At 40.9% G+C, this 119,812-nt stretch overlaps 8 protein-coding genes across 16 annotated transcripts; 4 read left to right on the forward strand and 4 right to left on the reverse strand.

Moving 5' to 3' along the window:
* The first annotated feature begins 1,924 nt into the window (after window positions 1-1,924).
* Window positions 1,925-26,793, forward strand: wdr90 (WD repeat domain 90). Of its 2 annotated transcripts, none has more exons than XM_028568355.1 (43): window positions 1,925-2,276; window positions 2,419-2,510; window positions 2,918-3,094; window positions 3,897-4,035; window positions 5,484-5,654; window positions 6,086-6,212; window positions 6,792-6,859; window positions 7,125-7,237; window positions 7,383-7,619; window positions 7,820-7,882; window positions 7,993-8,061; window positions 8,153-8,263; window positions 8,459-8,604; window positions 8,768-8,825; window positions 9,131-9,249; window positions 9,758-9,919; window positions 10,054-10,184; window positions 10,272-10,388; window positions 11,001-11,236; window positions 11,793-11,929; window positions 12,895-13,025; window positions 13,265-13,395; window positions 13,660-13,821; window positions 14,049-14,177; window positions 14,855-14,988; window positions 15,097-15,137; window positions 15,237-15,365; window positions 16,324-16,488; window positions 16,606-16,688; window positions 16,778-16,880; window positions 17,372-17,493; window positions 19,164-19,320; window positions 19,486-19,676; window positions 19,758-19,926; window positions 20,193-20,316; window positions 20,984-21,155; window positions 21,633-21,755; window positions 22,007-22,175; window positions 22,602-22,732; window positions 23,275-23,418; window positions 25,948-26,064; window positions 26,210-26,294; window positions 26,426-26,793. In XM_028568355.1, the coding sequence occupies exons 1-43, from the start codon at window positions 2,264-2,266 to the stop codon at window positions 26,608-26,610; spliced, it is 5,583 nt and encodes a 1,860-aa protein (XP_028424156.1). In that variant the 5' UTR covers window positions 1,925-2,263; the 3' UTR covers window positions 26,611-26,793. The 2 variants fall into 2 exon arrangements, with proteins under 2 accessions (XP_028424156.1, XP_028424157.1); XM_028568356.1 differs by having other exon boundaries at window positions 15,240-15,365.
* A 1,084-nt stretch (window positions 26,794-27,877) lies between these two features.
* Window positions 27,878-40,356, forward strand: rhot2 (ras homolog family member T2). 3 transcript variants are annotated; one of them, XM_028568052.1, is made up of 19 exons: window positions 27,878-28,112; window positions 29,058-29,116; window positions 29,813-29,894; window positions 30,026-30,069; window positions 30,513-30,566; window positions 30,689-30,741; window positions 31,095-31,203; window positions 31,371-31,472; window positions 31,592-31,690; window positions 31,794-31,902; window positions 32,000-32,120; window positions 32,385-32,469; window positions 32,715-32,860; window positions 32,989-33,089; window positions 35,594-35,724; window positions 35,856-35,936; window positions 36,028-36,150; window positions 38,044-38,246; window positions 38,474-40,356. In XM_028568052.1, exons 1-19 carry the CDS (start codon window positions 28,076-28,078, stop codon window positions 38,589-38,591), a joined length of 1,857 nt encoding a protein of 618 aa, XP_028423853.1. In that variant the 5' UTR covers window positions 27,878-28,075; the 3' UTR covers window positions 38,592-40,356. The 3 variants fall into 3 exon arrangements, with proteins under 3 accessions (XP_028423853.1, XP_028423852.1, XP_028423854.1); XM_028568051.1 differs by lacking the exon at window positions 27,878-28,112 and adding an exon at window positions 28,445-28,769; XM_028568053.1 differs by lacking the exon at window positions 27,878-28,112 and adding an exon at window positions 28,811-28,962.
* Window positions 40,357-41,231: 875 nt separating this feature from the next.
* On the reverse strand, window positions 41,232-42,571 carry h1-0 (H1.0 linker histone). Its single transcript, XM_028567849.1, has one exon. The coding sequence runs from the start codon at window positions 42,322-42,324 to the stop codon at window positions 41,740-41,742; it is 585 nt and encodes a 194-aa protein (XP_028423650.1). The 5' UTR covers window positions 42,325-42,571; the 3' UTR covers window positions 41,232-41,739.
* Window positions 42,572-53,714: 11,143 nt separating this feature from the next.
* rhbdl1 (rhomboid, veinlet-like 1 (Drosophila)) lies at window positions 53,715-91,228 on the forward strand. Of its 4 annotated transcripts, XM_028568448.1 has the most exons (9): window positions 53,715-53,753; window positions 55,240-55,242; window positions 61,809-61,967; window positions 69,430-69,654; window positions 70,448-70,596; window positions 70,757-70,869; window positions 87,425-87,525; window positions 89,433-89,493; window positions 90,935-91,228. In XM_028568448.1, exons 1-9 carry the CDS (start codon window positions 53,715-53,717, stop codon window positions 91,204-91,206), a joined length of 1,122 nt encoding a protein of 373 aa, XP_028424249.1. In that variant the 3' UTR covers window positions 91,207-91,228. The 4 variants fall into 4 exon arrangements, with proteins under 4 accessions (XP_028424249.1, XP_028424250.1, XP_028424251.1 ...); XM_028568449.1 differs by lacking the exon at window positions 69,430-69,654; XM_028568450.1 differs by lacking the exons at window positions 53,715-53,753; window positions 55,240-55,242 and adding an exon at window positions 64,708-64,727 and having other exon boundaries at window positions 61,887-61,971.
* Window positions 91,229-96,365: 5,137 nt separating this feature from the next.
* LOC114548462 (uncharacterized) lies at window positions 96,366-99,580 on the reverse strand. Its single transcript, XM_028568435.1, has 6 exons — window positions 99,283-99,580; window positions 98,998-99,147; window positions 98,256-98,349; window positions 97,727-97,886; window positions 97,323-97,475; window positions 96,366-96,615 (listed from the first exon to the last, which is right to left on the reverse strand). The coding sequence occupies exons 2-6, from the start codon at window positions 99,120-99,122 to the stop codon at window positions 96,434-96,436; spliced, it is 714 nt and encodes a 237-aa protein (XP_028424236.1). The 5' UTR covers window positions 99,123-99,147; window positions 99,283-99,580; the 3' UTR covers window positions 96,366-96,433.
* wdr24 (WD repeat domain 24) lies at window positions 99,116-106,994 on the forward strand. 3 transcript variants are annotated; one of them, XM_028568432.1, is made up of 11 exons: window positions 99,116-99,437; window positions 100,454-100,532; window positions 100,799-101,283; window positions 101,567-101,744; window positions 101,860-102,532; window positions 103,664-103,776; window positions 103,867-103,994; window positions 104,091-104,195; window positions 104,321-104,658; window positions 105,591-105,775; window positions 106,285-106,994. In XM_028568432.1, the coding sequence occupies exons 3-11, from the start codon at window positions 100,803-100,805 to the stop codon at window positions 106,451-106,453; spliced, it is 2,370 nt and encodes a 789-aa protein (XP_028424233.1). In that variant the 5' UTR covers window positions 99,116-99,437; window positions 100,454-100,532; window positions 100,799-100,802; the 3' UTR covers window positions 106,454-106,994. The 3 variants fall into 3 exon arrangements, with proteins under 3 accessions (XP_028424233.1, XP_028424235.1, XP_028424234.1); XM_028568434.1 differs by lacking the exon at window positions 99,116-99,437 and adding an exon at window positions 99,445-99,489; XM_028568433.1 differs by lacking the exon at window positions 99,116-99,437 and adding an exon at window positions 99,516-99,720.
* A 2,549-nt stretch (window positions 106,995-109,543) lies between these two features.
* anks3 (ankyrin repeat and sterile alpha motif domain containing 3) lies at window positions 109,544-116,165 on the reverse strand. The gene is made up of 16 exons (XM_028568684.1): window positions 116,067-116,165; window positions 115,276-115,473; window positions 114,994-115,192; window positions 114,362-114,483; window positions 114,207-114,288; window positions 113,970-114,087; window positions 113,698-113,847; window positions 113,014-113,118; window positions 112,724-112,839; window positions 112,466-112,630; window positions 112,258-112,382; window positions 112,033-112,174; window positions 111,287-111,560; window positions 111,128-111,199; window positions 110,949-111,040; window positions 109,544-110,865 (listed from the first exon to the last, which is right to left on the reverse strand). Exons 2-15 carry the CDS (start codon window positions 115,440-115,442, stop codon window positions 110,958-110,960), a joined length of 1,920 nt encoding a protein of 639 aa, XP_028424485.1. The 5' UTR covers window positions 115,443-115,473; window positions 116,067-116,165; the 3' UTR covers window positions 109,544-110,865; window positions 110,949-110,957.
* Window positions 116,166-116,626: 461 nt separating this feature from the next.
* Window positions 116,627-118,632, reverse strand: c21h8orf33 (chromosome 21 C8orf33 homolog). Its single transcript, XM_028568221.1, has 6 exons — window positions 118,591-118,632; window positions 118,385-118,453; window positions 117,563-118,035; window positions 117,393-117,483; window positions 117,106-117,252; window positions 116,627-116,988 (listed from the first exon to the last, which is right to left on the reverse strand). Exons 2-6 carry the CDS (start codon window positions 118,410-118,412, stop codon window positions 116,774-116,776), a joined length of 954 nt encoding a protein of 317 aa, XP_028424022.1. The 5' UTR covers window positions 118,413-118,453; window positions 118,591-118,632; the 3' UTR covers window positions 116,627-116,773.
* Between the last annotated feature and the right edge of the window lie 1,180 nt (window positions 118,633-119,812).

Raw genomic sequence — 119,812 nt, forward strand, 5'->3', positions numbered from 1 at the left:
AGCAATCAATCAAATCTGATCAGTATGCTATATGGGATGAGGGTGGTGATGGCGCAGTGGATATGACACATACCTCTGGGGTGGGAAATCTGGGTTTGATTCCCACTGTGATACATCAATCACTGTGTTTGTGAGCAAGTCACTTAACCCCTAGATGCTCCAGAGGCGTGCAACCTCTGACATATGTAGCAATTGTAAGTTGCTTTGGATAAAAGCGTCAGCTAAAATGACATGTAATGCTCTCTAATTTCTGCTGTCTTTTTGCTGTAGAGCTTGACATCCTTAAAACACTATGTATCCTCACACATCTTATCATTCAGCACACAGAACACCTGCCCGAGACAGTTTATAACAACAGACTTCTAATGCTCCTGATGATGATAATTACAGTTTCTTTGCTCCTGGTTTAATTGGCAGTTGAAGAGATTAGTCCTCATGCGGCTGAATGTCCGTTTACAGGAGCTTCTCCAGATACGATGTGGAATCCAAGTGCTGTATTTATAATCTGTAAAAGTTTTAGGGATTTGATCTGCCAAAATGTTCAGACTCTTGGGGCTTTATGCATGGCAGTGGATTTGATGCAGATTGGTGCAAAGGTCTTACCCTGTGTTACGTCCCCCCCTTTTCTGCCTGTTTCCTGCAGGAGCTGGAAGTTTGGGAGGGTTAATTGTCTGATGGGTTAACACCTGGGTAGGCCTCAATCAAAGCTACATGCCATGTTTCATTGTGTTTGTGTCTCTCTCTTCTAGATCTACATCTCCTGGGTTTGGGTTCATTTTGACACTTCAGTTGCAGTAACCATGTGTCCATAAATTCCTTACTCATCCATACACGCCACACACCACTGATACTATTTACTCACCACAAGTCATGTTTTTGTAATTAGTTATTATGTTTATTCAGGTTTGTGAAACCCTCAAAATACATAAATGCACACTGACACCCATATCGAGCAGTTTGTCAATGGGAACACTAATGCAGTACTTATCCAGGCCTTTTCTATACCCATCTTTATTTCAAGCTCTGTCAATGATCATGTTGACAATTGTAACTTTTTGATGGCATTGCACATGCATGGTTCCAAGTTTTGTGACAATGTTCAAAGGAGGTATTTAAAGGAAGTGTCAGAAACTTCCACTTCTGGCTCCATTTCTCAACTTTCAATGCCCGAGTGTTGTTTCAAGATATTTGCTTCTTTTACGCCCAGTATCGCAGCTCTGCCCCATTCACAGCAGCAGATAGCGTGTTTTTGTTTGCCACACTGTGCTAGTAAGAGAAGTGGTATCATGTGAAAAAGAGATGCCAATGCATGCCCTTTACAGCCCATGCAGACCACTCCATTAAGTCATGTCATCAATTGATTATTTGGGGGAATTTTTATACTTTTAGTTGATAGTCATTGTAGTGAAGATAATGGGTAGACGCTCAGTCTAGGTGCTAGTTTTGGGTATATCACCAGGTTCACTCAGGTGTGTCGGCCAGAACTCCACTTAAGGCCAAATATTCCAGAGTATAAAATGAAGAGACACCCTTAGCACTAATGGAGTATACAAATTAAATAGTTTACACCGACTTTTTAAATATGTGATGATGGAAGCGGTACATAAGTACTGCAGGATGGGTAATTCTGTCTAAGAAAAGTAGTGTATGGGGTAATCACTAGGCTATATCACTTTATATAATCGATGGGTAGAATGAACAGGCTAAACAAAAGCAGTATAGTCAATATAAATTCAAGTCCCGAAAAAGGTTGTAATTTTGAACTGTAAAGTTAATCTACACCAGAACTATATGCAGTGTCTTCTTTACATGATATATTGTTTGATTATTCATTGCCTTTTTGCTTTCATATTCCATTGCGCCAGTTTCTCTTTTGTGTTCCTTTTTGCTCTGTGAACTTCATTACCCAGAAGCGCCAGGGAAAGCAACGCAACCACGTCATGAGCGTCGTGCTGTCGTTGGCAACGGCGGAGGCTGGAGCGGGAAGGATATTTGCAACTGTAAAAAGCGCTTGTTGTCAAATCAACTTTTGTTGACTCGGTAACGTTACATGGCTGACCTGGAAAAGCCCTCGCATCTCATCATGATGTGAAACGGCATGTTATCGTTTTGGTCTGTGGGAAACGGAGAAGGAGCCGGGTCATTTAGCTGTCTGTTTGCTAGCTAACATCTCTAAATGTACACTAACATTATCTGCTCGAGTTTTAACAAGCAAGACTGAGATATCAACAGGTGGATTTCCCATTTGCGATATTCGCTAGAAATGGCCTCCAAAGGTAAAGTTTTTAATTAAAGTCTTTGGGTATAAATACATAAAATGACACAACAACAACAACAACAAAGACTGAGATAGAAGCCATATTTTGAAACGACAGTTAATGCTGTTCACAGTCACTGAACACTGTTTTGACTTTGCAGGTTGGCAGCATCCTTACGTCAACATATTCAAACACATCAGAGTTGAAGACTGGAAAAGGTCGGCAAAAGAGGGGGATGTGTCAACATACACGGTAACTTTGCTACACACTAACGTTATACTTGTGATTTTTACTTGACCCCCCCAACTATCTTTCGAATATCACAACAAGCTGTAGGCTTGAAAGGTGGTTTTGTTTCAGTTTGTAGGTTTGCTTGAATTCCATGTCAGCTAGTGACCACTCAGCAAAACGTCCATAAAAAACTTTTCAAAACAATCCTGCCACATAATCCTCTTATCTGCTATAACCTTAGTTATAGTATGGTTTAATCAACAGCTTTTGTCTTACACCTCGCCAAACCTTTCAAGCCTATCCAAGTGATTGATTTGATTATGTGTTTATTTTTTGATTATGTGTGTGATTATTCTTATCACTTTTAACAATAAGTATTTCCACCAAAGTTAGTTTACTTTATGTCCACTTTCCTTGAAATCCCCTAGGACAAGAGACTGAAATGTTCCGTGTTCAGGATCAGGGGTCCTGTTCCTGCCAACAGCTACATCCTGGTACCCAAAAACAGCAACCAGTCTCTGGGGCTGACAGGTCGCTACTTCTATCTTCTCTTCAGGCCCACCCCTGGCAAATACTTTGTAGTTCACCTGGATGTTTCTGTGGAGGTATCTGACCTGTTTTCGTTTAATGATCCGGTATGCGTGCAGTTTAGTGTCCCAAATTCCACTATGACCACGCCAAGACCTGCCCTACGAAGCAGCTCGATTGGTTGTGGTAAGGCATTTGACCTTGAGTGGTTAAGGTTAGGATAGGGATTGGTCAGGTGATAGGACCTTAATAAATGGGGTAATGTTACGGGGAATTTGGGACACTAAACTGCATGTATACCTAATGATCCTGACTAAGTATGTGTGATGAAATCAAGTGTATTGATATATCTATGCTATCGAAACGATCTATTATTTAACAAGTCATGGGACTGGAGTTTATTTTGAAATCCATATGAAAACTAATCCACAGCTGCCTTATTAACCTTCTTTGTAATCCTTTGACATTTCAAAGCATGCCTTTTTAATGCGTTGGCATTTCAATGTTATTAAAATTTTGAAGTGGGTACATGATCTCACGCTAAATACCATCCAATTATGTACTCTTTGCACTTTTTGGGGTTCTTTGTTCTAATTTATGTAGCTAAATCCAACTGGTTTAGCTCAGAATCAGGTACTTTAAAGCATGTCACACTCTGTATCGTGTGATCAGCTCAGACAGTGGAAGATATTATGTACTGTAGATGTAGGCATTATAGAACAACCAATTAAAAGAAAACTCCAGTAATTTACTTAGTTGTACATTATTCAAACCATATCTTCTATAAATGTTACTATGGTGTATGTCATTGATTGCAATTGCAACAAAAAAAAGGAAGACATTTTCTTTCCCCCTCTCTCTGTGTGCTGTAATGTGTAGGAGGGCCTGGTGGTCCGTATCTCTTTTTCCAACATGTTCAAAGAGTTCAAGTCCACAGCTACCTGGCTTCAGTTTCCTTTCCTGTGTGGCGCTGCAAAGGATTCAGTCTATGAAAGCACGGCCAAATCCGCAAGACATGGTAAATTACATGCACACACATGCAATCCTACTTATGTAGACTAGGGGGACTTGAAGATTTAATGAGATGTGTGCTGCTAGAAGTAGTCAGATAGTAAGCCAGAAGAAATTATCTGGAAGTGTAGAGAATGATGATAAGCTATACAAATATTTTTATTTCTATCCATCCATTTTCTTTTTGTCACATGAAATCATACATGGTACAATTTCAGTGAAATGTAATCCCATCAGCTTCTTTAAAATTGTGCGGGATTCATCATAAAGCAGAATGTGGCCGTCACAGGTAAGAGTCACCCGGTTGAATGGCAATCGAAGCAGGCATGGAGGCCAGCTCACTGCCCGATGCCTGCACAATGGATGCCTAGCAGAGAAGGGGCAGTCGGTGCCCCATGTGATGTAGAGATGGAGGCGGGCACAGAGATGGTCTTGCTTGTCCACATAGTGGGAATCGTAGCCATACATCATAGCTGATGGCCATTTTCACCTTTTCCTCTGTGTTTACTCTGATGTTAACATTAGAGAGAGAGAGAGATGGCGCGTTCATGCGTTCATGCCACCTCTGAATAACAGGGACCGCCCCCGTGATTATGTTGTTTTTCCGACTGCCAACGTTCACATAGTCGGGATGCGTCTTCTTCTTCTTCCGTTATATTGGCGTTTGGCATAACAACTTGTTGCATGACTGCCACCAATGGTTGGCCGTAGCCTAGAGCATCAGGTGTGTGAAAACATGGAGGCCACAATAAAAAAAGATTTGCTGCTGTTTTCTTATGCGAGTATAGAAACAGCACATGGACAGGTGTTTGTTTGTGTTATCTGCAGGACAACGAATAGGAAAGGACACGGATAAGGTGTTGTTGTTTTTATACATGGGCCTATTTATGAATAATTTGAAACATGTTATGTCTGTGTATGTTTCTTGGCAGAGGTATTTGTCCACAATAGCTAGTAGACTAGCTAGTAGTGCCTAGTTATTGTGCATGTGCGACTCCCAACAAAGATGGAACAGAAGTGTGATGCCTCACTCCGTAGCTAAAACAGAGAGCTCAACACAAAGGGTGGAAAGAGGAGCTGCAGCAATGTGCAGTACAACAAAAATTGTGTTTTTTGAAAATGAAACCACATAAACCTATTCTGGTACAACCTCTAAATACAATTATGAACCTGAAAATGAGCATAATAGGAGCACTTTAAAGTTAAAATTGAACATGTTGCATGTCCAAATTGGACCAAATTCGATACGGCACGTCCTTGGGTCCCCAGCAATACACTGCCCAGTATGAAGTAGGTCGGATGAACGGTTCTCAACATATGCAAGGACACACAAACGGACAAACCTTACCGCTCTTCAATTATAGTAGTAGGATAGTATATGAGCCATGGTTCGTATGCATTTGTTTTAAAAGTATTGTATCTATCTCTATAATCTTGCATGTCTATGTGGTCCAGGTTTGGTGGGTCCAGCTCCCACTTTGGTTCGTTGGACCTGTCTGATGCTGGATCTGCAGTACACACTCTCTGTCTACCTCCACCGCTGCTACAGTCAACTAAAGAGCATTAAGCTTTGTGCCAACATGGCGGTGAAAAACATGTTTACCAGCGACCTGCTGCTAGATCCAGGTGAGACTCAGAAGACATATTACTGTATATAGGCACGCTTCATCTCAATATGTGAATATCACTGGTGGTTTTCTACGAGTTTGGGTTAATGTCATGTGAATAGTAAGAGAAATGCCAATATAGTAATATAGAGAGGTTGTCAGCAGTGCTTTTCAGTTAAAACTATGGCTTCATTATTAAAGCATCAAAGAACCCTGTCAACCTTTAAACCACTCAATTCAAAACTTCCTTAGTCAAATACATTGAATACTGAGAATATTTTGAGAGCACTTCAAATCCTTTTTGGAGGAAAAATATTTTCTTCACATACCTATTATCCCGTATCACACTGCATTCTCAGATGTCTGAATAAACTACATAGTGTCCTCTTAGTATTTATTTATGACATCTTTACTTGTCTCATCTACTTGTGCAATTATCTCTTTCAACAGGAGTTTCCTTCAGTGAAGCCAAGCTGATGGGTCTGGCTTCTTCTCAGGGAACAGGTCCTATACCCAGAGACATGTCATATCCTGTGCCCAAGGGAGGCTCCTGGCATGATCTCTATGATTATATCAGGTACGGTAACCTCACCAGGGAACAAAATGTGCATCACTGAAATTGTGTAGCAAAATCTACCCTGAACTACTTTTTTTTTCATTTCTGGGGCCATATTGTTTGGAAGTGTTTTGTTGTTTTTATCCCCAGTCGGGTAACTAGTGAAACACTAACAGCATGATTAATGATTGTATCAGTTTTTTTTTTAGGCCTTTAGTTGTATAGGACAGTTTAGACTTGAAAGGGGAGGGGGGGGAAGACATGCAGCAAAGGGCCGCAGGTCAGAGTAGAACCCGCGGCCGCTGCATCAAGGAGTAAACCTCTATATATGGGCGCCTGCTCTACCAGGTGAGCTACCCAGGCTCCCGTATCAGTGCACCTTTAATAGAGATAATAATAATAATAATAATAATAATAATAATAATAATAATAATAATAATACAGAGACACTACAAGTAGTTGCGTATGACAGATTTATTTCCTCAAAACACCAGTTGTATAAAATAAGATCTACAGTCTATATTGTTATTAATTTAAGAAAACTACACTTTTGTCACAGTGTACTGCTATGTAGTCCCTCATCTTGTCCTACCCCAACAGGTTTCCCTCAGAGGGAACAAAGTTACCCTTTGACTCCATTCAAAAAGGCAATCCCAGGCCCGAGTCTAGTAAGTACAGTAATTATTTTTTATGTCCATGCCATACTCTTATTATGCCATACTCCAATTTTTACTTTGCTCTGCACCAAAACAAATTAACCATGTATAATTTCTTCCCTTCTGCTCTTACTTGTTAAAATAGTTTTCATTATTTGTTCATCCAAATCAATAAGAGCCATTGGAACTTTCAGAGAAATCACTATTACCAGACAAAATACGTGGGATCAGAGCTGGTATGTAGATGACTGACTTTCATATTCCTTTCTTTTCCCAGGTTGTGTCTCTAACCAAAGAAGCCCGATTAGACAGGAACCTCGCTGTGTCAACCTCAGCAAACCAGTTCAGGACCGTGTGTCCCTGATCCAGCAGATCACCACTCAAAAATCAGTAATACTGAAGTGCATTCAAATCGAGTCTCTTTGATTCCAAACTGTGTAAACATAGCAGATAGTTGAGCTTAAGCCTTTATATTGTACAGTTTTCTAGGAAGATTTTTCTTTTCTTATTCAGTTCTCTCCTTCTGTCTCCTCAGCTCCCAAGGAATCAAACCCCTGTGGTGACCAATATACCAGAGCTAGTTGTAGTTTCCACTTACCAGAATGATGACTGGCTTTGCCGTAATGATGACCATCATCAGCAGGAGTCAACATGCTCCAGCTCACAGCAGTTTACACCTAGGTCTCTCTGGGATGCCAGTGACGGGGGAGTACATGTGCACGTTCATCCTGAGGACGGCTTCAGCAAACACGGGGAGGAAAGTGAAGAAGAGGTGAAGCTCCATATTGACTAGATTGTACATTTAGCTAAACTTAAAAGCACAAGAAAACACATTATATACCACATACTGTACCTCTCTCTTTTTGTACATCATGTTCACTACAATGCATGTCCTTTTGACTCCATGATGCCTTTGTACAGTTTTGTGGCAGCATTGGAAACACTGTTGATCTTGTTATATTCCCACTCCAGTATATTTGCACTCCAGTTCCACATCCTTTCCATCTATCATCGTCCAAAGAAACCAGACAGCAGGTAAAAGATGAGGACAGTAAAGAGTGAAATGAAAGCAGCTGCGGTGACATCATTGGTTTGAGAGCTCATTACAAATCTTTGCCTTTTACTTTTTCTTCTCTCCTTGTTAGAAGCTGCTCCCAGACCCGATTCTCAGACTCAATCGAATCATCGGCTTTGGAGGAGCCACAACCAAATGTGTATGGTCATTGTGATTTTGAAGGTCACAAATATAATACATTAAATCAAAGACTGATGGAGGTTTAACAGCTGTACTTTGCTACACTGTAGGCCCTGTGGAGCAAATCGGGTGATGCAGTGGTGTATCCGTGTCACGCCATTATCGTCTCTATGAAGATATCGTCTAACCAGCAGAGATTCTTCATCGGCCACACTGATAAGGTAAATTAGCTAGAATTGTGGTAGTGGTAGAATGGCACAGCTGATTCTGGCAGCATCCTAAATAAGGTGCTTTGGTGATTCGCCTAAATCCTGGCCTTCTAATGCAGTTGGATTTTTTGAAGAGAGAGGATTTTCCAGTGTGTTCATTACAGAAATTGAATTTTTGTAACATCTGTCCATGTGTTTTCACTGTAGGTGTCTGCACTGGCTTTTAATGGCAACACAACACTGCTGGCCTCAGCACAAACTGGCAACCACAGTGTAGTTCGAGTGTGGAACTACCACAAAGGAAACTGTCTGGCCACGTTTAGGATTCATGCCCATTCATTATCATCTCTTAGGTAACCAACTGCTTATACACATGCACTCATGCACACACAGCTATTTTAAGATTAAAATAAACCTTTATATTATACATTAAACAATGAGGTCTAAGCTTATGTTGAACACTGCTCACTCACACTAATTTTGTCTTTTTTTATTCTCTCTTTTTTTTTTTCCAAGCTTCTCATACGGTGGAGGTATTCTCTGTGGAGTGGGTAAAGACAGCCACAGTAAAACAGTAAGTGTCACAAATGTTCCCACATAAAAAATCAAGGGCTTAGATTTATAATCTGTGTATAAAGTAGTGGTATGCGATGCTGTAAATTATTATTATTACAATTAGCTGCAATCAGAATCTGTAAAGAGAGCCATGGGTATCATTAGATCCAGATGAAAAAATGCTAAGCAACCCCTTGTGTCATTTCTTAGGCTGATACAGTTCAATACAACATGCTTTAAATTGCTCCCTTTATTTTACTTTATGACTCAGCAAAGCTGCGAGCTGACTGTCTGTGTTTGTCGTCCTAATTCAACCTTTCATAGATGGTGGTGGTGTGGAACACTATGAACGTTAGTAAAGCTGGAGAGGTGACCATCTTAGCCAAAGCACACACAGATGTGGACATCCACACCATGAAGGTTGCCTTCTTTGATGATACAAGGTACCCTACCATCTCTGTGTTTGTATTTTTGGTTGTGTTTTAGATTTATATTTTTTTATTTTTTAAGTCAACAGCGCATGTTTGCATATTTCGGAATTTTTTTTGCATATGTATGTCCATCCATCTGTTGACCTGAAAAGAGTAATTGTTGATGACTCTGGTGCATCTGCTCTGTTTTGTCTAATTATGTTGACAGCCAATGATCTACACCTCCATGTATACAGTATCATGTCTTGTTAGAGGTCTGCAACAAATATAGGATATTCATTATTATTATTTCCCCACACATTCCTTATGGAATGAGGAGTTCTGCAGAGTTCTGTTTATCCTGCAGATGTGTCATGACAGATTCCCATCCTCTCTCACACTTCCTGTGTCGGGTGCTCTTAGTGCAGGAAGGTGAAGAGGTTTTAGCTGCAGGAGCAGGAAAGAAATAGGCCTTGTGCTGACTTGTCTGTAAATTATAACTCTTGAGAGCATTGGTTAATCTGTGAGTGTGCTGGTTCAGGATGGTGTCATGTGGCCGCGACAATATTCGCCTGTGGCGAGTGAGGAATGGGACGCTGCGCTCCTGTCCAGTCAACCTGGAGGACTACCACTCACTGGACTTCACCGATGTGGCCTTTGAGGAGGGAAACTCTTCCAACCAGCATCTTGATGATCGAACACTGTGAGTAACCAAACCAGTCACTGAAACCATCCACGTTTACATAGCATTAGAAGAAGTATGAATTTAAACCAAATCCACTGAAAACATGAATATTAAAAGATTTCTATTTTCCCTCTCTGACTGTCTTTCCACAGATTTGCCAGCAGTCGGAGCGGCTTTATCTTTGAGATCGACTACAGCAGAGTTGTTATTAGAAATGTCAGGAGGCTGTTGCCTGCACAGCAGCAGCATGCAAATCACAGGGAGAAATGGACTTTTAACACAGGTGTGTTGTTTAGTAGTTGGGTAGAGGGGGGCTATATTAAAGAGCCTTGAGGACATAATTTTTTGTCTGTCTGTCTGTGTCTCCCAGGTCCAAGCATTGCCATCAACAGCATCAGTGTGTCCTCATCATTTTGTGCCACGGGCTCTGAAGATGGCTTCCTGCGGCTCTGGCCCCTTGATTTTTCTGCCGTCTTCCTGGAGGCTGGTAGGCACATAATATTGACCTGCAGCAAACTAACAGTTCACTCCCACTCCACAGAGAGTGATGTAATCTTTAGTTCATGTATGTCTAGATCGTCATTTTCTAGTATGCAGGGGGGAGGGTTATTCAGGTTGTTGATTGGCAGTGCCAATTAACTCAGTTTAAAAAACAGAAAACTGGAAGTTGGGAGTTTCACACCATGTTTAAATTTTCATCATGTATCACAATTAACAGAGTAAGCCCAGTTATATCACACATTGCTTGCCGGCATGCGATTATCACTGGTTGAGTGACTCACAGGAACAGCTGTAGCATGATCATTATCAACACATTAAAATCGTTCACCTCTGCAGAGGGCAGCAATATTATACATCTTGAAACATGAAAACTGTAAACACACTTTATGTTTAAACAATAACTTTTAATGTCTGTCTGAGAGTTACTGAAGTGGAACCACAGTATTGGATTCAGCAAATATGGATTATTTGCTTTTGGCCATCATCACATTTGCGTACTGACATTCATGTCAATGAATATGAGATGTGTATGTGCAGCCTCACACAGACCAAACAATCTATTTGGAGAATAACTCAGACACATGCCATTGTTTTCCAGAGCATGAGGGACCTGTGAGCCTGGTGTCAGTCTCATCAGACAGCCTTCAGGTCCTGGCAGCCACCTCTACCGGTAACCTGGGTTTCCTTGATGTGAGCAGCAGAGGTTACAACACACTGATGAGGTCACATACAGACACTGTGCTCGGCTTCAGTGTGGATGGCATCCGTCGCCATCTTACAACAGCCTCTTCAGATGGCTCAGTGCGCATTTGGAATATGGATTCCTTGCATCAGGTTAGTAAATACCACATTAATGTGTTTTCCAGATTTTTTTGTTTTGCCTCTTTATAGTAATCAGATCCTACTATTTGAATGCCTTTCAATTTGTTGAACCTGACAGGTTTATGGTATGTGTACACAATCTCACTTAAAAAAAAAAAAATTGACATTGGCATTCAATGTGGCTTTTTGTCAGTTGTTCTTTCTCTGTTGAAGCAAAGACATGCAAGGCTCTGCTTTTGTTCCCTGTTATACTGTTTTGTGCTTTAGAAAAAGGAAAATAGTTGTTAAGGTAATTTGCTTTGGCAAAACTATATATATAGTAGAAATACTATACACTCCCGAGTCCTGACTCCCAAGTGGCAAACTAAACCACAAAGCAAAATATTGGGAGTAACTTATTTAAATAACTTTGAGTAACAGAAAAGTTTTCTTTCTACAGATTTGAAGGCGCTCCACTAATGATATCTTTTTAAAGATAGATATAGAAATTGACACTGCCTTTGTTATCATTTGTTTACCATTGGCTTATTTACTGTTTAACTAAATGTTGGTTGTCTCCTGTGCTTAGTTGTATGATTTTGTGTCAGAGGACAGCCCCTGTTCAGTGGCCTTCCATCCCAGCGAGCAGGTCTTCTCTTGTGGCTTCAGCTCCGGCATCGTCAGAGTCTTTAACATCTCCAGTGCCAAGCTGCTGGCTGAACACAAGTACGTCTAAACTAACATGGAAGCTCCAGCGACTGCAGTTCTTTATTTTGGATACCAAAAGCTTGCATGATCCCAATTACTATATGCTATTGTATGATATGTCAAGGAGTATAAAATTACTGGGAAATACTGCTAGATACAATTCTTCCCAGCTCAGCAATGTCTCAGCTGCAGGCCAGCTGTTAGAGGCACAGTATACTGATTATGATGATGTGACATGTTGCTACACATACAGTATAGGCCAAAAGTTTGGACACACCTTCTCATTCAATGCGTTTCTTTATTTTCATGACTATTTACATTGTAGATTCTCACTGAAGGCATCAAAACTATGAATGAACACATATGGAATTATGTACTTAACAAAAAAGTGTGAAATAACTGAAAACATATCTTATATTTTAGATTCTTCAAAGTAGCCACCCTTTGCTTTTTTTGATAACTCTGCAAACCCTTGGTGTTCTCTCAATGAGCTTCATGAGGTAGTCACCTGAAATGGTTTTCACTTCACAGGTGTGCTTTGTTAGAGTTAATTAGTGGAATGTTTTCCCTTATTAATAAAAAAAACAAAGGGTGGCTACTTTGAAGAATCTAAAATATAAGACATGTTTTCAGTTATTTTACACTTTCTTGTTAAGTACATACTTCCATATGTGTTCATTCATAGTTTTGATGCCTTCAGTGAGAATCTACAATGTAATTAGTCATGAAAATAAAAAGGAAACACACTGAATGAGAAGGGGTGTCCAAACGTTTGGCCTGGTTTGTATACAAGGTTCAAAATACACTAGTCTGTAAAGTAACTGCCTGGAATAGTAAACCTACTTTAGCACTTATGGTAAAGTCACACATTTACAATTGAATAAAGATAACACATGCAGCTTTGACTGCACTTTCAAATGAAAAATATCTGCATGTTTGTTTGTATTAACATATACGTGTATATATATATATAAATATTATAGGCAGCACAGAGGTGAAGTGGTGGGTCTTGTCTTCTCTCCGGATGGGGAGTTCATGTACAGTGCTGACTCTCAGGGCTCTGTGGCACTTTACAACGCCTCTGAGGAAGACCACAATGTCATCAGAGTTGTGTGTATGTATACACACACACACTAGCCAATGCACAAACACAACTCAAGTTCATTCCAGTACACCGTATGTTAAATGCAGAAATGTGAACTTATAACAATAATAACACTATGAGATTATGCATACACTTTCTCATATGTTGGGTATTAGCCATTGATGTAGTGAATTACTCAGTAGCGAGCAATAGTGTATCAGGTAGCCACGTTCAACATTGTTTGATAATCTCTGTACCTGTTTGGCCAGGTAATGTGGTTGCCCGAGGCACTGAGCGCGCTCCCGACGCTCTCGCAGTGAGCAGTGACAGCCGCTGTCTGGCTTTTATCGGTCCATCTGAGTACATTGTCACCATCGCTGACTCACAGTCTCTGGATGAGGTAAATTGTACACTTACCTTTCAGCGCCATGCCAATTTTCGCATTGCTCATGTAAATTAAGATCAGATTTCATGTAACCTTTATGAAGGAGTAGTGAGGCATCATCACCCTTTCCCCAAAACTATATACCATACAGAAGATGTACCCAAGATAATATTCACATTTAATATATTAATCAAATCACCTGAGCTGTGGAGGTCATGTTGTTCTTATGTCTTACTCAATGTTCTTGTGTCCACATTGACTCGTTCCATCTCTGTCTAGTTGCTCCATGTAGATGTGAGTATTTTGGACGTGCAAAGCCCCCGTCTTGATTCTGCACTGAGGGTCTGCTTCTCTCCGGCCTCCACTGAACACCTGTTGGTCGCCACATCTGCTAACAAGATCCTCTGGGTTAGCACCAAGACAGGCCGTCTGCTCCGAGAGGTAACACTGAGTTTTAACACAGTAGTAGAACATGTTAGGTACTAAAAATCAATAAATGACTTGTTGAGAGGGTCCAAGATGGAGCATTTATTTAAGACGTAGAAAGAAATGTCATTTGGGAAAGATTATATATATATACTGTTTGTCTCTACGCAATCATTTTATACATTTCTTTCAACCATATGGTGGAGTGCTTGTGTCTGACCGGACCTTTGTCCCCGTGACAGGTGTCTAAGGTGCACAAACACCAGTGCTCGTCCCTGGCTGTGAGTGAGGACAGTCGATTCCTGCTGACAGCAGGACACAATGCTGTGAAAGTGTGGGACTATAACATGCAGCTCGATATTAACTCACAGGTAGTCAAAAATGAAATAATTAGTATCTTTTAAAAATGAGTACTCTTGACTGGAATATATACCACCGATTCCCTTCAGATTTATATTTGATAAAGATTTAGTTTTTAATGTGAGTGCAATACGAAGTGCTGTGACACAGATTTGAACCTGTCAGTTGAAGCATACACGTTATAAAACATGTTGTGAAACAAGCAATAACAATATGAAGGCAACTAACAAACATTTTTATTAATGATTAATCTGCAGATTATTTTCTTGATTAATTTATTAATCGTTTGATCTACTCGCTATGTAAGAGATAAGAAAGATATATAAGAAAATAGTGAAAAATGGCCATCACAATTTCCCAAATTTGAAGTTGACACATACAAAATATGTAAATATAGTTTGCCATACAAACCGAACCAAACCACTATTCAGATACTCGGTTAACTATCATAGAAGTACACTTGGAGTATTAGTAGTTTATGTTGTGTCAGATGTTTATGTTGTGTCTAGTTCTGAAATGTTGCCTGCAAATAAACGTTGTATGTGTATGTATTTTTTGCAAGTTAGACAGTGTGCAGGTTTTCTTTTCTTTTTTTCAGCTTTTGACCTGTTTGTCTCCTTCTGGCCCACCTGTCTTACGTTACGTTACATGTGCAGTAGTACCTGAAACATGTGTTTCTCTGTACCAGATGTTCATAGGCCACAGTCAGCCTATCCGCCAGGTGAGCTTCACCCCGGACCAACTGGGCGTAGTCTCAGTGGGAGACGCCATATTCCTTTGGGACTTCCTGGCACATCCTGTTGACTCTTTGACTGATAGCCGGTAAAAATCCCTGTTGCATCTTTGAATCTCTATTATCTTGCCATGTGTGCGTTACACTTTGTAAGTTTTATTGTTAAAATGTCCGATACACTCTGTCCTCACTCACAGTTCACCTCTGAGAGTAAGCTACATCTCAGGCCCTAAATCAGGTAACTTCACTTAGAGTTGGCTACAATAATATAAGATGAACCTGACACAAATGTTCTTACTGATTACAAATACATTTTTGGACTTGTGTTTTCACGTAGCAGTTCAACCAGACGCTGAAGTGAGTGGAGTTCAGCTCTCCAGTGGGATGCCTCGACAGACAGCGCCCCTCCCCTCCTCACCGCCGCCACCTCTGGACATCAGCAGCCTTGACCAAGTCGACCAAGAGGGTGAGTTCTCTTCTAAATTTTAAAATGACCCACCGGCACATCCTATCTATTGTAAACCTTATAATTAGCTTTAAAAAACACACTAATGTCTTGCTCAATTCTGACCTCTCACTCTGTAAGTTGCACAGAATCAGGAAGATGTATTAAGACAAATCTGCCTTGGGGTTCATAACTTAACAATGACTTGATGAGTTCACATAGTTTCAGTAGCTAAAGAGTAGATTTTCACCTATTTAAAAAAAACTCCAAAACTTGAAATGTCATCAACAGATCTTTCTTTGTTTGCTTGTGTGCTTCTTAAATGTAATTTAGTTTATTTACATGCCAATGTAAATTGGCATGTGCATTGGCACCCCAGGGTTGTTATTGATTTTTTTCAAGATTGTTCAGGTGTTGCATCTCTTGCTCAAATGAAATGCCTCCAAATTATTTACATTGCCTTGTTGATTTCATTTGCACATATAAGGAGAATGCCTTGTGTATGGATTTACAACAGAAAACTCAGAATAAAATATGTGCGTAGCATTTGTATGCGTGAATATTAAAAAAGAAAAATGACCGGCTGTCAAATTGAAGTTGAAGATTGATTTTTGTCAGCTGTTACTGGCCAAGAGGCTCAATGAACATCAACATGCTGGAGTTAACTTAGTCAGACCAGGAGAAAATAAATGGACTAGTTGGGACTTGTTAATGACCAGGAGCCTTTATTTAAAACGGAGAGACACAATGATATTTAACACTTATTGAAATCACTGGTTTAATGACAAATATCTCAGCTCTCAGCCAAAAATGCCGATCTCCAAACTGTTTTTCAGTAGTTGCTTAGCAACACCAGGATTTATGCACAATGCATGTATCAAGAAAGAAAGAATTGGTTGCTAACGACCATAACAGAGGTGTTCAATGAATGTGTAGACTTGATAATCAGATTTATTGTCACCCATTTTCTTTCCTACAGTTTTGGGTTCCTTGTCGATTTGTGATGAGACCCTGACCATCCCAGCCACTACAATCCCAGCCACTGGTTCATGTCCTTCCTCTGACCCCAGACCAGCTGTCTCCTTCCTCAAAGTCACAGAGCTGGTCAATACATCTCCCCTGAATACAAGCCACATGAACACTGGTAGGTGCCCCACTGCATAGTTCTACATTAACAGTGAACACTGACTTTCTCTTGTTTTATTTCTTCATAATGGCAGAATTGAGCCTTCTCTATTTTTTATTCTATTTTGTCATTTAGTTGATTTGAAAGGAAAGACTCCAGTGCGTCCTGATTGTTACAGGCACTTTATCCCACGTTTCAAGACTTCCACTCTTGATCAGGTGAAAAGCATTTCATAGATTATAATGGTAGACTTTAGTCACTGGGTGTATTAGTTTGTTTGCTATCCTGTCTGTTCTCTCTGATCCAGGCCGCTGTGGCTCCCCAACCAGGAGAAGAGGGCATAAAGCTGAAAGCAGTGATTGGCTACAATGGCAATGGGCGTGGCAACATGGTGTGGAGCCCTGACCAAGGTGATTATAATATACTGGAATTATAAACTGTGTGGAATATTGTTTGGGAACACTTACAGTATAACATATTGGCTGTCAAATCCAAGTGGTTAGTTGCTATGAGCAGTGAGGTATCCATGTTATTTATAAAGTGTGCACAAAGTTATAAAATGAGGTAATGCAATGAATGGCAGACAATGCTATGAGGTCTTGACTTGAATTCATGCATATATTAGATTTTTTTTCCAACAGCTTGTTGTTGGTGTTTACTCTCATTCTTAATAAGGTTAAGATATGAACTATAGCTTGAACATTAAACAAATACAATTAGACTACAGCTACACACTGTACTGACTGAAGCTAGACTGAATAGGACAAACTAAACTTAAATGGAAATAGAAATTAAATTAAATGCACACAATGCTTTTCCTCTCATGTCCATTGTTAAAAAAAGAAAAAAAACAGGCACTGGTTATTGTTTTACCCTATCCAGTAATTTCATTTTGTCGCAGGTCTGATGGCATACTCGTGTGGCTGTGTGGTGGTGGTGGAGTACCTTCATACAGGAAGTCAGCGGCACTTGCAGGGCCACAGCGAAGAGATCTCTTGTCTTGCTGTCACAAATGATGCACAGGTACTTTTCATAGCGCTAGACTTCACAGTTGTATAACAGTCATTTGAGCATTGATGGGTACAGTAATGTAACAAAGCGCTCATGTCACCGTCTACTGGGGTCTTTTGGGTCCTACTGCAGTTAGTGTGGGTAGAACTGGTGATGGAGCATGAGTCAGCAGTGTGTTGAGGGGGTTGACAAACTACTGCTTTGAGTTTTCTAGGAAAAGAAAACTAAGAGCATCTTGACATCACATTCTTCCTTTCTTTTACTGCTAAAAATGTAGTCTCAAGTTTGTCATTTTTATTACTCTAAAAGCTGTTGTGTGCTAAATGCACTCGGAAAGCCAGTGTCTGTAATCTCAGCCAAAGACTGTAACTCAGAGAAAAATACCCAGTCCCAACTTTTTTAGGTTGGCGAGGGGACTGTGTGTTTTTAAAAAGTCCAACAGAGTGGTAACTCTGGGGAAATGATCTAGAATGAAAATGATAATTTTTAGACAGGTATCACTCTGTTCAGCATGCACCAGTCTTTGTGTGTCCAAAGCACCAGTGATTTCATTTCATGTGATAGCTCCTTAAATCTTTCTTTGTGCCGCCCAAATTCCAAGAAAACGCATGTAATGCATATTGTGGACATTTGTTGTCAAGGTGAAGTATCACAGCAGATGTTGAGCACATTTTTTCCCATGTCCAAGGATCAAAATAGATTGAATGGGCCTCAGCTGGTTAGCTCAGCAGGGGAATAAATCAGGTACAGTATATCAGCTGGTTGGTTAGTCACTGCAGGGGATCGCTAATGGATTTGCCCTATTCGTTTGGCCAGGCAAGCAGCACAGAAGGAGACCAGCTGGGGGCATGTCTGACCAGGACATGTATTGACTTACACACATGATCTTACTGCTTGGTGGGTCAGTGCTGTGTGAGCTCTTTCTGTTTACCACTTGTCATGAGAGGTTGTCAGCACTCACCTCTTCTTTTAGAACAGAAGTTTGCTTCAAGTGAGGCTCTGAAAAGCAAAATTCAGGGTAAAGGGAGTTTTTTTTTGTAAAGTCTTCTTAAATGCCATTGAATCAGATGTCTGTGAATCCTGTCTAGGAAAAAAATTGACTCCACAATCTTGGGGACCAAGAAGTCCAGGATTAGGAAGCAGGTAGTCTATATCGATGACGTTTTATTTCGGGGATTATTCAGGTGCCGCCGGAAATTCCATCAGATGTCCCTCATTTCGGCCGGATGTCCGTCACCTTCACCTTCTTTCTTTGTGTCGACACTTTAAACTCAAACTATGGTTCAAGGACTATGGTTAACTGCTCCTCAGATCTCTGCAGGGTAAATGCAGACAGCTAGCTAGACTATCTGTCCAATGAGTTTTCAAACAACCTTTGAATTTACACGTTCCACCAAAACAAGTTCCTTCCCGAGGCTATTTTGCAGAGGCACCTTTGCTCCGTCCGGCGCTTAGCGCCATCAAAGACGATTGTGACTTGTTTTAAAGAAATGCCAATAAACCAGAGCACATTTTTCTCCCATCCCAAAATGCTCTGTGGACTAGCCAGACCCTCCCCCGCAGCGCTGTGGCGAAGGATCTGGCAATGCGAGACTAGGAAGCAGGCTACTTTCTCGTGGTCAATATGCGTCCTATTAGTCCTGTGTCTTGTGGATTCATAATCTGTGTTACTTTCTGTCCAGACAGTGGCATCAGCAGCTGGTGGCAACAATGGTAGCAGGAGCCTCATCTGCATTTGGGATGTCCAGAATGGAACTTGTCGAAATACCATCTCCTACCACAGGGGGGCGGTGCAGTGTCTCACTTTCTCCAGAGATGATCGTTTCTTTCTCTCTGCTGGTTTGTAAAATATGAATTAGATTGCATCCATCAGTCATGAAGGTTTAAACTTCAAATGTTTTTCACCACTTGACATAATTGATTTGAATACAGAAAATGCCTTAGCTATGGCCAAACAAGTGACTCTGCTGCTACTGACCACTGATTGTTGCCAACGCCCCGTAGGAGACTTCTCAGACCCAGAGGTGGCTCTGTGGAGCACTAAGACCTTCCAGCTGCTGTCCAGTGTACGTGTGTCAGGACCCATCCATGATGCAGCCTTCAGCCCCTCAGCAGCCAGCCAGCTGGCCTGTGTGGGCAGCCAAGGGGCTTACTTCTGCCTCATCAACACACATGGCTTGGATGTAGACCTCAAGGTATAAGACCACAGATTGGGTAAATATTTTAGTTGTATTTTATTTGGTACATAAGGATTGAACACTCCTTCACACTTGTAGGTCGAGACAGTGAAAGCACCAGCAGAGGTGGGAGATGTGGAGCTGACGGCTCTGTGCTACCACATGGACTCCTTTCTGTTCACCGCCACCAATCGTGGACATGTTTGCGTCTGGGACGTAAACACACAGCGCTGCTTCATGACCTGGGAAGCTGATGAGGGAGAGATTGGTACAAATGGGCCCTCTGTATAAATCTAATCATCTAATTTGGATAACAGTATTTTTTAACTAAATACCCTTAATGGTAATTACAGGAAGAAATAAAAAATAGCTTTTATTTTCTTCTAATTACTTGTATTTTATTAAGGAGATGTTTTTTATTTCACTTGGTAAAATTGCCTAAAGCATTGCTGTCATTTTGAGACATGGCTTGCATGTATTCTGGTCCTGGGTTTCCACACATTGTAATGGGATTGATATGGTTTTTTGGTGTAGGAGTGCTGCTGTGTCGAGGGAACCGTCTGTTGACAGGCAGCAACACCCGCTGGTTGCGACTGTGGGAGGTAGAAGCTGTACAGGGAGTGAAGCCTCAGGAAAAGGTCTGCAATGGGGAAGACAGGTCTGTAGCTCATTCTTTTCTTAGGATTCTTCCTCTGTCTTCTCTAGGCAGTAGCCTGTTTTCTTTCATTATTTCATGTGATGAATAAATACATGCCATTACTCAGAGGAACACAGTGGCACACTGGTGGTTGTTTTATTTCAGTTTCTATAAAATTCTGCATAAGGGCAATTGGAAAAACGGTATAGTATATTAATGATTTATGTAATGGGAGGATAACCTTCCATTGTACTCATCCACAACGGCCCTCTTAAGGTTGTCTCTAGATGATAATCAGATGTTTAAAATGTTAAAATATGAACATGTTATAGTGTTGGTATAGTAAATGTTAGCAGTAAAGTTAAAATATAGTGTGCTTAATGTGGAGTTTGTCAGTGGTTCTCTTAATCATTGGGCATGTTTATACAAATGTGTAATTATGCTTTAATGCAGTTTTATTGTGCTTTTTCACTTCTGATTCACTCGGAGACAGATTTTTATTCCTTGCAGGAAGCTCTCTGTCATGTATTTAAAAAATCACAATAACTGTCTACAACAAATTAGTGGAATTGTTTGTTAATGTGTATTGTGTGAAACAGACAGAGAGTGTTAATATGGTTCCATCTCATCCTCAGGTGGTTATGTCTAGATTTAATAATGGGCTCATTGTTTTTGGTCCGTCCTTCAGTGGGACCGTGGTGGTGTTGGAGCAGGAGATAATGCTGGATGGGACGACGGTCAGTGCAGCATTTGATAACACAATGGACATGGGCATCGTTGGCACCACAGCGGGAACCGTCTGGTACATCAACTGGCCAGACAACAGCAGCATCCGACTGATCAGTGGGCACAAGACCAAGGTACCAGTGGGAGCTGTGGGAAATGTAAAATGACCATATGCACATCTTGTGTCTCCAGCACAAGGGAACATAAAGCTCAAAACTGGGTGTTGTTTAGTCAGCATGGATTGATGGCATGGTCTGCCTGTGCCTGCCCATTGCATATCGCACCTCCAATCCGTAATTTCCAATTCATGTATTTGTTTTTTATTCATTTACCTGGCGAAGTGTTGGTGTTATTCAACTTTTATAATCATAATCTGATATTGTTTAATTTTCTGATTGGGGCAAGATGTTAAGCTTTACAAAAAAAAAAAAATATAATTCTGAATGCATCATGAGATTGTATCAGACGCACAAAAAAGGCCAGATAAGACGGATGAAAATGACCTGATGTAACTTCTGAGGGAGCTCTGTGCAAGGGTCATGCTGCTAATGTTGACATGGCGATCCAGGATTGACATTCATTCTCTGCATGTACTCCTCTGTGCTGTCCAGGTGAATGATGTGGTGTTTAACTCTGACGAGAGACATTTTGCCACCTGCAGCGAGGACGGCAGCGTGAGGGTGTGGTCAGCCCCCAGCAACGAACTGGTGGTGCAGTTCCAGGTGCTCAATCAGGTGAGGGAGCACACTTAAGAAATATTCAAAACGAATAGGTGGGTCAGGTCCAATACAAACTGAAGGACCTTGATGCTTTTCTTTTCTAATGGACAGCTTGATGGAACACCTGAGACTGTAAATTTGGTGGGGAAGTCAGAGAATATCAGGGAATTTTACAAATTACACAAATAGAATAAATTGTACAAGTTGCATACAGCATACATTGTTTAGCTAATACCCCCTCCTGTTTTTTTTTCTCTGTGGTTCAGGGCTGTGGCTGTGTGTGCTGGAGCCCTTCTTCCAGTAAGGAGAGCTCATGTGTGGCTGCAGGATACAGCGATGGGACCCTGAGGATCTTCCGTCTTTCTTCCTCAGAGATGGAGATGAAGCTGCATCCCCATCAAGTGGCTGTCACTGCCATCCAGTACTCTGCTAACGGTGAGAAAGGACAGCAGTGCCAAAACCCTGCCTCTTCTGCATTGACAATGATCATACTACTTACTTTTCAGGAGTTACATTATGATAAAATGTTGTAACTGTATTTTTTGGGCCTGCTCACTTTGGCCCAGTCTTCCTAGTCTCCACCTACTTCTTTTAGTGCTTGTTTCATGCCTTTGAACACCCTCCAGAGGAGAGCCCTAATCCAGCAGGCTACTGTAGTGAACTGAAGTGGTCAAACACTAATTGAACCATGAATAAATGTTGAACGGACAGGTCAGAGCACATTTGAGTAGTCAAGAGAAGAACTTCCCTTCCAATTCAAAGACCCATAATTGAGCCCATGGGCTGGCAGTCAGTTTCATGTTAATTAAAGATGCTACATTTATCCAGTTTAGCTCTGTAACTCTCTTTGGCCCCCAACAGGTCATGTGATCCTTTCAGCGGGGAAGAATGGTCTGGTAGCTGTCAGCAGCCCAGTGAATGGAGGGACGATGCGTGTCATCAGGGACCACAAAGGAGCGCCGATTACCACCATCCAGTGTGTGAATGAGCAGGTCAGCTCACTGAATTAAATCAAGGAATGGCAGCACAGTGTTTCACAGAAACAGGGCGAGAGGGTAGTATAGCCCCTAATGAGCAATGAGTCCTCCTGAGAGAGAACTGCTGAGGCATTTCTGCAACAACAACAACCATTATCAATCAAACACTTTGGACAGCCCTCTGAGTTACTTCCCCCTTGAGATCGATTCTCCATTAAGTTTGAAATTCCTTCTTAAATTGGTCTTGATTCCTGAATAGGTAAACAAAATGCACTTAATTTATCATATAATGTATGTTGGCAAAGAAAGTGGTACTTGGCTTCTCCAGTACAAATGCTCTTGACAGGTTTACTGCCTGCCTCTCATACCAAAAGAATTGTCAGACATTTCCTTTCATCAGCTCCCCGCAGCTTCAGCCACAAGGCCATGGAACTTATGTGATGCTATTTTAAAGGCAAGGGAAAAATTTCCCGGAGAAATTTCTTTTTTTGGTTCCTTTTACATTTTATGACATTTTTCATCAGAACGTGTCTAATCCTAATCCGTCTGATCCTCAGTGTAAGAATTTCGGACTGGACGGAAACGAGATGTGGTTGGCTGCCAGTTCTGACAGACGTGTCAGTGTGTGGGCTGCCGATTGGCTGAAGGACAAATGTGATCTCCTTGACTGGCTGACATTTCCTGCTCCGGCCTATTTTGGGGTACCGTCTGTATTTTAAGTAGTAGTACATGGTAATGACCAAATGTCACTCCAAATGTTGAGTGCTGCTGTATATTTCTTTTTAAGGTTCACAGATACTCTATCTCCTTTTTGTTAAGTACCGACAGATTGGCATACTTAAACTATAAGGCTGAAACTTAACTACTAACCATTTAGCCATATTATACTCAGGACTAAATCAAATGTTTCTAGTACTTTCACAGGATTGAGTTGGGGATGTCCAAATCAATGCGATAACGGGGTTAACCTAAATTCCTTGACGCGCGATTAATGCACGCGCGTTCTGTGATTTGGGCCTTGGCCTGCTCTGTAGTTTGGGAAATCAGGAACAGTTGGATAATGGGCCCTATTTTAACAATCTGAAACGCAAGTAGCTTTGTGGGCTGATCTCGGGCGCTGTTGCTATTATAACGGTGGGATAAATGAGTCTCGCGCCCGACGCAAATCTTAAATGGGTTGGTCTGAAGTAGCTAGGTGTGGTTTGGGTGTTACGTGAAAATAACCAATCAGAGCGTCATCTCACATTCCCTTTAAGAGCAGGCGCGCTTGTTCCATGGTGGATTGCTATTATGACGGCGGATTTGCCTGGCGCACGCCAGCGGGAGCTGTCCGATGTGGCAAAGTAATAAATGCCCGTCTTGGCGATGTTGCTGCTCCTCTAGGGCGCATCTCCTCAAGTCTGGAGAGGATTGCTGCCAGCCATTACATTTCATGTCATTTGGAATGACTTACAAAGCGACTTACAATTGCTATATATGTCAGAGGTCGCACGCCTCTGGAGCAACTAGGAGTTAAGCGTCTTGCTCAAGGACACACTGGTTGATGTATCGCAGTGGGAATCGAATCCGGGGCTATCACACCAAAGGCATGCGTCATAGCCACTGCGCCATCACCACCTCTGGAGCGTGGGCCTCCATACGCACCACCTGCACCTGTTGTGCGCCTCCCTCCTCCCCCCAATCCATCTCCGTCCACCCGCTCCACCAGGAGCACATCGCGCATTGCCACTCCAGGACCAGATCCCGCCGGAGTGTCCAATCCCACTGTAGTTCAACATCACGTCTCCTTAATTCCTCTAATATTTCCTCATTTATGTCATCAACACATCCATGATTCATGGAAATGTTGTGTAAAACACAACAAGCCACAAAGAATGCTGCGACTTTTTGATGACTGTACCGTAAAGTGCCTCCTGATCTATCCCAAACACCTGAAGTGCATTTTCAGTAATATTTTTCTTTGTAATTATGTATGGTTTGCAAAAATGGAACTGCTGCGTCCATCTAGATGAGAGAAGTGTGTGCGCGTTGTGCACAACACGCCACTGACTTTAGACCAGGTTTTTCCTGGTCAGTGGCAGAATTGTTTTCTGAAACTGCAAAATAGCACCAGGGAACATTTGCGCCGGAACACGTCTCCTCTTTTTGCTGAACCGCCCCGGGAGCGCAAATACATTCCCTAATTTACCGACGTGCGTCTGTGGAGGGAAAAGTCCGCTGTGCGTGAGGTGCAAAATAGTTTATAGGCTTGAGTCTGCCATATTATGCATTCAGCATATTATTTTTTTTAAAGATTTTTTCATTTTAGGCCTTTATTTTGATAGGACAGATGAAGACATGAAAGGGGAGAGAGAGGGGGAACACATGCAGCAAAGGGAAGCAGGTCGGAGCCGAACCCGCGACCGCTGCGTCGAGGAGCAAACCTCTATATATGTGCGTCCGCTCTACCAACTGAGCCAACCCGACACACAATTCAGCATATTTTTTAAGCAAACCTTTGAGATCATTCTGGAAAATGTTCTAGACAGTATTTGTCATTGTTTTGGATTGTTGCAATAATAATAAACATTTGCTTAAAGCAAGCATGTTTGCCTGCTCCCATGTTGATTAGAGCATTAAATACTATATATACTATAATACTATAATATTAAATAAAAATATCCCTTTTTAAAGTACATTTATAACCGATAAAGAATGTGTGATTAATTTGAGATTAATCGTAAATTAACTATGGAGAATCATGCCTTTTAATCACGATTAAATATTGTAATCGATTGACAGCCTTAAATTGATTTGAACATTTTGATTTGTGGTCTATGCTTAGGAAAAAGACTTTGCACTTTCTACTGAGCACGTTTGCACACAATATTTCCCTTCAGCCTATTTTATTCTAAATGTTGGTGTTATTTTAACATTTTTTGGCATATTGTTACAGCCTGTATTTGGAAATCTCTGCAAAAAAAATTAAGCTCGGTGGCCGGGGTTGGCTCAGTGGGCAGAGCAGGTGCACATATACTGTACATAGAGGTTTATGCCTCGACGTAGAGGTCCAGGGTTCGAATCCGACCTGTGACGATTTCCTGCATGTCTTCCCCCTCTCTCTCCCTTTTCTCACCTAGCTGTCCTATCCATTAAAGGAGGAAAAGCCCAAAAAATAATCTTAAAAAATTAAGCTCAGTCCATGTTTGACCTTTGCACATCTAATATTTTGTAAACCTTTTGTGCTATAGGATGACAGCCCACCTCCGAGTCTGGCTGCATTCTGCCCTGCAGACCCCAGCCTGGTGGTCTACACTGGCTATGGAGTAGAGAAAGAGCTGTCCTTCTACTGCCTGGCTAAAAAACAGGTACCATAGTTCTTCCTTCTTCACTCATCTACCACAGTGTTGAAATATTTCCTGTACAGGGCAGATGCTGCTGGCAGAATGTCCACAAATGTGTGTATAATCTCATACAATATCTCATACAATATCTCATTTTATTATACTACAGATAATAAAAAAGATTGCCCTGCCTGACTGGGCCACATGCTTGAGCCTCTCCTGTAAGAGTCAACTCATAGCAGTGGGATCAAAAGGTAAATTCAGATCTTTTCATGATGTATCTCCATATGGTTCCAGTAAAGAAATATGATTAATTTGTGTAATATAGTGTAGTGTAAGTTGGGAGCACAATTAATGTCTCACTATATGTCTAATCTCTTATCAGAGCGAGTGTTAAAGTTGATCAAGTCGACCAGCGGCAGATTCCAGGACTTCCTGCAGCACAGTGACTCACTGCAGACGTGTCGCTTCTCTCCCTCTGGGACTCTTCTTTTCACCGTAGCTTATAATGAGATCTTCCTGTGGGAGGTGCAGGGCCTCACATCTGTTTTTGAAATTCAAACCTTGTAGGTTTATTCCATTTTACACGTGACTAGTTCAAATTCTTTCTCCATGTAATGTTATTGTTCCATTTTTTTTTTTATCAGTTTTGAGGCAAATAGTAGTTTGTGGAGAAGTTTTGTGTAACATTTGCCACATTGGAGCTTTTTCCTTATGCATGTATGGTTTTAAAATACATTTTTATTGAAGGAATTGCTTTGCGTGTCCAGTCACTTCTAATGTTTGACTATTTATTTGAGTTTTTTTACTTTGAGTTAGAGTGTGTATGAATACTGATGAGTGATTTAAAGTTTCTGTCATGTCTACTGTTTTTTTCAGTGGTAGATAGAATCCGTTTGTGGGCTTCTGTAGGGTGGGATAGTGTTCAAATGAAAAGTAGCATGTAAAATAGCAATCTGTAATGTAAGATGACTTATAAAACGGAGAGACTGCTACAGCCAGAGATATTTTTATTTTTACTTGTCTTTCCACCAGAATGATTGAGGACAGGCAGCAGTACAACATTTTGCATTTAATTTAATACAAAACCAGCTGGAATTAGAAAAATAAGGTTGTGATGCAGGTAGACTAAATTGTGGTAAAGAGTGCAATTATTGAACATTACAGACATGTTTGATACTAATTATAATTATGTCCAATAGCAGCCATACACTATCCAATGGTTTGGATAGTGTATGGCTGCTATAAACCTTTTGGATTATAGTTACTTCTTGATTCAGATTTCAGAATTTAAAAAGCTTTGTGAAACAAATTGTTTCAACAAGCTTTGACCTTTTTATAGGGCTATATCAAAAATTCAGGCAAAGGCCCATCATTTTGATGATAAACAGCATGTTACATGTACATGATAATGCTAGTGTTATAAGGGATTGTTTAGTACAATTAATCACCGCTGTTGTGAATGAGGGTTATTAACATTTACTGAGGTTGAGGTGCAATTATAGATATAAATAAATAATTTTAATTGGTTTGATTAGAATTAGGCTCGGTACATTGGTTTGTTTTATATTAAAAACTAATGTTACAGTAAAGGATTACCAAGGATGTTGCTGTTAATGGGATACAATTTTGGGCAAAGGTGGAAAGTAGCAGACATTTACTGAAGAGCTGTATTCATGTAGAATTTTGAGTTAAGCATACTGCAAAGCTTTTCTGTTTAATGAGACTTTATTAAATTATTATTTTTTTTAAATGATTTCACGTTCACTGTATTTGTTGAACGTTTTACAGACAAAACATGAGAACCTCATAACAAACATTGTGAAGGAAACGAAGGCAGTAGGGTGTTACTTTGTCCAGCAGAGGACGTGTTTTCACGGTCTCTGTGAACCGGAATGATATGGTTTCACCTTGCGTCAATATCGCTGTGGAGAGGCACACATTTGAATTTAGCTATAAATTTGACATTCAAATAAAGATAAATGCCACTGTAATACTGTAGCGCTTCTGACTCTTCGTCAAACAGAGAGGAAACATGAAACAAGACGTCAGGATACTCTTATTGGGGGAGCGTAAGTCATTGGCACTGAAAGCTGTAACGTTAACCACAAGCTAAAAGACTAGCAAACATTAGCTGCTATAGCTAACTTACAAACTCGTAGCTCAATGTATCTCGGTTACTCCTGGTGGCATGGTGGTGATAACTGTCTTAATAGGGAAATGTATGCATTTCGGCACTAATTGTATTCTATTAGATACAATTATAGGTTGTCTATGAAGTGGCCGCTGTCCAAATGTTAATTTCCGCAAGGCTAATTTAGCAGCTCAGAATAACTTTGCTTTTAAGTTGTAAATAACGTTAACTCTTAGCATAATTAACTACCATGGAAAAGTTACGTTAGTAAATCCTGTTATTGTTGTTTTGTCGTCTAACTTATCAGCTGCCATCCACTGAAAGCCACATTACACAATAAACAGCTGTAACCTTATTTAAGTTTTCTGCGATTTGAAACGTATTAAGTTAGAGAGCATAGCTAGACATGCTAGCTAACTGTTAACCGGATAGCTGAAGTCATGAAGTAACGTTAGTACTAGCTAGCTAGTTATATGTTAACGTAACGGTAGAACAGTTAACCTAACTAACGTTAGTAGCTAGCTAGCTACTACTAAAATTATGACCATGCTTTTTGAAAGTGGAGACATTTCCCATTTAACTGCATATAAAGAGGGTAACGTTACCTGTTCAGTATGATGATTTTAGGGTGTTCTGTGTTTATAACGTGATCAAAGACATTGATTTAGTATTGTCTGGCGAAAATAATGTTTGCTTCATGCCATATTACCGAGCAGCACTTCAGACTATATAGCTAAGGGGAATAATGTAAATGATAACATAAAGAGTAGCTAACTTGCACTTTTACAGTAAGTGCTATCACTCCATCACACAAGCTAAATTGGATCCTTGAGTCTTCCTCTGCCACCTCCTCTCATCCTCTTCATATTGTCTCCTCTAACAGCCAAGGTGGGGAAGACATCGCTCATCATGTCTTTGGTTGGAGAGGAGTTCCCAGAAGAGGTAAGTGTCAGTACAACTATTCACTACTGCTTTTTTTTTACTTATACGTCCTTTTCGCTGGAGGATGCTATGTTTATGTACCTGGCCACCTGCCTTGTAGTCTATATTGTACCTATATACTACCACAGTTGGCTAATTATAGCCACAGTTACTCTACTGTAGTCAGTACTCAGCAGACTGGTTCATTTCTGTGCAGTAAAGAAAACAAAGTGTTTAATGTGTGCAAGCTAATAAGTTTAATTTTCCTTTGCAGCTTATACTCCCTTTGCAAAAATGACTTCTTAGATATACTATGTATATTACAAAATAGTACTGTTTCTTTTAAGTTTAATTTGTTTCATACTGTCATTGCGGTTTGGCTAATCTACTGATTCCAATACTCAGTAGTCCGAAATGGTTGGATTCACTGTAGGTTTTTTGCCAAGTATTTGTGACTTTTGCAGCATTTTTGGGCTTTGTTTGACATGATGAAATCAGCCTGCCCTGTTATGTACTATGAGGCCAGTATTGTGTTTTACTGTATAATTTTCACCCAAAAAAAAATGAAAATTGCCTAGCATTTCAGTTTATGGCTTAATGTTGTTTCCTAAAGCCATATTTGTGTCCATGCTTAATGCAAAAATAGACAATATGTGTCTGTGTAATGGGAGGCTGAATCTTGTGATGGTTTTATCTGTGATCTGCAATCTTTGACAGGTTCCTCCTAGAGCTGAAGAGATCACTATCCCTGCTGATGTGACTCCAGAGAAGGTGCCAACACACATAGTGGACTACTCAGGTATATGACCTGAATGCTTACACGTAGCACCACCAGTATTTAGTTCTGTGTGGGTGTGGGTGTGTAGTGTGTGGGTGTGTAAGCATGTCTGAATATCATGACTTTAAGATTTGTTTGGTTGTCCTTAACAGAAAAAGAGCAGAGTGATGAAATCCTTAGAAGTGAGATCATCAAGGTAAGTACACCATACTTTATTTCACTGAAATTGTATTTTTATATGATTTTACTTGACAAATAATTGAAGGGAAAAGAATACAGCACTAATTAATATACTGAACATCATCTGTTTTAATAATTAAGCAATTCTGTGCCCTGATTAAGAATAACATGTTTTTGGTTGTATAAATAAATATAATTGTTTCTGAGGTTTGTCACAATTTTGTTAAGACCAAAGTCATATTTCTAGAAGGCCTGGCATTAACGCCGCTTGGGGCCAGCAACCTAATCATCTTCCATTCTTTTTTTACTTTTGTTATGTTCTGTTTTGTTCGTGCAGTGTCGTGAAAATAAGTATTTTTTTTTCTCAAGGATTTTAATAAAAAGTTATTTGATTGAATTTTGTGGATTCTGTTTATGGCCTAAGTTCCCTCACAGCTGTTTTTTCCCCAATCCACACAGGCTAATGTGGTGTGTGTGGTGTATGATGTCACCAACGATGACACGATAGACAAGGTAGTAACCTGCTACTTGGTTTACCTTGTCTTATACTGTTCACGCATTCCACATAATGCATATCACATATACTTAATGCATTTAAAATACAAATTGCACTTGTCTCTGCTTTTGTTTTTCAGATCAAAACTAAGTGGATACCTTTAGTTAACGGAGACGCAGAGAAAGGGAACAAGTATGTATCAGCTGTTGATGGGTGTGTGCTCTGAGCTTTTCCCAAGGCATTGCCATCTGCCATTGAACTTTGCACTCCTCCCTACTGTTTGCATGTTATGTTGGCAAACTTGGTAATCTAGGAGTTTGAGCCTGTTCTAACTTTGCAATAAGTCTCCCAGAATAAGACCTAAGAACACACACAGGAACACACACAGGAGTGTGTGTGTGCATGCGTGCATGCAGCACACTATTTGAATGTTAACTGATTTACATTATATCTTTGTATTGCAGAAATACCTGTATTTACACAGTAAACTACAATAGTGTTATATACAATAGAGAGTTACCCTGTCTCTATATATGTTCTGTTAGAGTTCCCATCATCCTCGTGGGAAACAAGTCGGATCTGCGCTGTGGGAGCTCAATGGAAACCATTCTTCCCATCATGAACCTGTTCTCTGAGATTGAGACATGTGTTGAGGTGAGACTAAACTCTCTCACAGACATATCCAGTCTGCTAATCACTGCACACCTGCTAACCTTAGCTTTTAGATACAAATATTTACACATGCCCATGTTATCTGGCCTTAAGTTTGTTTATAAAGTGTATCTGAAATATCCTTTTTTTCTCTTTTTTTCTCTTTCAAGTGTTCTGCAAAGAACCTGAAAAACATTTCAGAGCTGTTTTACTATGCACAGAAAGCAGTTCTTCACCCTACTGCACCCCTTTATGACCCTGAGGACAAACAGGTCAGTCATTTTTGGAAATGTGATGCCAACTGTGAAGTGTCTGTCTCTCCCAGTCCACTTATTTACATATGTGCATGCAAATGATCATAATATTTTTGTCCTCCAATATTTTTCACCAGCTAAAACCATCGTGTGTCAGAGCCCTTAGCAGAATATTCTACATTTCAGACCAGGACAATGACCGTATCCTCAGTGACGTGGAACTCAACTGCTTTCAGGTGCCAGTTAAAATCACTTAAAGTTCTGTCTTCACAGTTATTATTTGAACCAAAGCTCTTTGTTTGCTATATTAAAAAAAAAAAACATCCATCTTATGTGTAGAAATCTTGTTTTGGGAATCCTCTGGCACCTCAAGCCTTAGAAGATGTGAAGACAGTAGTTTGGAAGAACACCAGCGATGGGGTGCAGGACAACGGCCTGACCCTAAATGGTAAAAATCACCCAGGAATGAGAACATGCGACTTTAAACGGGTTGTTGGCAAGGCCACACTAAACTAATGGCAAGTGTTGTATCTCCTCTTTTTCAGGTTTCTTGTTCCTTAATACGTTATTTATCCAGAGGGGCCGACATGAAACCACATGGACTATACTCAGGAAGTTTGGTTATGACGACAACCTTGATCTGACTGATGATTACCTTTACCCTGAGTATGTCAAGTGACACTATTCTACTGTATCTGTCAACTCTGATGTAATTTTGTATATTGCTGATACATATTGCATTACAGCAGGTTGTATTGCAATAGTTTTGGAGACTACAGATCCCTGTCCCTGTTTTCTACCTAATCATCTCTCTCAGACTTTCCGTATTTTTCTTGCATTTCCGTTTGGCTTTGCCTTTGTTATGTTTGTACACACTAGTTATGAATGCCCAGGTATCTAAATATGTAATTGTTGTTTTTCTGTTGTCAGACTACGAGTTCCCATTGGCTGCACCACAGAGCTCAATCATTTAGGCCACCAGTTCCTCCAGCGGCTCTTCGACAAGTACGATGAAGTGAGTAGCAATCCGGGCTGCCTTTGGTCACAATGTCCCACTGGACAGTAGAGTGTAACTCTTAAGTTAAATGTTGTGGGAAATGTTATTTTTGGTGTGCGATGATTGTGTTGAATATATGAGGGGAAAGGTATTTCAATTGCGGTAAATATTCCGTAGCGGCTCTCAGTTTTCTGCGTGGCACATTCAATAATCGAGGGTTTCCTTCTTTTGTGTGACCTGAAGTGACCTGTTTTCCCTCTCAGGACAAAGACTCTGCCCTGTCACCGACAGAGCTTAGGAACCTGTTTTGCGTATGTCCTTACGTACCATGGGGTGCAGAGGTCTACATGGCTGTCCCAACCACAGAAGAGGGCTACATCTCGTACCACGGCTACCTTTGTCAATGGACGTACGTATCTCACACGATTGTTAATTATTTTTTTGTGATTGCATGCATTAGTTTTACATGATTTGTGCACTTAAAAGCAATTGTACACAGTTCAAAAGTCACATGTATGTCAATCCCTTCACATGCAGGCTCTCTGCGTACTTTGACATCCACCGTTGCCTGGAGCACCTAGGATACCTAGGCTACCCTATCCTCACTGAGCAGGAGTCACAGACTGCTGCAATCACAGGTGTGTTTGTGTAGTTGACTCTGTTAATTTTAGACAATCCCAACCAACAAACATGTCAATTAGAAAGGTGAGACCATCTTTCTATGGAACATGGGAGTTACTGGGGCTTACTGTACATCCTGTTTGAAAACTTAAATCCCAGTCTCATAGTTAAGCACTGTTCTGTAGGAGGATTACTCGTCTTAATCCTGTCCGCTGCTTCCTAATAGACCTTCAAACTCCTACATTTGTCCTTGAGATGTGAAAGAATAGTTGGAGTTTATAAATTAATAGCGATATAGCTAATAGCGATGTTTTACACAACTAGCCTACAGCATGCTACTCTGCTAATAGCGATGTTTACCAACAAGCTAAAACAAAAGCTGTCGGTTTGTAGTCTAACTGTTTATTAGTTTGCTACTAATCTTTGGAAATTTAGCTGCTGCCGGAGACAAACCGGCTCCTCCCCCAGCATGGCTACTTAATATGCACGTGAATGACATTGTCATGTGGGTGATTTCTGTATTCTCTATTCTTTTTGTATTAGGCTTCTGAAAATGTGTCCCCCAGAACAGTGTAGTTGAATAGCCCTGCTGTAAGCTTTGTACCGTCACATTTACCCTCTGGTCAGTGAACAGCTATTTTGCATATCCGGTGCAAAGAGCCAGAGGCAAGAAGGGGAAGGGGGTGAAAAATATTAACATTTGGGCCACCAAAAAATGTACTTGGAATTTGGCAATAAAATGTGTTGCTTTTTCTAAAAAAACTGTCTTTTGTATATATACAAAAGACAGGTTTCCTTTTTTTTAGTACACAGTAATAATAAATATTTACTATTGCTGTTTACAAAGTATTTCTTACTAAGTATTTCTTATCCGATTACTTGATTAATCAATGGAATAATCGGTAGAATACTTGATTACTAAATTATTACATTATTTGTTTTGGTTGTTTAAAAAGCAAAAAAAAAAAAAAATTATCCGATTAATCGATCGATAAAGTGCTAGATTAATCGATTACAAAAAGAATTGATAGCTGCAGCCCTAGATGTAATACAGTATGTTTCACTGCTGCTAAAATCAGAATGGCCAGAAGGACATAAAGATTAACACAGGGGACTAGTTACTAGAGGTGTTGAAATTAATCAAATAATCGATGCATCAAATCGTGGACATGGACAATGCTGCATCGATAATCGGAAGGCTCATAATCAATTATTTCTGTTTACAGTTTAATGTAGGCCTAACAACATTTCTGTTTACATATTCTGTTATGTTTTGTACATTCAGGAAGTGCCATGTGCTCAGTGCTGTAGTTTTATGTATCCAATTTATTTAGTATTGGAGCACTGCAGAATGTTTTGTTTTTGAAGCTTGAAAAGCTATGAATTAAATATCCTACATGGCTTTAATATAAAAATGAATTTAACGCATCATGATGCATCGAGATATCGAATTGAATCGCTGACATGATAATCGTAATCGAATTGGGAGATCAGTGAAGATTCACACATAACCTAACCTAGTTACTGGTTGTAGCATGTGCTAAGTTACTGTGTTTTATGGTGCCGAATCAACCTTTCATTAAGAAGTAATGTTAATTGTCATTGTATTGTGTTTCATTTTTAGCAATGCTAGCAGTATCGCTCTGAGAAAGGCAGTATCAGTTGGTTGCTCTAATCTCCTGTCCATTGGGTTTATAGTCAAATACGTTGGTCCTGAGTCAAATATCTCAACGACTGTTGGGTGGATTGCTACAGTGTTTACACACAGACATTCATTGCCTCTTGAGGACCAATCCTAAGGCTTTGGTGATTTCCTGATTAATAGATGAGTCAAGTCTGACAGTATAGAGTGGTGCAATTTTTTTTTGCCTTGTGACTATTTGTCTTGTTTTCTCTGACTTTAAAGCTTTTGATGTTGCGTTGCCTAACACAGACTGGATTGACATACCTTGTACTTACAGTATAATGTGCACCTGCATTCTATTCTAAACCTTGTTCTTAGGCCTTGTGGAAAGCCCTTAACTGCCACAAGAGGTCACTTAGTGGCTCAATATATAGACTTATTTTACTTTAGTGTGAAATAAATGTGATGCAATTAAGTGGCCCTCATGTAAAATGTATTTTTTGCTGTAATACATTTTAAACCCAGAGTGTAGGTTACTGATAATCAGCTGGTGCAGGAATTACATCCTCTGCGTTAGGGATGTTGGCCTCCGACTTCAGGGCTAATAGTAATATTGCCTGGAAAATGATAAGGTCTAACTTTGCCTAGCAAAATCTGAAATTGAAAATCAAAGACCATTTTTATTTTTTACAAGGATTAAAGTTCTTAGGCTTCAGGCATGGTGCAGTTTTACATTTATATAATACTTAATTCCATACATTGTACACATTTCCTCCAGGGCAGCATTTCAGGCTCACAAATTGGTATACAGTCAAATTCTAACTGACAGAATGGCAGCCCTGTGTGTTTGTGCATTGTGTTTATGTTTTGTGTTACTGCTTGTTTATATATGCACAGTAACACAGGAGAAAGAGGAGGACCTGGAAAAGCGCCAGACACAGCGGTCAGTGTTTCTCTGCAAGGTGATCGGACCGCGGGGGACGGGCAAGACAGCCTTTCTCCAGGCCTTTGTGGGCCGCAACGTTGAGGTATGGCACCATCTGCTGCTAGTCTGGAGCTGAAAAATATTAAAACATAATACACTTGCAATAGTCGGCATAATGAACATTGCTAAGTAGTGACTGTTTTTCTGGGGTTTTTTCTCTTTTGTTTTCTACAGAATAAGGGAAATTCCAGCAGTGCCTTCTCCCCCTATGCCATAAACACTGTACAAGTCAGCAAGCAGGAGAAGTACCTTATTGTAAGTAGCTCCCATCCTGATCTTAATGCTGACCCATAACCTCTGAACCTGACTAAAGCCTGAGTACCACACTCTTCTCCTCCCCGTGCAGCTCAATGAGGTGGATGTGGAGGTGGAGTTCCTGAAGGCATCAGATGCCTCCTGTGATGTTGCTTGTCTCATGTATGACTCCAGTGACCCGCATTCCTTTGACTATTGTGCCAGTATATACAAGGTCAGTGACAGCAAAAGTTACGGGAGCATTTAAAAGATGAAACTGGTATCCATTTGTTATCATTTTTGCCATTCACAAAGGCTGCCTATCAGAGTTTGTGCCTAATAAATAACGTAGTATTACAGCTTACTTTGCTGCCTTTAGCATTTTCTAATGCTGCCCACTCATTTTAATGACTCCGCGCCGACTACAGCCATGACCGGTGGCATTATGTTTTTGGGTTGTCCGTCCGTCCCTTTTTTGATAACACGATATCTCAGGAACCCCTGGAGGAAAGTTCTTAAAATTTGGCAAAAATGTCCACTTGAGTTCAAGAATGAACTGATTAGATTTTGGTGGTCAAAGGTAAGATGCCTGGGGCAAGAAGGACACAGGTGTTGGCTGTCTGTCTATTTTTTAAACAATTAAGTTTATTGCGATTTCTTGTTTGTGTTGTGATTTAAATAAAGAAAAAACATTAACTTTACCTTTTATTCCTGTTTACATTTCCATAATGGGTTAAGAAATTACAAATGTAGGTGCCCGGATAGCTTAGCTGGTAGAGCGGGCACCCACATATAAAGGTTTACTCCTCGGCGCAGCGCCTCTCTCTCCCCTTTCATGTCTTCAGCTGTCCTGTCAAATAAAGGCCTAAAAATGGCAAAAAAAATTATCTTTAAATTTTTTTTTTAAATTACCAATATGTATGGTAACGCTTAACATGTGTGGCGAAATGTAAAAGGTTAAGGCCGTTTTACAGTCGCTGCAGCCGAGCTGGTGCGTGCCAATGTGATGTCAAAATGACGTAGCTCTCGCTGGCGCGCCAGGATTTCGAGTGCACGTCCAGAGGGTGCGCACCACTCTATTTTTTTCAGCGGCACATGACAAAGCAGAAACAGGAAGCATGAACGAGCTCAAGGATAAATGGGTGCCAGGACTCTCAGAGTGACTGCAAGTCTCTCTTGTAAACTTACTGGGTTAAGATGTAACATGGCATCATGACTTTGTGTAAACATACACGCCACTTTCCAAATGGCGTGTTATCTGTACGCATTTTGAGCTATCCGCGTGTATGTCTACGCTGTATACACCACGTGCCGTGCTATCGCGAGAACGTCATACATGTGTAAAAGGAAAAAAAAAGGTTGGGTTTAGGGAAAGAACATTGGGAAAGGCTTTAGTAACACAAATAAACGACCAAAAAAACGAAAAACACGACGGTGACCAACGTCAATGCTGCTGCCAGTTCTGCCGTTGGTTACCTTTTTCTTCTTCTTCTAGTCCGTTGAAATAGTAAAGTCGGTAGCCTTTCTTCATTAGCGCCACCTCTGTTCAGCAGAAGACTGCAACATGTGTCGCGACCACCACGGCGCTCCCATGGCGTCACACTGGCGCTTGACAGGTCGGCTGCGGCGAGTATACCCCACGTTTTAGTCTGGAGGATGCCCTGGTTCCAGAATAAAGATCTCCTGAAAATACAAAGTAATCAGGGATCCTTACATACAAAATGGTATCAAATGGTATGTCAAAAGAATAATAACAGGATTAAACCACCTCTTCCAAAAAATATATATTCTGAAATGGAGTATTTATTCAGATCAAGGTGTTTACAAGAGGAACTTTGTATTGTTTTGGCCAATTATCCTGATTATTAGTGGAATAAAAGGCTTCATGTCAACAGGTATTGTTTTTACCTGCTTACTGTCGCACACTCACAACAAAAATAAACTAAATAAACGGAACAGTTAACCTTTCAAACTTTGACAGATCCGTGTCCCTGTACGAGTCATGATAAAGGTTATTTAGACTTCTTCAGTTTGTTTGCATTAATTATGTATAAAGGTTACCTGGATTTTATTATGACCGACTTAAAAACTCTCTCAACTAAAGTTTTCCCTCTTATTTCTTACTTAGCAACACTACATGGAGAGCAACATCCCATGTGTGCTGGTCGCCTCCAAGGTGGACCTTCCTGAGGTCAAGCAGTTCCACGGGATGACTCCAGCGGAGTTCTGTTATAAACACCAACTGCCTCCACCGCTGCCCTTCTCCAGCCTGTTCCTCGACTCCACCAGCAAGAACATCTACACCAGGCTCGCCTGTGCAGCAGTGTACCCGTACGTCCTACTTACACAAACTACTGCTCTTAAGAAACATTGAAAACATGGAGAATATAAAGTTCAGTTACATGAGAATATTGTTTAAAACAATTAGTGATTAAAATGTGATAGGTAGAGACGTAAGAGAAGCTAGACATTTGTTTTGCTTATGATATTAGCTGTGTGTTGCTTTGTGTGGTTGACCCTTGATGATGATTTCCCCCCCCCCTTCTTCCAATCTCCAGACACCTGAATGGTTCAGACATGAGCAACACATCCTTCTGGCTGAGAGTGGCGTTGGGCTCGGCTGTGGTTGCCGTTCTCGGCTTTGCTATCTACAGATCTGTCGCCAGACTGAAATGATCAACAACCAGCTGAGCTTCTTTTTTTTTTTTCATCCATCCATCAAGACCAAACCTCAGAGACCAGAGCCACCACATCATTTTTCCTTTTAAGGCTCCCAGGAAACTCTTCATATCTCTGCCCTTCTTTACTTTGTCCTACCCTCTGAGTCAGCTGATCACAACAGTCCAAAGGCAATTGGAAGCTAGTGATCATATTATTCCCCACGCTGCTGTGCCCAGCTTTTTCTGCCTTACATTGTAAAACCAGGTTAAGTAGGAGTTAGCCTGACAGCGCTCGGTGCATTGAAACGCAAAGTAAACTGTTCACATCCAAACAGGTGCTTTATCATAGAGGAGGAAATGCAGAAAGACAGTTGTGTCTAATCTAAGCTTACTCCTCGATTATCTTTTACGTGTTACTGGTGAGATTGAGAGAGTTTTTATATACATGTAGTGTTTCCTAAGCATAATATAGAAAAAATGCCAAATTGACTAGACTGACGAACCAAATGGCAGCACATGGAGCATTTTTAAGTGAGCAAACATCCTGATTGGCTGCCACTGAATCTCTTGCTGGAGCTCCCCAATGAACTACACTCTTCCTTCTGACTATGCCTCCACAGATACTAGATGTTCATATCTGATTTGCCAAATAACTCCAGCAGCAATGAGTAGTCATAGCATGTTATTTGCCCCTTAGGCATATTATTTTCCATGAGAATGAAACATTTTAATGTTTTAGCAGTAAGGCCTCCACTGATCTGCTGTTGCAGGGATGTGCATGAAGAAGAATGGCAGTTTGTTTATGCAAGAAATCAGATAATAATTTCTCCTGTAAAAGGAGGCCGAGCAAACCTTAAACTGACACAAAGGTAAAGACAAATGTGGTCAAATGAATTATTCTGTTCTCATTGAAATTGAATTAATTGATTTTAATTGAGACTGAAATAGATATGATCTGTGATTTATTTTTTATTTACATACACCTGACACTGTGCATACACTTTGACCTTGTTACACAATCGGTGCATTGTTTTCCAACATGAGTCAGTCATGTTATGTATGTTTTATTGCTTAATTTAGCTGGGGACCTGCGGTTTCTGCAGAATTCACTTCTGTGACTTTTAAAATATGGCTGTTTTTCTTACTGAAATTGAACTGATTTAGATGCTTAATAAAAGACCAGACTAGACTGGCTGGGGACCTTTTGCCCAAAAAGACATTATGGATGTTGGGATGAAAGATCAATGTTAAAATGTTGGACAGTTGGTGCCTTTTTTCCCCCGTATTGACTTTAACTTTAACTTAACATATCTAGCTAATTTTTATGGCTTGTAAATTCTGACTGGAATTTTTATTTTATTTTATTTTTTGCATTTATGCACAAGTATCAATACTTCAGAGAATGAGGCATTACTGTGCTAAAGTGTTAATAACAGAACAATTTTGTTCTAAACACTATTATTGGAGTATCCTAAATGTTCCAGATACCATATCATCTTAATCACAAAACGTTTGTTGCTAAAGGTAATTGGTTCCAGAGGTATTCTGCTGTGCTGTAAACATTCATGTTGGATTACTCTGGTTTGACATCAATTACTGCCCTTTCGCAAATAGCATGTCAAAATGCAAGGACAGCATGCCTTGGCGCGTCTGGATGCTCTGCTTTGATCATTCAGCCGGAAGCTGTTTAATTACAAGGTTAGTTTGGTGATCTTACACCTGTCTTAAAAGATGATAATGAATACCCGTGTGTAGAGGGAAATTTGTGTGTTTGATCTTGACTTTAATCGACTCTTTGACTCCAGTCTGTCTGCGTCTCGTTCCCAACTACAGTGAGGAGGAGACGCATTCTTGCAAGACACCACAAGATGGCAGTGTTGCATGTCAGGTGAAAGGTAGGGTAGTTAGCATTGGGTGTGTCTGCAAAGCCACCTCCTCGCTGCTCTGCAGCCACTTTAAGGAAAGGGGATTTTGAGTCTAGTTTTTTTTGTGCTAGAACCACCAAAAAAAAAAAAAAAAAAATTAGCCGCTGACATGAAATGTCTTGTATTCAAGGCAGCTTTTGACTACATTCTGAGATGTTTAGACCAATACAGAGCACTTAACTCTTGGCCTTGTTTACCACCGTCCTATTCCCTTTAGGGACTTTATCTCTGTGCACTTTTGTTTCCCAACAGAGTTTTAATGGTAAACGGTCGTTTACTTTACATCACCAAGCGTCCTACAAAGCCCTCGTCTGTCTCTATGACTAGTTGGTAAAAGCAATTAAAATGTTATTTAGAGTGCACGATTCTAGTCATTGATATAACCTGATATTTAACACTCCTAGTTAAACTAATAACATTATAACTTGTAGTCTTCCTAAATTTCACTATTGTTCAGCCTCTGCAACAGAATATCATCCCTTATTGGTGCTTCCATAGGTGGGCTTGGCTGCAACTCCTTGGTGCACAATAACTAATTTCATGGAGCTGGCTAAAATGGTTATCATGTCCGAGATAGGCTATGTATATCCAAATGGATTAGAAAATGGTATTGGGCAGTTTAGTAGATTAGGCCTATTAATCTTTAATATGCACATAAATACCTCCGTCCACTTCACCAAGCATATTACGCACGCGTAAAATGCGCGCAATAAGTTGACCAACACATTTAGTAGAAGATCACAAAGGTTTATTGAATTGCAGTATAAACAAGTCTTTAAAAGTGACTGAACACAGTGGGATGTTTGAATATTATGAATCGTCTGAACATGAGGAAATATACAGAATGGAGCTTGAATGACAACTATAGAGCCTTAAGGAAAATCTTGCTGACGTCCACTGGTCTGTACATTGTAAAGGCTCAACAATGCTCACCATTGTCACATTTGTAATTTCAGTATGGCCCCGTGCACTAACAATATCAATAACTTCAACTGTATGTACATTTTTGTTTACCTTTTCAGCAAGACCCTGGTCTATATGTATCCAAGGATCAGATAGAAATTAACAGTATTATTAACGCCAACTAAAAATGCGCACAATTGTTTCTACAGCATATAGGCTATAGTGCAATGGAGAGAAAACGACTGGTATAAGTTTGCATAAGACCTTACAAAAATAATACATTTACGAAAACATTTCCTTAAGTATTTACATTGACTTTGTTCTGATATTGTCCGTTTACTTCTTTTTTGCTGTTTTGGCTGCCTTTTTGGGCGTTTTTGCCTTGGGCTTGGCTGCCCTCTTTGCTGGCTTTGCCTTGGGCTTGGTTGCCTTGGGTTTCTTAGCTGGTGCCTTTTTGGGTTTCGTTGGTGTCACCTTTTTCACGACCTTTTTCACTTTCTTTGCAGCAGCCTTTTTGGGTTTTTCCGGCGTCTTGGCCACCTTCTTGGGCTTCGCCGCTTTCTTGGGTTTGGGCTTCACTACCTTCTTTGCTTTGACAGGTGCCGGTGCCTTGGTTGACTTTTTGGAGTCCTCTGGTTTGTTCATCCTGAAGGATCCGGACGCGCCGACGCCTTTGGTGTGGCGCAGAATCCCGATTGCCACCATCCTCTTCAGAGCCAGTTTAATCTGCACATCGGCGTTCTCGCCCACCTTATAGTTCTTCCTCACGTACTTCTGGATGGACTGCCGGGACGCTCCACTCCGAGTGGCGTCGTGAATGATGGCCGCTTTAATCATCTCCGAGTACTTGGGATGAGAAGCGGCTTTCTTGGGCTTTGCTGCCTTTTTGGCTTTGGCGGGAGCTGCCGACGTCTCTGCCATGGTGACTTCTGTTTGGAGTTACTTAACAAAAAAAGTCCAAGGTGTGTAATTTCAGCTGGTACACCAGAGCGTCAGAAACAGCGAAATATATACCAGAAATAAAGCTTATCCCCAGAAAGTCCGAATTGTCAGACAATGCCACACTTACTGCTTTCACAGTAAAAAAAAATGATGTTCTGTCCACACAGACTGACGCCTCAGCACACCGGATCACTTAAGTGTCTTATTCCACAGGCGCTTCGGTGAGCCTATGAAGCCTATCTGCGGACGTGATTGAGAACACCAACTGCCAGCAGCTGATCTAGCGGACTCCATGGAACTGGCGCCGTCCCGTTTGTGTTTCTTCATCCTCCAACTCCTGACAAATATAAAAGCTACGGCGGAGTACTGATCCACAAAACATTATGTGCTGATAGCAGAGACATTAGGCTTCACAGTGACACACTTTTCTTTCTTCATCCGTACCGGCGAACAACTTTTATTCTAGGAAAACCCGCTGGAAGTAATGCGGGCTGTGAACAATTTTGCACAATTCGCGTTGAATTGACCCAAACAGACGGAACCTGTGGCAAAATCATCCTATGCATATCGAAATTGTATCTATGCTTAAACTGATGCACGCGGTTCGGTCGGATTCTGTATCTGTTTTTGCTTTTAATACATCGATACATTTTCCCAACTAACACAGTCCGGCCATTGACTTTGAGTGACGTGGTCGAGATTATTTGCTGTTAAACCTCATATAAATTAAATGTCACAATATTTAAGTTACAGGGGACACTTGGGACGATGATATGGTTTAATATGGGTTGGAATACGGTGGATGGGATTGCTGTGTTTGCTGGTTTTTGGACAGAATTGGTTATAACTGTCACTATGGCAGTCGCCACTCGCGCTCCATTGTCAGGAAAGTTGCCAACACCTCCAAAGATCAGGACTCTGATACCGGACCATAAAATTGATCACTATATATCTGATAGAGGTGTAAGTGGCTGCTGTGTGACCAGGTGTGAGTCCAGCTGCAAGGGGGACTGCATCCGAAACCAAAGTCCTTCAATATAGTGCGCAGTTATGGCTTTCTTTTGTTCAGGAACTGGCGCATCAGACCACAGTCAATAACAGGTTTGACATTTGGCTTTCCTCATTTTTATGAGGGTCTATGGTGCCGGTCCCTAAAAAAAACAAAAACCTTTTAAATTACAAACTTTACTACAATTCTCCTGTATTATTTCTTATTTTAATATCAGGTCTGATGTCCCTCCCTGCAACGCCATTTTGATTCCTATATGAAAGTCAGCCACTGGAGTAGTGCTTTTTTCCCGACTTTTATGGCATGCTTTTCTGAGTTATTGAACACTATTTTTGGATAATAACCGACGTTCTGTCCTTATGCACGTCATAGTCAATGGTGCAAAACAACACCAGGCTGTTTGTCAGAGAGGTGGTCCTCTAGACTACAGTGGGATACTGCCCATTTGAAGCAATGAAGTGTCATCTTGTCAAATAATAACACGATGCCCAATTACCTTTATATTTGGGCGTCTTGATCATAATGTATGTTGTTTATTTTAGCCGATAAATTGTGTGAATAATCAAAATGAAGTTACATTTAGTAAGGTATATATCAGTGCCTCTGCCCCTCCATCTCCACCTGTGTCCAACAGTGAGTTGAGGACTGAGTGTTTTGTTTTTTGGTGCGTGATGCGTGCGTTTTAAAAGGGAGGGTGGGTGAGTTAGTGGGTTAGTGAGCGAGGAGGGATTGAATGAGTGAAAACAAGGAGGGAGGGAGGGAGGGAGTGAATGAATGGATGATTGTTTTTTTCATGTGGCACCGAAGAGGGAGGGAGTAGATGAAAGGGTGAGTGGTACTACATAGCACAAGTGCACAAGAGGGAGGGGGAGTAACTAGATGATGGGGTGAAGATGAATGAGTGAATAAAGCGGGTGAGAGCTGGAGGGAGTGAGTGAGTGAATACCATTATTTGTATGGCGCAACTGAATGAGTGAATAAAGGAGGGAGGAGCATAATTAAGCGCTGCTCATATGCTATACTGTATAAATATACACAGTAATGGCTCTATGAGAATATGAACACTATGCCTATTGTTTGCGACTCCTATTCGGGCCATGTGTTGCAGGAACCGCTTCGGCTTGTTTTGGTCATTTGGGGATATAGGGTATCGGTCCGTTGTTTTTCTCACTGTTTGTCCGGAGTGATGTGTTATTGTCTTTGGCCGCATGTGCCCCGTTAAGGAAGCGTTGCTGTAAAGCAGTAGCCAAACAGAGACTTCTCCCCCCGGTTAGACCACTCCCTTTATCCGCCGACAGAGGGACGTCCTCCAAACTGACTGGACCTCCCGAGCCCTGCGTGCTCACCTCACAATTTCAATTGTTAGTATAATGAGATACACCTTAATGACCAGTGCATTATATGCTGCTTTCAGTGCCTCCGTGTTTCATAGGCGAGTACTAACTGGACATAGGCTAATTAATAGTTTTCAATCTCCAGTGATTGGTCTAGAATTGTCCCTGCCAGAATTATACTCTGCTGCTGTGTTTATTTTTGTTTTAATTTTTTTTTCTCGCAGTGGTGGAAAAAAAGTATTCAGAGCTTTTACTTAATGAAAAGTAACAATACTCCAGTGTACAATTACTAAAGGTCCTTCATTCAAAACCTTACAAAAGTATTAGCGTCTAAGGCCTACCAAAAGTAAAAGTACTCATTATGCAGAATGGCCCATCTCAGAATCTTGTATATTATATAACTGGACTATAATTATTGACGCATTCATGTGTTTATTACTTTAATGTTGCAGCTGGTAAAGGGGGAGCTATTTTTAATTACTTTATATAATGCTGGGTATAGCTTCACCTATATACATTGGAATTTATTTGTTGATTTATATTTTGTATTAGTAATCTAAATCATGCACATGCAAAGTAACTATAACTGTCAAATAAATGTAGTGTAGTAAAAAAAGTACAATGTTTCCGTATTTAAAGTAGAAAGTATACATCAAATGGAAATAATCAAGTAAAGTACAAGTACCTCCAAATTGTTCTTGAGCAAAGTACTGGAGTAAATGTACTTAGTTACATTCCACCACTGCTTTGTGGTGTGGACAGAGGGCAGAATGTTAGTTGTTTAATCAATTAGTTGATTGGCAGAAATAATTCTTTAGTCATGCCAATGTCTGAGTTGTATTTAGCTTACATAATGTTTAACCCAGTGCTGGTTTATTTGCTAGCAGTTGGAGAGAGTCGAGTGGGAGGTATGTTACACATGTATTTACAGAAGACAGCTACACCATCCGGTAAGGAGAGATTTAGCGTTGCACCTCTAAATTTATCTGATGCCAGTTTGTAATTTTAACTGCCTAAAACTCTCTCAAGTCTTGCCCTGCCTCTGGCCCAAAGCATTCTGGGTGACATCACCCACCATTTCGCTACTGGAGGCTTTCGTGCGCTCCATATCAGGGCTTTGGATCCTAAACTATCCAGCACATGATCACACTGTGCTCGCTAAAAGCATTCTTTATGAGTTGCCTTGATTTGAAGACTGTCTTGTCGTTGACTCTGACTTTGAAAGTCAGATAAGGGGAAATTAAATCAGATCCTTTTTATTTACTTAGGTGGCCAGATAAGAAGGTCTGGAGACAGGTTTTGGATTAGATAATTCCTTCTTTTTCTGCTATGAATCCTCAGGGTTTCTTTACACTTTTATAATCACATCTCAGAAACTATTCTACTGATTCTTTACGCTATTTCTTTCAAGCTTTATCTGTGTACTTCTGCCTATTTCACATTATAAACACTTAGTAAACTAGAGACTATACTGCACCCTAAAATTTGAGCAAGATCACTTTTTAAACAAAATGCACTAGTCAAAAGCATTCAACATTAATATGACTTAACAACATGCTGAATAATTACACTCGGTAGGTACCAATCCTCAAATGTGTTTGCTCATCTGATTTGTTGTTGTATGCATTTTACTCATACACATACAGTACACTTTTATATAATATAGAATGTATAGCTTTTTTGATGAGTATGTATCCATAACAATTATGACTCAATCAATCACTTGACTACAATTACACATGAATTAAGTTCATCTTTACACACTAGTTTGGGATTGTGAGCAGTATTGTTGTTTCTGGGATGTAGATTTGTCACACCCATTTGATGTATTGCTATGTAATTCTGTTGAAGACTTTGTCAGCTACTGTCCTGTTTAAAATACAGATTTGTACTAATAGATGACCTTTAATCATTTAAAAAAAATAAAATGAATCTTCCCTCTGATACAAAATCACTGTATTTGAGAGGATGTACCCTTCGGTGTGCTATTCCCCTCTAGCAAAATTAGACATGACAGATTTAGCCCATTGCTATTTGTGTGTAATGTCATGAGAGTTCATGTTTTCTTTGTTGTTTAACTACTCAATAAATGTGAGACAGATATGTGGAGGGGAAAATCCACAAATGTATGCTAAAGTAACGAAATATCAAACAGTTGAAATCAACTTCAGCTGTTGACTGCAGTTAAAGTTATAAAACAAGATGTTTGTGTTTTCATTTGGTTTTGACTCTAGCAGTGTTTTGAGTAAAACTAACAGAAAAAGATAAAACAGGAAAATGTGTACAATTAAAGTTATAGTATTTTAGACCAGTTGCATCTTTCCAACTTGCATATAAAATCAGTATATCCCTGTGTGCAGTTTTAAAGTGCCAGTTGTGCCCTTGAGCTGGGCATCGTTTAGTTCAGCAGCCACAGATAAAACCGTTTATGTCTCAGTGATTAGCCCTGCACTAAACTAACAGCGTGTCATGTGGAGACAACTGAAAGGGAGAACAAGGTATTTACACACTTGCGGTTAATACACTTGTCCTCAGTGTGTGTGTGTGTGTGTGTGTGTGTGTGTGTGTGTGTGTGTGTGTGTGTGTGTGTGTGTGTGTGTGTGTGTGTGTGTGTGTGTGTGTGTGTGTGTGTGTGTGTGTGTGTGTGTGTGTGTTTTTTCGGGGCTACAACAGTTGTGACAACACTTGGATGTGTGAACAGGTGTCAGTGGCCAAGTGCTGTGCTGACTGCTGCACAACCGAGCCAATAGAGGTCCGTCAGTTTGGCCACACCAAGGCACTCTTTGTGAGTGTCTTTCCATTCCCGTTCCAAAACACCCCGCCCTTATCTCATTATGTAGAGCAGGTGACTATTTCCTCAATTTCAGCTGTCAAGCCACCTCATTGGTAGTCTTTCAGAGCACCTGTGAGCTGTCAGTCAAACCAGCAGAGATGACTCCATTGTATTGTGCCATTCTCTCTCTCTCTCTCTCTCTCTCTCTCTCTCTCTCTCTCTCTCTCTCTCTCTCTCTCTCTCTCTCTCTCTCTCTCTCTCATGCTACAAGATATCACAGCATTTTCGTTGAACAGTTAATAGTTTGGTTTTTTTAAACAGTGGCGCTCCATTGAAAAATAATCAGTCAGCTATTACATTCATATTGTTGATAAAACTTAAATGTTGAGTTGCTGCTTTCTTTCCAAATTGTTACACATGTAACATATTGACTACAAGCTATCACATCTGATTTGACACTGATACATTACCGTTCAAAAATGCTACATTTAGCCCTAATCCTGACTTCAACCCTTGCCCCTTTAATGCTTGGTGACTTAGGTAGAGTACATGAGTAACATAAGCTGCTGCAACAGGCTGCCACTAAACCAGAGCCATCTATTAATGTGTAGAATTCAGTATAATTGTGATATTTCTTTCTTTTTTTTAAAACTATAAGCTCTCTTTAGTCTTTTGAACACATTTATTGAACAGGCTCTTTCTTTTACTTTGTGTTCTGTGCTGATTGATTCTGTCAAAACTGTGCACTCAAAATACCAAACAATAAATGAAATAGTGTTTTATGATTGCCACGCTCTCTTTATACTTTAATGCACAACATTTGGCAATTTTCTAAAAGCAGGCAGAAGTATTTTCTGGCCCTTCATAGTGTATGCCGGTGACTTCTGATCACAGCTGCTTTTACCAACAGAGGGCAGTAGCAGCCTAAATAGAAGTACTTTTTTTTTGTAATCCATATAATCTTAGACTTGGCTTTAATGTAATTAGCACTGTTGCACAAACTGATGATATATAATTGTGTCAACAACAGTTGTATTAAATGAAAGTGAAAACAGTACAGTAAATGTAGACACTAAGTTATGTTGTTGATATATTTCCTATGCTAAACACGGTCCTAATGGAAGTACAGGAGGGATAAATCAGCTTTGATTATTTCAGGTTAACTCAGGTGGCACATTGTAACTGGTTTGTCAGTACTTCTCATCGGCCGACAGTCTCTAGTTTAGGATGCAACTGCAGGTTTAGACACCAGAGGTCTCTCCGCTCTCAAGCCTTACTGCTGTGACTCCCAAAGCTATCATAGGAAGCCTGTGCTCAACTCAACTACAAGTGGCATACTGTAACACTGTAATGTCAGAAATAGTAATTTATGTTTTGGAGACAGACCTGTCCCAGTACAAGATGTTAATATTCTCAAAGTGTGGCTCCCCAATGAATTCACAGTCAGTATGACAGTTCTACTGTTTTTCAGAAATGCTAATACACCCCTCGTTCTTTTCATTTTGCCTTTGCTTTCCCTTTCTCCTCTTAATTCTCTCCCCTTTTCAACCTCCTTCCTCTAACTCTCTGCTTCCCCTTCTTTGCTTCTTCCGTTCTATGTCCCCAAGAGATCTTCAAAGTGGAGCAGTTTGGGCTAAAACTGTGTCATTCAGTGACCTGATTCATTTTTCTGCCGTTTTCTCATCATGCGGGTGATTCCCTCTATTGCACAATCACTGCTGCTTGGCATTGGGCGGCTCGAGTGTAAAGCACCATCTATTTTAATTCACATGATTAGTTGAGGTTAACCGAACAACTTGTCTTCTTAATTTCTAAAAGATCAGCTCAGAGAACAATAGGGCCACACTGTAGTGCTGTGAACCTGCACAATGACAACACACTGAGTGTGAATTGTATTTTACAGATGAGCACCAGTCTTTGTGAGTGTTATCATCTCTTGAACTCACAATCTTGCGGTCAGGTCTTGTGGTTGAAGTTTAATTCTGCCCTCTGTTGAGCTGTCAGACTGTTGCTCTTCTCGCTTCTGCTTTAATTGTGTATTTTTCATTTTCTCTTCCCGCTTAATGTTTTTCAGGTTGGTAGATGGCAGGAGTATTTCCCAGCATACACCTCACTTGTATGTTCACATCAATGCATCCTGTGAAATCTCTTTGGCTATTTCCCGTCAATCCACCTCGACAACCAGTTTAATTAAGGTACATTAATTTCTGGTTACTGCTTTCTGTAGCACTACTTACAGTATATTCTTCTGGCCCCAACAAGTCCGGCTAATGAGATGTTGTTTAATGAGAACATTTCTAAACATCCTCTATGTAACTAGTCTGTCTGAGCTGCTCTGCATTTTTTTATTTTTAAACAAATGTTACCAAAAATCTCCTCATTAAAACGACAACTCAACATATCACTTTTACATAACCAAAACAAATCAGGGTTTTGTAACAACTTTTTTTTTCAACTAGAAGGCCTCTTAGGTAGATAAACATGGGGCAATGAAACACAAAAGGAAATTCATCCTTCCCCTCCAACACCAAGATCACATAAACACACTTTGCTCTTCAGGAATGCCTTTATGTCTGCATTCCTCAGTTCTCAGGAATAAGGTAATCAGCTCCTAATTAAACACACAAGGCTTTCAGTATAGTATATAAGATATGTCTGCTGGACAATGATATTGAAATTGCTCCAAAATAATTGTTATCTGTATATAGTACTTTATTATATATTATTAAGTTAAATATAACAATATATACATATACTGTATGCATTTAATAGTACAGTATCTGCATCTGAAAAAAACTAAATGAAATGCTGGAAAGTGTACAAATCTAGACTTAGACCATCTAGATTTAAACTTTGATCAAGTACTATAAGGTTGGCAGTTGCCACATTGTATTTTTAAAGATTTTTTTTTTTTTAAGAAGCAGACAGCTACCCATAAAACATTTGTCGATGCTGAAATTGACATTGCAAGAACAATCCAAATTGAATACACAGACCCTTATTTTGTTGACATCTAAAAGTCTTGACTGAGCAACAGGGCTGCATTTCATCTAAGTTTCAGGAGGACTAAACCAAGATTTAAAGAAAGTTTTTGTTGATAAACAATTATTTAATCCTGGTATAAAGTTAAGTTTGCAAACCATCCTTTAGATTGTAAAGTTAGAGGATCCTATTGTGCACATAGACAAATCCTAGCAGTTTGCATACACAAACAGCATGTGGCGACTGCTGTATAAATAAGCGTACATGCACCCCTCATGCTTAAAGCCTGTGTATCATGAAGACACACTGAATTCAGAGCTTTAAAGCATGCGTTTATAGCTCCTTACCATACCGTTTCACTGACAGAAACACAACTATCCACACACAGACACCAATAAATAAACACCTGCCTTATGGACCTCGAGGTCATTAAGCTGGTGAGAAGAAGTGCAGAGTGGCGGTCTAATTAATGCGCCTTTCTGCCTCCCTGAAAGACCTTGTTATTCTCTCCCTGCTCTCGCACAGAGGCTAGACCAGTGTTTTGTCTGCTGCTCTTAGGCCTTATTAAAGAAGGGACAGGCTGCCTGGGTTCATCCTGCCGTCTGCATCCATCCACCATCAGGGGTGAATAGAACATGAAGGGTTTAGTCAGGCTCAAGGGAGACAATTCAGTTGGGGACGCCTCGGGCAGCAGAGACCGTAATTTCACCGGAGGCTTATCTCACTCTGTCAGTCATCTGGATAATGTCACTTGGTGGCAGTTTAATGGAAACAATGATACTGGATACTGGCTTGATATATAGGCTGTGAGCCTAGTTGGCGTCTTGTTCATATATTTGAGAATGTTGTGTACCTGCGTCTAGTGCCATTTTTGCTCAATCAAGGCCATTTTCATTTGATAGTGTGTGATTGAATATTGCTGCATTTGGCATGTGGCTTTCTTTATAACAGAGCCAAGACTGTGTTGTGCTAATGATATTCATACAGCAGCACATACACTGTCATAATAAATTCCCCCTTTTGTACAACACATGGTAGAGCCTGGTTGTTTCGCCTTAAGAGGCTGCTTTAATTTCTTACTGCACTAGATACTTTTTTAGTTCATGGTACTTGTCTATCATTGTTTGATGGGAGTCTTTTGAGGTTACTAAGGCAACAGTTGAATCTAGTTTCATTTTGGCTGTTCTATCAATCTGTCTCACTTATTGTAGTTCTTCCATCAGCGACCTTAGAGTTAGATTTATCTTATCCGTGCTCACAACTACAGAGTAATGGAAGCAAATTAATTCCGGACATTGATTAGCAGTTGAACAAAGAACCCCTGTGGAGTGACTCCACAGGGAAGGGAATCCTGACATTGCTATAGACTTGGACGTCATTATTATGGTTTTGTTTAAACAAAAGTGTGTCAGATGGGCATAGTGGAAGGTGACTAAAGGAAAGTCTGGGAGCTCTGCCCAATCCATTAGGACAAATACAGTAGTTAGCATTGGCTTCATATAGTCAGCAGCCTCAGTCTGAGCCGATAAAGCACAAGACACATTGCTGTAATGACTAACTCCAGATATTTTAAAAATGTTTCTCACATTCAGAAGAATTTATAAGCCTTCCCGCCTGTAAGAAAATAAAAAAGGCCAAACATCTGGTGCAGTCGTGCTCCTTAAACAGGCAGAGGCACTGTTTGTCACCGAGCCAGAGGCAGAGTTACACCGTTGGTGGTACATTTCACAGGGAACAGTGCAGAGGATGAGAATCACCCCTGCTTCAACCACAGTGTAAGCTGAAGTCATCACCGGGTCCCAACCCTGACAACATCTTCAGCTACAATCAGCTCCAGGGCATCGAAGGCTCTTTCACTTTCTTACAAGTTCAAATTTACGTCCCCCTCGCTGCTTCATCCCCCTCCTCGGCATTGTCCTGAGGAGGAGGGGTCACTGCGGATTTGTGCAGAAAGAAAACACCTTTTTAAAGAGGATTTTAATGAAATCAAACACAGCCACTGCCTGCCACCCACATGCAGCAGTAACAAGTTTCTTAACCATTTGTATGTTCTGACCTTCTTGCTCGGCTCCCTGCATGCCAGTCTCTTCATTATGCATCAGATTAACACAAAAAGAGCCTTTGTTCTGGAATTACTTATAATTAAGTGTTGTATTGAGGATCATGGTCTTGTGTTATTGTCGTAGGGTGGTATTCTTTTGAGCTCATTGGAGGTTCAGTGAGCTGTCCAAACAGTCTAATTTAATTTGATGTTTGTGCATTCGTGTTGGGGGTGGGAGTTTGCTTGATTGTGCAGCAGTGCATGCAATGTGCTAATGTGCCAGTGCTTATAATTAGCACAGAGATGTATTGTAAAGGGTTGCAGAGCAGTCTATAGTATCCTTTGGGGGCCTATCAGTGCTATTTATATCATTAGTAGTTTTATGTTGTCTCCCGTGCCATTCATCTCCTTTGTCTGCAGTTTTAATATGAACACAATCATCACATGGTGAGGATTTCACCATATCCCTGTCTGTGTATTTGTAGCTCTTGTTTACAGTGCGTGGGTTTGTGTGTGTATGCCTGTCAGTAGCAGACCAGACATGTGTGTGGGGGGTCTGTGCCTGTAGTAAGCGCAAAGCCGCAGTGGAGCCCATCCCCTGCTCCCTCCCTGAGACGCCTTTACTTGTAGTGAGGAGAGGAGAGGAGCCGCAGCCCATGGACACTCCTTCCCCCGTCTCCAATTGGAAGAGAGAGGCCACCTCCCTCCCCTGCCTAATTGGTATGCAGGCGGCGCAGTGTGTGTATGAGGAGAGGGAAGAGAGAGAGAGAGGTAGCAGTCAGTGCAATGGGATAGAGGAGAGCGAGGAGGAGGAGGAGGAGAGTGAATGAGAGCTGCTGGATCTGCCTTGCCTGCGTGCCTGCCTGTCGTCTGCTGAAGCTGGGTTTACTGCCGCGCCACGCTGCACTGGCACAGAGCAGAGTCACGGCCCATTTGCACCACCGTCTGCACTCTCAGCACCAACACGGAGCCACACAGCACCGGTTCTTACCCCAGCGACACCCACCAGCAAGGAAATCCAGGGGCAGAGCTCACCAGGCTTTCTCCATCACCAAGGGGGGGACGCAGCAGCTACAAAGGGGGCCTGACGCTACAATTTAGGCACCAGCTGCTGCTTTAACCAAATCCCCCTCCACCTTATCCCATCCTTACCAACACCACCATCACTCCTGTCTTGCTCCTCCCTATGCCCTTGTCCGCGGCGGCTCCTCTCACCTCCCTGGCCAGTATATGGATAGAAGCTCCCTGTTTCAGCTCATACAAGAGCAGGTAAGCGAGTGAGCAGGCAGCGGCAGAGGTTTCTATGGTTACGGGCTCCTGGCCACCTCGCCGTCTATCCAGGGATTGAGACGTGGAGGCTGGGGGGTGAGAGCTGATGTTAGGATTGATAGCAGGGGCTGTTTGCACATGCAAAATGAGAGCGTGAGACAACACGACGGACGCAAGCATCATGGAGCCATGTGGGCCCAGAGAATGTGAGGTCAGATCATGAGCCACAGCAGGGGGGTCATCATGTCATGGTTTATGGGAATGAGGGAGGGAGGGAGGGAGGAAGGGTGTGTGTGCAAATAGAGGGATGGATATGCATGTATAAATGAATGTATAGATGGATTGATTGGAGCATTCTCTATTTGAGGAATGACACAAAATCGTACGACAATGGTCGTTTACAGCTGCTGCATTAGGGTTTGCAGCAATCATGCTGCATGTGCATGGATTTATGTCTGTTCCTGGGAATGTTTTCCTTTGTGCTTTTTCTTGATTTCTTGTCTTATTATCTCAGAGTCACAAAAACCAAAGATTGCAAGATTATTCAGCTTTTTCATTTCCAACGAGGCAGTGCCTTCTAGAATAGAAGCTGTTATTTGGCTTTAAACTTTTTTTCTTCTTTTTCAGCCCTGCTGTTGAAAACACAGTGTTAGTGGCCATATTTAGGCCAGTGGAAAATATTTATCTTGACATCTGGTTTCTTAGATTCCTCTTACCCAAACTGCTGTTTTTACTTTTCAGTCAGATCTATGTTTGAGTTAAGGTTTGGTCTACCATCTCCAAAATGAACAAGCCAATATGGATTTGAAGGCAGAAAGTTTCCTGAAGACATATGTTTTGTGTGTGAGTGTGAGTGTGAGTGTGAGTGTGAGTGTGTGTGTGTGTGTGTGTGTGTGTGTGTGTGTGTGTGTGTGTGTGAGTGTGTGTGAGTGTGTGTGCGTGTTAGCTCTAAGCCTTCTAATGTGTCTCGTGTTTTTGATGATGAACTGGGGTTTTGGCTGATGGACAGATAGATTGGGCAATCATTCTGTCCAAGAGGGAGAAATCAATTAACTGCTGAGGGGTTAGGGGTCAAGAGTGGCCCATCGACAACACATCGATCAACACACTCGAGAGCCTTGGGGAGGGGGGAGTGTGTGTGTGTGTGTGTGTGTGTGTGTGTGTGTGTGTGTGTGTGTGTGTGTGTGTGTGTGTGTGTGTGTGTGTGTGTGTGTGTGTGTGTGTGTGTGTGTGTGTGTGCGCAATCATGTGCACAGTTGCATTTTTATGAATGTGTTCGTGTGTTTTTATAACAAGTGGAGGAAGCCCGTGTGGGTTGAGTGAGAAGATGCTCTGTGGTCACACTGGTGAGTCATGTACTGTATAAGCACTACAGGGATAACAACTACTTAGTAATACCTCAACAACACATATTCCTTCATAGACACATTTGAATGCAGTATCAAAGAGGCTGACTCATCTGTGTCAATATCCATTTTCGAAGTAGCAGGTCCTTGGGCTGCAGATGAAGCCAATACTTCCACACTGTAAACGGCTGGTTGTTTTATTGATTGTGGGGTTTGCTTTGCTTGCACCACTATGTTCATATAGACAGGCCACAGTTGAGCACACTGTGGTCCTATTAAGCTCAAGTCTAGACCAAATCACTCACTCTGGCTGACAACAGGCTTTTTCCACTTTTGGGACTCCACGCAGCGGACTTTGATTTGGAAAAGGTCTCTCTAATTAAACCAGAATGAAGAGAAAACAGCTTTTGGACTGTGAAAAGGCAAGCTTGTTTTTAGCAAAGCCTGCTGCCTGTCTAAACATTGGGCACTTTTCTGCTTGTCTCATCCAGGAAAATGCCTTGTTTTTTTGCACTTTCAGATTTAAATAGTCACGTTCACTGGAGGCTTCCCACAACGACCACAGTGTCCCACCAGCCTCTAAGCAAATCTACAAGAGCACCTGGAGGTCAAGTGCTTTGCTTGGGGGCATTTTCTGCGTAGCCATTTGTAAAGGGAAAGGATTACTCTGTCACTGCTTAGTTTTTTTTTTTATAAACATTTAGATTTAAGCTACAACTGGCCTAAAATTCCCATCAGTCAAACACACATCAGATGTTTAAGGCACTAAACTTCAATGCTTTTGGGGTTTCCTAGAGTATTCCTCAATCAGGATGTTTTACCTCAAAAGAAAAACTGTGCATGCTTAGTTTATATGAGCAGTGCAGGTGTAAAGAAGAAGGGACATTGCAGCCGTATCACACAGAATCACATGAAAATGCTGCAGGGGGAGACTTGGAGTAGCAACTGTGGCAACATGAGTGAGTTTTTTTATTAGTCTTTGTCTGCAGGAGGTTGCAATGCTGAGCTCAGGCTATTTCTGGCCTATGCAGGCTCACACATATGCTCATGATCAGAGCACACACACACACACAGACGCCGTTTCACTGATAGTCTTTCTATTGCCGCGCCACTGATAAGGCAACTTATGGTCAGCAGCACCCAGCCACTAAAGTACTCTATCATTAGTTGGTGAATATATCCCCATGTGTCATCCAGTTCTTATCTGGCTTATGTGTATCTCTCCCATAAGGAATTGAGATTCTGAATACTATTTTGACATACTTATATCAAGTAGAGAGAATAGGGCTCCGTCCCTTTTCATCATTCTCTGATGCTAATTTGCATTGAGCTGTATTTGAAAATGCCTCTGGCTGTTTGTACTGTGTTTAAACGCCAGGAAATGTAGTTAGATGATTGTCTGCATGAAAGAAAATGCGGGTGTCTCTCTACACTCGTCTCCACTTGAGGAGAGAGTGGTTTGGATCTAACGGCCATCGCATCGCAGTGCCACAGTAGCAAATTTTGAGCATAATGATGGTAATGGCAGGGCAGAACGTGCATTGTGATGATTACTGAGTCAGTGGCCCAGTTGTTGGTGAACACCAGTGAGTCCTGAGGGCAGCAGAGATTAATCAAAAGGGTTTTATCTGATGCCATGCAAATATGCTCTGCCCTGTAAATGCCACTGCCCTCTGCAGATACACACAGCCCTGTCCAAGCTTGACAGCCTTGTTCACAGAGACCAAAGTAGTCCGTAGTATTGGCTCTGTGCCACGGGGGTTAGTCAGTGGGAACTATACCAGTGCTGGTGCTGCATTCCCACCTAATGGAAGTTATAATCACCATCTGCCAAAGTGTAGATACTGTTCATTCAACAACTATCAACCTTTCTAGCTCTTTTACTTTTGACATCAAATAATCCCTGTATTGTAAAAACAAAAACAGTTAGTCCTTCAGCTTACACCCTTTCGGTCTATGGTAAATCTATTGTGGTGTTGCGGTCTCTGTTTTGTCGAGACAGACATTGATTTGCCTCATTGTTATGTACATAATTAATGGAGACCAAATACTTTAATTTCAATATATCTGACCAGGTGGTAACCAATAATGGGGTGTGTTCAAACATGGATGCTTCAAGTCAGCTGGAGCCCTATTCAAAATAAATCTTAGTTTGAAGATTTAGGGTTACTTATACCATTCACTAATCATTTGTCATGCCAGAAAATAGTCCGATCAAAAAAATTCAATATGCTGTCATAGAAAACACATTTGAGAAGCTGGAAATTGTGAACTTTTGACATAATTTTCTTGACAAAATTACAAAAACAATCGATTATCAAAATAGTTGCCAATTCATTTTCTGCTGATTGACTAATCGATCAACCAAGTTTTGGCTCTCATATTGTTACCTTTGCCAGAGGAAAAGAAGAGCCTCATAAAACAGTTGAAATTGTGCCATCTTGAGTTGGCTGGTGATAATTAAAGAGAATGCATGCAAAGTGTAACCATGGGTATCTTTCTCTACTTTTTGCCTCAGCTGATGTAATGGCAGAATTAGCTACAACTCTCCTAGTGCGACATACAGAGTGCCATGTCATTGGTTGTGTGTCAGTCTTCTGCAGGTAGGACGATAGAAGTAGCTGTGTTTCAGCCCACTGGCTGTACGTCTATCATGGCTAGGTTTTGTGGTTTGTTCCCGGGCTGGAGGGTTCACCCTTGAGCCCCTGTGGAACAGACTGATAAGTCCGTCGTGGGCTGGGGTCAGTCGGAGTCGCTGCGGTGGAGGTAATAGAGGTCCCGAGGGTTAACACTGAGATCATTCCCCTGCAGTCAGCATTCCTCTTCTCTTTGCCCTCCTCCTTCTCCTCCTCCTCGTGTATACATTTCCATCCCGTGTCTTGTCCATCTCCTCCCACTTGCTCTTGAGCCAGCCAATTTGCTCTCTGTGCCTTAACACATCCAACGTCCATCCGTAATCTCCCGCCCCACCTCCCTTTACACTTAAACCCTGCGCCCGTCTTATTACCACCTCATTCTAATCTCATTGGTGTCTTCCCATCCATCTGTATTCTATTTTTCCTTCAGCCTTTCTTTTATCGTCTCTTTCTCTCCCCCCTTTTGTGTCTTTCCTTTGCCTCTTGAACGCCAATATGTTGAGGGGGAGTGGGGGGTGAATGCAAGAAAGGGATGACACGCAGGCGACTGGTAACCATGGCAATACATGCAGCTTGTCAAAGTGTCGCCCTCACCAGTGTTGGATTGCTTCAATAACTGCCTCCCTCTCAGCTCTTTTCCCCTCCTTCTTCCAACCTTTTCTTCTCTCTGTCTCTTCCCCCTTGTTCATCCACGTCACCAGCCTTCCCGGGAAAAAAAAACAGGCTCTTCTTGCCAACACTCATTCATCTCAGTACCTCATCTTACTAATTGATAGCCCTAATTGGCTACAAGAACCAATCCCCCACCTCCTTGTATCCTCGGCAGACAGGCTCCCCCTGTGCAACATTCTTCCTGAATAAAGTCAGACTATGAAGGGAATAGCATCTGTGCAGAATGACAGCTCAGTGTCAACACTTGGTTTGCGTAAATGTGCACAACCATATACAGTTTGCCTCTGTGCTACTGCTGTACGTGCAGTGACGTGCTGACATATGGAGGCTGACAGTAATCAGACGTCCCCCGTGTGGCTCTCTGTTCCCCCTGTCAGCCTGGGCTGAGCCAGGAGCACATTAGAATCTGATCTATCTCCCCTTTGTGGCAAGTGGATGCAGAGCACTGGAGTGTGTCACAGCCTTCTTATAGGAAAAAGAAGAAGAGCCAGACTGCTGGGTTAGGCGCACAGAATAACAGACAGTGGCGAGGCGTTTTTAGTCTCTGTGCGTCCTTGCTTGATTTCTGGCTGGCTCTGCTCTTCTCTTTTTTCATACCTTCTACTTCTACTGTTTCTTTAACTTCATCATTTTTCATGTCTTTCATTTGACCAACCGACCACCCACCTCACCTCCCTCTCCCATGTTCGACCTACCCTCTCTGCTGTCTTTTTTGTGCTGTCTCTTCCCCTGTATTCCCCACATGCCACCCTGGTGCCCAACACATCACAAATTCTTGCCATAGCTGCACCATTTTGTTTAGCGAGCCTTAAAGACAGAACAGGGCCTTGTTTTAGCAAACGTCCATTGGACACTCAGATAAGGGGATTATCTAAAAATAGACCTAGGCCATTTTTTTCCCATCTTGGTTCATTTTTGGTTTACAAATTTGCTTTTACGTGCTTTGCAGATGGCCTTGACATTGCTGGCTGTCAGGAGCTGAGTGTTGAGATTATACAGAGATGTGTGACAGACAATGACCAAGAGGGAGGTAGTATAGTATGGATTTTGCCCTTGTGTAAACAGACCTCATTTAAACAATGTGCATGATGTGAAGTGTGTTGAGTGTGTGTGTGAATGAGTGTTATCAGTAAATGCCCTTGAGACATCAGTGGTTGTGTGCGTACAGAATCTTGGTTAATATTGTTTAATACCCATTTATATGCAGTCATGTTGGTGTAAAGAAAGTAGTGTTAAAGTGTCATAACTGACAAAATAGCTTCACTACATCAGCCAGCAGTGGGAAAACACTCATTCCAAGTCAAGCATCATAAAACTAACCCATTAGTTCCTGCCTCCACTGTGCTCTCCCAGGTGAATACATACATACGTTTTCAGGGGAGTGATAAAAGCAGATTAAATGGAATTAAAGGGATGCTTGTGTTCAACTTAATGTCTGCGAAAAAACTGGAAACAGTGTAGCAGAGCATATACAGTAAACATGTTTAGGAGAAAGGATACACACACACACACACACACACACACACACACACACACACACACACACACACACACAGGCACACACACACACCAATGGATTCCCAGATTGATCCCTAGCTCCGTAGTTGAGCAGTAGAGCTTTAAGCTTTGAGCCTCCTGCAGTCAGGACTGACACAGCGCAGCGGGGTTTAATGCTGCTCTTCTCATGCAGCCGATGAAATGCCTTTGTCTAACCATGTCAGAGCAGGCCAGGTCCAGACGGCAGCCTAGACAGGATTCTTCCTGTGTACTCAAGACATGGGCATCGATGATCCAGCACGACTGACTCCACACTGACGCAACATCTGAAAGCTCACTCCTCCCTGGGGCATCCAGAGGCCGTCGGTTTACTGTCTGAAACCTAATGAGGCTGTGTTAGCATTCAGGAAATAGTAAAATGAGAAGCGGCAAGGGCTCTTCCCATGTGGTCTCTTTGTACCGCTCCAGTTTGTCCTCAGGCACATTTTCACAAACACACTCGGATGTACTAAGGAGAGCTGGCATGAGAAATTAACACTTCATTGCAGAGCAATTGAATGCATTTAAGAGGAGAAGGTGAGGGAAGAAAATCAAGTAACAAGTAAGTGAAGCTGCCGCCCGCCCAAAAAAACCCACATTACATAAACCCAGCGTGGATGCACGCTCTATACTTTACAAGCCATTTTTAAGAGTGTGCTATTTTAGACAGCCACATTTTTATGACACTCTCCCGCTTAAATCAATTACGAGGAACAGCACTGGCATCCAGATGTCAGTGAGTGGTGATTTTTTTTTTAAAAACACACTGACTACAAACTGAAAATGTGACCACGGTCGGACCAAATGAATAATAAAATCAAATAAAGCAACCACTCAGAAACTAATGTCAACCCCATTTAATGCTGAGGGATTTCTTTATTTAAAGGTCTCATGGCATGGAAATTTCACTTCATGAGGTTTTTTAACATTAATATGAGTTCCCCCAGCCTGCCTATGGTCCCCCAGTGGCTAGAAATGGCGATAGGTGTAAACCGAGCCCTGGGTATCTTGCTCTGCCTTTAAGAAAATGAAAGCTCAGATGGGCCGATCTGGAATCTGTTCCTTATGAGGTCATAAGGAGCAAGGTTATCTCCCCTTTCTCTGCTTTGCCCGCCCAGAGAATTTGGCCCACCCATGAGAAAGAGAGAGACATCATGGCTTTCAAACGAGCAAAGTGGCAGTTAGTCAAGGCCACACCCCCACCCTCTCCACCTTGCACCCCCCCCTCCCGTCCCCCCTCCCCCTCTCCTCCTCAATAGCTACAGACACAGAAATGGCACATACTAAGGAAAGCTCATTGTGAGACTGGCTCAAGTGGCTGTAATTCTTTACCAAGACTGAATTTCGGTAAAGAGACTTCAGATACAGTATTAGGGGACCACTGAGGCCTATATAAAAGCATCCAAAAAGCAGCATGCCATGGGACCTTGAAGAGAAACTGCAGGTTACTGCGTATTAGAATGAGATGCCCGCCTGTCTTCTCTCGCTATAGCCATCCTGTGGTTTGCTGTGAAAGACCTGCTCCTTTAATGAGGTTGATTGGGGCTTTTTCTTTAGGCAGGCCTAATTGGTAGAGGCAACGCAGCTTAATTAATACTGCTGTCACTGTCTTAGCTCATGGCTTCAGCCCTGTGGCTCTCATTTGTCTTTATGAATATCTACTGTGTCTCTGTGTATACATCTTAGCTGTCTATTACTGATGCACTCTCCCTCAGGGCAAACTGACGCTTCATCTCTGCAGTGCTGTTTATCATGAAAAGAAAAAAAAAACATGATGAATAACTGAAATAGCATTTTCAATACATGCATTATCAGCAATGTAATTTATATCCTAATTGTCTAAAAGTGGGCTGTTGTTTTTGCAGCTGGACCCAGACAACACCGGTTTCATCGCAGTGGAGAACTTCACCAGCTTGGTGGAGCACCATGAGCTGCAGCTGGACCCGTCCAAACTGGACATGCTGTTAGCCCTGGTCCAGAGCAATGAAGAGGGACAGGTGTGCTACCAGGAGCTCATCGAGCTGGTGAGTGGAAACCAGACGTACGTACACAGCTATACAGAGAGTAATGCAGAGGGAGTCGCATGAGGCATTTCATGTCCTGCAGCACAGACGCACATTTCCACACATACACCCGCTTTTGTTGGATTTCAGAAAAGGTTACAAAATTGATTCAGACAGAGCCTGGCAAGCTCCGCAGTGGCGAAAATTGACTCGACCATTCAGGTTGTTGTCCTGCAAAAGGAGGATCAATCTTTCCAGTTAATGTGTCGGTAAATCCAGGCACTTAACCTCACAAGCCGTGCACAGCGAGCACTAGAAAACACTCACACCAAGCTGACAGAGCCACAGTATTAGAGCAACCACTTTGATTTATCATAACTGATATATTCAAACAAAATGAACATATTAAATAGTGTAACAACAACAAGACTGATACTGTGCAAGAACATGTTTTATATACTGATGTGAGAACAGTGTGTGTGCTATTATGTTCTCTTAGTTACAGTTTTTGTCCTCTTTATTCTCTGCCTCTTCTTTTTCTTCGTTTCCTGCCTCTTCACATGTGTTTACTAGAAATTCACAAAAAGATGTATGTGCGAATGGCTGATTCTCCTTGATGGATTAATTGGAGTACGGAGAAGAGCACCTGCTTGTCGTAAGAGCCAAGATTAATTCAATACAATTCCTGGAATATTTTCACTTCACTTTTCATTTCCCCCCTCTCTTGCTTTTTCTCTCTCTGTTTATCAGTCTCTTTTTTTGTATCTTTTTCTCTCCCCTTGTGTTGTCCAGGGTTTGTAATGAAGGCCAAACAAGGCCACTCAATTTGGAGCAGGTCCCATTTCTAAAGTCTGTGCCACTACAGAGAAATCAGTGTTGAGGTTCTGCTCCCACAGTGCAGCCTCTCCTTTCCTTAATGGAAGTGTACAACTATCTTCCAACGCCATTCTTGAAGTGTTATTATTTTAATTTTTTTTTTGATCCATCTCATTTCAGTGCATTCTCATCTTCCCTTCTTCAAGCCAATGTAATATTATCCCCTCTTTCTTTGAACCTGCCTCTTTGAACCCTCAGATCTCCTTTCCTTCTCTTTCATTCTACACTCGTGAGCATACTGTATGTCATAGGGGAAAAAAAAACACCTGCCTCGCCTCAGAAAGCACCAGGGAGACACTTTTAAAATTGCCCATTAGCCAAATGCTAATTGCCTTCGATTAGCCCAGCATTGGTAGTAGCAGGCAGTAATTTGAGAACGCCCAGTCTCATACAGATATCGACCCCCAGGTTTGATTTTAAAGATTTGTCTGATACACACACATGAACGCAGGCCATGTCCACACATGTTCTGTGCATGCATAGAATTTGCATATATACAAGCGTTTTTATTATTAATTAATGTAGCCACACTCCTACTCCTCCTGATATACACACACTGTCTCAAATGCAGACAGACTATCATTTATACACATGAGCACTGCCAGTACAGATTTGCTGACTAATTTAGAGGATATTCAAATGTTAATGTGAATCTGGCCTCCTGTCGCGCAGCACGTGATGCATGAACTCTGTAGGTTCCCTGGGATGAGCTCCAGGCTGACGCTCTGAAAGTGCCGCATGTAGCATGACATTTTCAACCAGGTCATCAACGAATACCCCCGGCTTCCTTTCTCTCCTCCACTCCTTTCTCTCTACTGCACGCTGACTAATTTTCATCTAAGTTTCTCCAGTCTCTCTCAAGCCCGAATTCTCTGCTTTTTGTCCGACCCTTCTCTTCCTCTATCTCCATTCACATCTCTGTGTCTCAGGCAGATTTATTAAGTAGCGCTTTATGGTGTGTGACAGATGACAGTTGAAATTTGATTTGGAAAGTTCAGTGCTGCCATTATATCATAGCCAGTATCATAGGCAGTGCCTCTAATGTGGTGTCTGTATTGATTGATTGGATCTCTCCTGCATCGTATTAAAATGGACATGGCAAGTGTGTGTGTGTGTGTGTGTGTGTGTGTGTGTGTGTGTGTGTGTGTGTGTGTGTGTGTGTGTGTGTGTGTGTGTGTGTGTGTGTGTGTGTGTGTGTGTCTGCGTACCCTCAGTCCATGCCTTTTCAATGCTTTTAGCCTGTAAGTGTTTGTCAGTTAACGGGTGTGTTCAACATTTTTCTGATTTGTTGTTCTACATTCACTCAGTGGAGCCGTGCATCCACGGTGCTTTTCTCGACCTCAGTGAGTGTAAATGTGTTTGAATCGCGCCGTTAGGCAACAGTTTCTGTGTGTGCGTGTGCATGTGTGTATGCGTGTGTGTGTGCGTGTGTAAGTACAAGACTGTCTCTGACATCGTTCATGTTCAACCCATTTTTCATGCAGGGTGATCTTAGCCAGAGAACTCCATCAGTTCTGCCAGAGGGGTGAATAAGTAACGCTCTGCTAAAACCTCTCTTGGGGAACTGTATACACACACACACACACACACACACACACACACACACACACACACACACACACACACACACACACACACACACACACACACACACACACACACACACACACACATATATATACTCACCAAGAGTATGGTCTGTATCTGACTACTAATCCACATCAGCAGCACAAAAATTCCACACAGCAAGACAACCAGCACACATTTTTACACGTTTACGCAAAGTAACACACGCAGGTTTCGTCAATGCATGAGGCTGAGAGACACCAGAGGGGGCAAAGTTCACACATGGGCCTTTGGGGGGGACGATTCTGTGATAGACGAGCATCTGCTAATGGACTGAGAGTACAGTAAGCCTGAAGTCGGATATATTCCTATGTGTGTAACTGCACGTATCGATTTCTTTAAAGAGAGTCCTCTGATGCTGTTATGTATCAGCTGTGTAACTGAAGAAGTGTGTCATTGTTTTCCTTCGGGTGGTAATTTGGCTAATGTTTGACAGAGATCCAAAATGGCTGCCATGGTTAATTACACGGGTAGATGGTGTATTTTAGAGATTATGGCGAGGGATTCTCTTTGTTCAGGTTGGAGGATTTGAAGACTGTTGCTTTGTGCCTCATTGTTACCTTTCTGCCCAATTGGTGAACCTACTTTTTCTGTTGTAATATGTACATAATATGTTTTCAATTTTTTTTCTTTTGTCACATCCAAAGCAGTATTGTAAGAAAGAGAGCACTTGCAGAGAGCAGAAATCACCTTCACCAACAGGCCCAGTCGAAAGACGCTGTAGTTGATATACAGTATTTAAAAGTTTTTTGAAGTCACATTATTACCCACAGTGCATCTGTCTCCAGGGACACAGATGCTACCTATCAACATCACATCACACACCAAACTCCAGTCAAGGCTTTCTGTTTTAGATGGATTGCAAGCTAAAAGTGATGCACTTTGCTTAAGTGTCCTGGAGTGAAGGTTTGTTTTTTTTCTCCGTTTTAGCACCACAATGATTAAACCATGAAGGAAGGCCGCAAACTGCTGAGGGGAAAAAGGTGGACTCTCATTTTAAAAGGATTTGGGCAAGAAAGAACCTGAATATCTGGGTCAGGGTAGAATCTGTGAGGCGGAGATCAGTGATTTAGATTCTGAGAGTGTATGTGTGTATGTGTCTGAGAGAGAGAGTTAGGGAGAGGGAGTTTTTAGGTCTTCTGAATGACTCACAAATTAGATAGTAGTGAGACTTTTAGTGTGATGGTGGTGAATCACTATGTAAACTCAGTTCATTGTCGCAGCCTTCTAATATTCTAGTGAAGGTAAATGATTTTTCATGTGTGTCAACAAATATGGCCGCCACAATAAACTGAGCAAAAAAATAATAATTTACAGATTTTTTAAATTTCCAGTGCAGACACCTGACTATCCTTTAAACCGTGTGTGTTTTTTATTGTTATTACTAATAAGTATTGAGCTGTGAGGTATTGGCCATGTGGTGTTGCTAATTAATCCATCAAGGACAATTGACTAGAGCTGAGAGCTGCATGTACAGCAGCTACCAAGAGGAGGAGGAGGAGGATGGACTCCTGCTGTTTGACACACACACACACACACACACACACACACACACACACACACACACACACACACACAGCTGTCAGTTTGGCCCATTCAGTCGGAATGCTATCTTTATCTTCGTGCTCTTACCCTCAGCATCAATTATTCCCTGGCAGACGTTGCTTCGTCAGGAAACTTGTACCGTTAACGATGCACAAGTCAGAGGTTTTCCCTCTCTGACGTTTTATGGGATGAGATGTGATTTTTGGTGCACCTTTGCTCTCTGTCACTCCTCTCAATGCGTTATCTTATGTTTTGGCTCCTCGTTTGCGCCTTATTGTCTGTTCGCCGTCTCTCTCCTGTCGTCACTTCAAAAGGCTGCTAATACTAACTTTAGAGGCGGCAGTCCTGCATGTCAGAGTAGGCGAAGCAAAGTGATCGCTATGCTTAGCTGTGTCTCCTCGGAGCACATTTTTACAGAGACGGCATGAATGGGAGAGAATAGAATGCGATGGGGAAGAGGCGGCAGGTGTTGTCACCGAGCCAAACAAAGATGAAATAAACTCAGAAACAGAAACTTTTATTTAAAGAAGAAAGCCAATAGAAAGGAAGAATGCACACTTATATTTACATCACTTAACCTCTCTCTATCCCACCACTTTTCGTCATATAAATGTCATCTTTTTCATTGTGAATTCAACAATATGAAGATATATTTAGAATGAGAAAAGAGATGTCTCACCTTCACTGTCCATTGGCGGCATATGGAATCGAGCTCACCCAGGCAGGCAGCTCATCTTCCCCTGTTAATTCCCCCCTCTCTGCCTTCTTATGTCCCTCTACTCCTCTTCTTTTGCTTTCACTCCCTGCCTCAAGTATAGTATAATTGCATTTTCCAGGCCTGATTTCCATACTAAATATGTATCCTTCCATCTGTGGGAGAGCCAGCAACCCAGCTCGACACCGTTCTGGTTATCACTGTGCAACAGGCCCCTCACACCCTCACTGTAGTGTACAACCACCAGTGTCATAATTACCCACAGTTAGGGTAGTTACCACTTCCAGCTCTGCTAACTTCCAAAGCGGATTAGCACTTTTTTTCTTCAGTTTTTTCCTCAGTGATTTCTTGAAGAAAAAAAAAAGTCTGCTACTCCATTTATGGAGCAATCTGTGGAGCATTTCTTTTTCATTATTTGCTCATGTATCTACAGTCTTTGTCCTCCAGTATATTTAGCTCATTAGCTTTTATAGATATTGACACTCAGTTTCTTTCACCATGCCCCCTACTGTGTCTACAAGCAGCAGGACCTGGCTAATGAATGGTGTACTTTAATAGCGGGTTGTACTTCCTACAGGCCCCCTCTGGAGGTTTCATTACACTTCGTACAAAGCTGCCATATTGTCTAAGGTTACTATTATTAGAAACCTCTACATAAGGTCTGCTGTTGTAGATTTATACTGTTAATCATTGCAGCTGCTGCCCACATGCCCTCTTTCTCCTCCTTCACTGCTTTTCCTGCAAACTAATTTTCATAAAGTGTCACGTCACATTATAGTACATATTTTGATTTAGAGATAATTGCATAGTCTGCCAGTTGTCCCCAAAGGAGCTGTATTGTTTTAGCTTCTCTGGAGACTTCAAGCATCTGGCAGTGCTACTGAATATTAAGGAAATCGTACCTGTGAAGCATGCATGCTGGTTTTCTATAAGGAAATGCAGACATTAACTGTAAAGGATCCCTGCTGTGAGTAGCTGGTCAGACAGAATATTCAGTGGTAACTCTGGTGGGAAAGAACCCACTGTGTTGGTATCCAGACAGTTCTCTGCTTTGGCTGTCAAAATAGTGGCATTAGGATGGTTTTCATCCTAAGCCTCTATTAAAGAACGTATCAAGAGTTGGTCCTGCTGGCCTGCAGGCTGCTGCAAAGCTCCTGCTCACTTAGCAAACCTGGAGTCTGTGATAACATGAATACACACATACACACACACACACACATCCTCTCTTTCTATGCAATAGTTCCACTTAACAAAGATTTGCTTTTCAAGGGCAAAATCACTTCAACAGTCCATTTGTTATGATGTCTGAGCTGCAATCAACCCTGCCAACTGTCTAAATCACAAACTTCTTGTACATTATTTAAGTTTTTTATCAGCCATTCATATTCAGCTGCAGTTCTGTCATCTGTCTTGTGGCAAAAAAGTGATCGGCAGTTGTTTAGACGTGTAACATGGCTTTGATATTAATATTTTAATTGCTGCTGAGATATATGAGGAAAAAATGATTTTATTTCTAACGCCAGTTAAGCATTAAGCATGAATAGCAAAAAAGAAAATTCACAGTTCATTGATGTCTCTGAACAACTGTCAGAACAACAGAAAAAGTCTGAAATGAAAATAATAATAATTCTTTTTCCCCTGACAATTTGGTTATAAAAGTAGAACTTACATAATCTTTCACACTATCCCTTGTGAAATCCGTACTTTATGAATGTAGGCTCCCCATCTAGGATGATTAGTCACACTGATGAGCTTCTCCTCAGTTTACATGAAAAGAAGCTATCCTCCCACCCTCACCTAGCATGAAGATAGTTATGGATTTAATTGCTAAAATGAAACATTCAGCAGCAGGCAATGATGAGATCTGTTCATCCTGGTAAGATGTGGTCTTCCAGCTGCTGAAAGTAATTCTCATAAAACAGCTCGAGCCAAGTTTATTGCAAGAAACATTAAGTCGTCAAGTAGCAAAAACAAACACAGGGAATGACCTGTCTGCTGATTTCTTAAGGTCACAATAATAAACTAGCCTTTCAGTTGAACAAAAACAACTTTCTCATCTATTCTTATTAAGATGTTTTTGGAAAATATGCTTATTTGCTCTCTTGCTGAGAAGATTGCTACAACTCTCATATCTGTTCGTTAAATATAAGGCTACAGCTGGCAGTTGGTTTAGCTAACTTAGCTTAGCATAAAGACTGAAAAACAGTATGTCAAAGGTAACAAAACCACCTACCAGTACCTCTAAAGCTCACTAATTAACACGTTTTATCTTGTTTGTTTAATCCGTACAAAAATCAAAGCGTAAAATCAACAAATTGTGTTTTTACGGGGATTATATGCCAATTATGTGACTATTTCTTTGCCTGGAAGTAACTGCCTGCCAACCTCAACCTCATGGTGAAGACTTCAGGAAATTAAACGAGATTTATCGGTTAGTTAGTGAACTGTAGATGGGCTCGTAGGCAGATTAATTACCTTTGGACAGAGGTAATGAGATAGTTAGGTTATTCCCAAAATGCATGAACTATACATTTAAATAAAGAGAAAACATGTCCTGTTAGAAGTAAGTAAACTGATGTTTTTTAAGCTCCCATCAGTCTGATTTGGAAAACTATGTTCATCGCTCCTCTGAGTTTCTTTAAAATCCAAGCAGTTGCCCACAAGATATTGCACTGAGCTTCTGAGAGTAATACATGCATGTTTTTTCACCTTTTTCCTCAGATGAGCAGTAAGCGCTCCAGCAGTTTCCGACGGGCCATTGCGAATGGCCGCCGAACGCTGCAAAGGGAGATCCTGTTGGACGAGACGGGGCTCGGTCTGTACAAACGTTTTGTGCGCTATGTGGCCTACGAGATCCTGCCCTGCGAGACGGACCGGCGGTGGTACTTCCACCAGAACCGCCTGTGTCCCCCGCCTGTCTTCATTGCCATCGTCACCATCGTACAGGTGAGATTTAGGAGGTGACGTCATCACACACCGAGCTGAATATAGATTTTTCTACTGATGCAGCCCACTGATTCAAATATTCCTAAAACACAATATTTTAATTGAGTATGTGTGTTACTAACCCACAACCCTGACTTTCGACTGTAGAAACTGATTTTAGACTTCTTACCCACTGAAAAGATTCAGGGGCTTAGTGGGTGCATTTAATGCCATTGCTCCAAGCTGAAACCCTCAGTCAGCCTGCATACAGGGATTTTTATTTTTTAGACACTGATTTTCGAACTTGGAAACCAGGACAGTAAGCACCCTGGCCACCACAGTGGCATTAAATGACCTATTATATTCATTTGGGGAAAAAAGGAAAACCACTAACATGGACCACTGTTGAATGGTTGAGGATTAAGCGGCGAAAATAACCTACAGCTTTTACACAAAACTTCCCCTAAAATCATCGTAATTCAGAGGAAAGAAAGCCAAGTGCTCTTATAATGCCTCCAATTGGCAATGAATGGGCTGTAATGACAATGAGGATGTGATAATAACGGTTCACATTCGTTTTAATTCACAGAGACAATGAGTCATTATTCTATGAAAAGAAATTAATGGAATTGAACCAGATGTGCCTTTTTTTCTGCAGGCAGTAATTGTCTCCCCAAGTCTAATAAGCATCAGCTGAGGAATACAGAAAGAGAACGTCACATGTCTTTCATATAGCACAATGGGGTTTTGTTTTGCACCTTTGTACCAGCAGTCTGCAGAGAGAGTGTGTAATGGGTTTGGTGTCATTTTGCAGATTATCGTGTTCATGTGCTATGGCATCATGCTAAACAAGTGGGTACTGCAGACCTATCAGCCCGACTTCATGAAGAGCCCCCTGGTCTATCATCCCGGCCACCGTGCACAAGTGTGGCGCTTCTTCAGCTACATGTTCATGCACGTTGGGTACGCTCACAAACCTCCACTTAACCTCACATTGATGTCTGCAGCACTGGTTCAGTTCAAATCTGGTTGGTTGTTGTTGCAGACGATGCACAGCTGTAGGAGGAACACCTATCTTGTGCTTTCATTAGAATGTTGTTCCCTTTCTGTGCTCTCTCATCAGTTTGGAGCAGCTGGGGTTCAACGCTTTACTGCAGCTGATGATTGGTGTTCCTTTGGAGATGGTCCATGGCATCTTACGAATAAGTCTGCTTTACATGGCGGGAGTGCTGGCCGGTGAGTGTCTTTTAAAATAAGTGTATTATTATGGAAACCAGCAGTTCCTAAAGTGGGTGCCTTTTTTTACCTTGGGGTGCCTCAAGACAAGACTTGTTAATTTCCATTAATTGTATTGTACATTTCTAACAAAACTAACACTGATGTAATTAATATATATATATATATATATATATATATATATATATATATATATATATATATATATATGTAACAGATATTCATGGTGTCATTTTTTTAGCTAAAAAGGTGTGTCCATGTGTGTAGTGTGGGTGGACTTGGTGGTGGGGGAACAACTGGTGTAAAGTATGCAGTGATGTAACACATATCTGTATATCTGTATATCTGTAGTGACATACTGTAGCTTGTTTTTTGTTTCATTATTGTTTGTACAGTCTGCTACTCATAAAAATGCTATGCTTTTTATTTTGTTGGTACCTTGGTCATTCATCAACTCAAAGGTCTGGTATGTTGTACTTTATTATTTGCTGTGTAAAAAACAACAGTTACTTTTAGCATTGAATATATTAGGCTGAATTTGTTAGCATCTCGTCCTCATACCGACACCCCTGAGTGGCCTGTTTTTTAGTTTTGATAATAAATGCCGACCCGGCTGGTGGCCCAGACCTTTGAAAAATATACAAGTCACCAAACCAAATGCAGCCGAGCTGTGCCCAGAGGTCGGGCTGCAGCACTCAAGTCTTTGTTGACGAGAAACCTCATTAACTTTCATCCCCCTCCAAGCCAGTTTGGAGATTGGAGATTTTTAAATCCGCACTGATTGCTGGATGTGGTTTTCTCACTGCAGTTTTGTGCTGTTAATGCGTATTTTCAGACGTCATATCAACACTGCTGCATAAACCTCTTTTCCCTTTCATCTTCACTGGGAAACAATTTGTGTCTTGGATCTCCTAAATATCTTGCTAACCATTATTTGATTACTGTAGAACAATAACCTAATTCATATTGAGTTATGTTTGTTTATTTTCAGTAACGTGATTTTTAGGCTAAATATCCAAGTTCGGAGTATGGAGTTGAAGTTGCTCAAACTCTTGCTGTGTAAAAGTCAAACCCTCACTTCCCAATACACTCACATGCACACACACTCTTAGCACTCATAAATTATTGCAGCTTTGATTTATTAGAGAAAGCAAGCAAGCATGGGACTTGGAGGGGGGAAAAGTGGGCGAGTGATGCAGGGTTTCTCTCTTGGGAATCAGCCTATAAGTGCAGTTTGAGATGCTGTTTGGAGATTTAAGCTGCCGCCTGAATTAAAAAGGAGGAGAAGGCAGCGAGGAGATGGTGATATTTATAACCCCAGAGCCCGGAGTTGAACTGCATTCATTAGAATTTCTATGCACGAGTTACACTGTGGTGATCAAAAAATAAATTTGTGTAGCAGTGTGCAATTAAATTAGATTTTTTTTTTTCTGCATTTAACTTTCAACAAAGTAATAAATGAATTCCTTATAAACAGTGAGGATGAGCTTAGCTGCCTCAGTCGGTCACATGCGGATGAACAACTTTAAGCGGCATAATAACTTCACCTTCTGATTCTGGTTGATGGAGTGGAAATTGGAGCTGTGCTGGCACAAATGTTGTGATCTATGGGGAAATAGTCCATTGAAAAGCAGGTCGGGAAGTGCACCTGGACTCTTTGTGTGTGTTTGGAGTTTTGGAGGAGTCAGTGGGGGTTAATGACGAGAGAGACGGCGCCACTGCTTCCAGGTGAGGGATCAGGCGAAGGCCACCGCCACGGCTTTGGGTGCAGCAAGAGGTTTTGGTGTCGTGAGACACACCGGGCGTGAGGATGGCATTGTTGCATGGAAAGATTTTTCATTTTATGCAAGTCAACGTGATGAATTTGCAATCCTTCAAATTGGCTTTTATAGCAATTCTTTTAACGTTAAGGTGCACTTTTTGAGTTTTAGGACCTGATATAAAGACGTTATTAACAACTATGAGTCTTATTACAGAACCCCTTCTAAGGTGTATGAATTAAAAGGACATGTTTTTAGTTTATCCTCTGAAACCTTGAAAAGAGAGAGCATACATTCATTTTGATGTTCTCCCACTGAGAGAGCACCTATTTGACCATCATATTTGTTAAGTGGCCATTTCTCTGCAGAATGAGAAATAAATGTTGACGTTAAAAAAAAAAATGGAAAAGGCCATGCATTGAAATGACTACAGAGGACATGTAACAAATGTGTACCATTGATTATTTACAGCCTTGTTTGACATTTTCAAATTGCAACAATATGAGATGAATGCATAAAGTTCATGTAACAAACGTTATAGCCATGCTAGCTGCCTGACTCTATGCCCAGTAGATACTTTAAATTTAGATATGTGAATTATAGGATCTATGTATTTGTTCATGTACCTCTTCCTAGCCTCCCCTTCCCTTTTTTCACTGATCTATTAAATGTCTGTGTGTGCGTGTGCGTGTGCACAATTTGGTTCTTAGTGATTTCACTGCCTCACACACAGCTTTCCCCTCAGTCTTTGTAAACTCATTGTTGCTTGTGGATGTTAGAAATTGCCTAGTGCTTTAGATTACTAAGTGAAATTCTTTATTTTTCTCTTCCCTTCTTCCTCATTTTGTTGCCCATGCCTATCTCATGTTTAAATTAATGCCTTCTTATTCTAGCTTATGAGTTCAATCATGTCGGCTGTTGCTATCAGCTCTCGCACGCATGTTGCTTTTTAGTTTTTTTTTTTTTTTGTGGGGCAGCGAAGCTTTCAGGTTCTAGCTGCACTCAGTGGGTGATTTTATGGAGCAACGTGCTGCAGGTATTGTGCCTTTGTGTGTGTGCCTTAACAAACCGCAAGAATATCTGTATCGCAGGTCTTCCTTTCAAAGCCAAAAGAAGGATTCTTTTTTTGTTTTGTTTTGTAGTGCATCCAATACTGTGAACAGTATACAATCCTGCTCACAGATATAAATATCTTACATGCATGAACACATGTCTCTGCATTCATAATCTTGAAAATATTAAACAATGCAATTTAAAAGAAAATATACATTTGTTTCACAAAGTACAAGGTTTTTAATCTGTGTAGGTCAGATGGTTTTATATACACATTTTGATATTGCTCTGGTCCTTTACTGAAGAGCACCTTCTGAAAATGAAGTATGACATTGCACATTTTGTCCTTGCTCACAGAAGAAACAACTCTGTAAATTATTTTCTGACAGTGCCGATCAGACGTTGGTACTAGTCCTCTCTCACTTTGCTCTGCTGCACTAACAGCAGATGAGCAGCTCCACCTGAATTTCATGTTTCCAAAACAGTCACAATGTCAGACGAAATGAATGTGAAATGTTGAGTCATGTTCAACGTTTCAGTCCAACGCCACATGAAAGGGAAGTGGCAGGGATTCTATCTGCTGTCTTTTTTTCCTCCTTTCTCTTCTGGGTCTCCTTCCCTCATGCCAAAAGCTCCTTCAGCTTACTCATGTGCTTTAGGACATCAACAGGTGCCAGAACATCATGTTTTTTTCCTCGTAGCCCCATGTGAGCCCCAGGCTGTCTACCTTCTCTACAATCCATATCCTCCAGTGGCCTCTCATAACAGCAAGCTCAATTCTGCTGCCTCAATATGTCCCGCTCAATTCAGATATCAGTGTGTAGATGAGGTTTTAGTTTTGACATACTATACTATGATGTTTTTGTCTCCTTTTTGTTATCTGACATTAAAGAATCAACATTGACAGGCACTGGCAGCAAAGACTTGGGGTAAAATATCAACAGATTCTAGTGGAAACAGAATGTGTTTCTGTCTCAACAAGAGCTCATGGTTGTGAAGAAAAAGATGTGTGTGTGTGTGTGTGTGTGTGTGTGTGTGTGTGTGTGTGTGTGTGTGTGTGTGTGTGTGTGTGTGTGTGTGTGTGTGTGTGTGTGTGTGTGTGTGTGTGTGTGTGTGTGTGTGTGTGTGTGTTTAAGACCCTTATTTAGAGAAAGCCAAAGTGTTGGTGTGTGTCCTGCATATTGGCAGTTGCATGTCACCCAGTGTTCTATTTGCTGTTGAGAAAATAATATATAATTCTTTTCATATCTTAATTGGATTTGTTTTGTTTATTTTAATGTGGACAGAAACATACGCATAGAATATTTATTGAGCAGAACAATGCCTCAAATCATAGCATTTCATTTGCAATTCTTGTTCCTAGATGGGCTTTTGTAAAAACAATTACTGTATATACATAGTACAATAAAAATACCAAAAAGTTCATATGCAAACACACAAAACAGACTAGATTATAAAAGTGCCATAAAAGAATAACATTTCTTTAAGGAAAGACACTTCATCACTCCTACATGTTTATTCTATCTAATATTAGAGATTGTTTCAACTTATATTAGAAATGATCCGAATTATGAAGCAGTCTGTTCAAATTCGATGGCCAGTAGGACTGTTGGTGTTCTGGGAAGCTTCCAAGTTAGGATGTGAAAAGTTAAGCTCTCAGATTCTTCCCTGCACAGTGGTGGAAAGTAATTATGTACATTTACTGTGCAGCCGAAGGAGGTTTCTTTTCAACTATGGAATTCTTAGTGGAGTGCTCGACCCAAATCCAATGAGCATGTTCCCAAAAGGGTAAAAAGGTAGCACATCTCAGACTACTTTGACAAAATACTTACATTTCACTTGTTTATTTGGCTTACATCACAATAGAAATACGCTTACATGTTTTAGTACAAAGCTCTGTTGAAGGTTCTGTGCCGAAACGACAAGCAGCAAATCCCCATATTTTTATGAAACAGTGAATCGATTCAGCATAGTTGTTGATAATTTTTCTGTTGATCAAGCTGCATTGCTAATACTTCTATACAACTTTAGTACATTATTTGAATACTTCTTCTACCACTGCCCCTGCATAAAGGTTAAAAAATATGCACCTGAGTAACTGACCTGTAAATCCTGAGAGGTTTCACGATGTAACTGAGCACCTTAAGAGCTCATGGACTTGCCGACCAATGGAATTTTCTCCTCCTTAATAAACTTGCCAGCCAGTGTTTAGAAAGCACTGTGCTCACGCTGTTTATTGGTGTCCTCAGTCAAGAGGAGGAAGATACATGTGGCCTGATGTCGTTTGTAGCCTGTTGGGAAATTGTAATGGAAATGTGATAAATGGCTGCATGTCAGTATAACCTAATTTTTGCAAGCTAGCTGATGTTGTCATTACTTAAAAGCTCCATCCCAAGTTACATGTATTGTTTAATCCTTCAGCAGTTGATTAATGTTGTTCTGGTATCAGGGAGGACAACGGCAGTGTCTGCTTTCCGCTGCGGTCATGAGACTGGCTGTATCATGGGTCCTAATTTTAGCCGGATGACTGTTTCTGCATTCTCTCAAGCTAATAAAAGCTTATTCAGTCTGTAAATGATTGGAAGTCTCCAGGCTTACTTTTGCCTGTGTTACACTACCTTCCCCATTCCTGTTATGTAAAGGATTTATGCTTTTTGAGAGCGCACTGCACATATTTAGGCAGGGTAAATATGATTGTATCTGCTGCCAGTGAATAGAGGGTTTTGGTGCATGGCCAAGAGTGACTTTGTCCATCATCCATTTTTGCTGATGTTTGATATTTGGTGGAGGCACACAAGTTGCAAGTTATTCTATTCTACGGAAATCCCAAAAGCCTAGAAATACAGCTTTGGGATTGAATCTACAAGGTTAAAATCAATAAATTCAATTGTTTAAATGAAATAAGACCTTTACTACTTGGATGTTAAATTTCCAATTTGGTAGTATTGATTTTAAAGGAGACCTATTATGCTTTTGCTACTTTTCTGTCATATATATGATGTTTACAATGCTGGCTGTTCATACTAAAAGTGGCCACAGCTTCAAATAATGAGGGAAATGTGTGTAAATTAATCACTGTGATCAAAAACCTCACACAGTCAACACAACTCTCTTTCTGCTCGAGGTGACGTCAATCTGTGCTGGATTTCTTTTTATGGTCATCTGCTCCCGGCACGTTACTGCTGTGTTTACATTACATACACTGTTACATTTAGCTACATGCCAACGCCAGGGAAACCTTTAATCTTGGTTGCAGATGTTCATTTCTTCCCAATTTCGGATCACATTCCTGCTGGAACATTGTTTAGTTTATAAGCTTTAACTGGTGATTTTTCACTGTAGAAAGGGCCGCTATTTATTTCATGACGGTCAGTCCACTGCTACATGTAACCGTAAGGTTAGCTACATGCTAACACCAGGAAAGCTGTATAAAAAAATTCCAGTGTTGGATTTTTGGGGGGGAAATGGGAGTTTTTCTTGGAGAAAATTTGTATCAGATTAGATAAACAGAGAGAGGAAGCATCAGAGAACAGAGGGCTCGATGAATTACTCTCAGCGCCAGAGGAATGTGAATTTCAGTCTTTGGCTCTGCCTGACTTCAAGCACTGGTGTAGAGATATTTAACGACGCAATGATTTGATTGGCTCGAGGTGACTCTGAGGAGGTTTGTGGAAAGCAGGAGGCATTTTTAGGACTGAGAGAGATGTGGATTTGCCCTTGTGTTGCCATTGCCAGCTGAATACCAATTATTTCTTGCTCACTCTTACTTTGAAGGCCTTTTGGTGGCCGTGTGTGGCTGAGACCGTGCACAATTGTCAGCACACAAGACTTCTGTCTTTTTAGCCAACCCTTAGCTGCAGACCACTGAACTGATGAACAGATCCTGGTGTTGTGTACAGCGCTGAGGAGCCTGGCTGGTCCTGTGTTTCTGATGTATTCGCCTGGTGCCGAGCTGAACTGAGCACTGAGGAGGCAGGGTGACCTTGGTGCGCTGCAGAGGCTGCCAGCGTGATTATGGTAATTCCACCCCCCAATCCAACCCCAGAGTCAACTTTTCCTAGGTGACACCTATCTCACTTCCTCCCCAACCACCCCCTGCATCCTAGCTGATAACAACACCGAGGAAGATGAATATTTCTACTGTAATGCAGCCTAATTGAAGGTAGCCCATTTGTGTGGAGCGAGCCCACTGTGTTTATGGGTGTCTATTTGCATCTTCTATCCAGGGCGGCAATATTTGTTTCAGGCACTCTATTTGAGTTAAAAGAGGAGGCTATTTCTCTGCTCAGTTTAAATTACACTTACTTTGGTGTTTAGTTTCAAGGTTCTCCAATAAAGAAGCACCTCACGCTCGCTATAGTCATCACTGTGGCTTCATGACCTTGAGCACAGGAAGTGATTTCAGGCTCTTTTTCTTTGGGATTTCGAATTTGAGTCATTTCATCCAAGGTCAGCTATTGTGCTTGTTAGATGAACAGAATGATAACCACTTTGGTTGTGACAAGATTACAGCTTTTTGTAGAATAGCTCTTTTTATGGCATACACAATTACAGGTGCATCAGGCGTATTTGCATGTACACTCACTAATTTCTAAATTCTTCAGTTAAAGGCATGCTCATATGCTCACACACGCTCATCCAGTTCCGATATGATTATACTTTTCCACTCATGGTTGGTGCTATGCTGAGCGGCCTCCTCTCAGCAGCTCGGAGGATGTGATCTGATGCCCCATGGGCTCTGGGGTAGCATAAATATTATCATATTTTTCCCCATGTGGCAAATTTGGATGGAGCAGAAAACTGTTAGAATAAACTGAATCAATCTCTAAGGAAACCAAGGGCAAGGTGTGTTTACAGTGGCCACGTTGGCACACTGTGAAATTGATTAACTGTATTCGTTCCTCCAGACCACAGTTTGGCATCGATGGCGCTGGTTGTTCCCTTTTTATATTTATATATGTAGACAAGAGAGGTCCTGATTAATGTTGCACGAGATGGGCGGAGATGTTAGATTGGATGAGGACTGATTGCGAGTCATGCTGCTCCACTCTAAGGAAAGCATCAGAGATGATATTTCCCTTATCTCTTTCTGTCTGGATGACAGAGACGAGTCCATCTACTTCCCAGGTGGAAAATATCTTTAATAGAGCTTCCTCAGTCTGACTGCACTATTATAGTAAAAATTAGTCTGAAATGGACGACACTCTATTAAATGACATTTGAAGCTATGAGCTTTTCAAATAGACTTGACAAAAGACCGCATACAGACAGATGGTCTGCCTCCATTTCAGTCACCCTGACATTTACTCATTTTTACTCTGGTCACCTGCAAACTGTGTCTGCTCACCAAAGCTAAACTAAGTTGCCTTCCCAAATCAAATAATATCCCGTCTTCTTGACAAATGATTAGTGGAATAGTATGTTGCTACAGAATGAATATAAAACTATTTTGATGATCAATACATCGTTGAAGTCATTTATTTAACGAAAATACTAAACATTTGCTGGTTCTGTTGTTTCAATTGTGAAGAATTCCTGTCTTTTATATCAGTCTAAATTGAACGTTGTTCTAATTGTGATGGCCGTGCTAACATACAGCCAATTTTTAAGTCTACAGACAGGTCAAATAATGGTATCCAGACTGAGGTGGCACCACATAACTCTATCACCATACTGTATGTGAAACTGTGTCTCTGTGTTCACTCAACTACAAAATCCAAGGTTTATTGTTATATTTACGTCCGATAGTTAGCAGGTTCTCAACCTAAGGAAACCTGGCCGAACAAAATGAACCACAAACCACAGTGTGGACTGATTTATCTGTTACTTGATGTATTTTTAGCAATAAAGCAAACGGTACAAATAGCTCCATCATGATAAGCTAACTTAACTAAAGCCCTAGTTCTCTTGTAATTAAGCAGCAGAATTTTTACAAAATAACAGAGAAAAAAAACCTGCATGATTGCACTCTTAGTGTGTGTTCTGTATCACCCTTCATCATGCACTCACTTCACCCACTCTTTCCATCAGTCTCCCTCGCTTGTTATTTGTGCTTTGTAAATAAATCTGATCAGGCATTTCCCCAGTTTATTAGCCAACAGAGGCAGCCTGGAGTGCTGACTACAGCACATCTCTGTGCAGGGCCACAAGATTTAATGCATACAGGATAGATCTGTCTGAGGCAAGTGTGTACAAATACTGCAACTTGAGCCTAAAAGGCAACAATCCCACAGAATCAAGAACAGGCAGAGGTTTCCCCATACTGACACTGTCCTGTGAGCTGAGCTTTTATTGAAATATTTTACGTAAGTAAAAATAGTAATCCTAAAAAAAAATCCTACAAATTCTTTCATGTCTCATAATAAAACATGACAAAATACATGTGGGAGGTGGTTCTTCATAGCTTATTCCTAAAACTGAATAAAAGCACAGCGGTAGGTTGCCAGATTTGCTTGTGTCCAATCCTGACTTTAAATCACCTGAATAAATAAACACACACATTGTCCTTTAATTGTCCTCTCCTGAGTAATTTATTGGCTGACCAACCAAGAAATGCAGATTTGTTTTCTCAGCAGTGTTGTAATGTAAAAAAATACATTGTTACTGTACTTAAGTAGAATTTTCACGTATCTGAACTTTACTTCGTTATTTATATTTCTGGAAACTTTTACTTTGACTCCACTACATTTCCTAAATAAAATGTATGCTTTTACTCCACTACATTTCCCCTAAGCATTGGGTAACACTTTACTTTAAGGTATCTACATAAGCGTGATATGAACACATGACACTGTCATGACACATGAACCCTAAACCTAACCCTAACTATAACCTTAATCATAACTTGTCATGACAAAAACCGAATAACACTTACTTAAAGAAGCGTTATGTCATAAACGTTTATGACTTGTTTATAATGTTTATGACACGTTCATGACAGTGTCATGTCACTCTTATTTAGATACCTTCATGTAAAGTGTAACCCATCTTCGTTACTCACTACTTGCAAGAAATGTTTTCGTACGTTAGAGTGAAAGATTCTTCCTCACAAAAAAATGTAACTATGTTTCCGTTCTTGTCAGGCTTTGAATTTGGTGTTTAAGAAGGCGTGGAAGCCCTGAATATTATGCTTTACTGAAAGGAAGCCACAATAAAGTTCATAATCAAAGTTTTTTTTACTTTTACTTCCAATAATTAAGAACATTACGTATCAGAAAATTACTTTTGATACTTAAGTACAATAAATATCAGATGCTTTTGCTCAAGTAATATTCTAAAAGGTGATTTTAACTTCTACCAAAGTCTTTTTCTGGTAGGATACTTGTACCTTTACTCAAGTATTGCTCTTCATACAAGAGTGGTTCTCAGACATCCTTCTGGTCGACATCTTTACAACTTAAGTGTTTGATGATATGTAGTTTTTCTTCCAAGATTACATCCTCCGTCGAATTTCTGAATAAAGCCTCAGAGAACTAGACATTTTTTCACTATGGCGCCTGTGCTTTGAAGATGCTCTAATCAGTGTTTCTACATTAACAATGGGTCAGGTGTGTAATGTGGAAGGGGTCGCACATTATGAGCCCACAGAGAAATATCACCTGACTCTGCAGTTCCCATCAGCTTTACGGATCTTCGTATCTCATCATTTTGGTTGTCCGTTCCACAACTTGTTTTGGTTCAGTCTCGCCGCTCTCATCAGCGTTGTTTTTCTCTGATAAACCCACTGTACGCTGCCTGTCCAGCATCAAACAACAGACAGCCAAAATGTATAATTACCTGATGAACCTAGTGGAGCATTTAGCAGCTAAAGATCAAAATATTTCCCTCTGGAGTTGATTTTAATTCATTGGGTCGCCTGAAGTATATCTCTAAATTGTTTTCCTCCAAATTCCTTGATTTTTGATAGAACACCTGGGTTAAGATGATCTAATATGTTCACCCTTAAATCCTTTGTTGCCTAATAATAATAATAATAAACAAAATTTGATCATCAGAAATCAGCAACATTTCTCCAGGGACTCTTGATAGACTGTAAATAGTCTCAGTAATCACAGTCAATAGCTACTCACATGTAAAACCCTAGAAAGCAGACAGTGAAACGGTTTGTAAGTGTTTTTGCAGAGGCATATTTTCTAAGGATTAAAGGATTTTATTTAATGCAACATTTACTGTGCTCAAGCGCAGCCTCCACTGGAGTGGCTACAGAGAGAGCGCAGCCTCAGGCACTGCCAAACCCTGGCCTTGGATCAGCTTACCATCCCTTGTCTGCACCTTATCCCTGAGAGAAAAATACAAAGTTGACCCATAGCTTGAGGGCAGCCTGGAGTAACAGTAATGGTGTAGCAAGTTTGGTGTGACAGACAGGCTCAGTTCTCAGAGCTGCATCGGGATTATACTGCGGTAGATAGAGTATAGCCCCCCTGAGTGTGTGGTTTACTTATATTCTACACAAAGTACATAATTTTGACTGTCTACACTGCAGTGCACTTGTGGGTGTTGCAAGCTCACAAAAAGATTTGAGGATGTTGATGATGACTTCAGGATGGCGTCAATAAATAATCTGTACATGAGATGGAATGTGTCAGCTCTGCGCTGAAATAATGCCACACCTCACGTCTCAGCTCCTGCTGAGTGTGAGAGTTCTAAATCCTAAATCCCCCCAGAGCAGGAGAGCCCACATGACAGGACTGTTTAATATTCATACTGTATTTGGGAGCCTCTCACCAAAGCAGAGCGAGCAGGAGAAGACAGCAGTTTCCTCCCTGTGGAGCCCCTTTCTTCCTCTGAGCCGGAGGTCTCAGGTCGTCTTCTCCTCTTCCTCACCCACAGATGGCGGTGTCACATCCCTGACGTGTGTCTCATAAGAAGAGGTGGTCCTGGCTGGTGTTATGTTAGAAACCAAACAGCCCACTTCACTGCTCTTTAAAGCTGCTCGAACCGTCATTTTTATATTAACATTGGATCAAGTGTAATGTGTAGGGGGGGGTCACTAGTAGTGATGAACCCACAGAGGATATCCACAGAGGCAGCAGTTCCCCTCAGCTATAGGGAGCTATAACGTATTGCTTTTAACATATTGTTCTGGTTTTGCAGCCCACAACTTTACTGTTACGATTCACTCCCACAGCGCTAGTAATAGTATGGTTGAAAAAGTCGCTCCAAGCATCACCCAAACAAATCTAGCTAAGTTAGCAATTAGTTGGGGAACTTAGTGGAGCATTCAGCAGCTAAAGAGCCAGGTATTTCCCTCAGAATTTGGTTGAGCGAAAAACCTACTAAATGGAGAGTGAAGAGTGGACTTACATTCGTCAGAAGGCCAAAAACAGCTCCAAAAGAATGCTAATGTTGCTCCTTCTCTGTCTAAATATCACATAACCACATCAACTTCGATAACATGTCAGTGTTATGGAAGAAAGATAGTATCTGTCAGTTACAACCAGCAAGATGTTAAAAGTATGTAATTTTTACTTAACACCTACAGCATCTACTACAAGATTTCAACCAAAGGTTTAGTCCAAATTAATAATCTTTGATATTCACTTTGCTAAGACAATCAAATTGTGTCACTTACTGTAATTGTACTAAATCTTTAAAAGCAGCAAATTACTTTAATTTAACCAAAATCCCTATATTACGTTAACTAAAACCCCAGGCCAAATAACTCATATTATTCTATAAATATTTAATTGATATATCTCCCAGCTCCACTGCTCTGAAGTAATAAATAAACTGCAAAGAAGTTGTGAATCTCCGGACCAACTCAGATGTTGATGCTGCTCCAATTCAATTTTTCTTCACTTTGAAGAGATCAGAGACCACATACTGTATGCTACACTGTGTAATTGCAATTTTGTGGAACTACTAAAAATGGGGCACTGTGAATCTCCTCAAATCTGTAGCTGAAGCACCAACCTTCATATACCCCATAAATCCACGTAAAACAGCCCATAGGTGTCGGAGCGAGGAGAGATGAATGACTCAGGAACGCACACTGATTACCATCTGTCTTTTCATGATCATCACTGCCACCACGGGCTGACAAGGCATTCTTTTAGACGATGTTTACTTTGTGCAGTACCACACACACACACACACACACACACACACACACACAACGCTCATACACAGAATATGAATGTTACAACATGCATTATAGATCTGAGATCACAACTCCAGCAAACCCCAACTGTGATTAAAAAGAGGCTATTTTGTTGTATCAGCCCTCCCCGCTTCCTTATCAGCTCATTTGCATAATTAACAGTTGCTGACGCTGTCCTTGCGAGCATCTGTGATTTCTCCTGCTTGGAATTCTGTCCTACTTTATAGTGTCACAGCAACCTGGTTATGCAGTGGCAGGTGCACTATGTTACATTCAGGATCATATATATCTATACACCTTTAAACACTGCTAAAAACAGCTGCTGGCTACATACTGTATAGTCTGTTTCCAGGCCTATTTGTTTGGCATGTTTTTATTATTCTCATTATTAATGGACATAGCAAAACATCATTCTTTTTCTAACTTTGAGAACGCACACACAGCAAGCTGCAGACCAGTGTGAGCTTCAACACAAGTCCATCAAAATTCATCAATGGGGCAAAAGGGTCAAAGGTTAAAATTCTATTTTACAATACAAAGCAACACATTCTGTATTCTTTAAACCTATTTTTTCAAACTACATTATTTTCAAATTGTCTGGCTATTTATAAATAGCCCCATCGTTGAGTCAATTGCAGATTGACTTCCTATATATTCAACCTTTTTACCCATAGATGAGTTAAGATAAAAAATATATATATATATATATATATATAAAAACTTAAAACAAAAAGTTAGGAAATTTGTCTTTGGTAGATTATTTCTCTGTGGTAACAATGCTTTTTGGCAATACATCTTATACCGTTGGAAAGCCTGTTTAGTTCCCTTTCAAATGGTGGCCCATTTGTAAGGAACATGCATTTGTGGGATGAGAAACAGAGCTGAGTATGTGGGTTGCACCCATGAAAAATTTGCCAAATCTTCTCTGCCAATGCCAAACAGCTTATTCTGCCATTGACTCATTTGGTGGATTGGATGATTGAAGTTTGAAGAAACAAGACATATTGGCAATTTAACAATGTATTCTTTTCACAAACAGGAGCCTCAGTAGCATGTGGAAGAACCATACACAGCCACAACAGCCTGGCACCTTCTCCTCATGCTGGTCACCAGACTGGTCACACACTGCTGTGGGACGGCATCCCATTCTCCAACCAGCATTTGTCGCAAGTCAGCCAACGTGGTTGTGTTGGTCACTCTGGCACAAACAGCACGCCTAGGCTGATCCCACAAGTGTTCAGTGGGGTTGAGGTCAGGACTGCTGGCAGGCCATTCCATCCTCTCCACTCCCACATTCTGGAGGTAGTCTCTGATAAACCCCGCCCTGTGGGGACGAGCATTGTCATCTTGGAGGATAGAGTTTGGTCCCAGACTGTGGAGATATGAGATGGCCACTGGTTGCAGAATCATGGACCTGATTGTCAGCACCTGGGGGTACCAGAAGCTCAAAACAAGAGTCATTAGCAACAGCAAAGAAAAGCTGTTTGGGATTGTCAGAGACAATTTGGCAAATTTTTCATGGTCACAACCCACATACTGAGCTCTGCTGCTCATCCTACAAATGCATGTTCCTTACAAATGGGGCATCATTTGAAAGGGAACAAAACAGGCTTTCCAACGGTATAAGATTTATTGCCAAAAAGCATTGTTACACAAAGAAATAATCCACCAAACACAAATTTATTTTAAGTTTATATATATATATATATATATATATATATATATATATATATATATATATATATATATATATATACACACACATATATATATATATATATTCAAAGAACAAAAGCATCATTTCGAACTTACCATTTTGCACTGCCATTCAGTATTCATACCTGGTTAAATCTGTGGTAGAGGAGGTTGTTTCAAAGGTTTTAAAGAGGTTTTAAATGGCCTTACTCATTCAAATGGTATGAATGGTAGATGCCCACATAGTAATCAAAAGCAGAATACACTTCAAAAGCCGATGGATTTAAAGAATCAAGAATTTCATTTTCATATAAATTGCCCATTTTTATGAACCACCACAGCCTCAGTAGCTAATTATGGAAGCATAATTAGTAAGCTAGAGGCCAATATTACAGACCATAATGTAATTCAGCTGTAAGGCATGTTGTGTATCAGGCAGCATTTATAGAATGTGTAGGAATGTATTGGTAGAATGTATGCATACTAATTGTATACAGTATATACTATATAATAATTATCATAGCATCAAATACTTTGAATTACATACAAGCAATATTGGATCAAACAACTTTGGAATGTCACTGCCAAACAAAGGTTATTTCCGGGGCGCCCTGGAAGCTCACCTGGTTGAGCGTGCGACCCATGTACAAAGGCTCAGTCCTTACCGCAGCGGCTGGGGTTCCAGTACGACCCATGGCCCTTTGCTTCATGTCATCCCTCTGTCTCTGCCACTTTCCTGTTTTCAGCTGTCCTGGCCAAAACAAGCACCCCATGTTTTTCCAAAGATTTCATGTTAATACATTCTCACAGCTATAGTCCACCCACAGAGGTGTTTTCACTTGTTACCTGATTAGACCTCTTCTCAGAACTGTGTGGGCGTGTATAGACTGTGCTTGATTGACAGCTCCCTCAGTCTCTTGTTAGGTTTGTTGCGCATGTCAGGGCGGTTTACAGTTTACATCGTTATTACTGTGATTAATCTATAGAGTTTGGTGACATCACATAATTTAAAACCCAACTAAAAGTCTAATTAGCTGCAGAAATTGAAAACACAGGGACTGTAGGTGCTTTTAACACTATATAACTGCTTGAATAAAATTAATTGTTCATACACAACCGTATCAATTCCTTAACAAGGATGTAGAATATAAATCTGCAATCACTTTACAGTATAGTATGTCACAATGTTCATGCCTTTGTCACCGCCACGACCAACACTGTACTTTTCATAGTATATCTTTTTAATCATAACATTTGGCTTCTGTCCATATCCACATATCCCAGATTACATTTTGTTGAAGAATATAACACTAAGCATCTTTAGAGTACACAAATTGGAAAGTATCCTCTTCAGTGAGGTTCACTCGCCTGTGTTGTCCTGGCCTGACTTTGACCAGAGATCATTTTAAGATGGACTTGTTTTAATTGCAGCGTCCTGAAGGAAAATTTGATTAGGAAATATTCCTTTTCATCCTTCACTATTTTAATATTATTAGTTAGCTGCGGTTTTAGCAGACTGCTTACATGCAGGAAAAGCCTGTGCACAATACAGTGTGTGTGTGTGTGTGTGTGTGTGTGTGTGTGTGTGTGTGTGTGTGTGTGTCTGTGTGTCTGTGTGTGTGTCTGTGTGTGTGTGTCATGTACAGTATTCTAGATGTAAATCTAAAAGGCATGTGAAAGCCAGCTGATATAGCACAGTCCCTGTAAACAGAGAGGATTTTTACTCAGAGATTTTTAGAAAAATGCTCCGAGGAAGGTGACTTGTGCTGCAGCATGATGATGAGTAATCTGACTCTCCCTTTGTTTTCCCCCTCTGCTTTAAAATGCTGTCCTTTGCTCTCTGTCTAAAAACATGTGTGTACACACACACTCTTCTCCCAGCATTGCGTGCTCTCCCTCGGTAACATCTATGCTCCTAATCTCTCTCTCTTTCTCTGACTCTCTCCAGGCTCACTGACAGTGTCCATCACTGACATGCGTGCTCCAGTGGTGGGGGGCTCCGGAGGGGTCTACGCTCTGTGCTCAGCACATCTGGCCAACGTCGTCATGGTAACTGTCATTATCATTGCCTCCATTGTTGCGTCTGAAAGTGGTTTTCATTGGAGACAAAATGTCAGAGCCATCCGCATGGTGTGAGACGGACACCGTTTTGTTAAAACCTGTAATAATCCACCTTAAAAAATATATATTTTAAATATGTATTTTTTGTACAATAGATGTGTGTTGGAGGTTTTCCTTGCTACATTAAGATCACATCAATGTGATAAATAGTTTTTACTGCCCAGCAGCTTTTGGAAACATGCCATTGAATATTCCTTGTGAGCTATTTGGAGAAGCTCTTTGAACTTGATGAGTAGCTCACCCCACCATAACATGTTTTCACTGTGCTCGTCATTTGTATCAATGAAGTGCACTGGCATTTCAGACACTTCTATTAATTATTAAGACTGTTTATGTGTGTCCACTGGGGGAAAAAAACAAGTAGAGGATTCTCTTGATGCTGCTTGAGAGCTTTTTATAAAACTTTATTTATTTGTGCAAGTTTATGTCACAAGGTTTATACTGTATGTGAAATGCCTTCCACATTCTCTTCAACTCTCGAGGCGCTGTTACATCTGACAAATCACTTTAACTAATGTTGCTGTTGCCAGCAGGGATAGAAATCAAAGTGCACAGACGGCCCCAAAGCAAAGACTCTTGAACTAGAACTGCTCGTAGCAGCTAACAGACAGTTTATTTGGTCTGATACGCTTGATGTTTGTTGCTGGGAAATCCTTTAAGGCACGTCTTAGTTCTGCTTTGATGAGGCTTTTTTTTTGTTTTTTGAAGGAAATCTTGAAACCTCGTCCGGTCTCAACCCAGTAAATTCCCGGCCATCTGCCATCAAACAATATCATCCGTTTCAATCAGCAGACATTTTCAGGTTCAGTGAAGTTTCAAGCGCTGCTGTGGACGTGACTCCCCAGAAGTCATGCAGCTCCAGCTAAATTGTCAGAATACATTTAGGAACCATGTAGCACACAAATTCAACTTATTTGTGTTTTTAAAGAAAAACTACCTCTTACATGTTGAGTTTTTATATTTGTGTCTTCTGAACAGAAAGCACTCGTTCTTTAAATCTCTGAATGATCCCCTGACCGGTTCTCCTTTTCATTGTCAGCAGTGTGATAACAAGATGCGTAAAATGGATTGGCTATCGTTTGGTTAAAGATTGCCATTCTCCTCATGTGAGAATGAAGCCATGTCAAAGTAAATTGCCTCCCATCAGAGAGCAGCAACACCACATCACAGCCAGCTCAGATCTCGTCCTCTGCAGTACTGTGTTGACCTCTCCCCTCAATGATATTAATCATTTATTTGTGGAAATACTGTGACATTGCAAGCGCTGCCACTCCTCACTTATTTTAAACGTAAGGTTTTTATTTATATTCACCTCTTTAATTTTGCATGCCATTCACCAGGTCTTTTTCTGCTGTGAGTAAAGAGGAGAAACACTGGCCCTGGGTCATATTCACATAAATAAGAACTCAAGGAGGGATGTGATTGGGTTAGAATTGCAATTTTTCATCCTGGGGAGCAAATGTATTATTCTAAGTTAGAATGCCATTGTTCTTTTTCCCCCGGAGAATCACGACGACTATTTCTTGGCCCATTTTTTCCCTTCTGTTAAATTATCTGAGCTCTAATTAATGGAGTGCCACTGGGCTGGAACCAGTAAGTGGAAAGCAGCCAGGTGTATAATCGCATCTGTGTGAAGTATAAGTGCTTCCTCCTCTCTCCTATGGATATAGATTGACTTTCTTTCAGGTCTAAATATGTTCGGAGGATAGAAACTGAGGTGTTTGTTCTCAGGCTATTAATATACTCATATATATATATATATATATATATATATATTGGTTGTTTGTGTCGTGTGATTGTTTGTGCTGACGAGACACTTTCGCTCTGTGTTGCAGAACTGGGCCGGGATGCGTTGTCCGTACAAGCTGCTCCGCATGATCCTGGCGCTAGTTTGCAGTAAGTTGTCCAGATTTACTCTCAAAGCACTGTGCTTCTGTTCCCGCTGTTGCTATTAATGTTGAATTCACAGCTCAATCATTGAATAGGGAGTATGCATAACCTTTCATTTTCAGCATATTTAATGTTCTGTTCACAGTTCAACATGGAGCATTTATCATCTGAGTGGGGTTCAAAAAAACTTGCAAAGCTGAGCAACAGACATGCTACTCTTTGTTAATTGCTGATTGGACATGTTGCTTTGTTTTCAAAGCATTTGAGTCTTACCACTTGTCCTTTTTCTCCACACGAGGGCCGATACACTGCGACTTTTATCAGTGAGCAATATGTTCCCTCCATCTGTCCCAAACCTGACGCCTTCCGAACTGAGAGAGCAGCGAGTTTCTGCTGGAATGCTGTATTTCTCCTAAGTGTTTTACAAACAACAAACGTGTAGAAATGCTGTAAAGCATTTCCACATAAGATGTGGCACATTGTTTGTGTGAGATACTCTGAAGACTGAATTAACATTTGCTCTGGTTTGTTGAGTATTCCTTCAGCGAATGAGACTCTGGTAAAGCAGCAACAAACAAACAAACAAATGGCAAATAACATTTGAAAGCAATTTTCAGCATAAAGATCCATTTAAATCCTCTTGTGACCTTTCTGTGCCTGCAGAACACTTACTACATTACACAGTATAGCTCATCTTTATACATAAAGTCAACTCAAGTCCAAGGCCCTGTTTTTTATACATGGTTATACAAATTACTCCTTTTCTTAGGATGATGAATAATGTTATGATTTTAAATGAGGTTTAAGTTACTAGAAAGCCAAATAAGTTGTATGCCAATGCAACCAAATAACATGGCATTTAACTATGACTTTATGACCTGGATTTGTCATTTGAACACTCAAATTTATTAAATGTACTTGAATTTAGGAAAGTGGATTTTTTTCAGGCTAGCTATTTCCCCTTGTTTCCAGTCTTGATGCTAAGCTAAGCTAACAACCTGCCGGTTGTAGCTTGATATATACCATACAGACATGAGAGTGGTATCGATCTTCCCATCTAACTCTTTGCCAGAAAGCCATTTAGCAAATTTCTCCAAAAGGTCGAAACATTCTTTTAAGCCATAACAATAGAACAGAAACGTAGCCTGGTCTGATGACCTCACAGCACCAGTCATGTGCACATACTAAAGAGATTCTGTCCTTAGGGCGCCCTGGTAGCTCACCTGGTAGAGTGTGCACCCCCTGTTCCAAAGCTCAGTCCTTACAACAGCAGCCCATGTTCGATTCCGACCTGCGGCCCTTTGCTGCATGTCTTTCCCCTCTCTCTCCCCTGTTTCCTGTCCACAACTGTCCTATCAATTAAAGGCCAACATGTCCCAAAAAATAATCTTTAAAAAAATTAATAAAAAAGAGATTCTGTCTTTCATCTCTCCTCTATCCTCCGCAGTGAGTTCGGAGGTGGGTCGTGCAGTCTGGCTCCGCTTCTCACCGCCGCTGCCCTCCTCGGGGCCCCAGCCCAGCTTTATGGCACACCTATCGGGGGCCGTGGTCGGTATCAGCATGGGGCTGCTGATTCTGCGCAGCTATGAGGAGAGTCTGCAGAAACAGTGCTCTTGGTGGGTCATCGTCTTCTCCTTCATCACCTTTCTCCTCTTCGCCATCTTCTGGAACATCTTTGCATATGAGCTGCTGGGGGTGCAGATACCACCGCCTCCCTGATGAAGGCCTCCCCTCCCCCAACAGGTCCTCCCCACATACATACTGACTCCAACCCTGCTCCAAACAAAGGCTCCCCTTTGACCATCGTTAATATTTCCTCTAAAGTTAAACCCAAATGAAATGATACAATATCATTCAAAACTAAAAATCAACCAAGAATCCTTTTTTACAGATACTTTGCAAATCAAAGAAATATGTCTCTTTTATTAAAGAGGGATTACAGTAGCAACACGTACAGGTGAACGTTCCTCAGATCCATTTTGAGGAGCATTATATCTTTTTATACATACGTTGAAATTTCATCCACATTACCAGCACTAACCTTTCAGTGAGCATTTAGCCATTGTGCTCTTTATTTCAGAGGCTTTTTGAACAGCTGTTTCTTTGAGTGCATCTTGCATACACATAAAGAGAGATTCCAAGTTGATGACGCGTATCTGTGGTGAAAGGGAAAGAGAATTAAAGGGAGGAAAACCGTTTCATGGAGGTTTGCTTAAAGGCACTTAAGCAGAGCAGACACCTGAATCTGAGTCCTTTGGCTGTGCCACAAATCAAAGCTGCAGCTGCTTTGACTCAAGAGAAAGTTTATTTCTGGGGGCAGCAATTAAAAATAAAATACAGAAGCACCAATGAAATATGATTTTTTGATTTCCCAGCCCTGCTGTAACTCACAGAGGTCACTGGCTTTTTGCAAAATTGCTGGCTCACTGATGGAAAAACAAAAAAACAACCAATAGTACAAATTGAGCTGCTAAGAAGGATCTCCAGCATGATTATAAGACATCAGTCAAAATTCTTTGCCCCTGAGTGCAAATGGCTTTACCACAGGAAGGAGGAAAAAGGGAGGAGAAAAGTTTTAAATGCAAGTTTTATGTGGATTCTTTCATCGTCAATGAGTACCTTAAGATTTATCTGTCATTTTCACTTCATGGGGGTCTTGAAAAATTAGAAGACATGCGTTTTTTATGTTATTGTCATAACATTATACCTACACTGTGGATACAGACAAGACGGGAAGATGGGAAATGAAAGTGACTGCGTGACAGGAGAGGAGAGAAAAAGAAGCTCATGAGAAAATGTCAGCTTAAGTTTCCTGGATGATCACTTAAGCGGGTGAACTCCTCCTGTTGCTGTGTCCCACTAATCACCAACTTGCTAGGCGCACCATGTAAAATATGCCATGTCATGCTCTGTGGCTCTCAGACACACACACACACACACACACACACACACACACACACACTTCTCACCTTTGTCTTCCTGTAGGTTAACTTGGACAAACCGAAGAGAAGAACACACACACACACACACACACACACACACACACACACACACACTGGCCTCTGCCTGTTCTCGCTCTGACAGATTGAACTGGGGAGAGCACGGATGTGTCATCATCTGACCTCTGACCTTCATGTCCCAGAGGGCATTGGGGTCTCTCTGTCGGGCCCGGTCTATACCTCAGTTTCTCATTCTTAGGGACTGTATACTTTTGTAAAGGAATGTACCTATAATGAAAAAAAAAGAGTGTTATTAAGTTGTCCCCATTTTTCATTTGATAGTGGATGTGTATATTGTATGTTCATAACCAAGAGTATATTTATTTGTATTTTTTTTGTTCCTCTTTGAGGGGAAAAGAGAAAAATTTCAAATGGTGCAAAATGCTATGATTGTTGTTCTTCTGATAACTCCTGTATGGCTTTGACAAATAGTCTATGAGGCAGAATCCCCTGGTTTGTTAGATGACCACCAATGGCTCAAGCTCACTTGATTTTATAAATCTTTAGTGCTTTACAAAATAAGCCATAGACAGAACTAATTGGAGAGGGTAAAAGAAGAGGAAAAAAATATGTTTTTTGGTTTAAAACTTGCTGTTTGGTAGCTTCAGTGTGTGTGTGTGTGTGTGTGTGTGTGTGTGTGTGTGTGTGTGTGTGTGTGTGTGTGTGTGTGTGAGACATAATTTCTTTATTGTGAATATTCAACAGGTGAGGTGAAAGAAGACAAACTGTGCAAATACAAAATGAAACTCTGAACTGTTTGAGATATTTTCAGGTAGCGAGACACATTTTTACAACTTGTTTGACGCCAACCTGTTTGTAGTCGATGATGCAGCTTCATTTTGCAAGTGCCCACATCTCCAAACTCTCTCCTACAGCGCGCAGATGCCCCACTGCAGCTCTTCTTTTTGCAAATAACAAATTATGGGCAGAGCTTCTGTCATATATTATCTCTAGAGTGATTTAAACTTTTTTGGAAAGCTGAGGATAGGAAAGTAATTACATTTACTCATGCTACGTTCCAATAATTCATTTGAATGTCCACTGCCTGCCTGGGGAAAGAAATTTGTTATGCATTTGCCAATTTTGATAGTTGGTCATAAATACAGTTCTCAGCATTTGCGTTTACATGAAACTGTCATAGTAACAGGAGACTCGATGTTAAATGAGGAAAACGGTATGAAATAGCCAGAAAAATAGCCATTTTCAGATGCATTTAAAAAAAAAGATCAGCCAGTATGTATAATAATGGATCTTTAATAGAAACTCTTGTGTATACTATGAAATAATATTGCTTGGGATAGCAAAAATACCTCGATTAATAATGCATACATACCCTGTTAGCTCATAATGAAGATAAAGCGGATGCCTGGGCGGAGGTTAATGCACCTCTTTAACTGAAGATTCATAGGAACCCAGAAGGGTTGTAAAAAGGGCTAGTAATATCTATGTTTTTGTAGAACACATTAACTGTGAATATTACCCCTCCTGGAAGTACATGCAGGACTAGAATTGAAGGCTTGTGAATTCTTGTTGACCCTAAAACAGATACCCAACTGAGTTCTCCTCACACAAAGGGAAATGTCGGGTGTTTGATTTATAATTAAGTAGCTTCTGAAAAGAAAGCAGACAATAGCATCATAAACAGAAGAGAAAGTGAGCAGTGCATGTATGTTACATAAGTAGGTGGAGGGGTAAAGTTTTCTGGATTAGTTTATTTACTTCTCTGTAAACCAAATCTCCTGGCCATGAGCCAACCCCAACACACCTTCTAAACAAAGTCACATCCGTCTGATAAAAGCCTCTCCTGCACTCAGACAGCATCTTAGAGGACAGGAGTGATAGAGGCCTGACTCAAATCCTCGGGCTTGACAGTTGGTTTTTGGTTTGTGAGGGACAGCAGAAACAACAGTGTTGGCACTCTTTATAAAAACCTCAGCAGCAGCGTACGTGCTCTCCCAACACCTCCAGTGTCAGGATGATGCATGGCTCATGCAAGCACACCAGAGCCCAAAGCTAGACCGTAAACAGGATATCATCCTTTAATAAGTGGTTCTGACAGGCTGCATGATGTTAATTTAATTGCTGTCTTCTGAGTGACACATTTGTTTTCAACAGTATAAGGAAGGCACAGTGAGGAATGGCATGAGCTGAATATGAGCAGACTATGAATAACATGCAATCTATCAGTGGGTAATGCAAACCCCCCCCTTGACTGGTCTCGATACAGTCATGAGTGTGGTGCGAGATGATGTCGTGCCAACTTGTTTGAGTCTCATTCATACATTAACCCACCTGGATGTGGCTGAAGACAAAATACTTCATTTCTGTGCTGGTCTGATTCAAACATGCAGCATACTTGACATTTCTCTGCTGTTTCCTGTTCCTTTATTATACGTGGGCCTTTTTTTGCACTTATTATAATGTAGTTAACTGACATGTTGGCATGTGCCATATTCTCTACTGCCATAAACATTCTTTAAAGTTTTTTTTTTACCTCCCTATGCCAATCCATTGTGCTGTTATGCCCAATGCCTTGTTATCATATATCCGCCCAGAACTAAGCACCGGGCAGAAAAAGCTGCTTTGCCATCAGCTGTACGGTGTATTATGATCATGCATAGAATCCATAAGAGAAAGAAGCCGCGGTGCAAACAACAGAAATTGTTAATATATCCAGTAGCTGCTCTGAACAGCTGCTCGCCAACAAGCCGGCCAGGTTGCCTTTTCTTAGTGTTTATTGCTACTTAGATATACAGTATATGGGTAACTCTCACTGCAGGACTGTGCAGGTAAAGCAGGCTACTGTAGCTCCAGAGATGGAATTGTACTTACAGCAACAGTGCATACAAGGGTTTGACTAAAGACATTGTACCTGAAATGCTGGTTTCTAGGACCCCAAAGGTACAGACATTTGGCTTTAGTTCCCAAATTACCCTGAATATTGATACGATAAAATGTGTAAGATATAACATAAACTGGATGGGACAGTGCAGACTAAATGTGCATCTGTGAATCCTGATGCTTGCAGGTTGTCATAGCTCAACAACTATCCATTATGCTAAAAAATATAAAGTCTACAGTATTGAACTTAATGAAGATAAGTGAACACTGATTTTTGTCTACCACAGCTAGAAACAAGCATACAATAGTTTGTAAATGCATTTAGGGTTTGTTTCTAGAGATGAGGGTATATTTTCTGGTTTGTAACAGAGAACATCGCTAAAGTCTTAGTTTCCCAGTTTCTAGCTTTGGTACAGATTCTTTTCGTGTTCTCAAAACCTGCCTGAGCGCCTCGAGGTCATGCAAATATCAACAGGTGGTTTCTTTAAATTAGTTATTTTCCTCTAAAGATTAAAAAAAAAAAGAAGTAATGTCTTTGCTGCTGTGGTAGCTTTTCATGAGCTGCTTACTTTTATTGATAAAAATGGTGCCAAGCTTAAGAGGTTCAATTTCTCAGACCAGACAAGAGGTTGTACCAACACAGCGTTTACAAAAAGAAAAAGCAGAAGCTATTTTTCTCTCGATCATGAGGAAACTAAAGGAAAACTAAATTTACATGTGGATAATTTATATCAAAGTCCTCATTAATTATTTCACAATCTATTGTACTTTTTAAATGTTCTGAACGGAACCATTTTATATTGTATATATATGAATATATTTTGTTTTATTTTGTACTGTTCATTGTACTTTGCTTTAATTTAGAAACAATATAAATAAAGAACAATACTGTGGCAACATCCTACTGCTTTTTTTAGTGTGTTTAGGCACACAATCATTATTGTGCTGCAACTTACAGTTGTATGACTAAACTACATGATACCACGGCAAAAAAAAAAATAAATACTCTATTTGATATAAAGGCTTTATTATTCTGGAAAATACAAACAAAAATCTAACAAATATTAAAGCCAGTTTAATGGAAAAAAAATACTTTGCAATAATTTTTATCTTGTTTTGAGCTTCTTGGCTGGTCTCTGGTTAGTGTCGGCGTCTGACTTCTTCTCCGCCACACTGCTGGCTTTCACATCAACATCCTTTAGAAATGGGAGCTGCTGCTGTTTGGCTGTGGTCAGCGCCCACAAACACAGCTCCAGCCTGTGGGGCGTCCAGTCCTGCTGGGGATCCACTGGGGAAGAGAGGGGAGGCCAGGCATCACAATCAAAGTAGATTTCATTACATTACATTACAAGCGACTTCCAATTAAGTGCTTTCAACCTTGAAGGTGCAAACTCCAGACAACAAGTAGTAAGTGCAAATACATTAGCTTTAAATAAGCAAAACTACAAAGAGCCATATGAAAGTGCAGCTTTAAGAGTGTGTGTATATATATATATATATATATATATATATATATATATATATATACATACATACATACACACACACACACACACACACACACACTGTATATATTCTTTTTTAATCTGAGGTTCATTTGGCTTTTTTGACAGTGATCAACAAAAATCTCTTTTATCAGAATTATCTAACATAAATAAATATAAAATACATAAAAGGTTTTTTTTCTATTGAAAAGGGTAAAAAAGACACATAAAATTTTCTTTGATTCAATGTTGATCAACAATAAAACATGAAATCCTCCACTTTAAATAGGCACTGTAAAAGTTGTAATCCCATAAAAGGCAGTGGCAAACAGATAAGTTTTAAGCCTTGATTTAAAAGAACAGTTTTGTTTTAACCCTGGAGACAGTAAGCAAGTGCTTTATAAACTAATAGTAGTATTTTATTTAGTAGTAGTATCGCATTTTCTGTGCTATATTGACGACACGGAATACAGATGTGCCCACCGGCCTTTTGTCCCCGTCATTAGCTCACCTTTGTTTAGTTTTTCAGTGCACTCGATCATTTTGCCCAGGTAGAGAGTGTAGTGCTTGGCTGTGTATTGGATGGGCTTTAGTCCTGGTACACTCTCCATGGCTTCATCTGACATGAATGCAGCCTGTTCTGGAGCTCCTGCCGCCAACACAGCTGGAACAAAATGGACAGTCAGACCCAAGCCAAGCTGAATGTAGCCATGAGGAGAATACAAACTACTTAAACAGAGAGCAGGGAGTCCCAGCCGCTCAATCCACCAGTGTTAGGACTATCCTTCTGTACACTTGCTAAAAAGGCTTTCACTTTGTGCTTTAAGAGGATCCCAGAGATGTTTTATCAGTATGCGGAAAGCTGAAAGCAGATTCGATACAGTATCTTCAGAAACCGAATGGAATCATGCTTACCTGAAGCGGTGGCTGGGCCGACTCCTTTTAGGGAGCTGAGCTCTGCGATAGCTGCCTGCACATCAGGTATGAGGCTGAAGGCCTTTCTGGAACATTTCTCCACAATGTCCTCACTGTTGGAAGCCACCAGCTGCTGCAGCCTCGGCCTGAACTTCCCTCTCTGCAGAAAAGCACATGGGGGGCACACAAGGACACAGCTGACGCACTTAGCCTGCCAATGCCTCTTTGTAGCTATACTATATGTTTTTGTTTTTTTTAAAGAATATTTTTTGGGCATTTTAGCCCTTTATTTCTATAGGTTTATAGGTTCTATACAGTTTAGACTTGAAAGGGGAGAGAGAGGTGTAATGACATGCAGCAAAGGGCCACAGGTCAGAGTCGAACCCGCGGCTGCTGCGTTAAGGAGTAAACCTCTATATATGGGCGCCCGCTCTACCAGATGTGCTAACCAGGCGCCCTGCTATACTATTTCTTTTAAGGAGTATTTACTGACAAAATCTTTTGTTGTGGATGTGTTAAAGTCCCTTACAGTAAGCTTCCACTCCATCAGTTTCACCAGCTCCGACTGAGTGACATGTCTGTCAGGTCGACTTAAAATGAGTGTAGGCAGCTCCTCTTGGTACCTGTACATAGATACACACAGGTTAGGCTCAGTTACCTTTAATCTTAAAGCAAAGGTCAACGAAACTCAATTTATTTCATGCAGGGATAACCATAAATACAATTTTGTATAGTTACATTCATAAAAACGAGGCTGTGAACAAAGAGATTTGACAAAACAATCCCACCTCAAAGGTCCACTCACAGGCTTTTTCCAGATCTTTCAACTTCATCATGTGGCCTTTGTCAACAGAGGGAGTTTTCTTAGTTGTTATGGAGATAACTTAAGCAAACATGGATGAGAAGTACTGTAATGGAAGTGCTGTAATTAAATCATACAGATAATAAGCTAAAATGTCAACAGATTAAATTCCATGACAAGCAAGCAAATGCTCTCTGATGATGAAGTCACTGTGATATAGTTGAAAGCCTCAGAAAAAGTGGACCTTGAGTCGACTTGAGACTGCTTTGTCAAATTGCTTTTTCCAAGGTCAATAATTAACTTCTTAAATCAAGATGTGTATTTTGAATGACTCAAAGATAAATCAATATATAAATCAATATAACCTACTGAAAGCCAGCAGATTTTCTACAGTGTGAAATGTTGCCACATCTCTTTCTTATACAGTGAAACTGAGGGTGGTTTTGTAACTGCTGCTGTGAGGGTTTACCACTTGTCGAGGTTTAGCAGCTTTCCAGGTTTCTTGCCTTTGGCCTTGGCCTCCACTACATCCCAGTATTTACCATATACGCCCCTCCATGTGTCTGGGTCCTCACAGGCAAACAGAGTACTCATGGCAGCAGAGAGCTCACACTATCACCTGCAAACAGACAAATATAATCTGAATGTCAGTTTGTAAAACCTCTATTCTACAGAAATGGACTACATCATTGTGCATTTTATTATTTTCACACCTTAACCTGCTATGCTTTGATTCGATAAATAACGCATTTACCTTAGGACACAACAAAAAGAGGCCGATAATCTCCAGCAAATTCCTGAATGAGTCGTAGTAGTCACGCTGCTTCCGTCGTGACATACGGAGTTCCCGCGAGATGTAGAGCAAAATACTATTTCCTGCCGCAAGCAGTAAGCAACAGTTTCCGAAAGGTTTGTCCCCTAAAGTATTTTGTTATTGAATTTGCATAGACACTGTCACTCAGTAGGTTGCATGTTTTGTTATTTCTTTAATTGTCCGACATACTTGTAAAATATACATGCTTGTGTCGTGCGCGTCTCGTCTTTGCAAAAGTGCTAGGTAGCTAGGTTAGCCAGCTAGCATTAGCATCACATTCCAGTCATGTTTATGGTGAAAGTACACTGGACAGCGAGTTTAGCTATTTGTAGCCAACACACCCGCAGACAAGTGCACACCGCGTAGGAGCTGACGGGTGTACGTATCTCTAATTTAACCATATTTTGGAGGAAAGTGAACCACTAGCAAAATACAAAATTAAGGGTGTAACATTAGATGGATAGTGGTATTAGTAGCTAGTCAATGTTGATAGTGTCAGTGCACATGTTGGGATTGCTCGTTTTTGTCTTTTACCCCATCACACTTCACGTAAGCACAAAACAGCTTTACAGCATTACCAGCAAGAGGTAGAAGGTGAGGCAGAATTTCAATGCCGCAGACGAGACATAGTAAAAACAAACAGAATGGACATCTTACAGCATTTAAAACTTATAATAATAGTCTGTTAGCCAAGAGGTGACTGTCAGCCATTATATGCATTTTTTTGAGTGGGACCCATAGATTTATTATATTAACGGATGATAACACCTTAAGGGGTTTATCCTGATATGATACATGTGTCTATATGTAGCTAAATATTTCCCACTTCATTGTGTTACATGTATATTCTAGTTTTATTTAGTAAATACAGAGAATAGTTTGACATATTTGTATATGCTTACATTGTGAATACAAGATGCTCAATTGATGTGATTAACTATGTCAATGTTTCAGTTTAGTCTATTCAACATAAGTATGCATCAGTTTGTGTTATCTTCAATGTATTTGTGACAAAAATGTATATAATGTATGATGAGACATAACATATCTGTCCTAACTGTAAACTTAGATAATATATTGCAGTGTTGTTCACATGCCAATCTCTCACTAGTAAGTTGGCTCTCATGGGAGCACATGAAGAGGACTCTGAGCTGCTGCAGACATTGACAAGGCTGGCAGTTCTTCAAAAAGTAAGTACCGCAGCAGTTTCATTGTCAAAAATTTAAGAAACACATAAATGTTGTACATATACTGCCACCTCCCCTGGCCTCTACACCAAGTACTGTATTCTAACATGTTATGGTGCCACCTTCTGGTGGATTTTGGATCTGCCTTGATAACATTTCCCAAAACTCAGATTTATTTTAAAGCATTGCTGTTAAAGTAAAAGTAGCTAATTAATTTGATTTTGCATCTTGTCTCTGAGCTCAAATACAATCACTGTTGTCTGCACTAGGAACATGGAGAAGATGTCCCGGGTTACCACAGCCCTCGGCAACAGTGCCATCAGTGGCCGAACTATGTTCTGCCACTTAGACGCTCCTGCAAACGCCATCAGTGTGTGCCGTGACGCCACGCAGGTGGTGGTAGCTGGCCGCAACATCTTCAAGATCTACGCACTGGAGGAGGAGCAGTTTGTGGAGAAGCTGAATCTACGTGTGGGCCGCAAACCCTCTCTCAACTTCAGCTGTGCGGATGTCATGTGGCACCAGATGGAGGAGAACCTGCTGGCCACGGCTGCTACCAATGGGGCAGTGGTCACCTGGAACCTGGGAAAACCCTCTCGTAACAAGCAGGACCAACTGTTTACTGAGCACAAACGCACTGTCAACAAGGTATGCTTCCATCCCACAGAGGTTTATATGCTGCTAAGTGGCTCGCAGGATGGCTTCATGAAGTGCTTCGACCTGCGCAAAAAGGAGTCTGTCAGCACTTTCTCAGGTAGAATATTTTGTGATAAGTATTAGATTACAACTGCTAAGTGTTTTGCATGACAAACTTTATTTTATTGTGTCTTTACAATGTGGTTAACTGAAATTCTTTGGGTCATTGGAACTTTTTTTTACAGTTTTCTGAGATTAATATGTTAGGAAAAGAAAGGAAATCCCTAATGTGTTGGAGCAGAAGTAATGTTTTTACTGTTAGAAATTAGGAAGCAAACTATATCTGTGGTTCATACCACTTAATATCCAGGTTGCTTTTTCCCCCACTCCCTTTCTTCCAGGTCAGTCAGAGAGTGTAAGGGATGTCCAGTTCAGCATGAAGGATTATTTCACATTTGCTGCATCCTTTGAGAATGGCAACGTCCAGCTGTGGGACATCAGACGGCCGGATCGCTATGAGCGGATGTTCACCGCCCATACTGGCCCTGTGTTCTGCTGCGACTGGCACCCTGATGACAGGTAAAAGAAAGTGACTTGGGTCATACTGTATGCCACTTGTGATTAGTAGTGCTTCAGTAGTGGGTTTTTATTATTGTCATCCGTTAATGGAGTTCTCTCTTTATTTCCATTTCAGGGGATGGTTGGCCACTGGGGGCCGGGACAAGATGGTGAAAGTGTGGGACATGACCACCAACCGGGCCAAGGAGATCTATTGTGTCCAGACGATCGCCTCAGTGGCACGGGTCAAGTGGCGGCCTGAGAGAAAGTTTCATTTAGCCACCTGTTCCATGATGGTGGATCACAACATCTATGTGTGGGATGTCCGCAGACCTTTCATTCCCTTCGCCACATTTGAGGAACACAAGGATGTGACCACTGGTATTGTGTGGCGCCACCAGCACGACCCTCATTTTCTGCTCTCTGGCTCTAAGGACAGCACACTTTACCAACACATGTTCAAGGATGCCACTCGTCCCGTGGACAAGGCCAACCCCGAGGGTCTGTGCTTTGGACTCTTTGGTGACTTGGCCTTTGCAGCCAAGGAGAGTCTGATCAGCAGCGACGCCAACAGAAAGCCTTACCCTGGAGGCGACCGGCGCTACCCGATTTTTTTCTTCAAGAAGCCCGACCCAACTGAACAATTTGCCCATGTATCCAGTGCCCTTAGCGTCTTTGAGACAGACTTGGACAGTAACCGCATGGACTGGTTTGTCAAGACAGCACAACTCTACCTCCTCTGTGGGAAGCCATTTGCCGAGCTGTGTGATCACAATGCCAAGGTGGCGCAGGAGCTCAAAAGACCTCAGGTCAGACAAATTAATACAGTAACAAATCTGCACTGTACTACAAATAATCCACTTAGGTTTTGATGTTGTCAATTTAAATGGAACCTTGACAGATTATGATTTTAAAAAATTGATGGAAGTATTACTTGTTTAAATAACAAATTTTTAATTACTCTCTTGAAAAAGTAAGTAACTGCACTAGGGTGGCAACTAACAGTTATTTTTTCTATTAATGTACTGACTACTTTCTCGATTAATCATTTGGTCGAAAGTGTCAATAAATCATAAACAATGCCCATCATAAGTCCCCAGAGCCCATGGTGATGTCTTAAAATGTATAGTTTTGTCCGACCAAACATAATTTCTCCTCTAAACTGGTTGTCACATTTGCACTAGACCCAACAATGACCTTGTTAGGGTTATTTGAATTAATTGAGTCAATAAACTAGTAGCCTTAAAGGTCCAATGTGTAGGAATTTCTCCCATCTAGCGTTGAGATCATATATCGCAATCAGCTCTCTCGCACCACGCAGTTCAAAGTACGTATTACAGCTACGTTAGCCTTCACGCTTCAAAAAGCCCGTCTCTTGTTCTTTTCAATATCCTTTTTTCTTTTTCTGGGCGAAGAAGAAGACTCCTTTTCTTGAAATTTGGATTTTGAATACGTGTGGTCCTCCATGTTTCCTACTTCAAACTTGCCGGGGCCGGGAAGTGACGATACCCATTAGCAGCATTAGCAGCGAAAATGCGAAAGGCGGAGCAGTATGTCCTGTTTGTCCCTTACCGGCTAACTTATTTCAAGATGGCGCATGAATATGGAGCGTCTAGCCCTAGCCCAGTTTATGCAAACGCAAATGTAAAATTTCAAGCCAAAAGGAATACTAAGAATTGATGGTGGAGGTAAATATTCATGAAAAAGGAAAAGTTTGTGAACGGGCAACACAGATTTTGATAATGAACAACTAAACACGTTAAACACTGAACCTTTAAGCCCACATTATCAACATAAATAGTGCAAGTAATGACTTTAGGAAAAAGAAATGTGATTAAATTGTCCCTTAACACTACTTTCAATAGTAATGTGTTATCAAGTAATTGTGTTTGGCATGTGTTATGAATAACCAATCTTTTTTTTTTTTATATAATACAAAGGTTTCCAAAACATGGACCATGTTGAGAATCATGTTCTCTGACCCAGCAAACCTCACAACGCCCGGTCTAAACCACAACCTCAGTAAACTGGGCACCATGCCTTTAATGAACAGGTAAATAAGTGTTTTAGTGTGCCATTACAAAAACAGTAATAACCAGTAATGCCCATTATCATCTAATGCTGATGTGCATTATGCTTTCAGTTTCAACATGAAGGAAATGAGTTCAGGGATGGGCACAGAGAGCAGACTAGAGCGCAGTAAAGGTGAGAGCAGGCAGGACAACATCCACCTGGAGCCTGGAAACTCACACGCCAGCAATAATAATGAAGGTGAGGATGGTCATTAAAGTTCTTAGATGCTTATCTGTTTGTCCTTGTGTTTTTTGTATTTTATTCAAAACTAAATAAGCCATTCATTCGATTCAGAAAATGAGGAGACCGAGGGAAGCGAGGGCCAGGCTGAGTATATGTTCTGTGATGCTGAGTTAGATGACGATGACCTCTACTCTATGGAGAATGACAACCAAGCAGGTCAGTCACAGTCCCATCTCTGAGGGAACTAAAGAGTTGCTTACGTAAGTGACTGCTATTTATAGCTGCCTCCATGCTCAGCGCTTTTTTGTCTAATATTATCTCTGCTCCTTTTGTCACAACAGAAGAGCCGGAGTACACGCTGCCCCAGGAGGCCTTCCAGCTGCGCCACGAGATCATAGATAACCCTTCTGCTCCAGAGCACCTTCAGCAGGACAAGGCCGACTCCCCGCACGTCAGCGGCAACGAGGCAGAAGTCACTTGTCTGACACCCATCGAGTCCTTCTCGCTCATCTCCATTTCCCAGCCACTGTTCAGCCCACATTTACCCGCCAGCTTCTTCTGTCCCATTGTTCGGGAAATGCTAACCTATTACGCCGAGCAGGGCGACGTGCAGATGGCCGTGTCTGTGCTTATCGTCTTGGGGGACCGGATCCGCAAAGAGATCGATGACCTCACCCAGGTTAGATAGAGATTAGTGTTGTAAAGAATTCATCAAATATGTAATGGACTAGAACTTAAGAGTTGTTTTGTTGGCAAAGGCATTAATGAAAAAGTTTCTTCAGGTTAAAAAAAAAAAAGCTTATGTTGTGCTCAAAAGAATGACTCACTGACTTCAAGCTAATCTTAATGTTGGTAATGTTGGAAAGATAGCACGATTTGAAAGTAGCATCTCCTCGGGACTCTAACCCTTCCCCGTGCCCTCGGCCTCCGACCCACACACAGAGGTGCATGAGCACTGCTGCGACACTGCTTCAGAGCAGAGAAAGGACCGCAATTTTACTTCATGTCTCATTTTCTGGTGAGCAAACACCTAATATTATAATAAACTATATTATTATATATATAAATTATAAGTGTTTAAAACTACTGGTAGCACTGCGGCGACGACGCACATTTATCTCAGGCTTGTACACTGGAGGGGTAGAGTACGCGCAGCGGGTCTTGGAGGCATTTCATTGGTTCCTTCCAAACGGACTGACAGGCAGTAATTAGTGGGCATTTTTACAAGATTACAGCAGCTACAGATGACAGATCTTTTTTTCCACTCCTTTTTCAGAGCCCATACGTTATTTATTACTATTGGGGTGCAAACAATATATTTTTTTAAAAGTGTTTATTTGAAATAGTGACCAACCCTGCCGTTTTAAATATGAGAAGTCAGGATAGTTCTCGGAACAAACGTTAAGGTTTAATGTATTTGCACAGACAAATCCATTGCAAATCATTCATGTGAAATGGAAACATCCAACAAAGTTTAGGGATTCTTAAGGCCTGATGTATGATTGTAAATGGCTTAGGTGATCACTACTAAAACACCCAAGTCTTAAAATTCAATTACCACGTGGCAGTTAAGAAAACCTAAACCCTGAACCAGTTGTTGTTCCATTTCAGGAGCACTGGTACATGTCCTACATAGACCTGTTGCAGCGATTCGAGTTGTGGAACGTGTCCAATGAGGTCATCAAGTTGAGTACGTGCAGCGCCATAACCTGCCTGAACCAGGCATCTACAACACTTCATATCAACTGCAGCAACTGCAAGCGGCCAATGAGCAACAAGGGCTGGATTTGTGACAGGTATGAACCGTTTAATGGGGGGTTGGTTACTGGGTCATTCCTTTGTTGGGACCAGTAACTTCCTACACCAGCAACAAATGTTAACTGCTACTTCTGTTGTCTTAAATGCTAGGGCTGTCCTCGACTAAAGAAATTCTTAGTCGACTAACACTTATAGGATTTTGTCGACTAATCGATTAGTTGATTTAATTGACATAGCTGTGCGCTTTGAGAGGTGGTTAAGACTAGAAAAGCACAATATAAATGTAGTTAATTAACCATCTGTAAGCACCACTTTAAATCTTGTGTTTACCATAAATGTGCTCATAAGCTTCTTGGAAATGAGTAATTAAGCATAAATAAGCATAAGAAATGACTAATCAACTAAAGAAATCTTAGTCGACTAAGACCAAAACGACCGACTTAGTCGACTAATCGACTAAGAGGTGGTAGCCCTATTAAATGCAATTTCTATACAGTACACTTGGTATTTATTTAATTCTGACAAATGCCCTGCGTCACTCCTCTAGGTGCCACCAGTGTGCCAGTGTGTGTGCAGTGTGCCACCATGTGGTGAAGGGACTGTTTGTGTGGTGTCAGGGCTGCAGCCATGGTGGACATCTGGAGCACATAATGAACTGGCTTAAAAGCAGCGCCCACTGCCCTGCTGGCTGCGGCCACCTGTGTGAGTACACCTGAGCCCATCACAACCACTGTTCACACAGCTGCTGCTCTGAGGGAATCAATCCTCAACCGGCCTAGATCTCACACACACACACCACAGATAAACAAGATGTCTTTATTCCTCCACGTGGGCCTGGATCCTTTTATCACTGTGGAAAGAAGGATGGCTCTGTGTGTGTGTGTTTGAACTAAGATTAGCCAAAGGTCTCATTTACTGCGTCTATAGGAGGAAGAGGTTTATATGTGCTCTCCTGGACAGCCATTCAAGAGCAAACACATTCATATTTAAATTGGTGAAATTGTATATAAGCAGATGTTATGATAGATATAACAATATTTCTTTTTGTTGATTCACACTTGGTGCATTTTACATTGTTTTTAAACCCCTCATTAAATCCTGAAGGCTGTACAGGAAGAGTTCTGTTCATCTGAGGTGGATTGTTAATGTTTGTACATAATGCTACATCTTATTTTGAAGGACTGTAGATAATGTTTCATTAATTTATATAAGAAATAGCTCACTATTCCAACAATACATTAAAGCAATACAATTGAAGTTGTTCTGTACCAGTGAAGTCTGTTTTGTCAACTACATTTAACAGAGAATAGCTTCAGTTTCTACGTAGCTTTTCTGATCAATCACAGTGAATGTAGACTGAATCCAGGTCATTTGAACTTCCACTAAGCTTTATATTCTGTCGGCTGCACACTTTCACACCTGGCAGATGCCCAGTTACATCTAGTCGTCTACCCTTGTTTGCTGAGCAGTTCCAGTGGAGCAGTCAGGATACAAAGTCTTGCTCAAGGGCACCTTAGTGAGAGGAAAGAACAACTACTTATTCATTTTTCCCAGCCACACTTTACTCTCTTGGGCCTAGAAATCCCAGCTGGCCACCCGCCAAATGTCTCTAGCCTCAAGTCTACCAGCTAGACACAAAGTGTGCTGCTCAGTGTGTTGCTTGTCATAGTTTATATAACTCACTACGGGTGAGATTCACAACAGATAAGTGTGGAAGCCAACAGAGACGACTTCTGTCTAGATAAAGCTCAACACGACAGCTTTGTCTTGGGTGGAATTAGACTGTTAATGTCAGTATCCTTCCAGTAATGTGTAGCCTGATTGCAACTGGTTGGAGGATTTTACATTATAGTTTTACTGGCGGACCCTCATGACACGAGTAAATTATCACTGAGAGATGAAGAATTTTTCATCAGTCCAGTCTCAACTCTCAACACTGTTTATTTGGGCACATTTACATTCTGGACGCTGCTCAGCATCACAAGTGATGGTCTCCTGCCTGTCACTCTTTTTTTATGACAGCTTAACATATCACTGGTACAGTAATCATCACCTTTAATAGTGTCCCATCTTTCACATTAACAACTCTACAGTTGTCCTGTCAATCATGAGGGCCAAAGCAGTGATGTATGAAGTGGACTGGGTCTGTGCTAAATTAAAAACCTGCAGGCTTGAGGCTGGTGCGTTTGGATCAGCCGCTCAAGCAAAACTCAGCCAACATCCATGTAGTGCCAAGGTTGTTAACTCGGCAGCAACTGTCACACGTCGATTTACTGCCAAGTTCCCGGGCACAATAGAGGATTTTCAGATGTATTCCTTATGAGGGCATCCCAACAATCAGGAGGGGAATCCCTGACCCACGAGGCTCTGTCTGCATAGAACAGCCCTGTAGTTTTAGCAAATGAAATATTAACCACATCATTCAAGTCAGACTAGACATGCTGGAGACATAGACATCTGTACAATAAGTCCAGAAGTGAAGAACAGGGCCTGTTATTTATCAAGCTTCTCAAAGTGCCATTTTACTCAAGTGCTGAGAATTCATGACATTTACTTCTGCTTTCAAACTTAAAGATGCAGTAGGTAAGACTTATAAAACTAACTTTCTGTCATATTTGCTGAAACTGACCCTATGTTCCAGTAGAACTATATGAAGCCAGCTCCTCTGGCACCACCTACAGCCTGTAGTGCATCTAACAGCCCACCGGTTTAAAATTTGTAATTAAGACATGGTGGAAAACGTCTTTATCTTTCATTTAAAAAATGTGTCTATCTTATTGTACTCTCTTGAGAATTCTTTATCGTCAAATGTGTGAACGTAAACTTCTCTTTAAGAATTTCACCATTCAATGTGAATTTATCTGAGAATATTCTTAAATAAGGAAACATATTCAGTGATTGGTCCATGCCTATGTTGTCATCCAAAATCCTGTTTGTGGCACAGGCACAGCAACGTGTCGAGATTATCTCTAAGACTGACGCTTAACATATAGTCCTACACTTCACTTAAACTACGACCGATGTTTGATAACTTTTTTTTACTCATAATTCAATTCTTAGCAGTGTTCTTGTGAGTAATTCTTAGGCTTGATAAATACGGGCCCAGACAATATGTTAAGTGTTTGTTAGAGACCGACGATATAATCATTTCTAAATTTCCTAATATATTCAACACATCTGCAGAAGTCTAATGCAGAGCCCCCCATGAGCAACATAAATCCCATGTAAAGGTTTTATAAGAAGTAAAAAAGAAACCCCTGACAAAGTGTGATATATTTTATGATGAAGCCTACCTGAGCACAAACTTTATGCATTGTGAATTCATCTCTGCACCATAAATCTGCATTAAGTGACAAATCGTTTTTCAGTTGTCTGCTGCTTTTTATAAAGATTGAGAAAATTTAACAGGATTCCAAATGTAAGTGCTGTGTAGACTACATTTTACTGCTTGACCTCAGAAATTTTCTATACAACTGATCATGGAATTTCTTCTAAAAAGGACTATGCTGCTGGTGGGTATTTCTATATTATTTTTTCTGTTTACTGTATGGATTATTTTGTCCACAATGTTTGCACAACCACTCGTTAATTCATATACAACAGACAATTTTTTAATTTAAATGCTTTTAAGGGTTTAATCAGATGTTGGGAGCATCTTTATAAGAAAGAAAATCTTTGATCATTTTGCATAAGGATGTGTTGCTCCAACATCTAATTACACCCTGAAAAGCATTTAAATAAAAATAATCTGTTGCATATGTCAATTTTAAACAAATAGAAAAATTACACATAATTGAGGCATCCACTCTCAACTTTCAGGAAACAATGTTTTAATTCAGGTCCAAATACAACTAGGATTTATCTGGCATTTAAGATTTTGGAGAATTTCATGTTAAGAACAATCTCAGTTAGGAAGCTACACAGTGAAGTCAATGAATGATTTATCCAAAGCTTCTATTGAAGTTTTCGAATTAAGCTTTAAATGTCTGTCGTCATATTTTATGACGTGATCACCCTTAAAAAAAAAATCCCCAAACAAAATCCTCAAATTGGTTATATGTATGTAATCTATGGTGCTAGACCGCCCCATTAATACAGGTGTGTTCCTCCTTTTGTGTGCAGCAAGTGGGAAAGCAGTTTTGACAACAGTGAACATTTGTGTTTTTAAAAAGGTTAAACACCAACAAAGATGGATTGAAGCAGAATATTTCATTTGAATGAAAACATTGTGACTTTTTGGAAATTATTAAATCCCTTTTTTTTTTTCCTTCAATACATTTTGACTTTTGGAATTAACAGCGCTCTGGAGTTATTGTGGATGTTTGGATCACAGAAGTCTGAAACAATCCTACGCAGCCACCACTGGAATCTAATTCTACAAATACTAGAACACTAATAATATTAGTGTAGCCTAATCTTTGTCTTCAACTGTGCAGAAATACCGAAACAAAGAATAGACATGCAAAAACAAAAGAAGAAAAAAATGGCACAGCATTAGAAATGTTGATTTAGAATTTGAATGTCAATGTTACAAATAAAGCTTTGAACTATTTGGTACAGCCCTAAACATAATGTATTGTTAATGATTAACTGACTTTCACAAATTTCTCTTAAAAATTCATTCAGCAGGACATTTATAACACTCAACAAAAGCATACAAATAACAGGAATAACACCATTTAGCTACTTATTGACTACCAGACTCATTTTAAAAAATGTACCTCTTCAGCTTGTGGCATGACCATCATTTAAACCACATTTCATATAGGAAGAGTGTACAGTTGTTTTTTTTAGAAACATTTCACAGTACTGCAGCCTCTGATCTGTGATCAGTCCCACCTCATCCCAACTACTGGAGTCCAGTACACACCAGCACAAGCGTGTGAGGGTCAAGGACCCTTCCTGCTTGTTTGTCGTTTCCTTGCACTAGCTGCCGTCACCATTGGCCTTGACCACATTTGGCGAGCTCTGGTCCATCGGCCAATCCCGGAGAAACAGCAGGTCCGCTGATTCGCTCCCCGAGCCGCTCTGGTCCGGCAGGCCTGGCCTTGTCCTTGGCCTTCTCTCATTTCAGTGAGATTGTTCAGGGTGGTTAGATCACCCTCCGTCAAATATTGGTAAACCACCTCTTCAAATACAAGAAATGAAAGTTATTTTCTCTTGTTTTACCGGCCGTAGAACACTTGTATTCATCCAAAGGTAAGTACTAACCTGTAAAGGTTAAGGCCGTTCCCAGCTATCAGAGACTTTTTCAGGGGCACTCAGTCGCCTCAGACTCTGAAGCACAGTTTGCAGGGTCCCAGCTATAACGATGAAAGAAGCAGACACCAGCATTAGACTCCACTGACAACACAAAACCACATGAATCACTGAGCATTACACCATCTTACCCAGTTCTTCTTCATAGGAATCCAGCTTCCTTAGTAGCTCTGCAACACTGGAGCACGTCAGGCCCTCCCTGGCTGCAACGAGAAGTAAAATATTACTTCTTACTAAAATTAAAATCACAAAATGTAAGGTGTTATCCCGCACAGTACAGCTCAACCCACCTTTAATACCATTGTCAACTTTTGTTTTATCTTCCACGCCAGTGTAAGAGCTGCTATTCCCATCAGTAGTGAAACAGGAGAGCAGTTCAGTGCTGCAGGCCCTGGACTTTGCCAGTGTGGCGCTCATTTCCTGAGTCAGCCGGTGGTTCTCCACCAGCTCAGCATGGACCCTCCTCCATGCCATCTTGTCCTCCATCAGACATCCCTCCATCACGTTACGCAGCTCCTTCTCCTGAGACACCTGGCTCTTCAGGCTCTCTGCCTCCTCAACGTGCTACATATGGACAGTTAGTTAAATGTGGGGAAAAGGTTTTCAGTTGTGCTCATTTTCAGGTTCACAATTGTATTTAGAGGTTGTACCAGAATATAGGTTTGTGGTTTAATTTTCCAAAAACACAGCTGCAGCTCCTCTTTTCACCCTGTGTGTTGAGCTCTCGGTTTAAATTACCAAGTGAGGCATTGCACTTCTGTCACTTTGTTGGGAGTCGCACATGCGCAGTAGCTAGGTAAGCACTGCTAGCCAGTCAGAAGCAGAGTATGAAGGTGGAAGTAAAGGCTGGACTACAATAGCGCTGTTTGGAGCAATTTGTGAAGTGTTTTCTCTGGAAAATGGTAAATCCCTTTGGGGTGGACTTTGGGCTTTTTCACTTTGTAAACCTATAACGTGCACAAAAAGATATATAACACAAAGGAAAAGCCAAAAGTCAGAAATGTGTATGGCAGTTCCAGTGAGAGTCTGTAGTTACTTTGTGTAGCTGAATGGCCATCTCCTGCATCTCAGCTTCAAGTTTGTCAGCATAAGCCTGTTCCAGAACGTCACTGGGTGGTCGAGCACTGCTGTGCCACCTTGCAATAGCCAAGGTCATCATACGCTTGGGTCCAAACAATCTGGAGAGCAAGAATTAATTCAGCATTTCATACTATGAGAAAAACACTGTATGTGCTGGAGTAAATGCGAAAGAGTCTCTTACGTGATCCCTATTTCTTTGAGATCATTTTCAGTCAGGGTGAGAAATATCCGCAGGTCAATGTCTTGCTCCTCGAGTACGGGAAGATACTTAGAGAAGCCAATTTGTTCCAAGAACTCTGCCAGATCCTACAGGAATGGAAGATTTTAGACCCAAGGCAGTCCAGAATAAACTGGACGGACACACACACAGAGAGCAAACGTAGACATGCCTTTGGACCAGTGTAGGCGGGTTGAAGACCAGCATGTGCGAGCATCCCACAGTTTCCTGTACCACTGGAGTGAGCTGCATCATTGCTTCCACGGCGACTCTTGCCTTTTGAGTGATGGCCCTTGTTTACTCTGCGAGAGCTGCTCTTTTTGCACTGGTCAGAGTCCTGGTGGTGAAAGGGACACCTGTCACAGAGATATCTAAATAACATCTAGTGTTTGACCCTAAATCCGTGGGATTGCTGTGCTCTTGTTTTCACCTCGTTACTCTCCACTGAGCCTTCCCAGTTGAGGCCAATCACATGAGGCAGGCCTTCGCTACTGCTGCTGCTGCTCCTCATGGTGGGCATGTCATTGTCAAAGAATGGACTGTCATCTGTGGCGGTATCATAAAATACGTAATTGCTTTGGCAGACTCCCAGTTTAACTGAGGACATTACTTATCTTAGATTACAGTATTTTTTTGTCGTCCATTTCTTCCAAAGAAAAGTAACTATTTCCATTAAGTAGTCCAGATGTCACAAAACGCTAGTAATCGTGTACCTCTCACCTCTGCTGCTATTGCTCTGGCCGTCCAGCTCGTTGATGGGTGAGGTCACGTCACGGTAGCGGATGCCCTCACTCGTCATGTAGCCTGGCACTGCTGCAGGAGGCTCTGAGGAGAAAAGCAGTATTAAACTTCTTCCCTACTCACGAGTAGGCATGGGCCGGTTACCGGCTTCAAGGTATACCATGGTTTGAAAAAGTCACTGTTTCCAAACCACTAAAATTTCTAGTCTACAAGGACAGAAAGTGCAGTTTAGAAATCTCTCTCCCTGCCAGTGTGCAGCGTGTTTTAAAAATAAAATACATTGTGTTCAATGGAGAAGTTTTTTTTTTTTAGCCAGACATTTCAAAAATACTATATTTAGAGGTGTAATTGCAATACCGTGAAATTTTTGTTGAAGGTTATACCGTCAGAATCTCATACAGGCCCATGCCTACTCATGAGTCATGACTATAGTTATGAATGGCAGCATGTTGACTGCAACAAAACTGAGTTTTTCAGCACTCAAGGAAAAACTATCCGCTGTACACAAAGTAGTGTAAGTGTCAATCAACCTCCTTAATGCACGGACTGTATTTCCTTTTTAAGGAACTTTTGTGTAATTTGACTTAACTGGAGCCACTATACTCTGAACAGGTGACTGGTATGAATACAGGTTGGCAGACTGGATATCTTATGCAACACTACCACACAGCTTGCTGGTGCCTCCTACTCCAAACTTGGCAATGGCCTGGGGCCCATCATGGATGCTAACGCCTTTAGCTCGGTTTCGGCTTGGCCTTATCCGTGGGGGCGTGCTGTCCGAGTCCTCAGAGGAGCTCAGGTCTTCAAAATGGCCTGACGAGTTAGAACAGAAAAAAAAAAAAAAAAATCTCTCAAAATAAAATGCATAGAAAGGATAACAACATATTTTGTAAAAATAAATAAACATGGAGAAGTTGAGCTGTATCAACAAGCACCTGGTTTGGTCCTTGGAGAACGTGAGTCAATGAGACTGACAATCTTGGTATAGCTGTACAGCATGGCTAGGGCACGGGCAGTCTCTCCTTTGGCGTTGCGGTCGTCTACTTTAACTTTCTGTAAATTATTCAGTCAGGATCATAATGAATTAACTCATAATTAATGACAACGAGCCCCTTCTTTGTGTCACATCATCATCACTCGTCCTCCGTGGCGTGCAAATGTAACCTACTCACATGATCAAGCAGGTACTGTACAATGATTTCATGTCCAGAAGCAGCAGCCTCCATCAGGGGAGTGAAACCAGACCCTGGCTCCCTGTGGATGAAAGAAAAAAAAATTAACAATTCTGAAGTGTTGCAGTGGCTTTGGGATGAATGAAGACACTTACTTGACATTGGCATCAGCATTGTTATCCAGCAGGAACCTGACCATCTGCTGGTGGCCTGTGCTCGTGCAGTGGAACAGAGCGGTCCAGCCTCGAGAGTCCTTTAGCTCCAACTCAGCACCTTGCTTTTGGGGTAAGAAAAACAAAATGCCTTTCATACTCTGAATAACAAAGTGTTACATAGAACCATAAATCTAACACCTTATCAAGAAAATAACAAAAAACGTGGGTATGTTTTGTCAAAGGTTTTATTTTAGCATGAAAAAAAACTGTTTAGACGTAAGGCAACTAAACCATCCTTGTGGGTAATTTTAAAGCCAACATCTGGGTTTTGAGAGTAACCTGCTGTACAGCAACCTATTGCGTTGAAATGGCCTTTATGACATCAGTGTTTGCTACCGTTTGCCTTCTGGGTTTGATTTTCTAATGACCCTTTTATAAATGCAATGCTTTTCAGCAACAGACAATCCAATCACTCTGCATGGTGTCATTTTGTCACTGAAGTGTGACCATGTTGCATGGTGATTTTTGCATTCATAAATAAAACTTTTCTGAACACGTGTTGTGCTTGGATTTCTGAACACACCAACATAGCATGGCATTAACTGTTAGTGTCTGACGGAGCCATTTTGTACCTGAAGCAGAAAGTATGCAATACTTTCATTCCCACAGCTTGCTGCCAGCATCAAGGGCGTTAATCCTTTGGAAGTAGTAGCATTTACATTCACCCCTGCCTCCAGTAGGAGATTTGCAATGTTGTCATGGCCAATGTAAGATGCATACATCAGTGGGGTCCATCCTCCAATGTTATTGCCATTCAGGTCCACCTCACCTCTGAAAAAAGATCCAAATGCTGTGGATAATACAAACACATCTGGTGATACGGTTGTTGTTATTATGGTTATTTAGGCACCCACTTTTGGATGCACTCTACCACCACATCATACTGGCCGATGGAGCAGGCGGTGTGGAGGTCCAGAGGGACGTCTAGCTCCTCAGGCCGCACCAGGGAGTCCCCCAGCCACAGGGAGAGGCTGGCACCCAGCTGCTCTGATTCACTGGCTTCGTCACTTAGCTCAGACATTTTGCACGTCTTCACTCGTCCCTCCACACACCTGAAAACAAAGGTTTAATTTGAGATAAATATAAAAATAACCCATATCATTCCAGATTACTGCATCCCCTGAGTTTCTCTTGTTAAAGAACATCACTTGTTTTTTTCCTATGAAAATTGAAATTCCCATTTTAACTTGATTAATCCCATCTTGTATTTTCTGAACTAGCTATAGCTTCTACATGTATCTCCCTCTTTTCCGCAAAGCCCTGCCAAATGCAAACAGTGCTCTTCCCATGTCCCAATTGAAAATGTCCACTTTTTATCGTTATTAAACGATAGCAACAACTTCTGCAATCCCTCCATACTTGTTTCAGCACGATTTAACGGTATTTCATCTTTCCCTGGTGCAGTCTTCCAACTTTTTAGGCAGTGCCCCCCTAATTCTGCCATGCTAAATGGGACATTTTGTTCAAGCTCCAGCTTTCAACTTTACTCTTTAGCTAGCTCAATGTTAGCTTCGTTAGATAAGTTAGCCCGGTGTGAACGTCTCCCTACACCAACCTAATGCACTATGAATAAAGGTAATTTACTAAACGAACTAGCTAGCTAATATTTCACAATACAACCGAATGTCAAACGTTAAAAACTTACAGGTAACGTTAGCTTGCTGAAGCGGCTGAAACTTTTTGGTTTTGTGTCACGATAAATTGTGCTCGTGTTGAACCATGCCCCGCCGTTTCCTGTGTGAGAGGTCCGGCTAGCAAAATTACGAATCCCACTATGTCCACGCCAAGACCCGCCCTAAGAAGAAGCTCGATTGGTTGGGGTTAGGCATTTCACCTCGAGTGGTTAAAGTTAGGGTTAGGGGATTGGTCAGGGGATAGGACCTGTACATGTAAGCATGGACGCCTGGCCAATAATAGTGTGTGAACACTATTGAAGGGCGGGTCTTGGCGTGGCCATAGTGGGATTCGTAATATCGCGTCCGGCTAAACTTTTTCAAGAGCACATACCGTACACACTAATATAATAATGACTGGCCGGTGTTATCTTAAACTCATTGCATGCAACCTTTTATAACCTCTTTGACCCTCACCCAAAAAAACAAACCTGCATTGACCTGACCTCAATGTAGTAGCTGCTGATGAGGAAAACGTTATAATTTCACACATACACACACATTTAAAAAGAAAATACAATGCAAACAAAAATACAAAATACACTTTTATTTAGATATATGGTACAAGCCGTCAGCAATTCCAGTTATTTTAGGTGTTGTGATTGTTTTTCTCGCAGCTCACAAACCACAAGCACAGTCCAACATTATGTTTGGGTGAAATGTGTCTTCAGGGTACAAATCAGAGAAAATTGAAGCGAAACTCCTCCTTTGAGGGATTAAAGACAAAAGCTGGAGTCTCCTCCTGCCTCTGTGCTTTCAGGTGTGTATCCTGGGCTCCAGTTTGTTGCAGGTTCCCCTCTGTGGCTGGTGTCTGGCTTTTGACGTCAGCTCTCCGGTGGAAAACAGACTTCTTTGGAGAATCCGACACAAATTTGACCTGACTGGATGCAATTTCTGTTGGAATTGGAGAAATCTGTCAATTAACAGCATTTTGACCAAACCTAGAAGTTCTTTTACAATTCATGAGTCATTTTTACTGTTCAAATCACTTGACTGCTGCAACCCACTCACCACTCTGAATGAGTTTGTACTGCTTGCTCTTTTCCTCTTCCATTTTCTTCCTGTAATCTCCCGTCATGGCTCTCATCACCTGCCTCTTCTTGGCCAGGGGAGCTTTGGAGCTTTGTAGAGTCTTCAGGGCACGAGAGGCTTCCTCCTCTGCGTGGAGAATGCTATTAACGTGTGTGCTGTATACACTACACTATATTTTTTAGTCACACCAGGCTTCACATGGTCTGAGTAATCATATCCTAAACATATTTTGTATGAACAGGTGATGTAGAAATTAAATGTTATACTCTGTTTCGGTGTACTCTTCTGGGACTTTATTCCCAATTCCAGCTGCTCGATGCACCAGTCCAGCTGTCTGTTCAGCTGCTCCTCTGCACTCTGAAACACAGTCACATTCGGACATCCAATCAACTAGAACCCACCATGATTACTTTAAAGGAAATTATTTCGTACTGACCAGCTCTGTGTCCTCGCCTCCTTGACACCCCTCAGCCGAACTAGGCGTCTGCTGCGATTCGGTGCTACCTGAGTGGTTTTTCTTTCCAGATTTCTTCTTCTTCTTCTTCTTTGCTTTTGATTGCGTTGACGGCTCAGGATGAGAGTTAACCTCCTGCAGCGGGGAAGGCTTTTCCTCTTGGACACATTGTTGGCTGCCTGGAGAGGAAGTGTCTGGGGTCTCTGCCGTCTCCATGTTTTCCACAGGTGGAACAGGAGGAATTTGAAAGTTGAAGGCAAAAGCAGAGCCCTGTCTTGTAAAGGATATCCGGCTCGCTGCTGGTTGGGTCACGTATGATGGAGATGTTGTCTCCTGAAGTGCGGGAGAGTTGTCAGGGACGAAGTTGAATCTAAAGGTGTTGTCACTGCGAGTCCAGAGGGGATTCTCAGCTCTGTCGTTGACAGGAGCAGAACTGTTTGACTTTGGTTCAATATCTGTTGCACGAACAAACACACACACACACACACACACACACACACACACACACACACACACACACACACACACACACACACACACACACAATATTAGGATATAACTTACCTTTGGGGGCATTGCATTGACTTAGAATTGCATTAATTACCCCCAAACGTAGCCTACTCTAACTTTAACTGAAACAGATACACGCAATTAAATGTATAAAATGATCAAACATTTTTCAGAAAAAACGATTAAAACAATTTAAATCCGCAAATACGGCCTATATTAGACCACACAAGTGCATACAGCAAGAAATGCGTTTAGCTTGTGCTGTGTAAGATTTGTAATTCAGTTATAATGTACCTATCAACAGCAGCCTTTGCTCGGCCATGCTGATTCTTCCAGTGTTGCAGGTTTTCAGCTGAAAGGTGCCTGTTATACGGAACTATTTTATTCGACGCTTCAGGATACGGACATGCTCAGCGGAACAGGCTCAAGTTTTTAGCCAATATTTGTAAAATACTTCTATTTGCTTGGTTTCCGTAAAATCATGTTGTTTTCAGACTTACCACCGGTGTCACCTGAGAATAGGCCCGTCTGGTAATATTTCCCCAACGCCTGTCGTTCCGCTTGGTGGCGTTCTCCATAGATATATATAAAGGCGTTCTCATCATGACCCAGATAGGCTAGTTTACTGAGTGGATTCATTTGACAAAACAACGTTTTTAATCACTGCAAAAAAACCTTATAGACTGATTTGATGTTTCTCATCTATGAAAAATAAACAAAGACATTGAAAAATGGTAAATAGGATCAAGGAAATAATTGCAAATCATTTGAAAATAAGGCTTAATTTCTTAATGTTACAGTCTGAGTAAAAACCAAATCAAAAAACAAAAGTGAGGTATGAGAGAACATATGAAAATATAAAATCAAAAGGTGTAAGCAATATAAAGATGACAACAACAGTAAACCAGATAAACAAAATTGCAATCATAAAAAGGCTACAATCAAGGTTCAAAAGTTCAAGGTTCTTTATTGGTTATGTGCACAACCATATGTGCACAGCAATAACAAAAGTATTCGTTGGCAATGAAAATCTTAAAGAAAAACACACGTAAAAGCAAAATAATCTAATCTTATCTCGTGCAAGTTAAGATATAGGGCAAAAATATAAACAAATAAAATATAATGTAAGTAATATAACTATATATAATATAATTTGTGTAGACAGTATTGCAAATATATAAAAGTAATGTAAAAAAGAATGTGATAATGTAAATATAGGCTATAAGTAAAAAATATTTATATATTTGGATCCGCTTCCAGCTGAACTCTCCTCTTTGAACACAAGCACAAAGGATGTTGTGTCCTAAATAAATGTAAATGTAAATGACCAGTCCGGCGTGTTGCCTAAACAGATGTTGAGCTCGCAGTGAGCACACCAGAAATGAATGAAACAGAATGATCCATCCAGGTTCTGTCAGCAGAAGCATGATGCTAAATTTGTCTGTGGTGCTCCGTAAAACTCTTCACACAACGCCTTGTGTTTTTTCTCAACAATTCCTGGGTATACAGAGATTTGTTTATGCAGCTCAGCTCATGCTGTCGATGTACAATACTTGGTTGGTTTCCAAAATAGAATAATAGAGGTTTCCTTCCTTTGGTTAAAACAGGTCTATGGTGAGTTTTTATTTTCCTTTTTTTTTGAGGCGTTCTGTTATTCCCTTTGTTTTGTTTTCAGATTATAACCAAATATGGACTCAGAACATCTGGCGTGTACTAGACTGA

The sequence above is a fragment of the Perca flavescens genome, chromosome 21, assembly GCF_004354835.1.
Source record: "Perca flavescens isolate YP-PL-M2 chromosome 21, PFLA_1.0, whole genome shotgun sequence".
Classification (NCBI taxonomy): domain Eukaryota; kingdom Metazoa; phylum Chordata; class Actinopteri; order Perciformes; family Percidae; genus Perca; species Perca flavescens.

Excerpts from the sequence above, each read along its gene's own strand:
- h1-0 (XM_028567849.1), bottom strand. The coding sequence starts at position 42,324 with ATGGCAGAGACGTCGGCAGCTCCCGCCAAAGCCAAAAAGGCAGCAAAG.
- wdr90 (XM_028568355.1), top strand. Across the intron at positions 13,822-14,048 it reads CAGGCCGTCTGCTCCGAGAG|GTGTCTAAGGTGCACAAACA; the intron begins GTAACACTGAGT and ends TCCCCGTGACAG. Across the intron at positions 21,756-22,006 it reads AGTTCCAGGTGCTCAATCAG|GGCTGTGGCTGTGTGTGCTG; the intron begins GTGAGGGAGCAC and ends TCTGTGGTTCAG.
- c21h8orf33 (XM_028568221.1), bottom strand. The coding sequence starts at position 118,412 with ATGGCCGAGCAAAGGCTGCTGTTGATAG. Across the intron at positions 117,253-117,392 it reads GAAGAGTACACCGAAACAGA|AGGAGGAAGCCTCTCGTGCC; the intron begins GTATAACATTTA and ends TTCTCCACGCAG. Across the intron at positions 116,989-117,105 it reads GTACAAACTCATTCAGAGTG|AAATTGCATCCAGTCAGGTC; the intron begins GTGAGTGGGTTG and ends CAATTCCAACAG.
- rhot2 (XM_028568051.1), top strand. The coding sequence starts at position 28,715 with ATGACCATGCTTTTTGAAAGTGGAGACATTTCCCATTTAACTGCATAT. Across the intron at positions 35,725-35,855 it reads TTGTGGGCCGCAACGTTGAG|AATAAGGGAAATTCCAGCAG; the intron begins GTATGGCACCAT and ends TGTTTTCTACAG. Across the intron at positions 38,247-38,473 it reads GCCTGTGCAGCAGTGTACCC|ACACCTGAATGGTTCAGACA; the intron begins GTACGTCCTACT and ends TCCAATCTCCAG.
- rhbdl1 (XM_028568448.1), top strand. The coding sequence starts at position 53,715 with ATGGATAGAAGCTCCCTGTTTCAGCTCATACAAGAGCAG. Across the intron at positions 61,968-69,429 it reads ACCAGGAGCTCATCGAGCTG|ATGAGCAGTAAGCGCTCCAG; the intron begins GTGAGTGGAAAC and ends CTTTTTCCTCAG. Across the intron at positions 70,870-87,424 it reads CATGGCGGGAGTGCTGGCCG|GCTCACTGACAGTGTCCATC; the intron begins GTGAGTGTCTTT and ends GACTCTCTCCAG.
- anks3 (XM_028568684.1), bottom strand. The coding sequence starts at position 115,442 with ATGTCTGAGCTAAGTGACGAAGCCAGTGAATCAGAGCAGCTGGGTGCC. Across the intron at positions 113,848-113,969 it reads TTCTCCAAGGACCAAACCAG|GCCATTTTGAAGACCTGAGC; the intron begins GTGCTTGTTGAT and ends CTAACTCGTCAG. Across the intron at positions 111,200-111,286 it reads AGTTGACAATGGTATTAAAG|CCAGGGAGGGCCTGACGTGC; the intron begins GTGGGTTGAGCT and ends TTCTCGTTGCAG.
- wdr24 (XM_028568432.1), top strand. The coding sequence starts at position 100,803 with ATGGAGAAGATGTCCCGGGTTACCACAGCCCTCGGCAACAGTGCCATC. Across the intron at positions 103,995-104,090 it reads CGCCAGCAATAATAATGAAG|AAAATGAGGAGACCGAGGGA; the intron begins GTGAGGATGGTC and ends CATTCGATTCAG. Across the intron at positions 105,776-106,284 it reads AAGGGCTGGATTTGTGACAG|GTGCCACCAGTGTGCCAGTG; the intron begins GTATGAACCGTT and ends TCACTCCTCTAG.
- LOC114548462 (XM_028568435.1), bottom strand. The coding sequence starts at position 99,122 with ATGAGTACTCTGTTTGCCTGTGAGGACCCAGACACATGGAGGGGCGTA. Across the intron at positions 98,350-98,997 it reads CTGCTAAACCTCGACAAGTG|GTACCAAGAGGAGCTGCCTA; the intron begins GTAAACCCTCAC and ends ATCTATGTACAG. Across the intron at positions 97,476-97,726 it reads CGGCCCAGCCACCGCTTCAG|CTGTGTTGGCGGCAGGAGCT; the intron begins GTAAGCATGATT and ends ATTTTGTTCCAG.